At 43.6% G+C, this 132226-nt stretch overlaps 7 protein-coding genes across 9 annotated transcripts; 4 read left to right on the top strand and 3 right to left on the bottom strand.

Moving 5' to 3' along the window:
• Positions 1-3016: 3016 nt before the first annotated feature.
• On the bottom strand, positions 3017-5399 carry LOC103703028 (metallothionein-like protein 2). Its single transcript, XM_008785726.4, has 3 exons — positions 4931-5399; positions 3684-3764; positions 3017-3452 (listed from the first exon to the last, which is right to left on the bottom strand). Exons 1-3 carry the CDS (start codon positions 4993-4995, stop codon positions 3359-3361), a joined length of 240 nt encoding a protein of 79 aa, XP_008783948.1. The 5' UTR covers positions 4996-5399; the 3' UTR covers positions 3017-3358.
• A 9884-nt stretch (positions 5400-15283) lies between these two features.
• On the bottom strand, positions 15284-16086 carry LOC103703026. Its single transcript, XM_008785725.4, has one exon. The coding sequence runs from the start codon at positions 15967-15969 to the stop codon at positions 15502-15504; it is 468 nt and encodes a 155-aa protein (XP_008783947.1). The 5' UTR covers positions 15970-16086; the 3' UTR covers positions 15284-15501.
• A 9233-nt stretch (positions 16087-25319) lies between these two features.
• LOC103703024 (mannosyl-oligosaccharide 1,2-alpha-mannosidase MNS3) lies at positions 25320-40097 on the top strand. Its single transcript, XM_039129179.1, is given in 9 exon segments — positions 25320-25715; positions 31947-32216; positions 32219-32916; position 33376; positions 35294-35554; positions 38865-39062; positions 39200-39348; positions 39426-39633; positions 39635-40097. Coding segments are annotated over 9 exon segments (1899 nt in total). The 5' UTR covers positions 25320-25634; the 3' UTR covers positions 39668-40097.
• Positions 40098-40123: 26 nt separating this feature from the next.
• LOC103703025 (potassium channel KAT3) lies at positions 40124-46163 on the bottom strand. Of its 3 annotated transcripts, XM_008785724.4 has the most exons (11): positions 44191-46161; positions 43874-44089; positions 43613-43768; positions 43480-43537; positions 43077-43391; positions 42139-42378; positions 41922-42020; positions 41765-41797; positions 41501-41686; positions 40684-41395; positions 40124-40377 (listed from the first exon to the last, which is right to left on the bottom strand). In XM_008785724.4, exons 1-11 carry the CDS (start codon positions 44361-44363, stop codon positions 40265-40267), a joined length of 2301 nt encoding a protein of 766 aa, XP_008783946.2. In that variant the 5' UTR covers positions 44364-46161; the 3' UTR covers positions 40124-40264. The 3 variants fall into 3 exon arrangements, with proteins under 3 accessions (XP_008783946.2, XP_008783945.2, XP_026658774.2); XM_008785723.4 differs by having other exon boundaries at positions 43480-43768; positions 44191-46163; XM_026802973.2 differs by lacking the exon at positions 43480-43537 and having other exon boundaries at positions 43077-43335; positions 44191-46159.
• A 4984-nt stretch (positions 46164-51147) lies between these two features.
• LOC103703023 (prefoldin subunit 6) lies at positions 51148-68847 on the top strand. The gene is made up of 5 exons (XM_008785719.4): positions 51148-51362; positions 51460-51530; positions 51612-51736; positions 51879-51939; positions 68380-68847. Exons 1-5 carry the CDS (start codon positions 51284-51286, stop codon positions 68434-68436), a joined length of 393 nt encoding a protein of 130 aa, XP_008783941.1. The 5' UTR covers positions 51148-51283; the 3' UTR covers positions 68437-68847.
• A 3647-nt stretch (positions 68848-72494) lies between these two features.
• On the top strand, positions 72495-94811 carry LOC103703022 (phospho-N-acetylmuramoyl-pentapeptide-transferase homolog). The gene is made up of 8 exons (XM_008785715.4): positions 72495-72832; positions 72951-73025; positions 73237-73469; positions 75139-75589; positions 75721-75785; positions 77388-77581; positions 90931-91139; positions 94277-94811. Exons 1-8 carry the CDS (start codon positions 72704-72706, stop codon positions 94454-94456), a joined length of 1536 nt encoding a protein of 511 aa, XP_008783937.1. The 5' UTR covers positions 72495-72703; the 3' UTR covers positions 94457-94811.
• A 6035-nt stretch (positions 94812-100846) lies between these two features.
• Positions 100847-103785, top strand: LOC103703021 (cytochrome P450 710A11-like). The gene has a single exon (XM_008785714.4). The coding sequence runs from the start codon at positions 101793-101795 to the stop codon at positions 103314-103316; it is 1524 nt and encodes a 507-aa protein (XP_008783936.2). The 5' UTR covers positions 100847-101792; the 3' UTR covers positions 103317-103785.
• Positions 103786-132226: the final 28441 nt, after the last annotated feature.

Raw genomic sequence — 132226 nt, 5'->3', positions numbered from 1 at the left:
GGGCAATTAAAGGATCGATTACCTCAAAATGAAAGGAAGAACGATAAAGGATAATGAAGATGCATCCATTGGATTGATTGACTTTCATTTTATGTTTAGCCATAAAATGGAAATCATTGTTGCCATGGAATTACATAGAGGGATGGATGGCGAACCGAATTTAGACCTAGATAAAAATAAAAATAAAAAACAGAATGGATAATGCTAGAGGAGTTTCCTTTGTCTCTGATGTTGCCTAAATCTGACCTATCAATTATGAGCTAACATGTGGCACCAGGGATAAAAAGAAAATTTTCTTTAGTTGGACTAGTTTTCCTAAGCCAGGAGATCAAGAGTTTATTTTTCATGTGAATTAGGGCTCAAGAGTCCAACACCAACCGAATCAGAACTTGATCCTTATCTATAGAAAGGATTTGATGTACTAGGTATGCACACCATACAACACTTAATACAATACTCTTTACTATTTTTATGCCACGTCTTATTTTCCTTTTCTGTTTCCCAAAGTTCTTTCATTGACTTAAGCATTGGAGGGCCCCGGTCGGATTAGCTTCGGCAATCGATCTTCGTTCCTTAGACCTTTGGATAGAATTTTGGTGCCAACATTCCTCATTAGATTTTCCACCATATACAAAAAGAAAAAGAAAAATAAAAAAATAAAACAAAAATAGAAAAAACAAAAACAGAAAAACGTAAGGTCAATCTCAGGATAAAGTGAGCTTATTTGAACCCAGAACTGGTTTTGATTGAAGCTCATGTATGCAAACCATGGATCTATTCACCTCTGCTTACAGATTTCTCATTATCCGTCATTATAATATTTAGTTAATGTCGCTCACTGAATTTCATTATATAATTTTCTCATCATTAGTTCTTAAGAAAAATGAAGTCTCATAATCTGTACTTTAATAGGCTTGGGAGTCCCCATCTTTTTGAAAGGTTCATTGCAAAGAGAAGCATTTGAGGACTTCCATGAAGTTCTTTACATAGAAAAGTATCAAAGCTCTTGAATGTGAAAATTTATCATTTTTTATTTCATCTCTTCTGATTGTATTGGAACTTTGGTAAAGATATGATCACGCACTTTCACATGAAAAAGATAAATCTAATCACAATTCACCAAAAAAAATACCCAATAAAGTCCAAAAAAAGGGCTGCTCTTTCTTCCACTTGGCAACTGATTCATACCAGGCAACATAAATTTAGAACATGGAAGCTCCCATGCTACATTTCCAGTCGGATGAGAAAATGTCAAAACTGCTTTTTCTCTATATAAAGTCAGCAGTAGGTTTGCCGGCTTCAATTGATATCAGCAATTATTGTTAAAGATGAGTTGGCAGCATCTCGTTAGATCGGAAGGGAGAGAGTGCATTGAGAGGAGGAAGAGAGAGAGAGAAAGAGAAAGAAAAAGAAAAAGAGAGATCCTTGAAAGACCCTTTTTTTTAATTTGGAGGGAATGGAGCCCCATCACCCCCAGAGCTAAAGAGGTATTAGTTTATGGTGGAATGCAAGAATTTACCTAACCTAAGTATAGATTATGATTATGTAGTATGCGCATTTCCATTATTTTTTTGCACAAATATATATAATTTTTATATGTTCATTCTCTCAAAGATGGAGCATGAATTCTAGGAAAACAAGGCAACAAGCATTGGAAATCTGTAAATTATTTCTTTCGATGTTCATATTCTATAGCACATATGATTCATCTAAAGGAAATGTTGAATGAATAAATTGTATTACTTACTTCTGTTTTTAATTTAGGATAAGCTGCTATATGTGTGAGAACCCGTGTAGACATGTATTTATTTTCACATCGGCTATGCACCAGGTAAATCTTGGATACTTGTACAGTACAAAAAAAAAACAAATAACACCTTTATGTTAGCTTTCCTGGGTGAGATTTCGAGTTGTGACAGTGTGTAGATAAATAAAGCCATGAGGGTTGATGTGTGACAATGAATTAATGTGGTAACGAGGCAATCTTGGTTGCACAACCTCATGAATAATAGAAATTGTTCTTGTATTATTCACGTGCTGAGCCACACATACTTTACCTCTTTCGTACATTGTTTTGAATCTCTGGATAGCTACAATAATAAAGAAAACTATCATCTTATAATACTGATTGCCACAGGGTACATGCTGAACCAACACATTTTCCTGAGATTAATTTCTATGATACTTTTCTTCCCAAATAAAATAAAGAAAAAAAAAGAACAAGAAAAAAAAAAGAGTAGTGCTACAAGGGACCTCTTCTTTATCTGCTCGTCTGTGATTGAGCCATGTCCATGGAGTGTATAATATAGCTTGCTATTTCATATATTGACGCCTACTCAATAATAGCCATCTTAACTAATCAAATAATGGATTTACTTGTACCATAGAATATGCTATTGATTTGGTTGTTTCTTTTTCAGTTGTACATATCTTAAGATGGGTCAGAGGAATCTTCACTTACATGATAGAAGAATCTCAATGCTATCATGCTAGTAAACAAAAGCCTCCGTATCCATCTTAGGTCTAATGGCTTTTGCTTCCTCCTACCTCCTTACCAGGAAAAAGCAATTACTCAGCAACTATAGTTCTTTCTCCATCAGTTATTAACAGTCAGTAATGTTTGTCATCTCTTTTGCAGGCGAGTCATAGAATAACCATGAAAAGCTCGGAATAAAACAATACACTCTTTCTCCACGCTGTAATATAAAAGGAATTTACTGTTGAGGACCCAAACACTCAGAGTTCGCATTTCCAGTTCTATAGTTCTCATAGATATTGGACAGTATTATTAACCCTGCCGATCCTATAAAACTTTGATTGGATTCTTTCTTAGTAACAGTAAAATAATGGTGCTACTTTATCGACTCATCATGGAGATTATAAAAATACTTGTGCATCTTAATGAGTCATCAATGACTTCTCGAATAAATAAATAAATTCTCAAACTTAAGTCATCGCAATGCCTGGTAGTGAACGATTGATGGGTCCACAAGAGTAAAATGAGGTAAAGCCCAGATATAATATTATGATGCCCTTCATATCAAGCAAAACAAGAAAGATCAATAGCCATAATGCCCATGTTAACAACAGAGGTGGGAGGCTTTGCTCTCAATCTGATAGCAAGCATAGTAGCTACAAAACACAGACAACAGAGAGAGACCAACAGTGCAACAACCAGAACAAGGAGAAGAGAGAGGGAACTTCACTTTCCCGGCCATGTGAACTACCCTAACAACAGAGGGTGGATAGAAGCCATGGCCTCTTTTATTTCCAACACAAGGACTCCCAGAAACAAATGACAGACATTGAAACGACAACAGGACTTTCTCTCTCTCTGTCTCTTCTCTTAAAATTTACCTCATTTACAGTTACAGGGGTTGCAGGTGCAGTTGGGTGCACACTTGCAGCCTCCGTTCTCTGATATAGCAGCCACGTCAGAACCTTCAAAGCGCCTGCAAGGAGAAGCCACCAACCCAGATCAACAAAATATCATCAGAAGGAAAGGATTTCCATACGAAAGGGCAATCCTAGAGGAGATTTCTTGGATTTTTTTTTCCTTTTTGTCGTTTGATACTGTTAAAGTTCCATCTCCATGGACAAATAGACTAAGAGTGTACTACTAACACTAGTATTGCCAAAGATCAGTTTAACAAGGGTTGGGAATCGGGTGGCTTGAGACAGACCCCTTTGGAGGTGCAACACCTGTGATCACGGTTTGAGTGGTGGTGTTCGTCTCCTCAGCCATGTCAGGATACATCTTGCATCTGCACTCAACAAACAAGAAAAAAAAAATAAGGACATGAAACGAGGGCGAGGACAATTAATTATAGAATGGCAGAGGTAAGGAAAACTTTATACTAAACTAGAAGATTCTCTCACCTAATTTATGATCAAAGTTGGAATCGAAATTAGAATAGGTTAGAATGAGATCAGTACGGTCATATTTCTTAACATGTTTGATTGGTGATTGGAATTAGAATAGAATTTGAATTCCAAAAGAGAGTATGGACTAAATTTTGGAGGATTAAGATATTCTCATTTTTTTAAGCTACTCAACTAACATGCCCCTAATAATATAATTTTAAATGCATCAAGAGTGATTTCTTTATGAAACCAATGGTAGATTGTGGCTTGCCCCAGTAGTCATACTCCTTAGTTTAGTAAGGAGAGGCTACTAATACAAGACTTGATGGTGCTCTCCTTGGATCAGGGTAATTATATAGATTGGATCCCTCCCTTTCTCTCAACCTCTTTGATCGAAGAATAGGAATCCATATCTCTTATATTCTAACTCTAAACAAAATATAGTCTGGTGGGCACAATTTCCGCAAACACCAATGGCTATGAAATTGTTAATTCAGTAACCAGTAACTAGAAAATTTATGAGAATTATATATTTTTATTTATAAGGAAAACAACAAAATATTTTTGGAGAATTTTTGGGAAAAATAATTATGATGGAAAATCAAACATCTAGAGAGCATTCATCATGTCTCTGTTAAGAAATTGATATGTATCTGCAATATTAAATGACAAAAGAGGATTAGTTTTGAACATTTTCCCAGAGATGGTAATTTTTTTTTTGGTAAAGTGGTAAATATCTTTCAACGCTTTTGCCGATCCAAGCAAAACGTCAGCCTTAGACAGAATAAAAAAGGAAAAATGTATACAAAAATATGAATTAAAATGAAAATCAATTTCATGACATCAGCACTCAAAACTCGGAGAAATAATAAAGAGAAACAGCCCCGAGACATAACAAAAGCAGTGAGTGCGCATATGCCTTTTTTTTTTTTTTTTAACGAGCACATTCAATAAAATTAGAAAATACAATTTCACGGAGAACAACAACCGAGAACGAAATGTCGAAGAAAAACGAATTATCACATAAAAAGAGAGAGCATTTGGAAATATAATATTTTCAATATACCCTGCACATCCGCTGCCGCATTTGCAGTCAGATCCACACCCGCAGTTCCCTCCACAGCAAGACATTTTTCTTTGGAAGAAGGACGAATGATGATAGCAGAAATTTCTTCAAATCACTTTGAAACCAGCTCTTTCTTGGATTAAGGCTGCCTTTTATTATAGAGGTTTGGAGGCAAGGGAGTGGAGTACCAGATCCACCGTAAATCCTTGATAAATTCATCCTAGCGCTTATTACTATTACACGTAAAAAGAAAAAAAAATTATTATTATACGTGCTGGTTTCTGTTTGGATCGGTTGGATGGGTCCACAATGGATCTGGACGAAGGAATAATTTCTCGTTCACTTGTTAGTATTCTTTGCCATGAAAATCGTTGCCGTTGCGGTCCAAGCCAGCCGTTTCGGATAATCCCTGCGTTTCAGTTCAAGTTTCACTCTGAAAACCTAAATATTTTTGTTAGAAGATAATTTCTGTGCACATGGTGCCTAAAAAAAATAATTGTAGCATGTTTGAGTGATCATTAAATAATGCATATTCCATAGGGGGCGTTTGGTATGGGGTGATCGTCCCAGGATCAAGGATGATATGGGTGAAGGTGATAAGATCACCGTGTTTGGTTACACCACGGTGATCCTACGTGGCGGTGATTCTAAATCACTTCCACTCCTCAAATTACCGCCCAACTCGGTGATTGGATATCCGTTCTTAAGGTCGGGAATCCAAAATCACCTCAGAGCAATGATCCTGTGTTGAAAGCTAAAGTCAAAAATACTCTCAATTTAGCAAAAAATTGATATATCAATATACCATCAATATATTATGTCAATATTATATATATAATATTATGTTGATATTATAATATTATATTAATGATATATATTATATTATAATATATTATTAATCATATTATTATTGGAAGATAATTTTAAATTATAGTAGAAATATATTATTATATTTTATATTTATATAATGAAAATATTTAATATATTACTCCTATTTACCTTATTTTTCTTATCAAAATAATTATTAGTATTAAAAAATTATTATAAGTATAAATAAAAATATTAATTCTATAATGAAAAATAACATATTTTATAAAATTAATAATTTATAGAAGTAATAAATATATTAATATTTTATTATAATATATTTTATATGATTAATAAATATATGATAAGGGCTACTAAAAGTAGAATATGTGATAAAATTATCTAGCTATTATAGGAATTAGCATCTTGACTTACATTTTTGATTCATGAGAATTAAAAATACGTAAAAAATTCATCTAAAATATATCAGGAGTATTTATGGTATTATGTGATCGGTAATCTTGAATCTCCGTACCATATCATACAAGTTACTCATAGAGATCTGAAAATTTTTAATCACTGGATCATAGCTTACGAAACATATTGATCTTAGATTATTAAAGATTAAATCATCACAACATTCGAATTATCGAGGATCTTAGATCAAGTGGTGATTAGGGGTTACCAAACGTCCCCAAAAAGGATTTTTACCATCACCAACAGCAAAACTCATGTCAACCAATTTTTACCAACAACAAATCTCATGTCAACCAATTTTTACCAACAACAAATCTCATGTCAATCAATTTTTTTCCATTCTCTGCAAACTCTCCCGTTGACTTCTCTGCACCCTCCCCATTGATCCCCACGCCTATCACATCAATTCATCAATGTCCAACTGAAAACATTAAATTCGAAGAAACCAAGTTCCTCTCAAGCATTTCATCAAACAGCTTCTTCACATCCTCGATGAAACCATGTTCTGCTAGTGAAGAAGCCAGAATTTTTTTAAGTAATGACTCTTTTTCTTTGTACTAATAATTTAAATCACTTTGCAAACTAGCCGGTAGAAATTATAAAAATTGGATTTCATAAGTTAGCATCAATATCTTAAATATTGAGAGTTACAATATTTTGGGGTGAAGGTGGCGAGTGGCGACGTGATATGACCAGCAGTTGGGTATTGGCCAAAGAGGTCTCGATAAGGTTGGTTCCGGTGGAGTATGAATCCGAATTTTTTTAATGTTGTCCTCGCCCAAACCCATTGCCATCTAGATGTCCACATCTTTTAGCTTGGAGAACTTGATTAGAACTCTCGTACTTCGTTCAGAGTTCGGTGCTGCTAAATGGGATCAAGCCCTCACGACCCCAAGACGAGAACGATAGTCTCGTATGCACAATATCATTAGTTAAAAATGAAAATATTTTTTAAAATTATTTTAAGTCACCAAAATTTAAAAATAAATTCTTTTATTAAAAATATTATTTAAATATTTTATACATTTTTTTAAAAAAAATGCCCAACCGAATATAAATTATTCCAAAATGGCCATTCTTAACAGGCCAACTGCATGTTTACGACAACAATAAAATAAATTAATTATCATAACCTGAAATCAACATAGCATTTTTGATTTTACCATCAAAGAGAAATCAAGCACTAGATACTCATATATTTACATAAAAAAGATATAAACGCGTAACCAGGGCCCGTTTCTTCCTTGTAAATTGCATCAATCCAATTTGTTGAAGTTAATACATTTCCAAGGAAAAAGATTGATCATGGAAAATGTTGCTGGAAATTGGACCCGGGGGCCGCCGCGAAGCCGGGGAAGGAGGGGCTTCCGCCGCAGGGGCGGCGATCGACGGCGCGCCGACTGGTGGCGTCCTCCTGGAGGGGCAGAGCTCCGCCGCTGGAAGGGTGGTCGACGGTGCGCCGGCTGGTGGCGTCCTCCACTGTGGGGTGCGAGTCCTGCAGGAAGAACCGGTGGCCGGGCTCCCCGGCGCCGGCCCTCCGATGCCTAAGTCAGAGGGGGCGAATATGTGGAGAGAGCGGGGAAGAGAGTATGTGGAGAAGACAGAGAGAATATTTGGATAAAATCAAGAGGATCAGTTTCCTCAATTGTCTGTGTTGTTTACTTCTTTCCACCCGGTCTAGGAGGGTTCTCTCCGGCTTCGGATTTTTTCTCCCGTTTTGGTCCCCCTTTCCTCTTCCCCCCAGGTTCCCTTTTATAGGAGGATTCGGTTACCTGGGAGGTGACAGTAGGTTTGTCCCGTTCTGTAATAATTGGGCACGATTTGGCCCATTAATGGCGTGATGGAGAACGGGACCGGATCAGACCGGAATCAGGGAGTTGTCACGGTCGATCGGACCTGTTGAAGTGGTTGAACCGCCGGCCGTGGTGGGCCTGGGGTCCGTGGATGGTAAGTGCATTTATTACCGAATGAACCGGCGGTCAGGGAGAGCCATACGCTCTGATGGTTCAGTGATCCGGAGATCGTCTTGGGCCGTGTTCATTAAATGACTGAGTGCATCGGAGACTTGAGGGAGCCTCGTGCATTAATGGCAGGTCGTGCTGAATACCTGCGGAGATCTTGTGCCTTGATGGCTTGAAGATAGCGGCAGGTTATAGTGGAGTTGTCAGGTCCCTTAGAGGGTCAAGCGAGAGTTGAATTATTTGGTAAAGGTATCGGCTCGGCAAGGGTGCCGAGCCGAGCTGGTCGCCCAGTGGGGCACCCTGTGGCGGGGTTGCTTGAGTACTCCTGGTCGGCGCCTTCTGGGCGAGCACCTCCTAGCCGAGCGCCTCTACTTGGCGCTGTCTCTGGTCAGCGCTTTCTACTTGAGCGCTTCTTTGGTCGGCGCCCGCTGGTCGGCTCTTTCTAGCCGAGCATCCCTACTTGGTTATTTCGGTTGGGCGCCTCTTGGCGCTTTCTCTGGTCGGCACTCTTTGGCCGAGCGCCTTTCCGGTCGGCGCTCCCTAGCCGAGCGCCTCCGTGGTGATGACTTGGGGTTTTTCCCCCAACACTACCCCCCGACTTCCGAGTTCCAGTTGGCTACCAGCTGGAGCGCGGGAAGTATCTTTAGTTGGGGCATTACGGATTCCGAAAATTTTAATTTGTCGCGCGTTTTGAATTATCGAGCGCTTCGAGATGCCTTTAATAGGCGGCGTCTCTCCTTTTCCGAGCCTAGTCCAGGACTCGACCAAGCCCTAAGGCGGTCATCAGGACTTGAACTTCAGCGAAGTTAGCGAGTTTCGATCCTCGCGTTGCCGGGGCGGACCAGATTCGTTTCCAACGAATGGGTCGAATGCCCGTCAGCTCGTGACGGGGATTCGCCGGACTTAGCATAATATTGTGCTGGTGTCATGAGCACTTCTTCGCCGAGACGATCGAAGGCGCTCTTCTGCTCGGTGTCCATTCTTGGAGGACATCGACAGGGAGAAATCCGAGAACAGAATAGATAATGTAGAAACATTAAATAAATGGGTACCTTGTACCGTGTGCGTCCTTGCGCCGAGGCGACTGAAGACGCTTCTCTGCTCGGACTCCGTTCTTTGGGGACGTCGGCAGAGAAATCCAAAAATAGAATAGACAATATAGAGATTAATGTAGAAACATTAAGTAAATGGGTACCTTGTACCGTGTGCATCCTTGCGCCGAGGCGACTGAAGACGCTTCTCTGCTCGGACTCCGTTCTTTGGGATTGTCGGCAGAGAAATCCAAAAATAGAATAGACAATATAGAGATTAATGTAGAAACATTAAGTAAATGGGTACCTTGTACTGTGTGCGTCCTTGCGCCGAGGCGACTGAAGACGCTTCTCTGCTCAGACTCCGTTCTTTGGGGACGTCGGCAGAGAAATCCAAAAATAGAATAGACAATATAGAGGTTAATGTAGAAACATTAAGTAAATGGGTACCTTGTACCGTGTGCGTCCTTGCGCCGAGGCGACTGAAGACGCTTCTCTGCTCGGACTCCGTTCTTTGGGGACGTCGGCAGAGAAATCCAAAAATAGAAGAGCGGGCTGAGCTCGTTGGCTGAAGACGATGGAGCACGAGCCGAGCTCGTCCGGTCAGAGAGGACCGCTACTCATCTCGATGTCTCGAGCATCCCTATAGCCGGGGCATCCCGACGTCTCGGGGCATCCTGACCGTGGTCAGGGTAGGAGCACGAGCCGAGCTCGTCCGGTCAAAGAGGACCGCTAACTCATAGCCAATGGAGCACGAGCCGAGCTCGTCCGGTCAGAGAGGACCGCTAACTCATAGCCGATGGAGCACGAGCCGAGCTCGTCCGGTCAGAGAGGACCGCTAACTCATATCCCGACGTCTCGGGCGTCCCTATAGCCGGGGCATCCCGACGTCTTGGGGCATCCTGACCGTGGTCAGGGTAGGAGCACGAGCCGAGCTCGTCCGGTCAGAGAGGACCGCTAACTCATAGCCGATGGAGCACGAGCCGAGCTCGTCCGGTCAGAGAGGACCGCTAACTCATAGCCGATGGAGCACGAGCCGAGCTCGTCCGGTCAGAGAGGACCGCTAACTCATATCCCGACGTCTCGGGCCATCCCGACGGATCGAGGCATCCCGTTGTGGCAGGGCATCCCAATATATTGGGGCATCCTGACGTCTCAGGGTAGGAGCACGAGCCGAGCTCGTCCGGTCAGAGAGGACCGCTAACTCATAGCCGATGGAGCACGAGCCGAGCTCGTCCGGTCAGAGAGGACCGCTAACTCATGGCCGATGGAGCACGAGCCGAGCTCGTCCGGTCAGAGAGGACCGCTAACTCATATCCCGGCGCCTCGGGCCATCCCGACGGATCGGGGCATCCCGTTGTGGCAGGGCATCCCGACCGTGGTCAGGGTAGGAGAAATAAACCTGACACCATGAGATAATCAGGAGAATCGGTGAGCTCAAAATGAGTATGCGGATCATAAGTTTGTTATGAAATGGAATTCATAAAATGAAATTCAATAATTGAATAATGGAGAACCCCTTAGGGTTCTACTGATGGTACACGCGGAGATTTTCAGAGCTCCAGCTCCGCGGAATGAGAGTCCCATCTAGAGACTCTAACTGATAAGTCCCGGGTCGGCGGATGCGCGTGACTCGGTATGGTCCTTCCCAGTTTGGGGCCAGCTTCCCTTGCTCAGTTGGTCGGGAGACTTCAGCTCTCCTGAGGACAAGGTCTCCTGGTCTGAAAGATTTGATTTTGACCCTGGCGTTGTAGTACTGAGCTGTCTTTTGCTGGTACCTCGCCATACGAACTCGGGCGGCCTCCCTTGTTTCCTCGATCAAGTCGAGGTTGCTTCTGAGCTGCGAAGAGTTGGAGCCGGCATCATGATGCTCGACTCTTGGAGAGGGAAGCCCAACTTCCAGTGGGATGACGGCCTCCGTTCCATATGTTAGGTTGAAGGGAGTCTCACCGGTGGGGACACGGAACGTGGTCCGGTAAGCCCACAGGACATTATATAGGTCTTCGACCCATTGTCCTTTGGATTTGTCGAGCCTGGCTTTGAGACCCTGCAAAATAGTACGATTTGTTACCTCGGTTTCTCCATTCGTTTGAGGATGCGCGACCGAGGTGAAGCGGTGGTCAATGCCAAGCTCGGAGCAGAACTCTCTGAAGTGAATGTTGTTGAATTGGCGACCGTTGTCAGAGATGAGGATGCGGGGAAGCCCGAATCTGCAGATAATGGACTTCCAAACAAAATCCCGCATCTTCTGCTCGGTGATCCGGGCAAGGGGCTCGGCTTCCACCCACTTGGTGAAGTAGTCGATGGAGACGACCAGAAATTTTCTTTGTCCGGTGGCCAGTGGAAATGGCCCTAGGATGTCAATTCCCCACTGGGCAAAGGGCCAAGGGGAGCTGATAGAAGTCAAAGGGGCCGAAGGCCGGTGCTGAACATTGGCGTTCCTTTGGCACCTGTCACATCTTTGGACGAAGTCCATAGCATCCTTCTGGAGTGTCGGCCAATAATATCCTTGGCGCAGAATTTTATGGGCCAATGCTCGCCCTCCCAAATGGTTCCCGCAAATCCCTTCGTGGACTTCGCGTAGGGCATAATCAGCCTCCGTTGGGCGGAGGCATCTGAGGAGGGGAGAGGTGAAGGATCTCCGATAGAGCTTTCCCTCGTACAATATGTACCGGGTAGCGAGGCGTTTGATCCGGCGAGCCTCTTGTTCGTCAGTGTGGAGGACTTCGTCTTGCAGGTAGCCGATGAGTTCGTCCATCCAGCTTGGCTCGAACTCAGTGCAGAGGGTCTGCTCGGGCTCATCTATATTGGGCTTTTGGAGATACTCCAGTACTGCCTCCTTGGGAAGCTCGCTCATGCGAGAGGACGCCAGCTTTGATAGCTGGTCGGCCCTGAGGTTCTCCGACCTGGCAACATGTTGAATGTGAAAAGAGTCCAGGGTCGAGGCGAGATCCCGTACCTTCTGAAGATACTTCTGCATGGTCGGGTCTCTGGCTTCGAAGTCGCCCACAATTTGGTTGACGACGAGCTGAGAATCACTTAAGGCCTTCAAGTCCTTCACTCCTAGCTCTTTGGCTAGCTTGAGCCCGGCGACGAGCGCTTCGTACTCCGCCATATTATTGGAAGCAGGGAACTCGAGGCGCAAGGCTTGCTCGGCGACCACCCCTTCTGGGCTGGTGAGGATGAGCCCTGCTCCGCTACCCCCCGAGTTTGAAGAGCCATCGACATGCAGAGTCCATGTCAAACTCGGGGTCTGCTCCACTGGTGGTTCAGGTTCGGGCTCGATCTCATCCAGTATAGTGCACTCGACAATAAAGTCTGCGAGCGCTTGTGCTTTGATCGCCGGTCTGGGTCGGTACTCGATGTCGAATTCCCCGAGCTCGATGGCCCATTTGGCGATCCGTCCCGCGCGATCTGATTTCTGCAGGATCTGCTTGACCGGCTGGTCGGTCAGCACAGCCACTGTGTGGGCTTGGAAGTATGGTCGGAGCCTCCGAGGCTCCTTGTAGGGCCATTAAGACCCGGTAGCTTTCCAAGTGGTCCAGGGGATCAGCCTTGCCGTTGTAGGGCTCCACCTGGGGCATCTTGAACCGTAACGGGACCGGTTCATCTTCAATTTCCTGGGAGAAGGGCGACTTCGTATTGAACTCGAAGTCGCCGTTATGTCCTGACTTCCTCCCGTGGAGTGCCTGGATTTGACGTTCCAGCCTCTCGACCTTCCGGTCGAGTTCATCGTTCTGGAGGATCGCTGCAGCGGTTCGTTCGAGCGCAGGTTGCCCTGGAACCGATTCAGCTTCTGAAGGCTGTGGCCAGCCTCCGTGGCCTCCGGCTGGGTGCTCTCTCCAAAGGGAGGCCTGGACTTGGGAGTCCTGACCTCGAAGGTGAAGTCCGCTTGTGGGAGGCTCCGGTTGAACTGGAGCCGGAGGAGGCGGTGCCGTTGGGATGCCCCTAGGCTGCAGGCTTTTGACAGCGGTAGCTAGGGCCTGCACCTGTTGTACCAGGGCATCGAACTGCTCCGGCCGAACTTGATGAATTGACTCGGTCGGAGGTGATGGGTTTCGGACGGAACGCTCCGGGCTAGGTGGAGGACGTCGAGAGGCATTGGAAGCCCCTTTGCTTCTTAGCTTCATGGCAGCGAACTCGGGCCCTTCCTCTAGCGCCAACTGTTGCTGGAAATTGGACCCGGGGGCCGCCGCGAAGCCGGGGAAGGAGGGGCTTCCGCCGCAGGGGCGGCGATCGACGGCGCGCCGACTGGTGGCGTCCTCCTGGAGGGGCAGAGCTCCGCCGCTGGAAGGGTGGTCGACGGTGCGCCGGCTGGTGGCGTCCTCCACTGTGGGGTGCGAGTCCTGCAGGAAGAACCGGTGGCCGGGCTCCCCGGCGCCGGCCCTCCGATGCCTAAGTCAGAGGGGGCGAATATGTGGAGAGAGCGGGGAAGAGAGTATGTGGAGAAGACAGAGAGAATATTTGGATAAAATCAAGAGGATCAGTTTCCTCAATTGTCTGTGTTGTTTACTTCTTTCCACCCGGTCTAGGAGGGTTCTCTCCGGCTTCGGGTTTTTTCTCCCGTTTTGGTCCCCCTTTCCTCTTCCCCCCAGGTTCCCTTTTATAGGAGGATTCGGTTACCTGGGAGGTGACAGTAGGTTTGTCCCGTTCTGTAATAATTGGGCACGATTTGGCCCATTAATGGCGTGATGGAGAACGGGACCGGATCAGACCGGAATTAGGAAGTTGTCACGGTCGATCGGACCTGTTGAAGTGGTTGAACCGCCGGCCGTGGTGGGCCTGGGGTCCGTGGATGGTTAGTGCATTTATTACTGAATGAACCGGCGGTCAGGGAGAGCCATACGCTCTGATGGTTCAGTGATCCGGAGATCGTCTTGGGCCGTGTTCATTAAATGACTGAGTGCATCGGAGACTTGAGGGAGCCTCGTGCATTAATGGCAGGTCGTGCTGAATACCTGCGGAGATCTTGTGCCTTGATGGCTTGAAAATAGCGGCAGGTTATAGTGGAGTTGTCAGGTCCCTTAGAGGATCCAGCGAGAGTTGAATTATTTGGTAAAGGCCCCTTGCCGAGCCGAGCTGGTCGCCCAGTGGGGCACCCTGTGGCGGGGTTGCTTGAGTACTCCTGGTCGGCGCATTCTGGGCGAGCACCTCCTAGCTGAGCGCCTCTACTTGGCGCTGTCTAGCGCTTTCTACTTGAGCGCTTCTTTGGTCGGCGCCCGCTGGTCGGCTCTTTCTAGCCGAGCATCCCTACTTGGTTATTTCGGTTGGGCGCCTCTTGGCGCTTTCTCTGGTCGGCACTCTTTGGCCGAGCGCCTTTCCGGTCAGCGCTCCCTAGCCGAGCGCCTCCGTGGTGATGACTTGGGGTTTTTCCCCCAACAGAAAACAATTTGGGAAAAGTAATCAGCAGAGAGTCCTTTTTTTAATGAAAGAAAGGTACCTCGGCTACTGCCATTGAATGAATCAATAATTCTCCATCTCATGCATCTAACAGTCATTCCTACAGCACATCGTTCAAATTCTACAGCACATCCTTCAAATTCTACAGCACATCGTTCAAATTCTACAGCACATCGTTCTAGCTTCACAACCAAAACATTCATCTCTACCACCAAAAAGGCTTCCGAGTCAGGCCTGTGAGTGTCGACCCCAAAAGCTAGAGCTTTTTTCCCTTTTTTTTTTTCCTTGCATCACAACCCTTTTGGCGTGTTCGGTGTTACCTAAAAAAAAATATTTTTCTAACTTACAAAGAAAGGCATGTTTTATTTTTAAAATTTAGAAACTCCAGTTACCCCTTTTTTTAATAAAATTAAAAAAAAACTACAGACGCAACATCGAACATTTGATGTGTTGTTTTTGCGTAAGAAATTGAATGCTTTAGATGAGAGAAAAAATAATTAATCTTTCTTTTGGACTGAAACGTAAAGCCAACTCCTCCTTTTTTACCCTTTACCTTTTGAGTTGCGTCGGGATGCCGAACACGCGGAAGCGAGATACAGAGATTAGCCAAGAGCCCACCGTCCACCATACACCCACTTGTAGTAGTCGTCGCCACTTTTTACGCCACATTTATTCCCTTCCCACTAAAAAAAAGGAATTGATTTATAGAAAGTTTAGACGATAGTAGACATCGCGTTCGTCCCTTACCATGGATCCATACTACCAGACATAGGAATACCAAGAACCCTAGTAACATATTAAACTTTATAACAAAAATAACAGAGACACAAAGAAAGCATGCATAAGTTCATGGTGCAACGCCCATAGTTTACCCCTAAAATAACAATTATAACCCTCACTTTTTCTCCTCCTCGCCTTTCTTCTCCTCCTCCTCCTCCTCCTCCTCGAAGGCGGACACGGGGAATGATCTGCCGATCCCGGCGGCGGACTTGAAGGTGATCTTGGTGGGGTCGCGTTCGTCGATATACATGTCGGAGAGGGAGACCCAGAGGAGGAACTCCTTGCTCTTGACCCCGGTCATCCGCTTCATCCGGCGGTCCTCCACGAAGGCCGTCACCTCCGTCCCGTAGAACACCGTCTTACCGATCTTCTTGAAGACGTGCTGGCTCCCCTTATTCTGCTTCATCCAGACGAACCCGGTCTCCCGGTTGAACCCCACCTCGTCCAGCCCGCTCAGCGGCAGCAAACCCCTGGGCAGGTGCAGCTCCTCCAAAAGATCCGTCGATCTCTTCTTGCAAATCTCCGCCCCATGGAAAACCTCCGCCCCCTCTCTCTGCCTCTCGATCGCCTGCATCGCCGACATCTCTCCACTCGTTTCCTTCTCTCCGCTCCTACCACCACCGTCGCTCTCCTCCGCTCTGATTCTAGGGATTTCGCCTCTGCTTCCGTGCCGTGGCCTTTAATAGGACCGGTGGGGATGCGGAGTTACGAAAATGCCCCTGGGTTTTAATAGAGGGGATGTGGGGGTCGTTTGCTGTTGGCGCGGTGCCGTGCCATCTTCTCTTCTGAAGTCGGGGTTCGGTGAGGGACTTAATGAGGGCATTGATGACGGAATGGACCCGTCCTCAGTCCCCCGTCGTCACGGGCCTGGCTGCGAGAGGGTACCCCAAATCTGGGGGCGGAGGACGGTTTATTTGTCCGAGACTGCACCGGGACCCACGCCTGTTGGCGAACGCGTCTTCGTCCACCGCTCTTGGTTATGTGGCACATGAGAATGGGCGATCTATAATATTAATTTAAAAAAGTGAATTAGATTGGAATTCATACCTTTATTTCTCCTTCCATGCACAAACTAATATGCTCTTGATTCGTCCACTCTCTCTATCATATGATATCTTTATTTCTCCTTCCATGCACAAACTAATAAATTTGATGAAGATGGGTGGGCATACACCATAAATAGGCTTGGACTCATTTGAGCTGGAGCCATTTTGATATGAGCAATATTATATATTTATATTCAGAGTGTGGCTATCGATCACCCACCAAATTACGCTACGTTCGCGAATCTAATAAAGGGGTTGGAGATTGGTGTGGCACACTTAGAACAAATAGTATCAATTAAATTTTAGTTCATTACTCAACCAATCACCGACTTCCATATGAAATTGGTGACATTTACATGCACAAACGCCGGTAGAACATGCACGCTGTTTATTCCTGGGCATCCGGGGGGCTGTGGAGGGAAATTTTTTTATTTTGTTACCGAAGTTGGGCCTCGTAGCGCTGCTCCTGCTGCATCCTTGCGGCAGTGCCGGGCTATTCGAGAGCCACTGGGCAGTACCCCATGTGAAATGGCCAGCGCGCATCAGAGCCGTACCGGACCAGTGGCGAGACCTTTATGGGCAACACGGACCTGACCCGCTTCCATTTATATCCTCGACCCCTTCGCATTTATGGAGCACCGGTCTGGTCACGTGCAATGTTCTTAGCCATGGGTGCACGGATGGGATAAGGCGGGGTTTTTATTCGGACTCGGACTTCAATTTGGAAGTACCCTTACAAAAATTGATCCGGAGTAATTGACTGAATTTGGAAAGCGATGGACATCTTCTCGCAGGCTGATACAAAAGACGGATAAATTTTAGACAGCACGTATGTTTCGGAAAACGGATAGAACAACAAACTGGATTGTTTTTTTACCGTCCGATATTTCAGTGATTTTTTCTGGACATCGATCTCTTTTCTTATATTCTTTACTTTCTCATGAGTTAACAGGATATATTTATGTTAGAGTTATATCAATTGCTTTTTCAAAAAAAAAAATCTACCTCCTGAGAGATGCAAACTTAGGCTCAACTGGTCGTGCAGTCCAAATTAGATATCAGCAGTGGTAGACATAGTGTGAGGAGGTTAATTGCTTTTATAAAAGACACATGTAGTTTATTTTCTATTGACCCATTAGAGAAAAGCTAAGCACGTGTGAGCAATTTTGCGAATGAAAAATTCAAATTAGTTAATAAGTTGCATGAGTTTGATGGGAGAAAGTTCAAATAAGATAAAATTGGCTAAAGACAATTAGTAAGCAGTGCTCGAGCAAGAAGACATAGTCTTCGAATTTTTACACTAACATGATGTAAGGTTTCTATTTTACTCAAAAAAAAAAACTAGCGGGCAGGAGAGTATATCTCTTACTAGATTCTATTTATCAATTTATGTTATGATAAGAAATATTTATGAAAAAATCAATTAAAAAGATATATATATACATATATACCACTTGAAATCCTATATCTCATTTATACAGTGTCTTCTAGATATTCCTAAAAAATTAAACTTGATTGTAAAAAAAATATTCAATCCATCTCTTATCTACATCCACATCCAAAACCAGTCGGATTTGTAAAATTTTAGAAATAAATAAAATACTCTTTATTTAATTTACATGTTTTATATATTTTTTATCTCTCAATTTCTTAGTTTTTTATTAATTTATTTTTAATATGCATTGCACATATCTAGATTTCTTTTTGTTTTTCGAAGAAAGAAAAAGAATCAAAAGGGTAGTGAAGGCTTTGAGAGAATATTTAATACATTTATGAATCTTTGATATATATTTTTTTTGAAGAAAACTTCATGACAATGTAAAAAGATCAAATCTATCGACATCATTTATTTGTGCAAAAATGGTTCAGTTTGGTTTAACTATCAATCACTAAATTGCGATTAAACACCTGGACATTGATTTTAAATTTGGTCTAAAATATGACAAGTTATGAAAGATAAACTCTCTCTACACCCATTGACGCTTTATTTTGCTTGTCTGCCTATCTCAAAAGGATTGCATGGACTTTTATATTCAATTCTAAACTTGAGGGCGTTTTCTCTTTGATCTACATGATCAAGCTCAAAATTCCAATCAGATTGGAAATGTATATGCCTGCGCTTGCCAACCTTGAGTGAGCAAGAACATATACTCTTACTATGTTTCCTCAGCACAATTATCTCCATTTAAAGGTTCTTACATACTTTCACACCTAGGTTTTGCTTGTGAACTGTTTGCTTGGTTTTGTTCAAGCAATTCAAGTAGAATTCATTATTCATTGCCCAGTAGTTTTTTCTTTCCTGTCCTGTAGTTGGGCTTCGCACGCTTGCGGGCATGTGCATTGCATGATGGGAGAAAAGAGGGGGGTAAGAGAAAATATATGAAAAATGGAAATAGAGATGTGAGTTCGAACTTTTGGTACAAGGTTTAAAGAATCAATTCAAAATTGATTTAACTGTAAATTTATTTTTAAACATTTAAAAAAATATATATATGTCAGTTGATTCGGTTGGTAAAGTGGGAGTTGAATATCAATGACCTAGGTTCAAGTTCTATCTTTGTTTTAAAATTTGCAATCTCATTAAATTTTGGTTGGCCATGCATCTCTTATCTATTGGAAAAAAAAATTTAAAAAAAAAAGAAAAAAAAAGAAAGAGGGAGAAGAAGAAAAGGAAACATCCCCTTTAGAGAGACTACACGAGAAGCATTAACCTCTCATGCATACTCTACTTAATATTTAAAGATGTAGCAATTAACTGATTTACTTGGAAGAAGAGATTTTAGAGGTATTTGTCTCGAACAAGATTCTCTTAATATCGGGCTTCCTATTTTACCTTATTTTCTTTAGCGCCTATGTTTAAAAAAAACAAAAAGTCAAATCCCGATGAAATTTCTTCTATTAACAAGATTCGTTGGTCTTGTAACTTAAAAAATAAAAAAGAAAGAAAATTGCGCACATGAAGAAAGATCATCTGCTTGCATACTTTCTTCTTCCTCATGAATTTTTTCTCTTCCTCCTCGAGTCATTTTCTCCTCCTGCGAAACTTCTTTGTGAAGATATTTAAAACATGGTGTTTGCTAATACATAGTGTACAGTCAGGTGATACATACCTAACAAAATAGTCATTTAGTATCCTAATATATATATCTTCAGATAAATTGATACACAATTTTCAGAACATGATATTTACCAATATATACTATATGGCTAGGTAATACACATATAGCAAAATAGTCATCCAGCGTCCCAATATACATCTTTGGATAAATCGATACATAATTTCTAGAACGTGATATTCACCAGTACATGCTACATGGCCATATGATACATATCTAGCAAAATAGTCATCTAGCATCCCAATATGCAGCCCTAGTTAAATCAATATACAATTTTTAGAATATGGTATTTATCAGCAGACAGTATATAGTCAGATGATACATACTTGTCGACTTCTAGATATATACCATAAGCTTCTTTCATACACACCCAACAATGACTCAAAACATATATATAGATAAATTGATACACAATTTTTAAAATATAGTATTCATCAATACATAGTACATTACTGGATAATACACACATAACAAAATAGTTATCTAGAATTCTTGTGCATACCTTTAAGTAAATCAACATAAAATTTTTAAAACACGGTGTTCACTAGTATACACTATATGGCTTAGGTGTTACACACCTGGCAAAATAGTTATCTAGTATCCCAATATACACCTTTAAATAAATCAATATATAGTTTCTAGAATGTGGTGTTCACTAGTATACGGTATATGGCCAGATAATACACATTCATCGATTTTTTGATACGTGCCATAAGTTTTTTTGATCTTGTAAAAAAGAAAAAAAATTAGAGGAGAAAATGACTCAAAAAATAAAAGGAAGGACTCACGAATAAGAGATACATCTTGACGAGAAAGAAGATGGATGAATAAAGGTTTGACGAGAAAAAAGAGATGATGGCTTCTTTTATTTTTTTTATTTTTTTTAATAATATGAAATTGATGGATTCCATTAATGGTGGGAGTTTGATTTAATTTTTATTGTTTTAAAAAAATAAATGTTAGAGAAAACATGTCAAAATAGGAAGTTTGTCAATACAATATCTTTCGGTTCATTCATCAGACGGTGTTTTTTGATTCTTGTCGGTTAACCGTTTATCGGTAGTCTTTTTCCATATCTATCACCACCGCCATCAGCATTGAAAGCAAAAAAAAAAAAAAAAACTATAATGTAGCATTGTCCCAGTTGTTACAGGTCGCTTTTTTTCTTAATTTTCCAAGGAGAAGGGACGGAGACCTATGCGGTTGCATTCATTTAAAACTGTATCCAGCGCCATCAACCAAAACGCTTTTCATGTTCAGAGATGACCGAGCCCAATCGCGAAGCTGGCACTCTCCAACCCCGTTGCCGACCTTGCGACTCCATCAATGATTGCACCCCTCTTCCTCTAGAGGTGCAAGCAGTTGGAGAATGCTTACCTTTTCGCTATGTCGCACAATTTTCACCAGCCATGGATGGTAGGAAGAAGAACAAAAATTATATGAGGCGAGCACCAAGAAAAGCAAACACATGTGATTGGTGCGGTGCACCGCTGCATGGTGCACTAGTTTCTGCTCTCCCTCCCATTCCTCTCACTTTCAGTCAGATGTTTAACTTATTGATGGATATGCGATGCAAAGCATCCAAACAGACTTATACATACAAAGGCTGCATTGGGGCAGGCTTGTTTGAGCCGGGGCATTATTCATCTTGGTTGGTTCAAAAAAAAAAAGAAAAAATGGAACCAAATCTCCAAGACCCGAACTACACATGCTCGTGCTGACGGAAGGCGCGTTTATTCAGTGATCGGTTAGATCTAGAAGGGTCCGCGTGGTTGGAGTAGGGACCACCTTCTACTTCGAGACATTTGGTTGATAAGCGGGGATGGATTGACCTTTCAGTCTAAGCACGTTTTTCGGAAGGCCAACAGTGCTGCGAACTGGGTAGCTGCTTATGCGGCCAATCACTCTGGTAGCACTCTGTGGATCTGGGAAGAGGATTTGCCTAAGGCATTTCGTGATATTCTATTTTTTTTATTTTATTGGCTGTGTCCGGACTCGGATAGTCTGACTTGCCCGTCTTGGCAAAACAAAAAAAAAAAGGAGCAAAAAAAAAGAAAGCGCGTTTATTTCCATCTCATGATGCTCATCGGTGCACTTGTTCACGATGAGTCGGGCTTGAAGTAGTTTTAAACATCTTGCATTCGGTTGAGCCAGCGGCTTTGAGTCTCAGCTTCGACCCAACCCGACCCTGAATACTTTTTGGGCTCGTGCAGACCCATGTTGGTTCGAGTAAGTTTGTAAGAGACTTGAAGCCCAGACGTTGAAACCTGCAGCCTAATCGGTCTGTGGGCCAAATTTTGAGTGAGAACATGATGGTATCGATATATGGACAAAAATCTATTAATGATGCATGTGTATTTTGCGAAGCATTTTCATCTGAAGGTTTAAATGATGTGACGAAAATCTAATCAAAAAATTGGAAGTATTTTTTCCTTGTGCTCCTCTCATTGACATTTGTATGGAATTGAATAAAAGGTGAGATTGAAATACTATAAGCTGGCGGCATCACCCTTTTTCCAGTAAGATATTGAATATCATCCAAGTGTAAAGCTCTCAAAAGTGAAGTTTAATAATCTATTGCTTAGTAAAAATTTTATATTACTTTGAGCAAACTATATTTTGGATTTATTTCATATGATTTATAAAGAATTCGAAGTTAAAATAAACATAGAGACAAGCATGTCAATTTATGACCTTTTGCAACTAAGATACTTTAAACATGCTGATATTTGGCATAAACAACAGTTGACCTATCAAAATACCTTTTGTTAGATAGGTCATATTTAGGTTTGACAATGTAACCCATTTAAAATGATTTGATCCGCTTATTAAATAAGTTATGCAAGCCAGGTCAAACTATCCATTAAATAAAAAGGGTTGAGTTGGGGTTTGGATTATTAACTCATTCAATAAATAAATCATTTGTAAATTGATAGTTTTTTGGTCACCACCCCTACTTTTCCTCCCAAGTATCTAGAATTTGTTGGAGTCACCATTAAATTGGTTTCAAATATAAAAATTTATTAATATTATTACATAGTCGTATATGATTCTATTTTCTAAAAATAGCATAAAAATATTTGTCTTGAAACTTTTTCTCACAGCTATTTGAAGAAAAAAAACTGGGATACGGATTCATTCTTGGGACCATGCTACATTATAGTTTTTTTTTTTGCCTTCAATGCTGATGGCGGTGGTGATGGATATGGAAAAAGACTACTGATAAACGGTTAACCGACACCGTCTGATGAATGAACCAAAAGATATTGTATAGACAACCTTCCTATTTTGACCTGTTTTCTCTAACATTTATTTTTTTTAAACAATAAAAGTTAAATCGAAATGAAACTCCTACCATTAATGGAATCCATCAATTTCATAATATTAAAAAAAATCAAAAAAAAATAAATAAAAGAAGCTGGCGTCTCTTTTTTCTCGTCAAACTTTTGTTCATCCGTCTTCTTCCTCGCCCAGATGTATCTCTTATTCGTGACTAATGGAAACCATATGGCCATTGACTAGTTGTTACAGCACCGACAAAGTAATGTAGCGTTGACTAGTTGTTACACCACCGACAGAATCAAAAAACTGGGATAAAAAAAACTATATGGCCAGATGTTACCATTAGTAGCTGATAGGATATTACTTTTGCGAATGGTATAGAAGAGAGGGAACTCAAATTTGGGAAGAAAGTTATCTGAAAAAGATGTTTGATTGACTAGTTTCCAGGAACCTTGTTGGTAAAGCTTGGGCCCACCAATTGTGAATCAGACTTTTTTGCTAATTGATATTTCAAGTTATAAATGTTCATTTTTGGATTCAAAGAAATCTTTGTGGCTTAATAGCATCAGGAATCTTTAGTCTGCTAATGGTGCAGGTCCTACAGAGTTATGGGTCTTGTGAAAAGTTTAGGTGCTTCTTCAGTTCATAGAGTCAACTTGCTGTCTTCCTCTGCACAATATTTTGGTATTTCATATATTCCAGTAACTTCTGGACACCATTGTTTGAGCTCTCTTATTGCCAACTTGATAACCATCGATTATATTACTCTGTTCTTGTAGTCTGCTTATGTTTCCCGGAATAACTTGCAATAGTTCAGTTATGAGAGAATCAAGTATTCCTGAATCAATGGCCTCTTTATTTATTTAAGTATCATGCTTAATTTACTTTGATAATTATCTGAGAACTGCTGTGCCATTTGAATCGGCTGGTCCATTCTTTATTTTTTTATCCTTTTGTCTTTTAAATACTTCCAAAAATATGAGAATGCAACTTTATACTTCCAAGCTTGAATCATGCCTTATATCTTTGTTAATATTGCCTCTTGCTCGCACGTGCAATTAGCATATCATGTGTAGAAGATGTTGTAGAAAATCGAGGAATAAGCATCTTTCTTTTATTGGCTATGGAGAGGCAGAGGAACTTGGACCTTGCTTAATGCAAAAAGGTTTGCCAGAGCTCAAATTCAACAAGCATTCTTGGAACAAAGGTAAGGCGACTCATCACTCACCTATAACTGCATTTATAATGTAAGTTAGAATGTGGCTAGATTGTTATAGTATTATCAAATCACCTGCACTGAATAGGGAAGATGCTTCATAGCTATTGTTATCACTTGCACCAAGACTATAACACAGTTTTTCTGAATCAGCTGAAGAATAAATAGCAAAGATCGGCGACTCCTACAAATTCAAGTCTATGAGGAACCACCTATTGTGAGTAAAACCTTGGTGGACCTTTCAAGCCGGCAAGGGCGGTTTCAATAACTGATCAAAATGTGATTTCTTGTTTAAGATCCAGTGTATGGTGTGATGCATCTTCATGGAACATGACGTAAGGATGCGATTCTGGCTGATTTCTCTTCCAAGAAATGCCGGAGATGTCATGCTTGTAAATTTGGATGATTTGATTTGTATTTCTTATCTGTGTAAAGATTAAATGCTTTTTTAATATTGCTGGTATTAGATGAATGAACAAATAACTTGTATTCCTTATATTCAGCTTTTTGTAAAGGTTGAATACTTTTTTAATGTCAATGATGTTGGGACAAAATTTTTGTAATATTTCTACATTTACTTTCTTTTTTTTTTCTTATGTTGCTTAATATATAAAATAGGTTGGGTCGGGTCGGATTGGGCTAAGGCCTAAGGCTAAGAGCCTAAGAGGTTACTTATTTATTAAACAGGTTAAACAGGTCGGGTCAGGTTGGGCAAACAGCTTGCCTGTTTATTAAATAGGCTAAACGGGTTGGGTTGGGTTGCATTTTTATTAAACATGACAGGTTTATATTGTAATTTCTGACCTGTTTAATAAACAAGTCGGGCTCAGATTTATGATTTTCTGATCCGACTTGCATGTGACCTGAACCGTTTATGATCCATACTCACATGTGGATGGAGCTGCCATGCTGGTGGGGCTCTGCCATGGATGGGGAGGGTATAAGTAAAAAATATTTTATCCGTATCGAACACTCTCCAGCAGAGAAGAGATCTAGTGAGAATTGCTATGGGGACGAGGTTCTCCTCACCTCCCTCTTCTCGCAAAAAAAAAAAAAGGAAAAAGAAAAAAAAAGAAAAAAAAGAAAAAGGGCAATGTGACCTGAGAAGGATCAGATAAGATCTTATTCATTAATCAATCAAATTTGAGGTGGGATAGGCCACGGTTTTCCTAAAGAAGAGAACAATCAGATTAGGTGGGGCCGAGTCGCTCTCCAGCGGCTGATCTGTCCCAAACTATTCCATCAGGTGGTCTTGTGCGCGCCTGACGAGCGATCGTAAAATGCACGCCAGCTTGCAGGCCGCCACCCCATTAAGTCCGTACAGAGTTCCGTACAAAAAGCCTCGACGGCCAACCCTCTCCCTCTCCCTCCCTCCTCCTTTCGCTCTGGCCGCGATCGCAGTACGGAGCGATAACCATCGTGCTTCGTTACGCGGTCTTCTTCCCGGGTTGCCGACCCTCTCCTCCCCCTTTTCTATGCTTCTCCCTCCCGGTGTCCCGTTCTTGGCCCCTCTAGGTCTCGTCGACGAGCGAACCAGGGAGGAAGAAAAGACGACGAGTAGAAACCCTAATTCCTCGCAGTGGCGGTCATGTCGGCCAGGCCGTTACCTTATTCGATGCAAGACGTCGATTACGACAATGCCAAGTTCCGCCACCGATCCCGATTCAAGGTTCCATCGCCCTCCTCTTTTCTCAAGATATTGATTCCCGCTCTTATTTTTGATTCCTTTTTCTTTCTTCTTTTCGTAATCCGATCTCTGGGAGCTGATAAATTTCATGTCTGTTAAATGGTTTTGCGTGTTCTTGGTTGGTAATTCTGCGGATTTTTGCGGCTTGATGACCTGGTTCTGGTGTTTCATTTCGAAGTCAGGTCATTTTCTCGTCAAAAAGCAGTCTCGCTTTTAGTTTATTTGTTGTTGTTATTCTTGATCGAGATGTACGTGACCTGGTGGTGGGTCTGATTCTCTATCTCGATTTCTTTTCCGTTTCAAGAGCTGATTGACATTGGCTTTGCAAGCTCATGTCGTTCTTGATCCAGGAAGAAAAGAAAAGAAAATGGGGATCAAGTTAGCAATTTTTCTTGTTTCTCTGACCCTCCATGTTAGTTCTTGATCTGGGAAAGGCGAACAATCACATCTTGGTGTTATGTCTACTTATGTCGTTATGCACTCTGCTTTATGATTTCAAAATTACTAGGCTATATGATTTCAAAATTGCTCGGTTTAACAGTATCTGAAAGTAGGTCTTGCCGGAGGCTGAGTGGGTCTCCTTATTGCTTTTTCAAAATTAAAGAGTTCTTCTTTTGTTGGATCTTTAAGCAAGCCAAGGAATCCTCCAAATGTTTCCTTATGTTTCCTTAACTTAGATAATCTCTACTTCATCGAAGCTGTGTTTTGGATGTGGCATCTAAACACACAGACAGGGCGTTAATGTTTAAAATAAGTTGATACAAAACAGCAAGTCCTGTCATCCCTCCTCATCAGTGTTCTCGATCAAGATGATATGCACCATTTCCTGGTTTTTGTTTGAAAAATTATTTAATTTGCTTTTCAAATCTACAACTTATGTACTCTCTCCTAATTTAAAGGAAATGTTGACTATTTAAAATAGCACCAACCAGATAATTTTTAAATCTTTGTTAAATTGGGTTGTGCTCCATTCTCTTTTTTTGAGAAGTGGAGGGAAAGCTGCTCTGTTGTGCTCCATTCTTGAAGAGGTTTTTATTATGTACATATGATCAAATGGCTTCTAAACCACATTTGCAAAGTGCAGATTTTGAACGTTGGTCTTGTCATGCATGAGAATTGAGGACGACATTGTATCGGTCGAATCCTTTTGGGTTTGAAAACTCAGTTCTGCATCCTTGAATGGGCCCATTAAGCTTTAGTTTTAGTAATTTTTGCACTTTCAACATTTTTGGTTTGAGCTCTGGAGTTTCAGCTGAGAATATAAAGAACTCAAAATGTTTAAAGCATTAGGACAGGTACAAAGAATAAAGGTAAGCAAAAACAATTCAAGAATGTGTATATATCACATAGTGTTCTAGATAGGATGTATTGTTTCTTTATATTCACTTTTTCTGGCAAGAGAAAGCATTTGCATGCCTCATGTTTCACACCATTTCAAAGCGCAAATATTGTTAAATTGTTTGATAATAGCTTGCAACATTGACAATCTTAATGTCAATGAATATACAAGTCTTTGAGGTATGGATTGTAAATCTTCTCCATAAAGAAACAGGGATAAATAAAATAATCTATATTTTCATGAATAATTGTGTGATTTTTCTCTTTTCAGAGTTTAATTGTGGATAAACTACATTTACGCAATGATGATTGATGCACAAATCTGTAGGAGAAAGATTACTAGAACTCATTGTGGTTTTGAACTTGAAACTCTACAAAGGTGATTTGAGCTCAAGTCTCACAAACTAAAATGCAAATCTCGCAAGTTTTCTATTCGAGGAGGTTGAATCTATATGATCAATCCCTTTTTTCTTTCTCCTCAATGATTTTTCAAGATCAAAACCTTCTCTTTTTTGTGGTTATGCTGTTTCTGTCATAACTTGAAACACTGGCATCCTCGACATTAATCATATCAAAAGAGTGGCTGTTTTTACTTAATTGCACCAAATGTGGTAAAATATGTGCTTGCACCTTTTAGTGGCATGGTACCATGTACTCATGCTTAGTCTTATTCCCTTTTTTTGTATCAAGCATCAAGTAGATATATCACAAGATATGGTCTTTTTCCATATTACTTGTCTGGATAATTGAGACTCTGTTGCTATGCGTATCCATATTCACATGCTTGTTTCATAATCATCAGCGGAAGATGAGCTTGTGTGAAATATATTGCAACTACTATATTGTTTTCTTGAGTAGAGTCATGAATAAAAAATAATTTCTTGTTTTTTTGTTATAAGTTATTAAAAACAATATTTACCTTTTGATCTTGATATATTTTATAAGAAGTCAATACTGAAGCCTATAATATGAGTTAAGAGATGATATATTGAGAGGCCTTGGAATGATCACAACTTTGTCTGGGATGGTGGGATATTTTGGGGGCTTGAGGGAGGCTATCCCCTTTTAAGTAGCCCATCATCATCGGCAGAAAAAAAGATTTATTGTTTAACCATGTACTTTGTACGCCTATTGTAGGATAATACCATAGCCTAATCCTGAACTCATCACTGTTTGTTGATTCAAAATCTGTGCTGCTTCAAATTATGTATATTCAATTCTAATCTTGTGAAAATGATGGTTGGAGTTTGGTTCATGATTTGTCACCGACATCCTTAAGCAAAATAATTTAATTTGAGCAGGTTGTCCTGACAGCACATTATATTGGACACTTACTTTCATATAGCACAGGGTGTATATCTAATATCAATTGGAGCAGGAAAACACAGTTTCATAAAGACTGATCTGGTAACAAGGAGACAAGTAGTCCACGAATTATACCTAAAAATTGCCACATATCTTATAAAAAAAATTAAGGAACGTATTGGTGTTTAAAGCCTTAGGTAACTACCATGTTGAATGCAAACTTATGCATAGGTAGGCTAGACCTGCGAGAGCTTCAAGTTATTTGTTCCTTAAGTTTTAGCGTATCATGACTAGATCTGCTGTCTGGCAATAAGGTATGTCCTAATCACATCATATGCTATTAGCTAGAAATGATATTGTTTGAGTTTGCTGAAGTAGTATATTGGTAGAAACTTCAATTATCTCTTTCTTTATTTAGTAGGACAGAGAGATAGAGGCTGGGTAAAAGATATGTGAGTTAATTCAATTATTTCAGGGAGCTAGCTTTAGTGGAAGTAAATGGATATGGATTGAAGAGGGAGGAAGGATAGAGTTATGGGCAGTCTAGTTACACTAAAGAGAGTAGAAAGCTTGGTAATATGCTTATTATTTCATCATTTTTTATTTGAGTAGATTAAAATAAGGTCACGATTTTAGGGAGTAGAGAGACTAGTGCTTATGGAATCGAAGGGGAGGCTGGTTTGTTTGGCTGAAGATTTTGGGTTGTTGCCCTCTATAGCCGAATAGGAAGTTTCCAATTTTGTATGGGGGCATGGCCCCAGTTGATAAACCCCACCCAAATGTATGAATCATTAATTGGTTTTTATGATGCATGTGCGTGTTTCTTACATTAATCTTCATGGAGGGTTGTTGGGATATCGCTAGGGGTGTGTATGGGTCAGGTCGGGCCAGTTTGGAGCTAAGCCCGGAATGGAAGCGATTTAACCGGCTTTCTGAAATCGAAATGGTAACCGAACCGTCTATCTACAAAAACCGCTTAGAATCAATCCAAAAAATTCGGTTCGGTTCGGTTCGGTTTGATTTATCGGATTGATATTCAATGGTTTGAGCTAAGTCTAAACATAAAAAAATATATTTTATATATAGACTATACTAAATGAGCCAGGCTAAGTTTAATCATAAAAATTCTATTTTATATATGAAAGAAGATATAAAAAAAAAAATTGAAATATATATATAGGCACATATAGGTCAGGTCGGGTCAAGACAATTTGAATACATATACATGGGTCAGGTTGGGGCAGGTCGGGTTGGCTTGAATCGGTTTTCTGAAAACTCAAACTAAACCCAAACCAAATTTTTTCGGTTCAAGACTTCTTTAAACCGAATTTGAAAAAAAAAAAAAAACTGATATATACTAAACCGAAGAGACCGGTTCGGATTGGGTTTGCTGTTTGGCCTCTTTTTTGCACACCTCTAGTTATCACCAACAAAATTATGGTTGGGAGCATTTAATAATAGCAAAGAAGGTACTACAATATATGCATAGGACTAAAGAATTTATGCTGGTATATAAAACTAATAAACTTCTAGTTAGTAATATTCAAGATTGTGTGATCTTTCTCAATGCTCATCAGATTTTTGTAGTGGCTGAATGACACCTTTGCACTCCTATATTATGAAAGCTGTTGGTTACGTATGCTGGTTGAACTCACCCAAATCATTTTTCAGGAAACAAATATGCATTAAGTCACTTATAGAGTATTGGAGAACCAAAAACAGTTATATAGTTGTCTGCAAGGACATATTCTTCATTTGAAAAAACAAAATTAGTGATTATGAACATCCCCCTGTCCCTTTATTAATTATTATTCCATTCCAACTTCATATCTTGAACCAGAATATTTTAATTAACCTCTGAATGCCACCTTAGTACTCCTTTATTCTCTTGCTTCTTTCACGATCCCTCTCTTTTCATCTGTGCTTTTCCAATTAATTTAAGCTGCACCAATTGCTCTCAACTTTGTTGCTGCTATTACCCATTTTTAAACCCAACTTCTCCCATAGAGCGTTCTCTTTGTAAGTAATCTCCAGCTATCCTCATCCCATTATCAATTTATTTACTTTACTATGTGCTAAGAGAATTAGCAGGTTAGATGGTAATTTATCAATGGTTCAAATTTCTTCCTATATCATCACCCTATTTAATTATTTTTCTCCCTTCTTATTCAATCCAATCTGATTTGGCATGGCCAAGGTTCACGATGTCATAAGAATCTTATGTAGTTAATTTTTTACCTCATTAGTTGTGATTTGAATACCAAAAACAAGAGATTTAAAAATTTACTTATAGCCAGCATTGTGCTAGCCTGATCAGGCTTCCCTTCAACCTGAGCCTGGCTGAAAAAAATTTCGGGCTTCTGGCCAGGCTTAGGTGAAGCTTGAATTGTTTTAAGGATTTGTCCTGAGCCTGACATGCATGAAGCTCAACCATCTGAAAACCTGAATTGACTGGTAGATTTGTCAGCCTCTGACCTACTATTGCCCACTTGAGAGAGGTGAAGGGGAAGAGAGGGGGCTAGAGGGAAGAGAGGAAGGGAGGTTTTGGGTCGGGATGTTGAGAGGGCAGGAGGGGAAGAGGGGGACATAGATTGGACATCAGAGGGAGAGGGATAGAGAGAGGGATGATCGTCATGAGGCACGGAGGGAGGCACTGAGAGGGGAGGGGAATAGAGGCACATGTGTGTGTCTATGAGAGAGAGGGAGGCGCTGAGGGGGGTGAGGGAAAGAAAGGGAGAAAGATTAGGGAGATGTTGAAGAAATGAATGGATGGAGAGAATGGAAGAAGGGGCAAAGTGATGCGCGGTGAGAAGGGATGAGGGGGAGCAGGGATATTTAGGGGTTTTGGGTTGGGAGCCAGGCTAAGGTTATAGAAGAAACCCTGGCTGAAAACATACTGGGCCTTGGATTCTCATGCTTGGCCCAGAGCAAACGTAAAGCTGGCCGGATCCAATGGACACCAGGTGGGCCCGGGCCCATTTATGGCCTTACTTATGATCTCTACAATAACGATTCAATTGTCAACCGTTATGTTGATTGAACCAATTGTGCTTGAATCCATCTCCGTGCCTCATACTTGCTTCTTGTATTAGCCAGACTTGCTATTTTTTTATGAATGCTAAACAGGTAGGTAACTTGCATCTTAACTGAGCACATAGAAATCTGTAGTTTTCAGCTGATACTAGTCACTGAGTGAAAGTAAAGATGTCCTATCTTTGAGAAGTTTTTTCCATTCTTCTTTCTATTCTTATAAGAAATTAATTTTGGGCTCTTTAAAATCTCTACGAAACGTATTGTTTGCCTTGCAATGATGTCTTTTTCTCCCATCTTGATTCTGATTTGCTTTGAGCATCCAAACTAATTTTGTTATCTATCAAATTTGTGATCTTTTCATAGTGATAGGTTATAGAATTATGCTTTGATGATAAACTTCTATACCTAACTTTTCCTTCTAGGTGATAACTGAGTCATTGATTATTAGTTACATCTGAGATGACATTTATAGTGGTAAAATTATCATATTATGAGTTGAATCTGAGTTTCTTTGTCTGTGCTGTTTCTTCCCTGTAGGTGATTACTCAGGCATTGATTCCTAGTAGCATCAGACATGACTGCAGAAGATGTAGTATAGAAATTTTTTTAATGCTATTGATGATTGCTGGGTTAGCATACTTAATGGTAATGCATAAGGTTTCCAATCATTCAACATCCAGTGCTCTTTTAAATGATGCTTTGGTTGGGGAAAATAAACTTTGCAAGGGAGGTGTCCATACAATTGGAAGATTTTGGAGAAAGCCTCCAAGGCTTCCTCCTCAGCTTCCTTCTGATAAGGGCGTAAGTGTACTTCTGATTTTGATCCAAACAAACTATATCCCATGTCTGAATGGATATCTAGGCAACAAAAGGTTAAAGAGGCGTTTCTCCATGCTTGGTCTGGCTATAAATCCTATGCAATTGGTTATGAAGAACTAATGCCCTTGAGTCATAGAGGAATTGATGGTTTGGGAGGTCTAGTTTCCACCATTATAGATTCCTTGGATACAGCCACGATAATAGGTGCTGATGAAATTGTTTCTGAAGCAGAAATGTGGATAGAAGAACACCTTATGGAAAGAATCAATACAAAAGGGAAGGACAACTTATTTGAAACAACCATTCGTGTTTTAGGGGGCCTTCTCAGTGCTTATCATTTAAGCGGGGGTGAACATGGCACCTTGGAAGGTGGAATATCTGTGAATCTTAAAGGAGCTAAACCAGAGGTCTTCCTGAAAATAGCAAAGAATTTGTCTGACAAGCTGTTAGCTGCTTTTACTTCAAGTCCAACATCCATTCCTTTCAGTGATGTCATTCTTCATGATAATACAGCCCATCCTGCTCCAGACAGCTTGAGCAGTACTTCTGAAGTTTCAACCTTACAACTTGAGTTTAACTACCTCAGTAAAATTTCAGGTGATCGAAGATATGGTTCAGAGGCAATGAAGGTATTGAAACATTTAAGGACGCTTCCCAAGGTGGAAGGTCTGGTGCCTATATACATCAGGTACGAGGATTTTATTTCAACTTGTAATTTAGCAGTTCTGTTCCTTTTGAGTTTCTTTCCTATTTTTAGTAAATGGTGGCATTCATTGTATTTTATTCCTGACAAGTTTTTATCTCGGCATCAGCAAGTGACTTTTAAGAATTATGTCATTCAGTCATGCACAGGATTGCTTTATAGTGCAATTCAGAGTAGAATCAAGTTGACTAAGCTGTCCTTGTGTGCTTCAGGACTATGCACTAACAGTCTTTGGTAGGTGTTTCTGTAGTCATCTTGGAAAAACTTCATTGGAGAAAGTCTTGTTTTTCATCTATGTTTTTCTAATAACACATGCTCTTAGTTAAATTCTTGAGGTAGGAGTATGTTCTTCTAAGACATGATTTAATGCTTTGTTTGAATGCTTCATTTTGTTTGTTTCAAAACTTTCTAGCATAGAAAATTGAGATTAAATGTCACAACAAGTGTGAATCAATCTTTGTTTGCTTGTAATCCTTTTCCATGGAATTTCCTGCTGTGAAGCTTGAAGCAGGCATGCGATGTGCAATGTGCGATGTGCATACAAAATGATCTAGATACACCAAAACCAGAAATCTTAAAAAAAATGATAAAATATGGCGGTGATACTAGTGGTGGGTATTTATGATCCAGCTTGTCAACCTGTTGTGACATTTAATATGAACCTGTTGTGACTACCTGACCAGCAACGAACGCAAGATAAATGGATTTGGGTTTGGCATAAATAGGCCTGGGTCGTAAATGGGTTCACTAGACTTAACCTATTTATTTAATAGGTCAGGTTCTCAGGTTTAGAGCCCTGACCTGTTTAACCCATTTTTACCCACTTAGTGATTAGGTTAGGTCGATACAGTTTGAACCTGACACATTTAAGACTTGTTTAACCCGAATAACACATTTATAAAACCTATTTAACTTGTTCAACACAATCTAATCTATTTGTTGTATGGGTTATGCGGGTCAGGTTGGATTAGCTGTTTAATAAGCAGGTTGGGTTGGATTTCTGACTTGTTTAATAAGTGGGTCGGGTTTTGGTTGACAGGTTTTTCCTAATATGAACGTTTAAACCTGACCAGACCTGAAGACATACCATTGCCGCCGAGTGATATTGCAGTAAAATTTGTGCGTGTGCATGTGTTCCTATAATTTACATGTAGAAAAGCATGTAGTCATGTAAAAAGCAGCTGCAAAATGTGATGGTTATTACAATGACAATCTAATTGCAATATTCAAGTCCACATACTGCATACAATAACATTAGCATCCACAAACACTATGACTTAGTCATTATTCAAGTCCACGTCGTCCATCATTGTTATTCTTTATGAAACTCCGTTATATTCTTTGGGCAATCTCTAACAACTTGAGGCAAAAGTAGGTGCTGTTGCTACAATTCCCTACCTCACCATCAAGTTTGTCCATGTCAGAGACTCCATTAAAGTACTTTTCCTATAAACTTAGGTTATATCTGATACTTGTTAGTTGAGTAATACCTGTTATGGTTCAAGGCAGGACTTACATAAAGAAGCACGAAGCTCATATTTTCTGGAGTTCAGGAAATTGACATGGATATCATATTAAGAAGAACTAGTGCTGAGAGTTTTCCCTTTACAGCATGCAAGATAATTGAAGAATTTGATGAATTATCAAAGGAGAAATATTGTTTTAGATGTAATTCTATGCTTCTTGAATATAAGCTTCAAAACTTGGTTAAGCCATTGCAAGTTGGATGAAACTTCAGCAAGATAGCGCAATCAGCTTAAAGGGGATAAATATGACATTGATTTTATTTATATAGTTTTTGGTTTAGCGCGAGCGTTGGCATAATGGTAAGGTTGCTCTATTGGATCTGCAGCTCATGGGTTTGAAACATAGAAATGGCCTTTTCGTATGTGGGGGTATGGCTGCGTACATTCGACTCTCCCCAGACCTTGTAATGGCTGGAGCCTTGTGCACGAGGCCGCCCTTCTTTTAGTTATTGGTTGAATTTTCTAATTCTTATATATCTCATTGTCCATATAAATCTTATTGCTGCATGCTAGGAACATGTTTGATTGCCTTTTCTTGAATCTTTTAACCAAATGTTTGGGTATTGGTTTGGCAGATTTTCAATGTCCTAATAAATCTGTGCTTCATGGAGTGGGGATTAGCATCTCTCTCTCTCTCTCTTTGGGTGGGGGGTGGGGGGAGAGTGAGGATTAATATCTCACATGAATTGCTTAGTTAAGTTAGCAGCTACAGTTATTGGTTAGATTTCTATTCCCTATATGTCTTATTCTTTTCGTTTTTTTCCCTGTATTTTATGACTTACCAATATATGCAATTTTTCATAAACATTATGGACCTTATTCTTTTGTGACCACAGTCCCCATCTGGTCATTTTAATGGAGACAACATTTGGCTGGGATCTCGTGGTGACAGTTACTATGAGTACTTAATTAACGTGTGGATTCAACAAAAAAACAGTCGCAATAGTCAGCTAAAGTATCTTTATGAGATATATACAGAAGCAATGAAAGGGGTCAGACATCTTCTTGTGCGGGAGTCAATACCCAAAGGGTTGGTTTTGGTTGGGGAGCTGCCCTATGGATCTAATGGTGGCTTCAGCACCAAAATGGATCACCTGGTATGTAACACATCTTAGCATGTTGCTGGTTACAAAACTGACAAGAAACCTATCTTTCTCTGGGAATATTTTATATCTTGCGGTTACATGTAGACAGCTGCAGTTGCTGCAAACTTTTTGATAATCTGTATAAAAAGTTTTTATTAATTAATTCTATTGTTTATAAGATCATGAGAGCTATGATCTTGCATCCATATTAAGAGCTTTCATGTTCGTTTGCTAAAATGTGGCACTAGACATACAATTTATTTTCCATTTTTTTGAGAAAGTAGTTAACATGTCCTGGTATTCTGAGAGAACTACAAAGGAGTCTATGTTTTGCTCTTTCATGATCTTGAATATGGTCAAGGATATACATGAGGAAAAGGCAAATTGATTATTTCTCATGCTGCATGTGACCCGTGCTGGAAACTTGATTCATTAATGCAATATTTTCAAATCTTTGATGAAAGCATGAAGCATACTTATTGGTGTCAAGGTGTGATGAATGAAGTTCATCTTCTCTTGATATGTCATCTTCTGTGAATACTTTTTCATATGCAAACATGTTTCTGATGTTGCAGACATTTAAGGGTCATATGTAAAAAGGCTCTGATTTTGTGACCAGTCACACAATTTCTAAGGACACCCAAATGATGTGGAAATCTTCAGATATAGATCATTGAATGAGAATCTCAAAGGAAACACCGGCATTAGAAGGCCAGGCTTATGCTTAGTTACGGCATGAATTTGCAAGAGAGGAGAGATGGGGTTGTAAGCAAATAGGTTGAGGCATTCGAAGTTGCAGGAAGCAAGGGGTGAAAATCATATTGCATAGGAGGGGGAACGGACTGACTGTTGAATGTCCGACTAAATAGAATGGTGAAGAGAGTCGTTGTGCTTTCCACTTACCTAAAGAATCAAAGATGAGAAACAAGCTATAGAATTTAGAAAGGGATGAGATTACAGCAGCTAATGTACCAAAAATAGAACAGAGCAAAGTGAAATAAGGTGCTTAGAGTGACTGCTTAGAATGTGCATAAATTCAAAAACTCAAGGCAGGAGGTTAAAAAATGGAAGAATCTATGAAGTCCTGAAGGAAGCTACTCATTGATTTTCTTGTGAAATTAAGACAGTAATAGTTATTGACCAAAAAAAAGAGACAGTAATAGTTGTATTGTGCCAAAAAATCACATTGAGTTGATAGAGAATTGACTTGCTGGACAGAATGCTAAATGAAAGCCTCAGGCTTCTAGAAGATGATGTGGAGGGTAATGATCAAACCAAAATAGCTTTTCTTGTCTGCTTTGGCCTTTTGCCATGGAGGGGAAGCTGGAAAATTGATTCTGGCACTCTTTCCCATGACAAAAAGATGCAATATTTGTCGAATTCCAGGCTCCAATGGAGGATCACCCATCTGATCTGAACTCCTTTGAGGAAAAATAAACTACAGCCGTATCAATTGCTATTTTTGTATGGTTCTAAAGAATTTGATCAGTGGCTAGTGATAGGTTATCAGATGTATGTGATGCCCCCTCCCCCTCTCTTCCCACCTATGCAAACATGCATGCTATTGTTGCCACTAGATTGTAGATATATTATTCATGTGTCAAGGTAGGAGCAATTGTTAGCCAAATCATGCTGAACTGGCCGGTTCAGGGCATACCGAACCAGGCTGGTCAACTACCAATAGGAGTGCAATTAAACCGAGCTTAGTTGAGTGGCTAGAGGCTTGAGCTCGACTCAATTCAAAATGCTCGAGTTTGAAACTTGACTCGAGATTGATCGAACCTTAATATTCAAGCTCGAACTCAACTCAATAAAAAAAAGTGATACTTGAGATCGGCTTGACTCGAATATCAACTGCGTTATACTTGAGCTTGAGTTGGAGCTCGAATTCAAGCCTTGGTCATAATTAAAGAATATGGTTAGAAGATAGGAGTTAGGTTAGATTAAACAATAAAAAATATTGTATTTTAAATATTAAATTAATAATATATTATAAATAAAATAGAATATTATTGAATATATATATACTCGATTTGGCTCGTAAGTTTTCGAGTCAAATATTTTGCTATTCAAGCTCAACTCGAAAAACTGTTCAAACTAGAGCTCGATAAAAGTAGTCAAATCGAGTCGAGCTTGGGCTTGAGTCAAGTTTGAGCAACTCACGAGCTGCTCGGCTCATTTGCACGTCTAATACTGGCATAGTTCAATATATTCGATTCGGTATATTAAATGCTTGCTCTAGCCCCTGCGCATTCATTTCGCAGCTTCGCGCCTCTTCCCTCGAAACCCTAGTGGCTTTCATTTTCCAGTTGGCTGAACGATGACACTAAACATCACCGCCGCCGCGGGCAAGGTCCTCTAGATAAGTTTCTCCCTCTCTCTCCCCCTTGATGACAATGACGACCTCTCCCTCTCTACCTCTCTCTCGGCCTCTCTCGCTCTCCCCCATCTCCCTCCCTCTCCCTCTCTCTCCCCCTCGATGATGATGACGGCCTCTTAGTCTCTCCTCTCTTCCCTCTCCCTCTCTCTTTTCCTCTCCTTCTATTTCTCCCCACCCTCTCCAGCTGTCCTTATTTCGATACGTCACAGAATGATAAGGTACAGACCCATACCGTGCCGAACTGGTCACTGGCCGGTACAACCTCTGGTATCAGTTCGGTGACCTTTGTAGGAGACCCTATAGAATATGACCAGATGCACATTTAACTTTGATCATGGTAGCATTGTTCTAGACATTCCAAAGCTCGCAGCTTCCATTTTCAACCATCTCTATTAGAAAAATTATTGTTTTACAATTAAATTATATTACAGTGGGTTTCATTAAATTGCTAGATCTGGTTGAATATAGTTGAAGAGAATAAGTGGATGGAAATGCCTGGACTAACAAATTCTAGCTGTTATGTGCAGTCTGTGGTTTCATATATTTTTAGTTGTCACTTGTAGTTTATGTAAGCAAATGCTGTTTAAGAATTGTCAGGTCTGTTGAAAAGTCAATTCATCAAAGTTTGATATTTCTATTCATATGGTATACAGCATATAGTGAGAAGCATTTAAGAAACTACAGAATAGGCTCCAAAATGCACACTCAATTCAGTTCGCAATTAACTTGTACTGAGTCTGATTATATGCAACCCTGTATAATGCAAAAAGTTGTGTTGTTGGGACTTTGGAAGTCAATTTTTTCAATGCCTTTAGCATATGTTTGCCCAGAACTTTTGGCATCAGGAAACTGCTTTATCAGGATTTTGTCAAGCTTCCATGATCACAATGTATATTTTTATTTCATCTTTTACGTGGAGATGCATCTGCTGCTGTTTTGCAGGTCTGTTTCTTTCCAGGTACCCTAGCACTTGGTGCAACCAATGGTATCACAAAGAAAAAGGCAATTGAAGGTAATTTGTTAACTGCAGAAGACATGGAAAATTTAAAGCTTGCTGAAGATCTGGCAAAAACATGCTTTGAAATGTATTCTGTGACTTCTACTGGTCTTGCTCCTGAAATTGTTTATTTCCGTATTAAGGTGAACTTGCTGCCAAATTGAAGGGATGTTATTGGTATTTGAAAATGAATGGTCAGTTCCTTTCATGTTGCATATTCTTTTGCATTACTGTTTTTGGCCATGCAGATGGTCAATTGAGTGTTTCATTTTTAAATCAGGGTGGTTCTGATGGAGGACCTGGTGGAGGTAACAAGAGCTCCGAGTATGTAAATGATATAATCATCAAACCCAATGATCGCCATAATCTTTTGTGCCCAGAAACTGTGGAATCATTGTTTGTGTTGTATAGTATTATTGAAGATCCAAAGTAAGGTTTACAGCTCTTTCCATTGCAACATGTCTTGTTTTTATATTTGTGTAGTTCTGCATATGCGACATCAACAGGTAACGTGAATGGAGCTGGCAGATCTTTGAGGCCTTTGAAAAATATACAAAGGTGGATTCTGGAGGTTATACTTCTTTGGATGATGTCACAGCTATGGTCCCTCGAAAAAGAGACAAGATGGAGACTTTCTTCTTGGGGGAAACATTGAAGTATTTATATTTATTGTTTGGAGATAATAATGTTCTTCCTCTTGATAAGTTTGTATTCAAACACAGAAGCCCATTCTTTTCCAGTTAACTGATCTGGCTAGCCTCAATACTCCAGCAAACCTTCTAAGTATATCTTGACAATGCAAGCTTGGGGATACTCTGTTATCTCGGGACCTGAGGAAAGTCAGCCATTGTCTTATTGACTTGCCAAAATGATTGACATCTATATGGTTATCAGATTAGTTTCATGGGATTTCTGGCAGTGGACAGGTTGTAGAATATACTGACATCAAGATTCCTCACATGAATACGTGTTAAAAGTGGACATCAAGGAAGTGATTATCCACACTCAGAGTTCCATACAACATTATTCATTAAATCTGGGTTATCACTGCATCCAGTCAAAGCTGACAAAATCATTGTTTATTAGGTGCTGGATTTTCTCTTTTTATTGTGAACCAAGTAGTCAGATGTAACCACAATATAGATTGGCAGTTTAATTGCTGGAGGTATTGAAATTTATATATCTTGTTTACTTTGGGACGTGATGACAAAAATCAGTTGGCAAGTATGTTATATTCTGACTATATCTTATGCATGGGGCTTACAATGTATCTTATGCCTGTGGGTGTTGCTGTTACATTTCTTGAATAGCCATGTCAGTCCACCATGCAGAGCTTGTATTGTTCTCATATCTCAAGAAAAAACAGATGATCCCCATCTCGGATTACCGTAATGTCATCTATTTCTGCATTATCTTGATTGACAACTTCTGTAAGATGATGACCAGCGAACTTCTGACCTGCAATTTTGCAAGACAGTGAGACGACCAATTAAGGATAATTGAGGATAACTCTGGATGAGATGGGATTTTGGTTCACATACAGTTGTAAGTCCTAGTTTAAGGTTTGGATTCCTTTTGGGGGGTGAGATTATTTATCTGCTTGGTTCTTTTATTAGATAATCTATTTATCTGCTTGGTTCTTTTATTAGATAATCTATTTTTCATGCGATTGTCAATTTAGCATTGAACTGAATGGAAACATAATCATCCAGTTTAGTTGACAGGTTTTTCACCATATATTCTTGCCAAATAAATGATACTTACCGGCGATTCTGAAGAGCTCATCCAGAGTACCAGGTAGGCTTATCAGCTTTCCAAATTGTTCCCTTGAACTTCGTGACCTTTGAGAATACATATGAATGGTAACTCTTTTGGTGCTCATTTTTATGTGATTGCTATCAACTAAATGGCTGCCTCTTGTTGAACATGCAGGAAATGTTGAGTGTATGAATTGTTGGCTCCTTTCACAATTGCCTTGGATTGTATTGTTTCTGCTTCTGTTAGTTGATCTGATTTCAATTTGATGATCTTCTGTTGTGAATCTTGTCCTCTTTTTGTGATTTAATAAAAGTTGATAGATGTCCTTCTCTCCTGCTTTCCCAGCCAGATCCTTTGATGTCCAACAATTAGCATCTGGGATATCTATGTTTGCTCCTTGTTCAAGCAACAGCTTGACCATTTCAAAATCGCTGTCTTGAATAGCCCTATGAAGGGCTCTTTGGCCATCTGCATCTGTTGAATTTGCATCAGCCCCCAAACTTAGAAGCTCTTTTATGGAGTCGAGATCGTTATTCTCTGCTTCCTTGCTTAATAGGATTCCTGTGTCCATAATTGGCTGTTTCTGGACCTGATTTTCTTGGTGTCGAGTAGGGAAGTTCTCATATTCTCTGATTGGTCCTCCATCAAAGCTTTCATTGACTAATATTGGATCTTTATGTTGCATAACATCAGATAAGCTTTCGTGTAGCTTCAGCTTCTGTAAAATGATGCACAGAAGCATCAGCTCCTATTTCTGTCAAAATAAGAGAATTATTTAAGAACTCTGCATGGTGCAATTAGGCAAGTCAAATCCAAGATGTACCTGGAATAGGTTGTTCATTACAATAGTCCCATCTTCCATGTTTTCTCTAATCAAGTTCATGAGTCTAATGCTACTCAGCCTCAGTATTTGGGAGAGCTCAATTGTACGAACAGTAAATGGTTGTGGTGTGTAACATAGAACCCCACTCTCCCCAAATATTTCCCCAGAAAATACCCTTCCATGAACCTGGATAAAGGTTAGCAATCCATCTATTAGATGCATGTATTTGAGAACATGTTTTTGTGCGCAGAAGAAAACTCTTACTTGCTCTATTCCGTTAAAGTTTGCTCTTAGCTCCTGCAACAAAGTCAATGCACACACAATTACAACTTAGTGGCAACAATTGCAGACAACTCTAAGAATTAAGGCATCGAGGTTATTGTTACAGAGGTGTAGAGCATATAATTTTACTAAAACTAACCACTGCTCCTGATACTAATATATAAAGATCTGTTGGAGTTTCATTCTGCAGTATTACATCTTCCTTGGGCGGAAAGTATTCAGCCTGCATTTCTGTAACCTATTTACATTTTACAGGAGGAAAGTCGCATCAGTATGCAGGCAATGCTTTGGACCATGCATATGTTAGGGATTTTGGCAATTGCTGCATTTATTCTGTTAAAATTTTGATACCGTACCAGTTGGAAAATGAAATCAGAGGAAACTCCATGGAAAAGATAGACTCTCTTAACAATGGGAAAAAATAAATAGTATGCTATGCTCGAACGAAGGCCCTTCGGGAGGCCGTTCAAAGTTTCTTGCTGTTTCAGCCCCTCTGTCCTGAACCTTAGGCATATGTGAGATAGCATTTGATCCTTTATGTGCTGAGGCAACTGATTTCGTGCTGCAAATTCAGAAGCAGCTTGAATCGTTTCCCTCTGTAGCATCAAAAGAGAAACATCAGCAGGAAAGAGAGAAAATTACATGAACCGTCTTAATAGAAACGTGTGACATCTATGCTCTCTAATAGCTGATTTATTTTCAACTGTTGGCAAACTGTAACGGCTGATGTTCAACTAGCTGGAGAGATCAATTCCATGGTCTCTTCAGATGGTGGAGAACGCCACATATATACAGGCGTGCGCGCGCATACGTTATTCGATAAATTTTTAAGGTTTCCGCTTACAGATTAGAAGAAAAAGACTGTAATTTACTGGGAAGACTGATCAATTTAGTGAGACACCATTGAAAAAGAGAGCATGTATTGCTGACAATTTCAAAATGATATGGAGGTTGCTATTTGTTTTCTACGGGATAAAAATTACCTGAAGAATACATTTATTAATCTTCTATCTGATAATGATTGAATATAATTGTCTATGTTAAATTAATATTGATGAACTTAACTAAGAATTCGCTATTGTGTGATTACTTGTAATTTGCAACAATTATTTGTTTATTGAAAATAATTCTGTGTTAGATTAATATTGATGAACTTAATCTAAGATTTTATTTTTGAGTGATTACTTGTAATTTGTAACAATTATTTCTTTATCTTTCCAACTCATCATCAGGTAAGCGTAAGAAAGTGGACTTCAAAATTTATTGTCGACTGTGGTGAGGGAAGGAAACATACAAAGTTTCTGGTGCGGCTGGTTCCATGAACAACAAGGTTCGTCATGTTTCCAATGAGGTAAGCAGTCAGTCCCAAATTAAACAGCATGTAGAAGATATCAAACAACATTTCTCTCGTGTTCTCGGCATGTAAGTCACCATAACCAGTTGTCAGTGTTGTAATGGACCAGTAAGTTGCCGTTACATATCTGATCCACAGGCTTTCTGATCTGAAATTTGGCATTGCTGCACCTATCCAGGTTCTCTTTGCATCATGGTATCTGTCAGCAATTAAATAGTTGAAGCATCCAGCACAGTGTACTGCAAAAAGAGTGACCTGCAGAGTCAAAGTATGGTTGCATGCATCAAGGCCTAGTGCCATTACCGATACCTAAAAAGAAAGCTAACAAATGCTGAAAACTTACTAAGACAAGCTTTGTGCATCGTGTCCAGAAATAATTGAACCGAATATCCTTCTCAAGCCTAATTAAAGAAATAGTCTGATGAGCATCCATCCTATAGCCATTCAATTTTAAAGAAACAGGATGATATTCTGACCTTGCAAACAGTGAACTGACCCGACGGAGGCGCCACAGTCGGAGCATATTGAGTATTTTGAAAACAAGGCCATTCCCATGACTTGTGAAGAGGAGGCTGAGTGGTTGAAATGGAGCTGTTGAACAGACATCGAAGATGAACCAGGTGGATAGGTACCTGTGGGTTCATGTTGTGTTAACATCACAGAGCTTGGATTTTAACCCCTTGATGGATTTGCGACTTTTAAAGCAGCAACAGAATAATTGTTATCCTCGTACCAACCTGGTTGCAATTCTCTTCGGATCATCAATTAAGAGATAGGATTTTCGATCTAGATATGCGACAAAGAAGGTGAGAACAATATCAACCGCAAAAAAGCTGTTGACAATATTTTCTGCCAGAAAAAGCTTCGTGGGCAGGTATCTCAGAAACGCTAGTTCAAATGGACAGATCCAGGCTGAATAAATTACCAGGATAATGAGGAACATCTCCCAAACTCTGAGGAGAAAACAAAGAAAAGGTAAAAAGAAAATCAATTAGCTATTTCTTTAAATTCTATCTCATGTTGTGATATAGGAAGCATGAAGTGGACGGTTCACCTGTATCGGGGGTCATAAGGAGAAATTATAAACTTTCTCAGCTTGACGGACTGGTTTATGGTTGCTCCCAAAGATGGCAATAGGTCGCTGGCGAAGCTGTAGCCGTTGCATTCCATTTGGAACCCGTCATCACAGAAGCGCTGAAAATAGGATTTTGTGCGGAAGAGAGTCATATTTGCTTTCTGATTATTTAGGTAGCTGAATTTGTTGAGTGAGGGGTGGTCGTGTGGCTTTATATAGTGAAGGCAATGAATACTTGACGTCAGCAGGATCGGAGAGCAAATCCAAATATTTGGTCAATTAGAGTAAAAGGAGATGGAAGAAGGAAAAGAAGGGTTAGTTTTGATCCTATCAAAAGAGCAAGGATAACTGCCGAGTACATCTTTTATGTGAGGTTCTTGGAAGTGGCAGACACGAATCTTTTGGCTGGCAATGGTTAGTAGGCAAAGATTGGTTAATTTAGGGCGGTGGGAGCTCCCTAACCTATTAGTGGATGTACTGGGTGTGAAGGAAATTAGTTGTTTACATTTTGAAGTCAAGTGTCTCGAGCAAAGCTAACCTAGAACAAAGATTGCTGGATTGGGCGCTATTGATTGGTTCCCCGAAAATGCCAGCTTATATTGAAAATAGTCTCCTTGGCCAGGTTCCACGATAACCGCGTGGGAGAAATCCAGCTCTGCAACTTCAGGCACCTTAGCTTCTTTCTCTGGTGTTCGCTCTTCCCATGGTAAGGAAGTGGGCCAGATGATCCTGATGGTTAGCTCTCCAATATTGATTGAATGGTTGTGATTAAAACTCCATCTCTCTTTTGCTTTCTTAGAAGGTGGGTTTTTGGTTTTCCTTTCAGATGTGGCTTGATTTCTGAAGGATGACTAAATTTGCATTGGCTCAGGAATTGCATTTGATTTCTGAAGGAATTGTTCAGGAATTGGCAGCAATGGTTTTGTTTTTCAGTTGAAACAGTCGGATGGAAACTTCAGAGCTATAGGTAAGATGTAAGAAACTGTAGGGTTTATGAGTCAGGTGGAATGGAAGAGTCGTGCAAATCAAACTTGGATGTCGGCAGGTAAATTCGACACAGCCTGCCACTCCGGTCTTAGATGCCTTCTTAACCCAAAACCATGTGGGTCGGTGTGGAAAGCAGTTCAATCTTTCGCTAGATTTCAGTGGTCTAGAAGATTCTGATACGCTGTGCGAAAACCTGGGATAGAAAAACTTAATAACGAACCATGTGTGGTGCTTTTTAGCATGAATCAGCTCATCAAAGAAGCATTATGATATCGTATTCTAGAAATGGTAGTCAATTTTGAATAGGCTCCGGTTGCGTGTTTAACGGGCAAGCCGTGCCTCTGGAGAATTGTGGCAGCTGAAGGAAGAGCCGGGAATGCATGCGAAGGATCATAAATCAGGATCCAATTAATTATTGCCATGTAGAATGTAATCGTCTTCTGGCCAATAGATGGGTCTAGCGGGCTGCTGGTTGGGACCACCTTCCCCGTGATCAAGAGCTGGTTTCTTTATCGTTATGTTCAACAAAGTGTGAGGAAGCTTCCTCGGTTCCTTCCTCAAATACAATGACTCTGGTATAATTAGTCTGCGGTGAGTTCACCTCCTTGTCGTAGTGCAAGGAAGCTTTCACTTATATCAGAATCAATAAATAGATGGGCTTGCCGGTAGGCTACGACTGGAGAGGTCATGAGATAATGGGAAACGATCCCTTCTTGTTAAGCGTTTTGTCCCGTGGCCATTCGTTAACTATTTCGACAAATTATTTTATGGGGAAGAAATTCAGACCGACTTGATTGCCTCCAATTAGAGAGCCACAGCCCCAGAGCTGGGTTGGCCCTTCACGGTGGAAGCTTATTCTTATCTCTTTCTGGCATACTGAGGAGGCTGGTCACGCTCGTTAGCTGGTCCATATGCTGCTGTGGTGCCGTGCGGCTTTTGCGCCGTCGTTATTGGCAGCGTGCTCGGCCACTTGGTGCACGCGGTAGGCAATAATTTCTCATGGGGGTTGGGGGAAAGGTCGGGGATGGGGGTGGCGGCTCCCTTGAAGGCTCATCCCCAACTTTAGTTGCAGTGGTCCTTCTCTCTCTCTCTCTCTCGGAAAAATGCACCAGACGGCCCCTCTCATTTCTTAATCATCAATTATTTTGGGATTTGGTTCACACTTACGTCAACGGTCCAAACTTGTAGATTCCCTCTCATCTTCTCTTGATCAATCATGGAGGAGGTATCCTGGGGTCGGTCTTCTCGAACAATGTAGAACAACAATAATAGGTGCACTAAGTGCATGATAATCTGGCTCATGGTTACTAGGTGTTACTAGGTATATATAAACTATATTCATTGGATCCAACCAAATCACTTGTATTAGAGAATTGAGAGGGCTAATCCTCACCCTTTACCCCATATCAACCCCTCTCCACTTGGCTCCCCACTGTGAAGGACTTGCATATGCAGGGGGTGAGTATTGAATCCCGCGTCCTTGCCATAGAGGGCAATAGTTATACCGTCCGAGCTAAGATTTCGGTCGGGGTCACTTGCTTTGTCAGCACATGGAGACCATGTTCAACAATACACGTGGTCTCATCTGATTTGAGAGGCATGACAGATAATATCATTTGAAGACATGTGCGCGACTCGTGTGTCCATTAATTCCATCCACGAATCCGTGTCAAGCTCTCACAGTCCAAAATCATGTGGGCTGCAATGATCGAATATGACAGGCTAGGCTTTAATAGCAACACAATGATTGGGGCGCTTCATGCAGCCGGATCGTTGAACTCAATTGATTATTTTTTCACGTCTCTAGCCGTAGAACGTCCCTGTTTTCGAAACCGACGGCCTTGTTAGTTTGTGGTGAATTCAAAAGTGACCACCCAATGATGGCTCCGTGTTCTTCTTAGTTAACCGCAGAGCAATGACTCAAGAGTCAAGACCCTGCTCGCCCTCCTCTCCGTGTGGCCAATTGCTCGCCTTCGCTCATTGCGTCATGGTACCCGTGGTAATTACATGTCGCCTTCGCTCGATGAATTGGGCGTGACTCCCAATCGAAGACTATTAATTTCCTCGGTGGTGGGCCGCCGGACTCGGGGCTTTATCCTCGCGCCGGCGTTCGCGAACATTGCAATGGGGAATAAAACGCGGAGAGAGAAAAGGCCGTGGCGGAGACGAAGACTACAAGTAAAACATTCCCCTTTTTATTTATCTAAAAAGACATTCCCCTTTTGTTTGGCTCGGGGAGCTTCACATATCAACCGCAGCTTTCACAGAAGAAGACAAAAGCATGGAATAGAAATTTTGCCTCGTGTAAGCTTGAGTGACGATTGATATGAGAAGCAACGATTTGGAGGGGAGGAGGAACGGATCCTCAGCCCTTCATCGTTTTTTTTTTTTCGTTCTTTAAATTAATTTTTATTATTTTCTGTAGTACTAGCTCCATAAAAGCTAAGATTTGCGTTCTTTTCAACAGAAGTCACAAGATTAATTTGTCAGAGATTCCGTGGGAAAGTGTGTTTAGCTTCTCAGCTACCGGCCTCTGGGAACCCCAGTTTGGAGCTTTGTTGACTACTCTTTCGAATCACCATTGCATGAAAGCTCTCAACCATCGGAATATGATCTTTTCTTCACGATCAGTGATAGTTGCTGGCCCAATTGCTTTTGGTAGAATCTCTCGAAAAAAAAATGGCAAGAGTGCTCTCCAAGTTTGCATGAGCAGCTGGCATTTCGTTCTCTCGAGACTTCTTTTTAAAAATAGGCTTGTCTTTGTACCCTAAAAAGAGAGAGAGAAAGAGAGGTCTTCATGCAAGAATAATCGGGAGGGAGCATGGAGTGGGAATCCCACCATCTTCCGAAAACAACGAGCTACGCGTGGGGTGCGATGCCATTGACAGAGGCAATCCCTTTCACACACTCATGCCACCTATAAGATGCAAACACTTAAGCTTATAAATAGGTACGTATTTTATGATATTGAAACATGAAGCAGCCAAGGTGGCGCTATTCTTAAAGTTTGACCATCCTGCTGATCTCTTTGCTAGCTTTCAAACTCGGCTCCATTGTGCACCGAACTGGTTTCGTTTTGCCTTGAAGCAAGCCTGTACTAGATAGATATTATATCGGGGAACTATAAATGCAGAATTAATTCACTTACTCATAGCTTTCTTTCCCAAAATTAATGGCCCTAAAATTACTACGTACTATAGTTCTTCGGAGACGATGGGTCTTCGAACTTGGAAGCGTGCTGGTGCTGGTCTTTTAGGCTCAAATGGCTTGGCTTGTCCTAAGCTGACATCATAAATATTTAGCTTTAGCGTTTCGCATGACCTACCATAAAGACTTATGGCAGACACTGCAAGGCGACGAGTTAACCTTCTCCTGGAGGGCAAATAATAATAGTTATCTAGGTCGGATCTTTCTTGAAGAAGTTGAGAACAACGTCAGCCTTTAATTTGTCGAAATGGTCAATAAGGTTATTAATTGGCAAATCGAATTGTAGAGTAAACCCTGAAACCAATATGGGCCGTATTGGTTAATACTGGTCACATTCACGGGCTTTCCCCCGGTTCTTTCTTTCCTGGGCCGCCATATATATCTCCAAACATCGCTCTCTTGTCCGATTCATTCCTAGACTTTTAAGTATCAAATGAACGGCCCAAAACTTGTTGATCTTGGCCCAGGTCAATTATAAACATACTCCCATCTTTAATGGATAACACACCCTTCTTGGTGTTGGTCCACTCTATGCCGATTTACCTCATATTTAACACTATCTTGCCGAGAGCCCTTCTTCTCAACCTAGAGCAGATGTTCAGAAGATTCCTATAGGGGTTGTTGGGGAGGGTTGCACCTCATTGCATGGGACATCCTGTGCTAGCCTCTTGACGATGGAGGCTGGGCATTTAGCCCCTGACTATGAAGAGCGAGGTGATGACGGCCAAATACGCTACAAGATTCATTCTTGATCCGGAGTAGGGGTGCAATTTATAACCCAGCCCGTCAACCTGACCCGACGTAAGAAAGTTTGGATTTGACATAAATGGATTTAGGTTGTAAGTGGGCCAATTTATTTAAACTTATTTATTAAATAGGTTGGGTTCAGATTTAAACCTTTGACCCATTAAACTCATTTTGACCCGTTTAATAATTGGATCGAATTATGATCCGACCTGTTTAATCTGTTTAAAATATATTTAACATATTTAAAACATGCTTAACCTACTTTTGACCTGTTTAATCTACCCTGCTTGACCTATTTAATCTACCCCACTTAACCTGTTTAATCTGTTTAAATCAATTTAAACCATCTAATCTGTTTAACCCATTGAACTTATTTAATAAATAGGTTATGTGGGTCGAGTCAGGTTACCTGTTTAATAAACAAGTCGGATTTAAATTTAAAATTTTGACATGTTTAATAAATAGGTCGAGTTTGGGTTGATGAATTTTTGACCTGGCCTGCATCCAACCTAACAACATATCTGACTCAACCAGACTCGATTGCCACTCCTAATCCAAAGTGCTTGTGGAGCTTTGTGATGAGAGCCAAGTATGGCCCATGGAGTGGTGGTGCCAAGGTTTGAGTTAATAAAAAATGTTCTTACTTGTGGAAGACAATACGCTCCCATGCTCTGGGGGTGATAGCCGGTATCCGATGGTTGATTAGGGATAGTCGGTCGGTTCATGGATGTGATGGAGGATGTCTGGTTAGCGAACTTTTCTCTTAGTTCATAGCCCACTATGGCTAGTTCGAAGGTTGCGGCGAGCCTGCTCGTCTGAGACCTGCTCCACCATGAGGAGAGGAGATGGAACAACGAGCTGGTCACCCGCCTTTTCGAAGGAAAGTTAGCCAAGTTGCCCAAGGGTGAGGGCGAAGGACCTCTTATGGCTTAGCTAGTGGATGACCTACTAGGAGTCTAAATGGTACTTGGATATGGAGACCAGGGGTGCCGCCCCAAGGTCAACCTCTTCATCTAAAAGATGGCTTAGGGTCGCCTGCCCACCAAGAGTGTGTTGAGTGTCTGGGGCTTGAGCATGCCCTTGACTTGCCCCTTTTGTGATCTAGAGGAGTCGGTGGATCATGCCTTGTTTTAGTGCCAAAAGGTGATGTGGAGCCTTGCCGGCATCTCCACATTTCATCTACCTGTAGCTTCATGGAGTTCCTTTAGGGGAGTTCTGATAGAGAGTATACTGAGCTGTGTGGTATTAATGCTGCTTACGTTGCCTATAACATCTAGCTCACCAAGAACACCCAAATCTTCGAAAGCATGATGCATGCTGCGAGGTTTGTAGTAGAGAGGGGCATAGGTTTAGGAGATTTCCCCCTCCCTCCCACTAGAGTGATTGAGATAGCTTGTGACATCTTGGGCTTCCTTTTTGCTCATGCAGTAGCCCAGTGGTTTATATCACTTAGGAACTTTCACCTCCGAGTTTTTTTAAGATCAATTTCGACACTAGTATGACGGATGGTGGCAATAGAGGTGGCACGAGTTTCGTGATCCAGGGGCCAGACTCTAGATTGATCGCTGGAGGTGGATCACTGATCTTCAACACCTTAGTTCCGGAAGCTAAATTAAAAGCGGCTTAGGCCGGGATCACCTATATGAGGCAGTTTTTAAAGGCTGACCACCTATGATCGAGGGTGATTCAGTATAGTGATCGACTGGATCAGTAGTCAGACTGAGAGAGTTGTTGCCCATCTGCTGTTGCTTAACATTCGGAAGAGCATAAGCGCATTTGCATATTAGGTTGCGAAGCATGTCTATCGTGTGGCAAATAACGCCGATAAACTGGGTGGCCTTATGGCCATTCTGCCATTCTTACTGCATAAATGATGTTTTGTTTTGAAGCTTTATTAGACGCATTTATGATTCTTCTGCCTTAAAATAAATAAATAAATAAATAAATTATTGGTGGATGGTTTGTTAAATCTGAGAATGGACCTACTTTTTCTTTTTTCAAAGTTAACCTCGCTAAAAACAAAAACCCTAACATCCTCTCTGCCCATCGCAGCCGCAGGGCAACTCAGAGAGAAGCTTACGAGGAGAAAGACAAATCTCGTCCCAGCGATCGTTCGTCGCTGCTGCAATTTATGGCATCGTCGCCGGCTCTCAGAGAAGTCCAGCGCGACCTCGAAACCCAAGCGAATGCCCTCAGCAAGCTCCAGAAAGGCCAGCAATCCTTTCCCTCCTCCCTTCCCTCAAGCCCTAATTCTAGAATTCTCTTTCCCCGATCTTAATCTCATCTATCTTTCCAAATCCACTGCAGACATCGCCAAGAACCACCAGGTAAGGAAGCAGTATACCATCCAGCTCGGCGAGAACGAGCTCGTCCTCAAGGTGTTCCCTTTTACCCTTCTTTTCTTTAAAAGATATTTTGGTTTATGCATCAAGAATCGATTTGATGCCTATATTTTGCAGGAACTGGAGTTGTTGAATGAGAATGCCAATGTGTATAAGCTGATAGGGCCGGTGCTCGTGAAGCAGGACCTGGCGGAGGCCAATGCCAACGTCCGCAAGAGGATAGAATACATCTCTGCTGAACTGTGGGTTTCCCTGCCTTACCCTAAACCTTTTCTCTGGCCTTAGTGGTTCGGTCAATTTGTTTCTTTTTCAGTTGCCATGTTGTTTCTTTTTTTTTTTTCTTGATGATGGGATGTCATTTTTGCTTGTTTGGATAATTTACAGGAAGCGTCTCGATGGGACCCTCCAAGATTTGGAAGACAAGCAGAACAGCAAGAGGGATTCGGTTTGTACCTATCTTAGTTCCTTTTTTTACTTTTACATCATTTATGCCTGTAGTTTTTGATTCAGTAATCAAATTTGTTTCCCTATTTCTTTGGAGGAAAGTTCTTCTTATAGTATCAACTTTATCTGAATTATGTCAAAGCGAAATTATTTTTTCTTGTTCAAATTCAGTGGCTTGCTTTGGTAATTAACACTGTCAATGATCAAATTCTTTATCATCGTTAATTGCTAGTATTACTGGCAATTTCTCCATGCATGGTCCCAAAGCATTTTTTTTTTAATTACACGTGTTGAGTGTCATCTGATGTCTGCAAGTTTGGTTTTCTCATTCATTTAGATGCCATGTAGGCCACAGCTTGTGAAACTGCGCGTGGCATCAATTTCATCACATTTCTAGATCAAATGGATCCTTTGCTATTATTTGTATTTCCCTGATAACTATCGTTAACCTAAGCATTATAAAAGTGTCCTGATTTTAATTCAAAATGGGGATTGATCCATTTTTTATGCAGGCAAATCATCAAAGTATTGGTTTCTGGCAAAACCTACTGTGTCAATTTTCTATTTCTGATGTTAAAAAGATGAATTTTGGACAAAAGACTTGGAAGTCTTGAAACAATGTTGTGTTTGTGATAAAACATCCTATTAAGAAAATGAAATACAAGCAAATCAATCACAGAAATGGGCCAATGATCTCTTATTAATGCTTTCCTTTTGCTAACCAATGTGCTACATATATTGCTTCTTCCCATCTTATAGGATAAAGGACGATGCCGTCGTATATGGAGTTGGCAAAACTACATGAACTTAGATAACACAAAATGCTTTAAAATGCTGTCTAATAATTTTTCTTGGCTTCTTTTATTTTTTTCCTTTTTTTCAATTTTTTTTCCTTATTTTTTTGCTCCAAACTTTGGAGCAAAACTGTAAACTAACAAGATTAATGTAGCGTTGAGCCAACAAGAAAGAATAAAAATTACTAAGATTGTTGAAATCTCATTGTAAAATCATGAAAAATGGGGTATTAAGTTGAAATTTGGAGTAACAAGCAAATCTCAGTTTTGAATGGTATCAGAATAAAGTGACTCAAGCAACACCATTATTACCAAAATAACCTTGTTGCTGGTGGTCCAAACCGAGAACGATTGGCACAGCGGTGTGAACGGGGTTCCCTTTGAGTTGCTTTGGTTGCGCTCCGCCCTCCGCCGTGAAACCTGCAAGCAAGCCTCGCACCACCACCGGGGTAGTGGGGGCCCTCCGACGATCAAGTCAGAGGAGATCGAAGGAGAAGGAGAAAGAGAAGGTAGCAGGTGAGATGATACTCTGGAAGATATATCTTACCCTCCCCCTTCCCCCCAGCCTCATATATATCAGGCTGGGGGGTTTTTCCGGGGATTCGTCATCGTGTGGCACGATGGGGCTGCCACTGACATGGCCGTTACAGGGCGTCGTGGGGCAGCGCTGGGTACAGCCATGGCAGGGCATAGTGGAGCTCCGCTTGGTACGGCTGTTACAGGGGATCGTGGGGCAGCGCCGGATACGGCCGTTGCAGGGAGTAGTGGAGCAGGGGGCCGCGGCGTGCCTCAGAGGAACAGTCTGTTGTTGTCGAGAGATTGCCGACTCGGGGTCGGATTGCTGGATCAAAGGGCAGCCGACTCGGGGTCGGGCTGCGGAGCCGAAGATATCCGACCCGAGGTCGGATTGCTGGATCAAGGGGCAGCCGACTCGGGGTCGGGCTGCGGAGCCGAGGATATCCGACCCGAGGTCGGATTGCTGGATCAAGGGGCAGCCGACTCGGGGTCGGGCTGCGGAGCCGAAGATATCCGACCCGAGGTCGGATTGCTGGATCAAGGGGCAGCCGACTCGGGGTCGGGCTGCGGAGCCGAAGATATCCGACCCGAGGTCGGATTGCTGGATCAAGGGGCAGCCGTAGTCTTCCTGGGCGCGCGTGCCGGTCACGTGGGGCATGGTGGCTAAGTTCCCCCGTAACAGTAGCCCCCCACTCCCGAGCCTGGAACCAGGAGGGGAACGGGTGAAGGGAGTGATGCTTCGAGATTGCCGCCATCCCTCGGAAAGGCGCGCGCGCTCCGAGCTTCCCGCCTTCTTTATGGCGTATGGCAGTTGTCGCTGATCTGGCGGTCTGCGGATTTCGGCGGACATCCTTCCTTAATGGCGTCGATTCGCCTTTGGGGCGCGAACAAACTTTCGGCAGCCAGGCGTCCTCTGGCGTCACCCGCCTTTCCGCCTATTTAACCGGGGGCCCTCCCCCGTCCGCCTTTCTCTTCACAGGCATCTTCAAGTTTCTCCCTTGTGCCGCTGCCGTTGCCGCCGAACTGTTCGTTCGCTCCTCCTTTGACGCTCTCGGAGCCGTTCTTCCTTCCTTTCCGGTGAGTTGCCCCACTCTTCAATTTAGGGCTCTCCGTACTTTCTCCTTTCGTGTTAGTGTACTCCAGTCGTTCCGGTGCCTTCCCCCCTCTTGACCCCGTCCTGACCGTAGGTTCACTGGCCATTAGGGATGGACGAAGTAAGGGCGGACCGCATTCAGTCGGAGCTGGTCCCTGAAGACCTAGATAGGTTCGTGGCCCGGTACTACCTTCCCGAAGCCTGCAACATTACGCTCCCGGGGCCTGAGGAGAGGATGTCCCATCCTCCTCCAGGGAAGGTCGCCATCAATGAGGACATCCTTCGGGCTGGGTTCCGCTTTCCCCCCTCGGACTTAGTCGTGCAGGTGCTTCGGGGTTTAAGAGTGGCGCCGACGCAACTGGTGCCGAACTCATGGCGCACCCTGACGGCCTTCCAGGTTCTCTGCCGCATGCATGAGGTTCCCGCCACCCTGAATGTCTTTTGGGAATGCTACGGCCTGAACGGCCACCCCCGGGACAGAGAGTGGTGGTGCTTCGCGGCGCGGCGAGGGTGCGGCCTCGTCAAGGATGCTCCTTCCTCCATTCACGGCTGGAAGGAGCATTTCTTTTTCATTGACGTAGATCCCTCTTGGGGAATCGGGACAACCTGGAAGACGCCGATGAAGTCCCCGATCGGCTTATCGAGGTTGTCGAGGGAGGAGTCCGATGACGTTGCCGTCTTGAGGGGGCTGGTTGCCGAGGGCCGGCTTCCCCCGGTGGCCCGCCTTATTTTCGAGGATGCCTTGGTGAACGTCGGTCTGAGCTCGGTCCTGGTGCAACGAAAGTTAATGCAAACAGAGTGTTTCCTCATTTCACTTTCATCCTTCCTCTTTTTAACTCTCGGTAGCGCCTCGCCGACTCCTGACTCTTGAAGTTCCTCCGGCGCTAGGCCAGGCATCCGAGGGTTAGGCCTCAGGAAATTCATCCGGCGCTAGGCCAGGCATCCGAGGGTTAGGCCTCAGGAAATTCTTCCGGCGCTAGGCCAGGCATCCGAGGGTTAGGCCTCAGGAAATTCATCCGGCGCTAGGCCAGGCATCCGAGGATTAGGCCTCAGGAAATTCTTCCGGCACTAGGCCAGGCATCCGAGGATTAGGCCTCAGGAAATTCTTCCGGCGCTAGGCCAGGCATCCGAGGGTTAGGCCTCAGGAAATTCATCCGGCGCTAGGCCAGGCATCCGAGGGTTAGGCCTCAGAAAATTCTTCCGGCGCTAGGCCAGGCATCCGAGGGTTAGGCCTCAGGAAATTCATCCGGCGCTAGGCCAGGCATCCGAGGATTAGGCCTCAGGAAATTCTTCCGGCACTAGGCCAGGCATCCGAGGGTTAGGCCTCAGAAAATTCATCCGGCGCTAGGCCAGGCATCCGAGGATTAGGCCTTAGGAAATTCTTCCGGCACTAGGCCAGGCATCCGAGGGTTAGGCCTCAGAAAATTCTTCCGGCGCTAGGCCAGGCATCCGAGGGTTAGGCCTCAGGAAATTCTTCCGGCACTAGGCCAGGCATCCGAGGGTTAGGCCTCAGAAAATTCTTCCGGCGCTAGGCTAGGCATCCGAGGGTTAGGCCTCAGGAAATTCCGCTCGTTGGTCGGCCAAGGCTGGCGCAAGCCGAGGCGACCGGTCGGGGCTTCAGGCTAGTCTGCCCCCGAGATGGTCATCGGGTTAGCCTGGCATCCGAGGGCCGAGCCTCGGAGAATTCCGCTCATTGGTCGGCCAAGGCTGGCGCAAGCCGAGGCGACCGGTCGGGGCTTCAGGCTAGTCTGCTCCCGGGATGATCATCGGGTTAGCCTGGCATCCGAGGGCCGAGCCTCGGAAAATTCCGCTCGTTGGTCGGCCAAGGCTGGCGCAAGCCGAGGTGACCGGTCGGGGCTTCAGGCTAGTCTGCTCCCGGGATGATCATCGGGTTAGCCTGGCATCCGAGGGCCGAGCCTTGGGAAATTCCGCTCGTTGGTCGGCCAAGGCTGGCGCAAGCCGAGGCGATCGGTCGGGGCTTCAGGCTAGTCTGCTCCCGGGATGATCATCGGGTTAGCCTGGCATCCGAGGGCTGAGCCTCGGGAAATTCCGCTCGTTGGTCGGCCAAGGCTGGCGCAAGCCGAGGTGACCGGTCGGGGCTTCAGGCTAGTCTGCTCTCGGGATGATCATCGGGTTAGCCTGGCATCCGAGGGCCGAGCCTCGGAAAATTCCGCTCGTTGGTCTGCCAAGGCTGGCGCAAGCCGAGGTGACCGGTCGGGGCTTCAGGCTAGTCTGCTCCCGGGATGATCATCGGGTTAGCCTGGCATCCGAGGGCCGAGCCTCGGAAAATTCCGCTCGTTGGTCGGCCAAGGCTGGCGCAAGCCGAGGCGACCGGTCGGGGCTTCAGGCTAGTCTGCTCCCGGGATGATCATCGGGTTAGCCTGGCATCCGAGGGCTGAGCCTCGGAAAATTCCGCTCGTTGGTCGGCCAAGGCTGACGCAAGCCGAGGTGACCGGTCGGGGCTTCAGGCTAGTCTGCTCCCGGGATGATCATCGGGTTAGCCTGGCATCTGAGAGCCGAGCCTCGGGAAATTCCGCTCGTTGGTCGGCCAAGGCTGGCGCAAGCCGAGGCGACCGGTCGGGGCTTCAGGCTAGTCTGCTCCCGGGATGATCATCGGGTTAGCCTGGCATCCGAGGGCTGAGCCTCGGAAAATTCCGCTCGTTGGTCGGCCAAGGCTGGCGCAAGCCGAGGTGACCGGTCGGGGCTTCAGGCTAGTCTGCTCCCGGGATGATCATCGGGTTAGCCTGGCATCCGAGGGCCGAGCCTCGGGAAATTCCGCTCGTTGGCCACGCGCCTGTCGCTTGCCGCTCGACGGGATTTCTCCGTGGCCAGCTACGATCGTGTTTCTCCTATTCTCCAAGCGTCGCCTGGGGAACACCAGAAGGGTATTAAATGCTAATTGAGGCGTTACCTGGGAAATCGGATCGCCAGTTGCTGCTTGCAAGGAGTGTCAGTTAAGCGGCCGCGATACGCGCGCTCTTCGAGGCGGATGCGGCCTGGGCACGAGCGGAGATACGTGGGCCGTGGGATACACACCGCCCGGAGTGTCCTGCATGAAGAATGCAATTAAGGAGAACGACGCTTAGGAGATCGTGGGAGGATACGCCTCGAGAGCTGGAACGGCTCCGGATTCGGTGCGCCCGCCTTTATTGGAGCCACCCGCATCGGAACGACCGGGGGGCCACAGTTTGGCTATAAATATAAGTGCAGGTGCGGTGGAGCCTCCCAAGCCGGAGCTATTCAGGTTGCCATGGATCGTGGACCTCCTCTCCGGCGTGTGGCTGGGAAACCCCTGCCGGAGGAACGGGAGGCGCGCCCCTCGCGACTTCCGCCAACTAGCCGTTTCATCTGGGATCAACAAGGAGGTTCTCCCCGGCGGAACTCCGCTCTAGGCGTTTCATCCGGAATCACATCCCCCCTCCTTTCAGCCCCGCCTCCCGATTGAGCTCTGCGCCAGACGCTTCATCCGGGATCGCGCCTCCTCGCGCTCTTCTCTCTTGTATTCCTTCCCTCCCCTTCTCCTGGGGAGGACCGGAATATCCCTTGGAGGTGGCGTTCCTCTGGAGGCAGCGGGAACTTCTTCTGCGGCGGCTCCTCATCTTTTTCGTGAGGCGTCGATGGCGCCTCCGGGGGGAAGCACCCACGCCCGGTGGGATTGCAGCTGCTTCGGATGGAGGGTTCGGGATCCCAGATCTTCAGCTCCACGGAGTCTCCACCTCTTCCTTGTTTTCTTTACTCCCCAATTCCCCTCTGGGAATTCTTTGTAATCACACGAACACACCGTTGTAACCAGGAATTATTGAAATGAAAAGAATTGTACATTTTTCGAACTGTCTTCCTGGCTTTGTCGTTCTACTGGTAATACGCCCGCAGGTTAGCGGAATTCCAGCTCCTCGGAATTTCTCGACCATCTAGGACCTCCAACTGGTAGGAGCCAGGTCGGTTTACCCAGCGAACCCTATACGGGCCTTCCCAATTTGGCGCCAGCTTCCCACCTTCCGCGGGTTGAGATGCTTTGGCTCGCCTTAGCACCAGATCTCCGATTCTGAAAAGTTTCGGTCGGACCTTGGAGTTATAATATCGGGCCACCCTCCGCTGATACATCGCCATCCGAACCTGCGCCATTTCTCTTGCTTCTTCCAAGAGGTCCAGGTTCCCTCGGAGTTGCTCCGAATTGGCCTCGGGTCGGTGCGCGGCCACCCGGGGCGAGGGGAGTCCGAGCTCCACGGGAACAACCGCTTCCGTGCCATAGGTTAGGCTGAAAGGTGTCTCCCCGGTAGGGGTCCGATGCGTGGTCCGATACGCCCAAAGGACATTCTCGAGTTCTTCGACCCAAGCTTGCCCCGTCCGACCGATTCGCGCCTTAATTCCTTGGAGGATTGTCCGATTTGTGACCTCGGCCTCACCGTTGGTTTGGGGATGCGACACAGATGTGAACCGATGTTCGATCCCGAACTCCTCGCAGAAATCACGGAAATGCTTGTTGTCGAACTGTCGACCATTATCCGAGATGAGGACTCGGGGTACCCCAAATCGGACAATGATGTTTTTCTTCACGAACTTCCGGACTTGCGCCTCCGTGATAGTGGCCAGCGGCTCTGCCTCCACCCACTTGGTGAAGTAGTCGATTGCAACAATCAAGAATTTCCGCTGGGCTGAAGCGACGGGGAATGGTCCGAGGATATCCATTCCCCACTGTGCGAAGGGCCAGGGTGCGGTGATTGGTGCCAAGGGGACAGGAGGGACTCTCTGGACGTTGGCGTGGCGCTGGCAGGCGTCGCATTTCCGTACATGATCCTTTGAGTCCTCCAACAAGGTAGGCCAATAATAGCCTTGCCTCATGATCTTGTGCGCCAAGGACCTAGCCCCCAAGTGCGATCCGCAAACGCCCTCGTGGACTTCGCCGAGGACGTAGGCCGCCTCCGAGGGGCGGAGGCACCTTAAGAGGGGGGCGGTAAACGAGGCCCGATACAGCCTCCCTTCATAGAGTACGTAGTGGGCGGACTTCTTGACAAGTCGCCGAGCTTGATCTTCGTCTTCAGGGAGGATCCCTTCGGCGAGGTAGGCGACGAGCGGGTCCCTCCAAGACGGCTCCGGATCAATCGCCATCACCGCTCCAGCCTCGCCGATGCTCGGGGCCTCCAGGGTCTCCAGGTAGATTGCCCTCGACAAGTTGTGCGCCTCTGCGCTCACCAAGCGGGACAACCTGTCGGCCCTAGCATTTTCGCTTCTGGGGACCTGCTGGATGTCGACACTGCCGAGATCGGGAATGAGTGCTTGCACCTTCCGGACGTAGTTCTGCATGGTCGGGCTCCGGGCCTCGAACTTTCCACGGACCTGCCCGACCACCAGCTGGGAGTCGGTGAAGACCTTCAAACGCCGGATGCCGAGCTCCCTGGTGAGTTTGAGTCCCGTGACTAGGGCCTCGTACTCCGCCTCGTTGTTGGTCACTGAAAATCCAAATCTCAAGGCATACTCGGCTATCACTCCATCAGGACTGGTAAGGACCAGCCCGGCTCCTCCACCCTCGGGGTTCGACGACCCATCGATGTGAAGCGTCCAGGTCGGGAGGTCGAGGCTGGGCGTTTCCGGCGGTCTAGGTTCCGCCTCCTGCACCGTGCACTCAGCGAGGAAATCCGCGAGCACCTGGGCCTTGATGGCGGGTCGAGGCTGGTAGCGGATGTCGAACTCACCGAGTTCTATTGCCCACTTCACCAGCCGTCCCGCATTCCCGGGGTTGCTGAGGATCTGTCGTAGTGGTTGATCAGTTAAGAGGGTGACAGAATGGGCCTGGAAATAGGGGCGGAGTCTCCTGGTCGCGGTCAGCAGCGCGAAGGCGATCTTCTCAGCCTTCGTATACCGCGTCTCGGCATCCCGTAGGACCCGGCTGATGTAGTACACGGGCTTCTGGAGCTTTGCCTCTTCCCGAACCAGCACCGCACTGACCGCGGTTGGGGAGACCGCCAGATAGAGGTAGAGCATCTCCCCTTCTTGCGGCTTGGACAGTAGGGGAGGAGACGCCAGGTATTCCTTGAGCTGGTCGAATGCTGCTTGACATTCGGCCGTCCAGAGGAAGTCTTTCGGGCGTTTTAACACCTTGAAGAATGGTTGGCAGCGTTCGGCCGATTTTGCCACAAATCGTCCAAGCGCGGCGACCCTTCCAGCGAGCTCCTGAACCTCCTTTACTTTGGTCGGAGGGGACATACCTTGGATGGCCTTGATTTTGTTCGGGTTGGCTTCGATACCCCGCTGGTTGACAATGAAACCGAGGAACCTCCCGGCCGAAGCGCCGAAGGCGCACTTCGCTGGGTTCAGCTTCATGGGAAACTTCCGCAAGGTGGTGAAAGTCTCCTCCAAATCCGCGATGTGCTGGTCTGCATGGCGGCTCTTCACCAGCATATCGTCCACGTACACCTCCATGTTCCGGCCGATTTGCTCTTTGAAGATTTTGTTGACGAGGCGCTGGTAAGTAGCGCCAGCATTCTTCAGACTGAAGGGCATTACCTTATAGCAGTACAGCCCCCGGTCTGTTATAAAAGCAGTTTTCTCCTCGTCCTGTGGGGCCATCATTATCTGGTTGTAACCGGAGAAGGCGTCCATGAAAGACAGCAGCTGATATCCGGAAGTCGCGTCGACCAGTTGGTCTATTCGCGGAAGCGGAAAGCTATCCTTAGGGCACGCCTTGTTCAGGTCGGTATAGTCGACGCACATCCTCCACTTCCCGCTCGCCTTCCGGACAAGTACAACATTTGCCAGCCACTCGGGGTAGCTTACCTCCCTTATGAATCCTGCCTCCAAGAGCTTGTCTACCTCCTGGTCGACCACCCGGATTCGATCCGGGGCACAGTGTCTCTTCTTCTGCTTTATTGGTCGGTGGGTCGGGTCGACGTTGAGGGCGTGAGAAATGACCTCCGGGTCGATCCCAGGTACATCGGCCGCCGACCAGGCAAATACATCGGTATTGGCTCGGAGGAATTCCACCAACCGGGCCCGAGCTCCCGGATCGAGATTGGCGCCGACCCGGACCGCCCGGTCGGGGCGGCCTTCCTCGAGGGGGACTTCGACCACACCCTCGGCCGGCTCCCCCTGCCGCAAGGCCACCTCGTCTCTGGCATCAAGGGACTCGACGCTTAGGGCTTCCACGGGCTTCTTCCCTTTGAGGGTTGCTAGAAAACATTGCCGTGCGGTCGGTTGGTCACCTCGGACCTCTCCGATCCCGACCGCCGTGGGGAACCGCATGAGCAAGTGGTACGTGGAGACCACCGCGCGAAGGGCGTTCAGCCCGGGTCGCCCGAGGATAGCGTTGTAGGCCGAGGGAACACGGACGACCAAGAACCCGAGTCGCACCGTGGCTTCTGCGGGTGCGACGCCCGCAGTCACAGGCAGCTCAACGACACCTTCCGCCGGGACAGCGTCACCGGTGAATCCTACGAGGGGGGTGGATATTTTGTGCAACAACTGTCTGGACAAGCTCATCTTTTGGAAGGCCTCGTAAAACAAAATATCAGCTGAGCTTCCACTATCCACAAGAACACGCCTTACATCATAGTTTGCCATAGTGAGGGAGATCACCATGGCGTCATCGTGGGGAGTCTGAACCCCCTTTACATCCTCATCAGAAAAGGTGATTACATTGCCGACCCTCTGCCTCTTTACGACGGCCGTCCCTGACGCTTCCGTCGAGCCCCCTGCGTTCCTCATGGGCCGAGAGCAGCCCCCAGTGATAGTGTGGATCACGCCCGCAACGGGTCGATTCTGCTCCCGAGGCTCCGGAGGAGCCGGGTCGGCCGGACGTGGGTCTGCGGGGGGACGTCGGTCGCTCACATATCGACCGAGACGCCCCCGACGGATAAGAGCCTCGATTTCGTCCCGAAGCTGGAAGCAGTCCTCTGTGTCGTGGCCGTGGTCTCGGTGGTACTCACAGTACGCCCGGGAGGGCCTCTTTCCAGGGATCCTTCGTATCTGTCTCGGGGCCGGGAGGTCCTCCCGCTCCTTGATCTCCATAAGGATCTGGGCCCGGGGAGTCAGGAGAGGGGTGTACCGGTTGAAACGTCGGGGCGGAGAACGAGGGCGTGGGGCGCCGTGGTTCTTCGCCGGCGACGGGCTTCTGCGCCGACGCTGGGGCGTCGGGCTCCTCCTCTGGCGTGCCTCTTTCCGCCTTTTCTTCCCAAGCTTTGGAGGGATCTCGGCAGCCTCCTTGCTCCGGTGGGCGGCCGCCTCCTCGGCGTCCGCATACTGGTTCGCCCGGGACAACAGCTCTGGGAAGCTCCGCGGCAGGCGTTTGTCCAGGGAGAAGGTGAGCCTGCCCTTCCGGAAGCCACGCTTCAGGGCTGAAAGAGCTACCTCCTGACTCAGGTTCCGGACCTCCAGCGTAGCCCTGTTGAAGCGGATAAGATAATCCCGCAGGCTTTCTCCCTCGTTTTGCCGGACGTCAAAGAGGGAGTCGGAGACCAGTCGCCGCCGGCTACTGACGGCGAAATGAGTGATGAAGAGGCGAGTGAACTGGTCGAAAGACCGGATTGAGTCAGCCTCCAGCCCGGCGAACCACGCCCTCGCCGGGCCACGGAGGGTTGCCGGGAAGGCCTTGCAGAGAAGGGGATCTGATGCTCCGTGGAGGAGCATAAGGGTCCTGAAACTCTCGACGTGATCCCGCGGGTCTGCCGCCCCGTCATAGGGCTCGATCGCCGGCATTTTGAACCCCGGGGGATTCGGGGTCCGCAGGATCCTCGAGGCAAGCGCCGGCTGGGAGGAGATCTCTAAGTCGGCGAAGGGATCTTTGGAATGGCCCTTCAGGACCTGGAGTTGTCGGTGGAGATCCTCCACCCGCCGGTCCAGGGAGCGCGACCGGTGGGTGGGAGACAAGGAGCGGCGAGTGGGGGACCGACTGGAGCGCGGGTTCCTCGAGGACTGGGGGGTCTGGGAACGCGCCCGGGCCCGCCTCTCGTACCCCGCGCAGCTCCGATGGGAAGGTCCCGGCAGAATAGACCGTGCTCGAGAATCCTCCTCGCGCCGGCGCTCCTCCCCATGGGAGAGGAAGGAGCGCGGGTTGAGGAGGACAGGCGAGCGCTCAGGGAGCAGTGGCTCCTGAGCCCGCTGCGGCGCCCGGGACATCGCACCCTGCAGATTCTGCACCGCCTCCGCGAGGGTGCGAACCTGCTGGGCTAGCTGGTCGAACTGGGCGGCTTCGACCGTCTGAATGGGCGGTGGGGTGGTGGAGTGTTGCTGAGAGTGTGTTGGAGATGCAGCGGCCTCCCGGCCGGAGGCGCGAGAGGCCCCGCGACCAGAAGCATTGGAAGCTCCACGACCACCTCGCCGTGCCATTACGATCGCTCTAAGATCCGTCCCTTCCTCTAGCGCCAACTGTTGCTGGTGGTCCAAACCGAGAACGATTGGCACAGCGGTGTGAACGGGGTTCCCTTTGAGTTGCTTTGGTTGCGCTCCGCCCTCCGCCGTGAAACCTGCAAGCAAGCCTCGCACCACCACCGGGGTAGTGGGGGCCCTCCGACGATCAAGTCAGAGGAGATCGAAGGAGGAGGAGAAAGAGAAGGTAGCAGGTGAGATGATACTCTGGAAGATATATCTTACCCTCCCCCTTCCCCCCCAGCCTCATATATATCAGGCTGGGGGGTTTTTCCGGGAATTCGTCATCGTGTGGCACGATGGGGCTGCCACTGACATGGCCGTTACAGGGCGTCGTGGGGCAGCGCTGGGTACAGCCATGGCAGGGCATAGTGGAGCTCCGCTTTGTACGGCTGTTACAGGGGATCGTGGGGCAGCGCCGGATACGGCCGTTGCAGGGAGTAGTGGAGCAGGGGGCCGCGGCGTGCCTCAGAGGAACAGTCTGTTGTTGTCGAGAGATTGCCGACTCGGGGTCGGCCGTAGTCTTCCTGGGCGCGCGTGCCGGTCACGTGGGGCATGGTGGCTAAGTTCCCCCGTAACAAACCTCATAGTGAAATCAGAGCAAAAAAGAGGTGGAACCACAAAAAGGTTGGAAAGGGACCCAGCATTTATTTCATGACATGGGATGAAAATACATTTAAGTGGCTTGTAGTGGGATACTTGGTAAGGGTTGGTGTTAGTATCTAAAAACCACCAAAAATTACAGTGGATTGATGTGGTTGAACTTGGATCAAGGAGATTGGCTAGAAATTGGAATTCTGGTCACTGTCAATTTTCGTTAGACCACAAATTTGGAATTTTCTTAATCCACTTTTTCCTATGGTTGTCCCTATTTAGGTTGCTAGATTTTGACAGTGGTACAAAAGTGCACCTAAAAGCGTATTTTATGTGGAAGGCAATGAGACTGTCTCATCCGATTATTAGATTTTGGTTTTCCTTCAACTGTGAGTGGATTAGAGCAAGGCTTGGGAAAGTGGATCTTTCAAAAACATTTCCATGCACAGTCCATAGACATTCACAAGCATAGCAATTTAAATCAATTGCCCAGTGTGTTTCGAGTTCTAAGCCAAAATTTTGGTACCAGAGCATAAACTGATTCACATAGCACCATATCTGGAAATCAAGAAGAGATTTCATCCTTTTGCCTCGAGGATGATGCCTCAGATTCATGTTGACATATGCCTTTTGAAGTATCATGGCCATCCTTTAGAGAAATTGCTGATAATGCTTCTTTTGTCATTGCTCAAGTTACTGCTCCTTGCATTAGTTTTTTGGATTGATACCCCAAGAAAATAATGTCTCAATTTATCATCCCCTTGGCTACAATTTGCTGAGCACAATTTTTGCTGAAATTTTCAAAAGAGTCTGAATCAGAAACTCTTCAATCAGAATCTGTAATGGTGGAAAAAGTGATCTTTTTAAAGGAATAGAGATGATGTTGGTGAGTTTTATATAGCCCATGGAAAGTTTGGAGTACTATACAACCAAAGGAAAGTTTTGAAGTGCAATAGAAACTATCAATTTGTCTTCTAATTTGCATTCAAGTGGCCTTGTTGGAGCCAGTTTCTAAGTTGTGCTTGACTTTAAAGGTCTAACTTGAAATTGAGTGTTACATTAGTTGACTCATGGGGGGTTGTTGAGATCAGAAATGACAACAAGGGGATGATAAGGAGTTGGTGTACTATTTTATGGGAAACCCAATTTCAAGGGCTGAAGAAAATGTTCATCTAGGAGATGCTGAAAAAATATCAACAACTTCTTGAAAGGATTTCCTTGAATGCTTTTAAAGGCAAGTATTGATTTGGTTCGAAAGATTTGCTTGCCCCTTCTTGATATATGTTCTGGTTGTGGTGCTATGTGTGCTAATTTGTGCTTGTCTTAAGTTTGTTTGGCTTAAATATTGAAACAAATGGGTAGTTAATTTAAATTGTTATTGCTTGTGAGGTCTTAGATCACATCATCCAAGGATAGAATAAGAAGGTTGAATACCTTTTTATTGCAAAACAACTGAATTTTCAGGAATAAAGATGTGAAGGATGGGAATCATTGCATTGGTGGGAAGTTCATCAAGTTTGTGGATCCAATTGAACGTAGACCTAGGCTTTGGCTTGGTTCAGTCACTTCATACTAGGCCTGCTTGGTTTTGGGTTGAGCCACGCTTGGGGATTTCATTCATGCCCTCTTGACAAGGCATGCTTCATCTCTATTGTTTAGTTTGATTAGCATGAAGCTTTAAGCAAGACTATGATATCACCTCACTGAACTCTGTTTTTTTGTCATATTTTTGCACATTAAAGAAAAGGTACATATGTGATGGAATACCAAAAGATTGAAGAGATTTTTCTTCCCATAGGATGTTAAATGAGTATTGTGCATTTACATATTGAATTAAATTAAAAATGGAAATTAAATCTTTTTTGCATCTCAACTGCGGATGATTTAGTTTAACACATTTATAGGCATAGCAATGTAAATTAGTTGTCCAATGTGTTTCAAGCTTTTAGCTAAACCTATTGGTATCTAAGCATAAGCCAGTAAATGCGGCACAACACCATATGGATAACTAATTAAAAAGAGATATCTCACTTTTTGCCCCAAGGAATATGTCTTTGAATTAAATCAAATTTCCCTTTCAAAATACAAGGGGCTCCTTTGGAAAAATTGTTGATGATATTTCTGTTGACATGTTTTAGGTTACGGGTCTTTGATTCAACTCTTGATATTAAATGTCTAAGAACTTAGCACTCCAACAAACATATATATTTTTTAACAAAATCTTCTAAAGGTCTAAATCATGATCTCTAAAGGTGCAAGAAGCTTTATATATATGTATGTATGTATATGTATATGTATGTGTGCATGTATGGGGTGGAGTGGATGGCTTTTTACAACAGCATGAAAGTTTTGAAGCATTATATTTAGGTTTTGTGGTCCAGGCCATCATGGGATTGGAGCTATAAGAGTGGTTCAGAATTAGTTACCTATATGAGGGTAACGATAGGATCTGCAGTACATGGTTGGCAAATGATCCAAGTCAGCCTGATGCTCCACTCTTCACTGGAGTTTATTATTTGGTTCACTTTGACCAGCTTTCCCTTGTATTAAACACCTTCAGTGTACAGCCAATGTTAGCAACCTTTCCGCTGCAGTAGTTGAAACTCATGATGTACAGTACAAGTGAGGTTGGAAGTTATCAGTTTTAAAGCCAGATTTCCTAGCAAAGCATGATAAGTTACTTGGCCTCAGATTATTAACATCTTGTATCCAATGGGAGATTAACCTAGTCCCAAGTACATAGAAGAGCTAATAATCCTGTTATCCTTCTGCTTCTCTGCAAGAAAGTTTGAACGATTTGTTCAATGACATCCAACATCTATTAGGTGTCACAGCATCACTGACTAATCTTTGAGCTCATGAGGGTATTTGACCTTCTTGAAATCTTGCTGCACAAGTTTGTCAAAAGTAAGATCTGAGGCCCTTCAGTATACGTTTACGTTAAGATTGAGGAATGATTCTGTTTAAGTTTGTTGTCTAGTTTCTTGAATCTTGATGGTGCCTTCTGGTGTCTTCTATGGGAAGTCTATGGGAAGTCTTGCTTGAATGAGTGGAGAACTTTTTGTTATGAAGTTTAAATTAAGTACCTCAAAGAAATTAAATGAGATGATTTTGTGTGTTTCATAAGCCCAAAAGTTGCCATGGTACAGGCAGGGTCTGATATTTTTACAGGTAAGGGCTGAACGACCATGACACCTGAAATGGGGAATTTGCGAGACAAAAAAAGCATTTTAGGAAATTTGGATGTAAGGTTGACTTATTTGTTTTTGTAATTCTCATCTATTATTTCGACAACAATGCTGAATGCCAAACTTTTTGTCCTAATTTCTATCCCGGTACCATGAAGCAGTAACAATGTCTCACAAATTGTTTAGAGAAACTTTTTCTAATTTTTACAAAATTTATATTGCTGAACGATTCTTTGAAGGACTGTGAGACCTGAAATGGGGAATTTGTGAGACAAAAATAGGATTTTAGGAAATATGGATGTAATATTGACTTATTTGTTTTTGTAATTCTCATCTTTTATTTCGAGAACAGTGCTGAATGCTAAACTTTTTGTCCTAATTCCTGTCCCGATACCATGAAACAGTAACATTGTCTCACAAATTGCTTAGAGAAACTTTTTTCTAATTATTAGAATTTTATATTGCTGGACAATTCTTTGAATTATTCTTGATTTAGTTGTAGTATAAAAAATTAATATCTTGTGATTTAGGCACCCCTCCAACGAATTATGAATCATCTATTCCATATGCTGTTGTTTGAGGTGGTACTCTTGCTGTTTCGTGCACTTTTTGACTCCATTTTTGTTTTTAGAGTGAACTAATACATATAACTTTACCAGCAAACCTGCATATGCTTTTAATTTCTAATTTTTAAACATTCAAATTCTTAGTAAACTTTTTGGATAATTTAAATCTTTCCTGAATTTTGGATGCCCCTACCTTGATACTCTCTGAATGCCAAACTTCTGACCAAGTCTATGAATGGAAGAACAAGAAATAGCAACCTTACATTTTTTTTTTGTTTGTGCCTGTATCATTGAGTAGTACCCTAACAAATGTCAATTATTTTGTCACAGATTTTAAAATTACAGCAGAAGATTCAAGCTCTTCAGGCTGGAAAATCCAAGTCCTAGCTTGCTATTCTATGTTATGACTAGTTGGCATTTGTCTCATCTCAGTCTCCGTTTTGTTTTTGTTTGTTAAAGTGCCTTATCCGTCTGTATTAAGTTCTATTAGATCAGCTACTGCAGTAGGAAAGCTTTTAGGGCTGATATGTGGGTGTGCATATTCAGTTTTGATTTTTCTCTTTCTTGCTCTTGATATGTTACTCAACACCGGGGGCAGTCCAAACTAGGGACAACAAATGACAATATGCTGCATTTTGGTTTTGTGGGCTTCGCGATTTGTAATAGTTATGATGGCTATGATGGCTATGATGGCATATTGATTTGTTACAATAATTGATCTTGTATAACAGTCATGAGGACAGTGCTATTGCTTTGACATGTAAAAAGAATTTCAGTGCGAAGCTGGATTTGCCATCATCATCATTACCATGTAAAAAAGTTATCTTGCGTTCTTGCATGTTCTCATGCCCATAGATAAGTAATGTCCAAAATATAGGATGCACAGAGGGATAAGATTTTTCCTTTGTTTGAAAGAAAATTTTGTCTGTGGGCGTAACAGCTGTAACTGGGGAGTATTAAATTGTTCCTTGTATTGATGTCTGTCATATGGTATCATATGGTTATGTCATCATCATTGTAATCATATGTATTTTGAATGGCTCATTACAGCATTTACCAGGATTAAAGGCCCAATACTTGGTTCATGCTTGTAGCTAGGGGCGGTACCCCTGTTTAAGCACTGGTTGCCAAGAGTCCTAGTTCGCGTGCTCAAGGCATGATTGGGTACCCTATTTTTCAACAGTGATAGAAGTCGTGCAATGCCCACCAGTGATTGAAATATATGTATTGTCACAAGTTCTATAATTAGAGGAGATTAAAAATTTCAATAAGAATGTGGATGCCAGAAGTTGGAGAGTAGTTGGATACTTCGAAATGGACAATAAACAAATGTAGAATAAAGAACATATGATAATCTTAATATATATGGTTTTTTCATGTAAAATCAACTAAAATATTGCATAAACACTACTAAAATATTGAAAATCCTCTAGCCATGGAGAAATTTGGAATGGTTTAAGATTTTTGCAACCATTTGGAGGATATTGTTGCAATTAAATGCTAAATTAGATCAGTGGTTGTGGCTGCAAAATTCGACCTAATAGAGTTGGATGAGCCAGCGAACAACGAGTGGTTAGTTTTGCTTGGCAAATAAGGAAAAAAACATCGAAAGTTGCTTGACTTAATCGGCGAGGGATCCTCTGGTGCGTAGTTGCCTGATTTGATCGGCGAGGGATCCTCTGATACTTAAGTCTAGTAAAGCTTTTGGAAAACATTGAAGATCTGAGAAAGCTATGTAGAATAGAGTAAGAGAGAGAGAGAGAGAAAAAGGTACGTGGAGGTCCTCCATGTCTTATATATAGGAGAGCGGGCATAAAGCCATTGCTAAAAAAAAATGGGTAGGTTGTAACTATACTATATGTGCAATAACTTTTTAACGTGCAGAACAAGTTGTAACCATCTTCGTGCCTCCTAAGTGCATGGGACTGTAACCGCCCCTCTTAATGGGTTTTGATCTCCTTTAATATGCTTTGAATCATAGGCACGTGGCCTATTATTGTTGGTCGTCTCATTTGGTCATCATTATTGATCGGTCGGTCGGTCCAGTCAACTAGTTCAGTCGATTAGTCTGATCGATCACAAGTTGACGAATCTAGGCCACATCAATGGTGGAGAAGGTTTTTTTTAGAAAAAGTAGTTTTAGATTAGTTGAAAATCATAATTTTGTAAAACACATATTCTAGAAGAGAGCAAAACCTTTAAAGCCTCTTGGAAAATGGCAAAGATTAGAAAGCTTATAATAGAAAATCGTAATAGAGCAATATTTCCTAAGGAAAAAGAAATAATCAAGTATTAAGTTGTTGCACTATTAAATATTGCAACATGATACCTGATATGGCTTGGAATCGCTGCTCACTGAAATGCCCTAGAATCCCTTCTCTCTCCTTATAAACAATAAGTCTCCTCTCCCTATATGTACTCTTTTAACAAGCTCTTTTTTTTTTTTGTTAAAGAAAAGGGGAAGGAGGGAGGAAGGGACGAGCCCACCCCCGCGTAGCAGCCCCCACTGGACCCCCACCTCGCTAGGAGAATGTTCGATGCGGTAACAACGTTGGCCATCTCCCTCATCACTCACATTCTCCTCTTGCTACCTTTGCCTTAAAGCCTAATCCATCACTAGACACTCATCAAGAAAGAAATATGGAGTTTCAAAGGAGCATCAGGCTCCTACATACCTCTCTCCTCTTTCTTCCCTTCTTTTCCTTTCATTTTCTTTTATTTTGCCATGCAAGCATGAGATACAAAGAATGGATTGGGAAACCATTTACATCTAGGACCTTACAGGAGGTAGTAATGGGCATGTTTGTAAGCTTTTCCTTATGTATGTATGTGTGTATGTGTGTATGTATGTATGTGTGTACGTGTATATGTATGTGTGTATGTATGTATGTATGCATGTGTTGGTGTATGTGTGTGTATGTGTGTGTGTGTGTGTGTGTGTGTGTGTATGCATGTGTTGGTCTAATCTTACAATTACATCAACTTTCTAGTGTCGATCTACAGATTCTACGCCTCCGGTTTTTAACTCAAATGTCAAAATCCCAGCTAAATAAAAAAAAAAAAAATCATAAGTCAAAACTCTCAGGGTAATTTGATACATTTGCCATCCATTATATTACCATCTCTAATACAATTGTCATCCCCATCTATTAATTATATGCTGAAACTGATCTCTAAACATCAATCTCAAACCTGTTGGTGCGCCGCACTTGCAAGATAGCAGAAATAGTCTTCCCACCGCTCGGCACACCGAATCCGATCACGACCCGGTTAAAACGTGCCGATGTGCCAAACCCAATTGCTGGTCCACGTCATAAGCCATCGAATTGAAACCCTTTGGTGAATTACATCAACTTTTAAGTGTCAATATACACATCTGTTTTTTTTTTTATAACTCAAATGTCAAAATCTCAGCCAAAGAAAAATCATAAGTCAAAACTCTCAGGGCAATTTGATATATCTTCCATCCATTACATTATGTCATGAACCTGGCCATCTCTAATTCAGTTGCAACTCTCATCCATTAATTGTATTCTGATACAAATTTCTAAACAGGAATCTCAAATCCGTCAATGTGTCGTGCACGATAGTGGTAATAGTCTTTTCACCGCCCAGCATGTCAACTTTGATCACAACCTGGTCAAAAAAATGCCGATTTATTTTTTGGTACATCGGCGGCTCACACTAATTTCGTATGAATATTATCATGAGAATTCAGAGAAAGAATACACCACAGATGTAGAAGAACAGATACATAGCGAATCCAGAAAATCTCACCACAGTGGTGAGCAGTAAAGAAGACGATCCAATTTTCAGCTCTGTTCGTCTTTCGGTAGACATGCGTAATCTATAAGGTATCACACTCTCTCAATAGCCTCCAGATGTCGACTAGAAGGGAATGGTCTGCCTTCCTCGGCCCCACCTGTAAAATCCACTCAATGATCTCTACTGAATCGCCCTCTAGAATGATGTTCCCTGTCTCGAGCACTTGTCTGGCATAGATGATCTCCTCCCACGCTGTCCCGAGTTTCGTTTCAGGGACACATGCAAAACATGCCGATTCACTAGAACTAATGGCCGGCTCACATCATAAGCCATCGAGCTGATATCCTTCGGTTAATTTACGTCAACTTTCAAGCGTCAATGGACACCTATAATTTTTTAACTCACATGTCAAAATCCCAGCCAAAAAAAAATAAAATCATAAGTCAAGATACATCTGCCATCCATTACATTGTATCAGGAATACGGTAGTGACCCCCTCTATTAAGTATATTCTGACACTTATCTGAAAACAAACGCCCCCGATCACGACCCGGTCAAGACGGGCCGACCCGCTGGAACCAACGGCCGGCTCACGTCATTAGCCATCGAATCGAAATCCTTCGTGTGCCGCGGGCCACGGTAAAGATGTCCTAAGCTTTACTACGTGGTGAGCCGAGCCAGGAACGATGTCCCTCTCCCCCATCGTCATAGAATGAGACGGGACGGTTCGTCGGAACAGAGCCCATCGGTTGGTATTCGTCTCCAAGAATGAACTTTTGGACGTCCCGAGCGACGGGAGTCCCTCTCCTACGACGAAACATGTGACCGCTTTTCCGTTCCCAAAAGCCTCGTCTCCTCCTCCTCCTCCTCCTCCTCCTCACTCGCTGTCATGTCTTCTTCTGCGAGCCCCTATCTTGTCTGTCTAGGGTTTCAACGAGCCTTGAAGCCCTCTTTTCCAGCCGCGACGAGAACACTGATCTACTCTGCCATCGCTCTTCGATCCGCTTCCCATGTGAAGGTCCGCATCTTTTGCGTCCCGTATATGTTTCTTTCGTGATCTTCGATTGGTTTTCGTTGATATCGGTGAGAAGGTTGCGTTCTTGATGCGGGAACTGTTAATTTTTTCGTGTATGTAGTCATCTCGATTTGGAGTTGTTAGATGGAGATGCGATCCCAGACATTTTTTCCTTTCCGTCGCGGCCATGGATGAGGTTCTTGCCATTTTCTTGATAATTTCGTGATTGTTTTCCTTTTCTATTTGGTTTCATCTTTCTTGGATCTTTCTTGAAGTGACTGTTACCTGATGGTTTAAGAAAAATCCTTTTCTTTTGGTGTTTGAACAAACACCAACTGTTTAGAAACTAAATCCAGGGCGCATTTTCCCCTTGACATGGTTCGTTCGTATTCTGTTTTATGGCGCAGGATTCTGTGGCGATTCCCTCACTTTTCGAAGAGGGTGATGATATTTCTGAAGGATCTTCTTCTTACATGTTGTCTTCGAGCGAGGGTGAGGATAGTGATACCGATCTTTTTCTGAACCTCACTGGGGATATTGACTTGCCGACGAGCAGGGATCATTTGGAAACATCTGATGGTGCACTGACAGTTGCTGCCCACCGGTTTGCTACCATTCATAAAGGACGGAGGAAGAAAAGGTGAAAACCTGGCAGTTTATAGCTCCTTGGTGTATTTTGAGCTTTGTTTTGGTTTAAATGTTTAGAGTTTTTCAAAGTTTGGCTGCCGTGCTCTGCTGACCATGAAATAGGATCTCCTGTTTGGATTTATTGCTCACACTGTAGACTATTTGTGTAAAAATATTTATGTTAGGTTAAGTTTTGGTATTTATGTAACAAAAATAATGTAATGGAGCCTCTGTTCCCTTATGGAAAGAAATTATTAGTCAAGGTGAAGATGACCCCTCAAAGAACTCTCTGTTTCCTCTCTAGCAAGAGATATGCCATTTTCCAAGCAACCCAACAAACATGATGAAATTTATAAGAAGTTTGATGGGTATGTTCATGAAGTCATTTTAAAATTTGAAAATATTAACTTACCGCTCTTAACATCTTGAGTTCTTTGCCTCTGCTTATTAGTTCTTCCATTGGTTCCGTATTGTGCATGTAGGTGTAGAAATACTCTTCTATCGTCTTTAAGCAGTCGTATAATGCTAAATTATCTCTAATTATTTGAACTTTCATTAGAAGAGATTCTTGGAATATCATTTTTCCAGCTTTGAGAAGTGATAATTCTGAGCACTTTTTATTTTTGTGAGAGTTCTTTCCACCCAAACCCATTTGTCCTCAGCCATATCCTGTGTCTTTCCTTTTCCACATATCCCAGCACATTACTTTTTGAAATAAAGTCCAAATCGCTTGATCAATTAAGCTGCATATGGCCCAATCAATAGCTTCCAATAATATAAAATTGAAAGGGAAAATAATCTGTTAATAGAACATTTCCATTGAAAAGAGATCCGATTCCTCAGTGACTGAGATTCAGATTTACAGGGTACAGTGCCAACTTGGCCCTAAACAAAAATGTAATGGCACATTACTTTTTGAAATAAAGTCCAAATCGCTTGATCAATTAAGCTGCATGCGCCCCAATCAATAGCTTCCAATAATGTAAAATTGAAAGGGAAAATAATCTGTTAATAGAGCATTTCCATTGAAAAAAGATCCGATTCCTCAGTGACTGAAATTTAGATTTACTGGGTATAGTGCCAACTTGGCCCTAAACAAAAATGTAATGGCTTTTCTATTTGCTTCCGTTTGAACTATTTTAGCTCATCATTTAGGTGTATTTTTTAATTAATTTGCTAAAACAGGCCAGAATCAGACGTAATGATTTATTGTTAAAGATAAGACTATGTTATGGTTAATATTTAGAGAAAGAAGATAGGCATACATGGAATATTTGCCAGTAACTATACTCTTGTTTTCATTTCATGCATCTGGGCTTCTTTTAACATGTGTTTTGGTAGGATAATCTGGACACATTTTTTTATTTCTTTTCTCTCTTTTGTTGAAATATTATTAGTCTATCAGAGTTGTTAAATCACGGTACCCAATTCAGTATTTTTATGACCAAGTAACCAGAATTTGCTACATGGAACAAATACTAGTATTTTGGTGCTAGTCTAAATAGTGATTGCTCTATTGCCTTTTGGAACCATGCTCCATATTTTGGTGAATAGAGCACTATGCAAGCACCAATATTTGGAACACATTTTACATTCACTGTACTGTCATCGGGAATAATTAAGGCAAATAGTGACATATCTATTAAATGATTACTGACTTGATTTTGTACTTTTGATGCCAGGACTCAGCTAGGAGTCATGATTACGATGGGATTAATAGCCTTCTTAATCTCATTTCTTTTATTCGTCGACTGGTGTTCTTGGAAGATTGTTAGACTTCCTCTGAAACCCTTTTATTTGACGCACCCTTTTTCATTATCAGCAGTTTTATCCGCATGTGCTGGATGTTTATATGTCCCTATAGCTGAGAGCATGAAGATTCGTCTGATACTTAGGAAAGAAAGGCGTATGACAGATTTCTATAAGAGGGCTACTCCAACAATGGGTGGCTTATTTTTTCTTCCAATAGGCATTGTAGTTGCAAGAGGCATTGCTGGTCTCAACTCCACTCCAATAAATGGAGCAGTGGTAGCAACTGTTGCATGTGCAGTAATTGGGTTGCTTGAAGACACTTTGAGTTGGATCAAGAATCCCAATTATGGACTGCCACAATGGCTTAAATTCTTTTTACAGGTAAGGCATCTCTCTCTCTCTCTCACACACACACACACACACATTCACACTGTCGAACTAGTTGATGCCCTTTGCATAAATTTATACATGCAAATAAAAACTGTCAATAGTTTCTATGGTGTTGTTAACAGGTAGCTGTTGGGACATGGTTTTCAATTTGGTTGGATTCAGCAAACATATCAACACCATACAGCATGTATAGCTTCTCATAACCAATCTGATCAACACTTGTGGCTGGTAACGTGCTACTGATTAATGGTCTGAACATGTCATTGTCTTTGGTCTTATTAATTATCAATATATACAATTTACGGAAGTAAATCAGCTTTTACAAATAAAATAGTCTTTCACAACATGCTTTAATTATCTCAAGCACATAATGTTGAGGCATGGGCTTGAGAAACTTAAGGGTTAATATCTATTGCAAATATGATAATGGTAACAAAAAAGGATTTAAATACTGCCGGATGGGGCATCTCAGTTTTCCCACTGAATGGGACGCCCTGCTTCCTGCCTGTCCTGATGGCCATCCTAGTCAAGCATCTTAATACTTGCTTGGGATGCCTTTTTTTCAATTTTTTTACTTAAGAAATAGGAATGCTTGGCATCTTGCCTCGTCCTAGTAGCTCTCCTAGTCAAAAATCTTGAAAATTGCTTGGGATGCCCCTTTTTGTTTTTTTTCCTTAATTTATCTAAGAAGTTATACTATTTTTTAAAACACATTTGAACTCCAAAAGTAATATATTTAAGGTAAGTTGGCCCTAGCACACTCTAAGATCAAAAACTATGTAAATAGAAATATATTTATCGGAAGACTGTTTTATAAACCATATTTCAATATTACACAAAATACATTCACGAGTTTAAAATTAATATATCAAACTCTCTACTAATTCCATGTGGAATATCTATTTGCGCTTGTACACCTCTTGGTCTTGTTCATGATTAGGTCCTTGATTATGATGCCAACTTGGATATTAAGCTCATCCCTGTTACTCTTGGTACTGTCAGGATAAATCTCCTGATAGTATGTCAGATAAAAGACTAGCCATCCTTACTTAGGGTAATGTGAGGCATCACCATACTGCAACTCTGGAACATATCCATATAAAGATGGATACTTTGTAGGAGTCTACCTCTAAGGATATGATGGCTGAGGGTATATATCTGAATCATATGTAAAAGTGTAAGAGCCATAATCTAAGTATGTAATGTGCCAATGGATCTTCCTCACCAAATATTGCCACCTCAGTTGAAATCTAGCTACCCCATCATTGGATCCAACCCACCAACTCATATCTAGCCACCTCATCACCAAATTCAACTAGTTTGATACATATCATCTGACCACCCTGATGCACATTTGGCTTACCCATTACTTGATTCAGCCATCTCATGCTTAATTAGCCTCCTTGATGTCATTTATGACCGCCGACTGCCAGTTGTTGTTGTGGTTGCCACACCACCAATCCTCGTCTCTCACCGCTTGGTTTTCTTATTGCATTGGCAACCACTTCCTAAAAGCTGGACAAAAAGGTTGGGTTCAACTTAGCCGAGTTGATCCCTGATCGATTTTGCATCAGCCATACTTGACCTATTGGAAAATTGGTCGAGTTCGGTTAGATTCATATGGGCTTGATATAGGATGATAATGTTGCTTGAACATGACCCAACCCTACCCGTTGCCATTCCTATTGATGGTGGATGTAATGATATTCCAACTTGCAAGTTATTATGTGAAAGTTTTCATATGGACTTATTTATTTATTTATTTACTGCTTCCCAATTGGCCATAAAGGAAATTGTTGGTTCCTCTTCCTCCACCACATGGCCTTGTCTGTATGGAGAAGTTCTATATAGTCTTGACGGCATTTAGTTTTGTTGCTATGGGGAGTGGAGTGAAGTCAATTGATGGACTGGATGGCTTGGCTGGAGGGGTTGCTGCCTTGGCATTTATAGGGATGTCTATTGCTGTTCTCCCAATTTGTCCAAGTCAGTATTGTTAACTTGTCCGTATTATTTATTTGACTAGCATTTGATATGATATTTGGAAGACCAAAACATGCTTTAAAATTGATTGTATTTTCATCTTATCTTGCCAATCGTTGTATTATCAGCTTATCTGTTTTCTAGATATTGGGTCCTTTGTCATGGATTTTTTTTGAGAGATGGAATTTCAACTACATCTTTATAAATGTTTTTTTAGCTAACTACTTCAAGTGGTCAATCATTCCATTATTCTTTTTGTTCTTGCAATAAATTATGGAAATTTTTAGGAATCTTCTGGGAAACTGATGCACTCTATCTTAACAGAGCATTAATTGTGTAGGTACTGTCACAAGTCATGAAAAAAGGAAAACACCTATACAGAAAGATGGGTATAAATTGCATGTGCCTTTTTTGATATTAATTTTGACTTATTTTATCATTGGAGTTGCGTCAAAGTTTTATGCTTGTATATAACTTACATTAGGCCATTTTTCCAAGTTCAATTCATGATGGCTATGGGAAACCTTTAGGGGGCGTTTGGTAACCCCAACAGGATCACCACGGTGATCTAAGATCCCCAGTGATCCGAATATTGGGGTGATTTGATCCCCAGTGATCTAAGATTACTGTGTTTGGTTGGCCATGGTCCAGTGATTAAAAATCCCTGGGGATCCATGAGTAACTTATTTGGTATGGTACGGGGATCCAAGATCACCGACCACATAATACCACAAATACCCTTGATATATCTTAGTTAGATTTTTTATGTGTTTTTAATTCTCATAAATTAAAAATGTAAGTCAATATGCTAATTCCTATAATAGCTCCGTAATTTTGTCACATATTCTACTTTTAGTAGCCCTTAATAAGTTTCTTCTGCTTATTCCCCTATAAAACTTTTTGATTCTTTAACGACCATTCATGCTAATAAATTTTACTATAGAGACAATGACCAAGCGATCTAGCGAAATGCCACATATTTTCTGTGTGACCAATTATCCTTAATGCAATATGCCGCCAATTTTGGTACTGCAAAATTCCAAGATGAGCTGTTGCAACACATAATTTCCATTTGATCATGAGAAAAGAGAGGGGAATGGTTCAATGTCCTGGATATAATTTAGATAGAAAAGGCAAAACAGCAGCATATATACTGCTAACACTAAGAATGCAGAATCGGCAATGACCAAAAGAGACAAATTACTTATGGACAATCAGCAATATCCAAGCGATCTAGCGAAATGCCACATATTTCCAGTGTGACCAATTATCCTTAATGCAATATGCTGCCAATTTTGGTATTGCAAAATTCCAAGATGAGCTGTTGCAGCACATAATTTCCATTTGATCATGAGAAAAGAAAGGGGAATGGTTCAATGTCCTCGATATAATTTAGATAGAAAAGGCAAAACAGCAGCATATATACTGATAACACTAAGAATTGTAACACCCAAATCAATAAAAAGCCATAAACATCAAAACTCCACCAAATCCACAAACATCTAAAGTATAACTGTGAGGAGGTCTAGGTAGCATCACACTGGATCAAAGTCAAATGAGGGTTTATATGGACCGCCCTCTAATTGCTTTAGCACATATCTTTTCTTGAACTGTTGAGGCAGGGTAAAAAAGAAGTCAATTTTGATCTTATCTTTGCTAATGACCTCGCCAGCAATCTACATATCATCCTCACTCAAATCTTCAATCTTCATAATCTCCTCAAACAAAGCCATACGCCTCTCATCACTTTGCCCCTTCTCAAAAAAGTTTGCAATTTTCTTGAAGTCTTCCTTACTCCCTTCACATGCACTGCTTATCTTTCCCACGTCAGTGACCAAGTTCTCTATGATAGTATCATTGTGCTTTCTCTTTTTACTTGCTAAGCCTCCTTTTTTCTTGCCAATTGTTGCAGTACTAGTACCAACGCCTGTAGGTTGGCAAATAGATGGCGGTGAATCTATTGCATTCGGAGAACCTCCCTCAGCATCCATATCATCTCCCAAACTCATAATATCACCTAAAGCTTCCTCCTCTTTCTCAATTTGTTCACAAGCATCAGCTGGATCCTCTGCACCCTCCCCATTTGCTCTATCCTTACCAAACACAATTGACAAGTCTTCATAATAAGGGAAAGGCTTGTTTCTCAGGCCAGCTGCATGGGGATGACTCTGTCAACACAAAACAAAAATTATTAAACAATTTTAGAGATACAAACAAGTGAAGAATTATATTGAAAATGCATAAGTTGAAAGCAAACTTAGAAAGCATATATTTATATAATACCTTCATCCATAGGTCATAAACATCTTTGTCTGCCACCACACATTTCTCTCTATCATTTCATCCAAATCCCGAGCAGTTTGGTCCTAACATTTCTGCAATTGCATTGTATTGCTTTTTTAGTAACTTCACATAATTTTCAATGTGTGGATTTCTTCTCAGTCCACAACCAGAAAGCTTTTTTTCATCATTCTCTCCAAATGCTAGTGAAATCGTGGCTTAAATGTGCCATTATCACCCTTCCAACCACCAGCATTCACTACCTCAATAAGGCACTCAACCAGCTTTGCATCTTCAGTCTTTGTCCAAATTCTTTTCAAGGAAGTAGTTCTGTCTGCTCTTGTATTTGCTTTTTTATTTTCTTAAAAAAGTTGTTCTTCCATCCTAAAAATTAGACAGAAAGAATAATATATTGCACACATTGGACACAAGTAATTGTACATAATAGATAAAACAACAGCAAAATAGATGATGACATTACAAAAATAACAGAAAAAAATTGTTCAAGTACAAATAAAAATTTTATTAAACATATTAGCCTATGCATTTCGACTATTCATCCATTGCTCGAACATATCATTCGCCAAATTCTCCCTGAAAGCAGCCCAAGCATCACTTGTCTTTACATAGGTTATCCTATCACTAACTTCTTCCTCTTGTGAGCTAGTGACATTCTCAACAACCTCGATGTCCATTGGGTCAATAGGCATTTCTTCTCTGATAAAGTTGTGAAGAAGACAAGCACTAATGATTCTACATTGGGTTTTTACAGAGTAAAATGACTTAGACCTTAGAATTGCCCATCTTCCTTTTAGCAACCCAAAGCACCTCTCTATAACATTCCTAGCCCGAGAGTGTTTCATGTTAAAGTTCTCATGAGCATTTGTGGGTTGTTGACTCTGTCTCCACTCATTCAAATGGTATCTTTGTCCTCTATAAGGAGCCAAAAGGCCTTCAGCATTTGCGTATCCAGCATCACATAGATAATAATACCTGTATATTGTAAAATATGATAATTACTTTCAAAATAAGTAATGCATCACTTGGTATGAGAATTTGGCTATTCTATTTATCATTTTTTTACTTACCTTGGGGCACCTTTAAGCCATTTCTCCTCAAAATGGCATCTCGAAGCACTCGAGAATCAGTAGCTGATCCCTCCCACCTAGGCAATACATAAATGAATTGGATGTCTCGAGTACAAACACTAAGGACATTAGTAGCAATCTCACCCTTGCGGCTTCGATACCTAGGCTTGTCGATCTCCTCTACATTGACCTTTATGTATGTTCCATCAAGTGCTCTGAGGCAGTTCTACATTTATAAGATAGTTTATTTAGTTTAGTAGTATAATTTAATTGATACAACTAAAAGTAGTGGTAAAGAGTACGTTGAACCACTTCCACCTCTCATCTGTACAGTTCTCCATCACAGCTTCGGGTTTTGGTAACAACATGGAATGGAGACGTAGCACAGAGTTGAGAACAACATGAAATTGTCTACTTATTGTCTCGCTAGAACGGGCGACTTGTCTCTTAATTATCCTATTCTTCACATCATGTGAAATTATATGTAAAATTATGGCAACCATTTCCTCTACATCCATGTTTTTAGAGAATTTGAGTCTTCCTTGTGTTTTTAGTAAATGACAATTTGTGAAAGGCTCTCTTATCCATCCGTATATTTTCAACAGAGGCTAAGTCACTATCAAACACAATTTTACCCAAATTCATAGAACTTATGTCCTGCCTTTTAACTAAATCCATTTTCCATCTTAATCTCAAATTATATTGATTCCTAAATATGAGAGTAGTAAGAAATTGTATGCTGAAGTATATGTGCTCCATCATTTTCATTCGAAAAAGTAAGACACCAAGTAACTGCAAATGCCTTGACTTTGGAAATCGAGCCATTACTACAAACAATAATGCAAACAATTTAATTTTACATGGCAAGCTTTCTTTTAATCTCAAAAGAAAACCACATAAGGAACTTATCTATGAACTTATCTTTACCATGTCAAGCAAGACCAGAATAGGAATAGGTTATCCCATGGCACTTCATGGTCAAGGTGAAGGAAAGAATTTGTCCGGAAAGGGACAAATTCACAGGCATGGTACAATAACCAACAAGTAGCCATAGAGAGGAGGAAAAAAAGGATCCAGACACAAATTCTCTAATAATACAGAACTATAATGAAACATTGACCACTTAAAAAAAATGCGGCTATGTAGTAAAGCATATATACCTACAAGTTTATATTCTTGTCAGCTTTTTTCATGTCTTTAACTATCTACATAATTTTTTGACATGTTCAACTATTAGATGAAATTATAAATCAGTTCATATTTTATAAATGGACATCATCATAGTCAAGACAAGGCTGGGAATTAAGTAGATCCCTTACAACGATTTTATGAATCAAAGGTTAGCATAAATTCATAGCACAACTATTCACTGGCAAGGGCATTATGAGAAATTTACTCCATCTAACTAATAAAAATCTCGTCCCACCATCTCCCCTTCGAGTACTCAAGCAGCAACTGCAACATCACAGCACAACAACTATTCAACCCCTCTGCAGGCCAGGAAACTCTCCACCTCCCTTCCATCAAGGGGGAAGACTCGTAGCCAGCTCCTATTCCCATTTTATATGGGGCCTTTGCCTCACACTGGATCAGGTAAGGAGCCTCCCTCTCCTCTCCCCCCCTGCAGGCCAGGAAACTCTCCACCTCCCTTCCATTAAGGGGGAAGACTTGTAGGCAGCTCCTGTTCCCGTTTTATGTGGGGCCTTTGCTTCCTTTTGGTCAGGCTTTGAAAGCCTCCCTCTCCTCCACCCCCCCTCCCCCCTCCCCTCTGCAGGCCAGGAAACTCTCCACCTCCCTTCCATCAAGGGGGAAGACCCGTAGGCAGCTCTTGTTCTCGTTTTATATGGGGCCTTTGCTTCCTTTTGGTCAGGCTTAGAAAGCCTCCCTCTCCTCCCCCCCTCCCCTCTACAGGCCAGGAAACTCTCCACCTCCCTTCCATCAAGGGGGAGCTTCCTTTCTTTTTTACAGATCAATTCAGTCAAAAAAAAAAAAACAAGAACACGATGGAGAGCAGAGAGTATATGCCTGAATCTTTGAGGCCTCTCGGATCTCCGCCGGAAGTCGCCACTGAATGCCTTCCGACTCCTTTGACGCTCGCTGGAAAGGAGGGCAGAGAGATGGAAGAGATCGGAGCAAAGATAGGGAAGAGGTAACGACTCAAGATAAAAATTGGTTGAGGGGTATTTTGGTCTATAATTATCAACTTAGGATCACCCCCATAGGGTGATCTTGGATTCCCGACCTCAAGGACGGGTATCCCATCACTGGGTTGGGGGGTGATTTGAGAAGTAGAGGTGATTTAGGATCACCGCCACGTAGGATCACCGTGGTGCAACCAAACGCGGTGATCTCATCACCTCCACCTCCATCACCCTTGATCTTGGGCTGATCACCCCATACCAAACGCCCCCTTATATGCATTTAGCATGTCTGCTGTTAGAAATGTTAGGTTTGGAGTTAGAAATGAATTAATTAACTTTTACTATAGGGACTCCATAGCTTGCTTAGATTCTAGGTTTCTTCTCTATGGCGAGGCTCAGTTGAGATTCTCTTACTCCATATAATTGATTGAGATGGAGGTGAGAGCCCAGCCCTTTCACTAATTCTATTTTCTTATTTGCTTCCAATATATTGTTTAATGTGTGATATCAAAGGAAATTCTTATCATCATGGGAGGATGCTTGCCTTGTCTGCATTAAAATTTGATGTCTGAACAAGTTGCATCTTTGGCGAGGAAGACTCTTTGATCATGTTGTCTCATAGGGTTGACTTGTAGATAAGTCTTAACGAAGTTGGTAGGGCACATGAAAGAGCTATATCATGAGGTATTGATTGGGAAGAAGAGAAGCAGGTAGGTGATTTATTCTGGTTTTTACTTTTTTATGCTTAAGGTTGGTGAAGAGGGAATATCATGTGTAAAAGGTGAAGCAAAAAACTCTGGGTGCATCCGTATTTTAGTTTTGAGTCATGTTTTGCTGTAACCAATGTTCATAGGGTTTCGAGGCTATTGTTTACGAGTTGTAGGGGTGTATGCATCAGTTTTCTTGTTTAGATGATGGTATACGAATATATGGCTTCATTTGTACTGTTTCATTGAGTTTAAAGTTATAGGATCAGAACTTATGCCACATCAGCCTCTTATTGGTGACTGAGGCTTACTAAAGGACAGACTATTTGACAAGAGAGAATGAAGGAAAGGATGTCCATGCCTCTTTATGTCCTTTAGGACATTCATGTGTCCTTCTGGGTTGGGGCCTTCTCTTCTTCATGTATCGCAGATAGGGCTGGCTTCTATTAGCATTATTTGGGAAAGATAAAAAGTCTACTAATGTTTTTAAATGAGGATTACTGCTTTAGCTCAGACATTGATGCAGAATTAAAACTATTTTGCTTCTTGTCTCAGTTTTTTCCTCAACTTTCTCTTCATTCGGTTAAAGAGATTATAACAATCTTTTGCTGTCTATTCTGTCAAGATCCGTATCATGTTGAAACTTTGACACATTTACTTCATATTTGAACATAAATTAGCTCTGCAGCTATTTGGTTCCATGTCACCCTACCGTTGTCTAAACTACTACCTTACAGTATGCCTGTTGTGATATTGTGTCGGTGATGCATTGGAGACTATGCAGCAGGCTCTAAGAGGAGGCCTTGGTCCAAGAGACCAGAAGAATTAGATCTGTGTGGTTGATATTTATGATGAATTCAATCTTATGACATTGTAAGATTGCTCCATGGCTATGGATGACTAATTTTTCTAGTGACTATCTGTAAATGTAGGCAGATTTTATCTGTAAAGGAGACCATATGACTAGGTGGTGCGCTTTATGTGTGAAGAGATGAAGTTAATATTATTAATTGATTATGTACAGTAATGGATGTTCAGCTTAAAAATGGCAATAAGGATATTGATGTGCGTACTCAAGGTTTATAGAGGTGACCATCTATGTTTGTGCTTGTGTCGTGAAAACCCAGAATCATGATGTAACATGAGATCTCTTATGGAGATTAGATTTAGATAAATTAGAACATGTTATGTGGATCAATGTTTTAAGAACTGGACTAGATTTTAGTGAAATTCACACTGTATATGGCCCAATTCAGTGTCAATGTCACAAGGTCGTTCAGCTCGGTTCGGAAAGTGCCTAGCCGACTTGGTGTGAAACCGGGTCGGTTCGCTTATTTTTGTTTTTGGCCCCGAACAGGCCGGAATTTGTACCAAAACCGGCTAGAATTGTTCCCGAACCGACCGAAACCGGTGCGAAATGGCCTGGAACCGACCAGAATCGGCCAGTTCAGTTCAAACTCGGTGCAAACCAGCCAGTGCGCACCGAGTCAACTCGGTTCCGAACTGGGCCTCTCACTATGGACTTGTCTGATGCTTTAATTGAAGTTGGAAAGGCCCGAGAACTGCCAAGAAATAAGATAATTGTTGTAGTTATAACTGTGGAAAGTTTCAGAGTGACACTACCTAGCTAATGGTTCAGTAGCATTGTAGGGACGAAGAGAATGTGGATATTTAGGGCTTGTGACTGATGAAGCTCCTGTAGAATTGGGCTCCAGTATAAAGCCCAAATTGTCCATCTTATCAACATGAGATATTCCAGCTTGGAGTAGGGTTTCGTTATTATCTCTAACCTTTTTTTATTATTATTTTAGCAAAAAAAAAGGCCCGAGAAGGCCTTTCCAACAGCAAATGAAAGCGGCGGAGAGATTTCTACCGCTTCCACATCCCAACCACTCAAAAAACATGCCGCTTCAGCAATTCAAAAGAAAAATTCAATTCAAGCCAAAACAGAGTGTGCTTCCCACTCTATCTTATTCCCTCTTCTTTTTTTGAGGGCATGGAAAAATAGCTCGAAAATTGCAAAATATGGGAAGGTCAGGCCAAAATTTTGATTTGGGCTTGATTTTATTATATGTTGTAGATCTATGGACAATTTACACAATGACATAAAAAATTTTAATTTTTGGATTATATATAATTTTAAAAAATTAAAAATATATTTTTGGATGAAAAAATAGAATTTTTTAAAATAAATAAAAATTAAAAAAAATGTAAAATCAGAAACATATTTAGGGGCATGCAACCTACTCCCCATAAAAATTTGGTCTATTCATTCAAGTTTCGACAGGATTATTCGCATAATGGCCTAGGCCTAAATTTAGAAAAAATTGAGAAATAAGTAGCCTTTGATGCATACTCAAGAACCTAGAAAAAATATATATAGCAGCCATTTTTGAGTTCCACATGGATCTGAGCTGAAATTAATTTTTTGAAATATTAATATTTAAAAATTATTTTAAATTTAAAAATAATTAAATATATATAAATAATTCAAAAATTATGACAAATTAGTAGTATGTATTACATAATTCAGAAGCAATTTTTGAGCTAAAAATCATATTTTCTAAATTTATAAAATTTAAATATATTTTTTTAATTTAAAAATTATTAAAAATAAATAAAGAAATATAAAAATTAGTATTATGTATTATATAAATTGGATGTATTTTTTTAAGGTAAAAAAATTATCTTCGTCATAACAAAATTTTGCTATTTTTAAATAATTGATAAAATGACGTATTTGATAAACATGCAAGAATAGAGCCATAAAAAAAAGAAGCTAGAGCATGACATTAGCTGCAATCATAGGCAAATGCTCTCGGGTCGGTACTATTAAAAGTGCAACTGGTGCAATACAGAGTTTAAGAAAGAAGGAATAATCAGGTTGAAGCAACAATTAGATGGTGGTTATTTCGATGTATCTATGCGCCGAAAATGCCTAGAGGAGGCTCGACAGCTGATGAAGAAGCATTTCACTTATTTCAAACCAGCGAAGGAGAGGGTTGCCATGAAAAGGCGGAGGTGGACTGTCGAGCGGCAGAGCCATCTTTCTATCACTCTAAAAAGTCAGAGGAGGCATATATTACAGATGACGAGGCACAGATCCAAGCTGCTATGCATGTGAGCCTGAATGATTAGTGACAACAGGATGAGGTAGCTAGGTATAGGGCTCGATTTGGGCCTTCGTACTACGAGTCAGGCTCCGGTTCTGCGAGCAGCAGGGCAGATCCAAAGTTCAGAAGGACCTTCTTAGTCAGGAAGGTCGTTAGCAAAGGCAGTGGCCGGATTGCATCTATGTTGGAGGCTTTTGGTAGTAAAAAGAAGTCATCCAAAGATATTTCACCTGGAGGAGCAATCCATGATTTAGATTCACATGCCTTTTCTGACAAAGATTCGAAGAAGCAGAAGGTTGACTCAATGCTGAAAAAGGATAAGAAGAAGGATATGTAGCGAGCTATTGAATCATGATTTCACTTCAGCCACATTCCAATGAATGTGGCAGATAATACGTACTATAGATCTGTCATTTCTGCCATACAGGCTGTTAATCTCGGTATAGATCCTTCAAGCCCGAAAGACATTTACAGTGAACTTCTTGATAGTAATAAGGAGGTAGAGAAATGAATTGCCTCCTACAAGAATAAGTGGCCCACATATGAACTGATGGTGTTGTGTGATGGTTGAACTGGTTCTACCAGGCGGAGCTCAACTTTGTGACATTGTGATACAAAGGCTTTCTTTCACAAATTGGTAATGCTTCTGATCAGGTAGACGCCGCCGCGTATATCCTCAAACTGATAAAGAAAGTGATTGATCAGATAGGAGAGGAGAATGCCATGCAGGTCATCATTGATGATAGGCCACAATATAAAGCCACTGGAGAGATCTTGATGGAGCGACGACCACATTTTCTGGACTGTGCTGCATATATTATCGACCTCATATTGATGGACATTGCGAAGATTTGTAGGATGCAACAGACAGTAAAGTCAACCCAAACCATCACTAAGTATTTTTATAACCATATGTAGGCTCTTTCACTAATGAGGAGGTATGCAGGGAGAGATCTTGAGAGCAGGAGTCACACAGCTTGCTACCAATTCCATTACACTTAATAGCCTTCTTGAGAAGAAGCAATCCTACGTCAAATGTTTGCCAATCTCGAGCGGCAGAAAAGTAGATATGCAAGGACCGGCACTGAAGGAAGCAGCGTTGAGGATTTGGTGACTAAGCAGATATTCTGGCAGCGGGCCACTGCGATAGTAAAGGCTATCAGACCATTGTATGAAGTGCTTGAGCAGTGGACAGCGAGAGGTACCTTTAGATAGACTGTCACATGATAGAGAAGGCAAAGACTCAGATCATGGAGGCAGATCCGACGCATCCCCACGAGTATATCGATATCATTGAGCGGTGGTGAGACTACCAGATGGATAGGAACTTGCATCTAGCATGTAAGCAAAAACATTAAAAATTAAATTGCTCTTGTATTTGTACAATTTTACTAAGACAATAATGAACTCTATGTGTGGCATACTATCTAAACCCTCGGCTTTAGTACAGCGTATCTGGAATCGATATGGATGACGAACTTTTGGCCGTTCTACATAATGTGATTACAAAGATGGAGCCGGATCCAAAAGTCACGATCCTATGTCTAGAAGAGGTAAGTTAACTTAAGTGACATGTGTAAGTTAACTGACATCTTTTATTATTAACATAATACAATACAACTCTTTTTTACGGACTAAAATATTTAGAGAGGACGACAACTTTGGAGTCTCGTCAACTATCGTAAGTAAGAAAAGTATGAATCCAAGTATGTTACATATCAGGAGGACATTTATCTGGCTTTAGATGGTTACTAATATGGTATTATTTTGTATGTAATTTTTTCAATATTTTTTAGCTCAATGGTGGATTTATTTTGGGCTATCCGCGAAAAATTTTAAGCGGCTAGCTATCTGAATTCTCTTTCAAACGGTCTCCTCGAGTGGTTGGGAGCGCAACTAGTATATGTTCACTACAATCTGAGGTTGAGGCTGAAGTTCATTTAGGAGAAAGTGAAGCTCAAGTATACAGATCCGATCCATAGTGCTTTCATAGATGATGAGGATAATATTATGGTCGAATGGCTTAGGAGCCAGCAGCAGGAGTCTGAGCTTGATTAGCGAGAATCGCCTCTATAACCGGCCGGTTTCATAGCCAGTGAGGCTAGGGTTGATGCAGGACAATAGGCTGAGAGCAATATTCTACGCATTCTTTCAGCTGATCAGCCACAATCACAGGAGAGCCAATCATCATATGACTCCTTGCCCAAAATATTCTCTCAGAGATATGATCGAGAGATTCTTAGACGAGCTCACTACGCTACCCAATCAACTCAGTCAGGAGGGCGACATACATCATCCCCACAGCCAGACAGAGAGGGGCACGAAGGATAAGAAGATAGCTGCCCGGCACGCCAAAAAAGAAAAACAAAAAGCACTTGCAACCCTAATAGAGAGTATCGAGGAGTCAGTTCACTCATTCAGAGATCAGGAGCAGCAGTTCTGGTGGTCATGGATCTATCGGCCAGAGAGAAAGTGGAGGACAGGAGACCATCATTTTTGAAACAGTCGTAGGGTGGTCTTCAATTCACCGACGAGTTTCAGTTTACGCATGCTACACAGAATAGGGATTATGGTGCACGATCTGGTAGAGCCCGTGAGGATACATTTACATATAGGAGACAGACTCTTTGAAGTCATTCAAGAGGATACGATGTAGCTGCAGATGACCTTGCACGTGGAGAAAGATTTATAGACGTATTAAGTTCTGACATATACCGGATCCTATTAGCCGCAACCACAGGCAACCTTTGATCCATACGGATACAGATATGGATATGGTGCGTATGAGGCATTTTTTGGTGGCTACTACCCTATGCAGTCTGGAGAATCTTACAGGTTAGATTTTGCTGCCGGCATATTCGGATGCCCCCTCCATAGTTGTATTATCAGCCAGAGCATGGTATGCCGTATTGGCCCGAACTGGACGGTACTGAGCGTATCGTACCGTACCGGTTCGGTACCGATATTCTGTACGGATGGCGTACCAACATTCAGTACGGTAAAAAATATTTGTATCGTACCGCACCGTACCGACACTGTGCCAGTGGGGCATTGGTACAGGATCCAGTACCGAGACGACAAACCTTGGAATAGACTTTTTGTGAAGGGGATGATTTTTCTATAGTGGATGATCAAAGATCCACAACCTCAGATTAGATTATATTGAAGATCTTATTTCTACGATAATAAAATATGCTCATGCAAATAATGAGTCGCGTGCGCACGTAGAGAGAGAGAGGGCAAATGTTGAGAAAATGTCTCCTGTTATGATAGACATGCTATGAAGATGATAATGCCCCTACATAATGCAGCTTCCTTGAGATTTAGAAACTGCTATCTGAATTTTCTTTTTCATTCATGAATGCTTGTTTAATAACCTGTTGGTCCATGATCTTGTGTGATGATTTTTTCTATGCTTTAATTTGGCCTTCATGAATAAGTCATCAGAGCCTAAGCAATGATATACGGTCTGAGGCAAGGTTCGCCGTACCGGTACCGAACCTTGTACCGGTGCCGCACTAGTATAGGCATACCGAGTGTCGGTACGGTACGGTATGCGGTACGCTAGGCGTACCGACATTGGCGTACCAATACCGGTACCCATCGGTATGGGTACGGTACGTTCGGTACCGACCGGTACCGATCGGTACAGCATACCATGACTCTGAGGGGTGTTTATTTGTTTATTTTTATTTTTTTTACTTACAAAAGAAAAGCCTGCTTTGAATTGAAGAAAAGCCAATTTGCATGTATGGTCACATGTACAAGTACAATGATAATAATGGAGTTTAAAGATTTTCTCATGTTGCAGTACAAGAGTTTTATCTTGTATTGCAGAGTAAGTTGTCAAATCTGATATTTGGAAACCATGGTTAGAGTTTATGCTTGTCATTACTGCCTCCAGCATTATCTAATATTATATCATTTAATCTAGTGTATGCTATAGCTAAGAATTTGGACTTTTTAAAACTATGTTCTAGCGTCTGATTCTTTGGCTTTTTTTCCCCTTCCGAATTGGAACAGAACTGGCTATTTTTGGAGCATCAATGGCAGGAGCCTGCATTGGCTTTCTTGTCCACAACAGGTATAAGGCTTCCGTATATATGGGTGGAATTGGATCCTTGGCTCTTGGTGGAGCACTTGCTGCAATTGCTGCTTGCACAGGAATGTTTTTCCCTTTGCTTATATCATCCGGTGTTTTTGTCCTGGAATTGTTGTTGGTCATGGTGCAGGTATGATCCCCTATCCCAAATTTTTTATTTCTTAGTTACCAGTAGATTCTTTCAATATGTTGGATTAAGACCTGAATCTTTGGGTTTCATTGGGCTCCATTGTGTTGATTTCATTTGGTTCATCAATAATTGTCACAATTGTGGAAGGAAAATGATTTAAAAGTGATTTCCCAGACTTTTAACTCCACTGTCGTTTCTTTAAGGTGTACATTGACTGGAAGAGGTTTTATGGTCCATTGTTTAGTACCTGCATAACACCTCACACGTTCATAACCAACGTTCATACCGGCAATTTTACAACTATGGACAATGTAGTGTTTGTTTCTAGACTAGCATGCACCATCATGGGGCTCCTATCAAGGAGGTTGGGGAGATTTGCAACTTCACAGTTATGGTATTATCAGCATGTTAGTTCTCTTGTACCTCAAAATATGTGCTGTTGCTAAAGAAGTGTATATTTCACATCATGTTATCTAATTTTCAGGAAAGTGTATATGGGTGTATAGGGTGTAAAGAGAGGACTTTACATTCACAATCAAATTTAGTGACTATAAAAGTAGAATCATTAGATATGATTACAAACTCAATTACATGTTTTGGAGATATCTTGCCTATACATCGACTCCCAAATTCATGGTTACAGTGGCACAATAGCATGTGTTGGTTTTTGGATGCCTTGATGTATAAGCAAGAAGTGTTCAAAACTTGCGGGATTTTTTTTGTATAGCCATTTTAGATATTATAGATCGTATCAAATGGTTTATAACAATTTTGTTCACTGGATTTGACAATGGGTGTAATGTTTGCAATGTTCTATGAATGATGACAGCACCCAGACATACATACCTACATAGATCTATGAATGATGACATGTTGATAGGACATAATTCACAGATATCTATGTGTTCTTTCTATCACATTTGTCATGCAAAATTGGAAAACTGTAATAACAATGGATTTGGTATATGAACATATAAGCATCGGATTTGTCCAAATAATTCAGATATTGAGGCAGTCATGTCTCCTTGAAGTTTGTTTGGTATATCTTCCCATTTGATTAAGATTAATAATTGCAATGGATGGTTTGCATCAATTGGTCAAGGTGCATCATGTGGCAACAGCATCTGCTACCCTCGTATTTAAGTGGTTATGGTTAGAAGCACTGGTATTTGAGTGGGTCCTCTACATTGATGTGGTGGGCCAAGAGTTACAATTTGTGATGCCTTCTTCCGCTATTATTGGAGTATGTAGTTTTCATGGGTTTGTCCTTCATTGCCTTTGTGTCAGGAGGAGAAAGGAAAACAAAGTTAAAAAGGAACTATGGCCATAGCTAATGACGGAATTATCATGTTCCAATTGTTGTAACTTAAGTCTCTTTTAGCATTAGCCAAAAAGGGCTTCTTGAAGGGCTAAAAGCTCTTTTGGATGATTTTGAAGTGTTTGGTAAAAATTTTGAAATAACTTTCTTGCTCCTCTAAAAACTGCAAAAATTTTTAGGAAAAGCTCTGATTTGGGGATTTTGGGCAAAAACTCTAGTTGAGATGCGTGGAGAAGTTGTTTCCATTTTAATAAATATTTTGCAAGGTGAAAATATCCATGATAATTCATAATAAATATGATGATATACTACACTATACAATAATATAATATAATGTGATATATTATTATTATATTATATTAATATTATATTAAAAATGTTATAATATTGTTATAATAATATTATAATAAAATATTATTATAGCTCCTCTTCTTGTTCCTAGCCGTCTGTTACAAGTCCGGGAAGCCTGGAATCATCAAGATGAGGGATCCCTCAAAAATGATATGATTAGCAATTTAGTATAATACAGTACATTATATTTTATAATAATGTTATAATGTATCATGATATAATATAATAAATATTATATTATATTGTAATTTGTAATGGTAAAATGTTAGTATAACTACATTACAATTAATATAATGTAATATTGTAATACTATAATATAATGTTCTTGTAATATAATATATTATATTTATAATATTGTATAATATCAAAGTACAATGTAATATAATATAGTATATAATAATATTTTAATTATTATTATTTAATATAATAATAATTAAAATATTATAATAATTTATAGAAAATAATATTATTATTTATTAAATCGTTTAGATTTAAAAATTAAAATAAATAATTTATAAATTAAGAATATTTTATAATAACAGTTTTGTTAGTACAAAGAGTTGAATAATTGAAAGCACTATGCAATGTTCTTTATAGTTATTTTCTGTTACTAAAAGCATTTTCTCAATTTGGGTACCAAACAAATTTAAAAGATTCATAGCATTGCAGAAATGTGGTTAGTAGACAGCAACCAGCTTTCTATTAAAAGCTTTACTACTCAAAGCTCTATTAGAAAAAGCTCTACTACCAAGAGCAATGCCAAACTGAGCCTTAGTGCACTCAAAAATAGCAATGACCGACAAATTATGGAGAAATGGTGTACTTCGCGTACTTCTTAAGTTGTGTGGTTTGAGGGTGTGCCCCCTAATTTCTAGAATAAATATATATAACTGTGTTCCTTACTTTCATAAGGCATTTTTATTATATGGGCTAGATAGGGTTTTCATGCAAGAGACATCAGGTGTTTTCTAGTCAAACTGGAGAATAGTGATCGTTGTTTTAGTCATCTAGGGGGCCTCTTTTTCTTTGGTTCAGTCAACGGTACAGGAGGTTTTTTTTTTTATAATATTTGCACATGATGGAGCCATTTAAAAATATAACAAGTTAAGCAATTGTGGTTTATATGCTGTTGCTCTGCAGGCCTGGCATATGGATGTTATTGTTAAATATTGTTGGTTCTGCAAGCCTGTCTTGGAGACCAGAGTTTAACTATTTTTCTAGGTTGTATTAGTAGCATACCATTGACCCTTCACAAAAACTTGTCATAATTTTATAAATGAAATAGTTGTTGCCTTTAGAATTTTAAAATTGACAATATGATGGGAATTGCTTGTGATTATCTTTCATCCTCTGATACCTTTTTTGTTTGTTTTATCATTACTGTACATTAATCATCTCAGTCATCTGTTTTTAAACATGTTCCTTTCTGTTTCTTTAATCTGAGAATGCTGTTTTTGTATATTATTAGGTTTTCTTCATGATGGCAACAAGACACATGTATGGAACTAGACGTTTTTTTAGGATGGCACCCTTGCATCACCGCTTGAAATTATTTGGGCTAAAGGGACCGTTCATTGTTGCTGGCGCATACATGATATCATCCATCTTGGCTTTATTCGCTGGATATGTTGGTCTTATTTCAGCTTGAATTTGCAAAGCTTCCATATCTACTTATTCTTGTGTCTTTTGCTTATTATCAGAATCTCATGATTTCATCTGAGTGCATTCAACACATGGCTTTTTGTTTACTGCACCATTATCATTCATTGGTTGGGTTATCAAATCGTGACTCTTGCTGTATTCATACTTCCATGCATGCTTTCTCAGTTAAAAAGCTTGACACCTGGAATATTGAAAGGCAAACTTCCTCGCATTGTGACAGTATGCGAGACGACGTGAATTGTAGCTTTTGAAGCTTTTAGCTATTAGGTTGTGATAGCATACCGTATAGATTCTGGTACTGCAGTGTATCAAATCAAGCTTTAGATGCGCCTTATCCATCACACTCAGATTTGGGCCATGTTTTTTGTTTCCCATGTTGAACCTTTTTCCTTTCAAGAACAGTCTTTTATTTCAAGATATGTTTGGCTAGACTCGTTTTTGCCAAATAATTGGGCAATGTAAATTGCTGTGTTTCGGGTTCCAACTGCCATGCTAGTACATCAACCTATGAAGCAGCTGAGAGCTCTCTTTGCATGGTTCAGTTGTTTTGACAATCAGTACATCAACCAAAGAAGCAACTGGGCGCTCTTTGGCATGGTTTTAGTTGTTTTGACAGAAAAAAAGATGTCGAGATTTTTGACAAAAATTGTAGACTTGTAGTTGTGATTGATGCTGAATTGTTTCTGAGTCGGTTGACATTATGTTGGACACATGCATGTCTATTGTGACCTTCTCATGGGCCAAGTAGAATCATATACTTGACACGTCATGACCGACGCGTCTCTCTTCGTTGTGAATAGTTTAGATTCCAAAGGATGGGGGAACATTAAACTCTGGAAATCATCGAATTGGTTTTATTTTTCAGACTCCCGCTTTGAAGTAATTGATCGCTTTGGTTGCCCATGGTCGTGCATTGATCATAAATAAGCAGTCGGTGGATGAGTGATGGCAACTCTGCTGGCGCCGGTTTGAATAGCTTTGCAAATGAGCATCTCATACGTGCTCATTTTGTAAATAGAGGCATCACAAATGTATTGATGTCTGATGGTTATCTCAGTTTTTTTTTTTTTGTGTTTTTCCACTCTACGTTTTGGGCTGGTCCGTGGGAAACTCTTCAAGTTCTGGTAGGTGGGACTAAATTATTTTTGTAAGGGCCTACTTTCTTCTAGGGGAGATATTCATTTTATTAGCAGTCACATCAATTGTTCTAAGTTGTTTAGTAATGTTTTTTGGGTACCATTTTGTTTTAGGTGATCTTGGTATAAGTTTTTCTTTATGGATCACCATTTTGAAAGAGTTATAAAGAAAAAGATGATGAAAGTCTGCTACAGTATAATCAAAGTCAGCCGCTGAGTTAGGCTAGCCTTGCCTACTATTTTGTTTTTTTGTAGGTGGACAACCTTCCTGATTAAGAAAAGGCAGTTCTGTCGATTTTCAATCTCGAAACTAAGAATGCGAAGTCACAAGCTGATGAGCTATATGTGAAGTTAAAAAATCCAGTTAAGAAAGGAAATATATAGCTATCAAGCTGAAATTGGAACTCGAGCCGAAATTGTAAGTACTGCCTCCATTGGATTTCGATATGGATCGAATTAAAAAAAATTCAGATGGCCGTCCAACTGCTGTTTAATCTATTAATTATGAAATATCAATAACAATATTTATGTGTGTGATTCATTAGAACATAAATTTTTACCTTTTTTAAAAAAATAAATAACGAAAAGAGGTTGAATGTATTGAATAGGTATTTTCTTTTAATCAATGGATGAGCTAAATCAGATAGCTATATGAGTGAAACGAAACAGCTCATAAATTTGCAAAATGTTAGACTTTGATTCCGTATGCAGCTTGCTGGTTTTCAAATGTCGGCATCCTTGTCTCGGGTAATTCCTCTTCTGGAGCTTGCGCATAACGGTTCCAAGTGCATCTGCCGGAAGTTATCAGTGGAAAGTCCAGGTCTTATGTCTGAGATGATTCACAAAAGTAAATGACATAGGTTTCTACATCACATCATATCGGCTTTTTTTTTTAATCGGATGTCTCAGAGGAGTCCACATCTTATCGACTTTTCTTGCAGGAGAAAGGCCTTTAAAATAAAAGAGTAGTTGAAATGTCCATTTTCAAATAAAGCTTTAAACATCGGTTAGTCTCTCGTAGTCAAAGAGACTAGCAGTCATTGAGTTTTGTTTGATTACACCAACTGAACAACATCCAAACTGGATAGTACATTGACAGATAAATATTCGTTAAAAAATACACATAATCTCAACTAATTTTTTTGGTCGGATCAATCTTCCCACAGAAATCTGTATACCGGCTGTGGTTGCATTCATCAATTGGATGATACCTTACAAAAATATTAGAAGTCCTCTAGACTTCCTATTTGTTCTTCTCGTGTGGTGCTTGCACGTTGGTAACCTGGGCTATTGTTGGACAGCTAGCTCATTCTGCATTTAGACCTGCTCAATGAACGTGTCGGGCCAGGTTCGAACTGAGCTCAACCCAAAGTAGCATGCTATTTATTGAGATTCGACCCCGGTCCGGCCTAGCATTCGGCCCTATTTTTCAGACCCAAATCTGCTGCTTATCAAGCTTCGCCTCAGCCGGTGGAAAAGGAGACGCGGACGACGCGGTCGGCCTCGCTGCCACCGGCGGGAACTACGAGCATGAACTGGGGGAGGAGGAGGGAGGGGGCCATGGTGGGATCGGTGGAGGAGGAGGAGGAGGAGGGTAGGGAGGTGGGGGGAGGACGGGAGCGGGTCGGAGGAGGAGGGGATCGGCAGGTGATTGGGATGGGAGGGATCGGAGTGGGGCGTGGTGGGATTGGGAAAGGAGGAGGAGGAGGTAGAGGTTGGGCGAGGACGGGAGGAGGAGGAGAGGGGGTCAACCGGGGATTGGGACTCGGGGTCAGAGGTGTAGTAGGAGGGGGTCGACGGGGGATTAGGATGGGTGACGAGGAGGAAGAGGAAGAGGAAGAGGAGAGGGAGGTGGGAAGAGAAGGCCAGGGAGGGGGAGGGGATGGGGGAATCGTTACTGTAAAAACCGTGTGGGCGTGTGTTTAGTTTACGTTAGCTATTAGCTTGTTAAATATTTAAATAAATTAAAAAATTTATATAATATTTTTGGACAAAGTTATAAATTATTATAAATAATATTAAAGCGGACATGTCCCATAACTTATATAAACTAGAAGATACTGCAATACGAATTCATTTGATTAATCACGGACCAATTATAGTGCTTATGTTTTTTTTTTTGGGTGGATTTGAATCTTTGGTGTGGATAAAAATATTAGAACTTAAACAAAAATAAATAAACAAAAACAAAAAAAATAATTTTATAATTTATATTATAGTATATATTATATATTATGTAAAATTAGGTTTGAATCGGATTGATGTATATTCAAGCCTGACCTATTTAATGGACAGGCACGAATTTCGGACCCAGTCTAGTTCTTCGAGCTTAAAAGTAAGGTTCAGATCTATTCAAAACGATTTAAGCCGGATAGGCCGCTTGGGATTGGAGCAGCTCTAATTTTGTTGATTAATTTGGTAGCACGTCACATTATGAATCAATAGTTTTCTTTTGTCATACCATTGTTCTATTATATATTTATATAACAACAAGATAATAAAATATTGTCAAAAGAAACCCTAATTTTTCGTTTGTCTGACGACTTGGAACTTTGCAATCATGACGATGGGACGACAACTTAGAGACATTGGCTAGGTTCTAAAACGCATGAATTTTAAGATTATGAAAATGACAAAGACCCAAGGAAGTTTAGATAATAGCTTAGCTTAGCCTCTAGCTTCAATACTTATTACTGTTGCAACTTAAAAAAAAAACAATTGGGTGCCAGTACATATGAATTTTGCGGATATTGAAATATTACAATATTACATCTCTGTCTCCCTGTCTTGTTTGACAAACTTGAATAACTAAAACTTATTTTTAAAGTATGAGAAGTAAATAGACCAAGATAAGCAAGGAGAGTGGTCATTCTTGGGATGTCTACCAAAGCTTAACTATATGACTTTAATGCCAAGATATTGATAGCCACAAGTAACATCAAAGAAAGAGGTAACAAAATTATATTAGACTTTCACAAGCATTAATTAATTTTGCATCATCCGGCTCCTTGGAGAGATTAGTTGTAAGCATCGCAAGAAGCGCCGGCTAAAATAGATCTTTGATGGTTTATCAATATATTTGTTTAGTGCCAAAAAAAAATAATCAAAAACTGCTAATTTCTACTATAATATCGTGCCAGTAAGATAGGGGCAAGCATGCCTGCGAGGGGTAATAGTATTTTCATATCAAAAATAATATACATTCTCGTAAAAAAAAAAAATACAAATCATATCAAAATTGCCAATTGTTTGATGAACTGTGTTGTTTCTAAGATAGTCCTATCTTCAGATGTTTTAAAATCATGAGCTGCTAATTTTCTCAAGATTACCAACAACAAAATAATTTGAACTCTCAATTTGTGTTGTTCAAGATAGAAGGTTGAATTTTGATATTTATATCTTATCCAAAATAATAAAACTGGAATTAACTAATATGGTAGATACTTATTCTTTATTTATTAGAAAATATTTAAGGCAACAAAAGAAAGATTAAAAATTCTCCGGTGCGGTGTTATATTGGCTGATATCTTGGTGTGAATTGGTGATTTATACCAATGAAAATGATAAGAGTCAAAACTTTTTGTTCATAGTGTTGGTAAGTGCTTGCTGATGATACAAAATTGAGAAATAGTTGTCATGTCTTACCAGCAGTTCCGTTGTTTTTTTTTTTAGAGCAATACATTTGCATCCAAAGTCTTATGAAAAAAGAGTTCTCAAAAATGTGTGTCTACTGATTATATTAACAGTTTTTGATCATGGATAGAGATGGTAAGTTAAGCTGACCCACCGAGTGCTCAATCCAATCTAATTCTAATGGGACAGGTTTTACCCAATCTTTTTAAAGTAGGTGACAAAGATGTGGTTTTGATGCTAAAATCTGTAACGGATTTTTATAAAAGTAAGGCGCGCCCTGAACTCGATCCAATATAATAAAACCTTAATTTTTAAAGTGCCCTTCACTTTTCCTTTCCCACCAGCTTGCCTCATAACCCAAGTCACTCATCCATTCATCCATTCCCCTCTCCCCCGTTCATCCGTTCGTCGAGCCCTCATGCCTCGCCGGCATTGTCACCATCCTTGATACTCTCATGTCAATGCCTAGAATCCCTTGCTGACACTCAAGTATAGATGAATCTTCCTTTTGATGCTCCATGATTAGGCAGCGGGGGGGTAGGTTTTGTGGGTGAACCATCACTTGCCATATATCAGCTCTTGATGCTCATTAAGCTCTTCTTATCTTGTTTATTATTGCTGATTCACTAACATATTCACTAGATTAAATGTGAATGTCACTAGATTTGTTGCAATGTATATAAGGGGTCATGCAAAACACTTCATATTCTATCACGGTTTCTTTTTCTTCCCTTTTGGAAGAGGTTGAGCATTTACTTGTATTTTAGGGTTCCTTTAACTAGTTAAAGTTTCTCCTCTGCGATCTCCTTATCTTGTAGTTTTGCATGGGTTCACTAGATCCACACACTTCAGGTATCCCTTCTAGCATATCTCAAATCAATATATTTCGCTAAATTTTCTTTCTTATATAAATTATAATCTCCATTAAAATCAGCTCTTATAAGTTAGGGTTCCTCGAACCTTTTTGCATTTTTCTTGTTTTTTTTTTATGCCATATTTTTCTCTTTTGGAGATACTGTTCTTCTTCTTGATTGTAAGACTTTTGCGAAGATTGTTCCACTCGACATGACGTGGTGTAACCTACTACGTCTAAGTGTACCTGATCTGTCTGCCCTAAAATGGCTATAGACGATTATAGATATGAGGTTTTCAATTGCAGGATAGATATGGATACCGACGTATGTCCAATTGAGTTGAAAAGTCTCATTTGTCGCGGAGTTCCTATCAACGGTTGGATTCCTGAGAGATGAGGTGCCTACCCACTGCACCAACAGTAGACATTAATTTAAGTTCAGCGTGCAAAGGCTTCAGTCAAAGGTTGAAGCTGCTACGCCAACCAAGCGGGTATGACAGTACACCATTCGCTTCCCCATTACAAGCAATTTATTTACGGATGGATCCGCACTTCCTCCACGTGCCACGATGCCGTGCACGCTCGGATGCTCCGTACAACACGAGAATCGACCACTTGTCATCGTTACAGGCTTACAGCCACCACTTCGTTTTGTTTGCTGTGTGAAGCCAACAACCAGTTCTTTTCTGGAGGCCCGCTTCCCACGTGCCGGTGCCGCCAGGAGGGTCGAAGCCCAAGCCAGCTGGCCAGGCCCACGGGCACATGAACAGCCCAGCGGGCTAGGTTTGGCGTAGCAGACGAGGAAGGGAGCCGGAACTTGAAACGCGCTCGCCCTTGTGACTTGTCCGTTTCTTCGTCCGCTCTCCCGGCCACCGTCGGGTTTTACGCCCTCTCCCCACAGCTGCCCCACCGACCCCCTGGCCCTCTCTCTCTCGATCCCCTCCTCCCTTCTTCACTGCCCTTTATCTGATCCTCTCGTTTCCTGCCTCTCCATTCGCTCTCTCTGCGTCCGTGTATCAGTGGTTGCGCCCACCCACCCCACCTGAAATTTCTTTTCTCGAGCTTGTGTTTTCGTCTGACGCAACGATCCAAAAGCTGCTGCGCTGCTGTCCTTTGAACATTGACCGGAATTCAACCCTCTTGGCTCCGGAAAATCCACCACTCACGGTTGAACTCAACTCCCGCATAGCGACGCCGTCGGAGATTGAGAAATTCGACTAGGAGAGGTTAAGCTCTCGCTGCGAGGACAGACGGTTCAACGATTCCAGAATCTGACCGTGGGCGTTCTTTGTGCGTAGCCGTCTCATTCTTTCATTCCCTTTTTCTTTTCTTTAGATGGGAACTGTGAAGGGAGGCTGAAAGCCACCCGGCACAAATTTTATTAAAGTTTGACGAGGACAAAAGTTACATGTTCAAACTGAATTCCGCTAATTTGATTTGATTTGATTTCCCTAGCCAGTCTCACCTTTTGCATGTTTAAAATCCGGGCGCTGGAAAAGCGCGCGTGAGATACCAAAAAGCCATTCCACGCAGAGCACCCAACCACGTCTCCTCCCTCCTTTCGCCCTTTCCCCGTACGAGAGGAGCGGTGGGCGTCAGCAGTGAGCCTAGAAGGACACGACAAGCCCAAACCTTCCATACCAGTGTAGTTCAATTTAAGAAGTCGGACAAAGAGAGAGATCGGAGGAGAGAAGGAGGCGATGGACGGGGACACTATCCGGCGAGCCCTGGCGGCCTCGGGCCCCTACCTCCTCTGCTGCGTCATCCTCTTGGTTCTCTTGGAGCAGCTCTCTTACCTCCGGAAAAAAGGGCCCCTCCCCGGCCCCCACCTCATCGTCCCCTTCATCGGCAGCGCCGTCCCCATGATCCGCCACCCCACCCGCTTCTGGGAGCGGCAGGCCGCCCTCGCCAAGTCCTCCGGCCTCGGCTTCTCGGCCGACTACCTCGTCGGCCGCTTCATCCTCTTCATCCGCTCCACAGAGCTCTCCCACAAGGTGTTCTCCAACGTCCGGCCCGACGCCTTCCACCTGATCGGCCACCCCTTCGGCAAGAAGCTCTTCGGCGAGCACAACCTCATCTACATGTTCGAGCAGCGGCACAAGGACCTCCGCCGCCGCATCGCCCCCAACTTCACCCCCCGCGCCCTCTCCATATACCTCGCCATCCAGCAGCGCGTCATCCTTTCCCACCTCCGCCGCTGGCTCGAACTCTCCTCTCCCTCCAAGCCCCTCCGCCTCCGCCTCCTCTGCCGCGATCTCAACCTCGAGACCTCCCAGACCGTCTTCGCGGGCCCCTACCTCACCCCCGCCGCCCGCGACCAGTTCAACCGGGACTACAATCTCTTCAATGTCGGCCTCATGGCCATCCCCTTCGACTTCCCCGGCTTCGCCTTCCGCCGCGCGCGCCTCGCCGTCACCCGCCTCATCCAGACCCTCTCCGGCTGCGTCTCCCAGAGCAAAGATCGGATGCGCGCCGGCGAGGAGCCCTCCTGCCTCGTCGACTTCTGGATGCACGACAGCCTCCGTGAGATCGCCGAGGCAGCGGACTCCGGCGCGCCCCCGCCGCCGGAGACCGGCGACCTCGAGATCGGCGGCCACCTGTTCGACTTCCTCTTCGCCGCTCAGGACGCATCGACCTCGTCGCTGCTGTGGGCGGTGGCGCTGCTGGAGTCCCACCCGGAGGTGCTCGAGAAGGTCCGGGCGGAGGTGGCGGCGCTGTGGTCGCCGGAGTCCGGGAAGCCCATCGGCGCCGAGCAGCTCCGCGAGATGCGGTACACAGAGGCGGTGGCGCGGGAGGTGGTGCGGTTCCGGCCGCCGGCGACGATGGTGCCGCACATCGCCGGAGAGCCATTCCCGCTGACCGAATGGTATACGATCCCCAAGGGCGCGATCGTGTTTCCGTCGGCATACGAGTCGTCGTTCCAGGGGTTCACCGAGCCTGACCGGTTCGACCCGGATCGGTTCTCGGAGGAGCGGCAGGAGGACCGGGTCTACAAGCGCAACTTTTTGGCCTTCGGTGCCGGCCCCCACCAATGCGTGGGCCAGCGCTACGCCATCAACCACCTCGTCCTCTTCATCGCCATGTTCGTCTCGCTGATCGACTTCAAGCGCCACCGGACGGACGGCTGCGATGACATCGCCTACGTTCCTACCATAGTCCCCAAGGATGAATGCCAGGTGTACCTTTCCCAACGTTGCACCCGCTTTCCCTCCCTCCTGATGTGAGCCGTTCTTCTTGCAGGCCAGATTGGATTTCCTTCGTCTCGTTCTCCGTCGCTCTCTTCTCACAGTGTGTGTAATGGTGGGTTGTTTTGATGGTCCATTTTATTTATTTCTTTGAGACCTTCGGTGGTCCGATGTTTGCTGGTAATGAAGGACGGCCGTGCAGCGGTACCGTTGCTCCGCTGTCTGCCAGAAGTACATAGGGAGTCAGTTTGATCCAGATAACAAACAAATGGAGGATTGCTGAAGTGGGAGGTGTCCTTTCGTTGTGGTTTCCTTTGTCTTGACCAACTGTTGATTCCATGTTTATTTCTCTGTGACTTTTAGTGGATTCTTTTCTTTTTGAAAATTCTGAGTGCGTGCTGGTTCACATTAAGAAGGAAGGCTAGTTGGACCCCAAGATAAGAACTGTAAAGCTAATAATATATTCTACTATCAGAAATCTTTAAAATAGAGTTGCTTATGCTTCTACCTAAATAAGGACCAATTTCCATAACGATAAATACTTACGGTCTATTTAGATATTTCTGTACTATTAAGCTAAAAATTCTATAAAAATTTATAAATTGGACCATCCATCGAAACACACCCTTGTATCAATCAAAGACTATCCAATTCAATTTCTATGATTTCTTTCTTACCACAAGTCCAAAAGCTAGGATATAGACTAAGTTTGAACAAATTTTTAGAAAATATAAGATAGATTGATCAGCAGATTCAATTTCTACAGAATTTTCAGTCTAATCTTATTGAAACATCCAAACAGGTACCGGATCATTTTTTTTTCTTTTGTATTTATACATGATATCGTTTTCTTTTGGCAGTTAATATTGATGGGTGTATAAACAGTTGTATGCTATCCAATTATCAAACAAGACAAAAAGATAAAAATGTGCCTTTACCTGCATTGAACGCTCAGTTACCTGTGGCAATGTTCTTTTAAAACACCCTGCATGTATGCACATGCTCCCCAGGTTTAGTAAATAAGAATTGGTATAATTTAACAAAAATAATGAAGACAAGAGATAAAGAAAGATTATGAAGCATGATACACCATCAGAGTTGAATTGGTTGCCAACATTATGTCAAACTTAATTTTCAAAATTTTCATATTTTTAATGATTATACAATAATTTTTTTTTTTAAAGCTAGCATGCATACAAGTGCAAACTGTGTGCTTATTAGTAAAAATTTAGATTAGATAAGAAATACAATATATTGCCAAATCTATGAAATAAAATTGATAAGTTAATATGAAAATAGAGTTGGGAGGTGTGTAAGGTTGTTAAAGAGGAAATTAGAAGTTTAAGAAAAATAAATATTTTAGAGAGAGAAATTAATCAAGATAGAGAAAAAGCAATTCGGCGTATTAGAAATTTTTTTTGAAATTTGAATGCGAGAGAAAGGAATGAGAGCAGTTATACCTACATCATTGTTTTCAAAACTATTCATGTTGATATGTTCATCGTTTGAATAGAAGTTGCTGATGAATGATACTGTTTGTTTGCGATTACTAGGGCTCTCGATGAGCTAGTTTGGGTTGAGCATCCCAATTCCCAAATTTTGATCTATTCCATAAAATAAAAGTCCAAATAAGGTTGACTTAGAAACCTTCTGAAAATCTGCGTTAGAGTTGTATATATGGAGCAGCCCAAAAATATCGGCTTTTGTGTGGGAGTTGGACCTTGCAATCATAGGATGCAGGCATTAGGGTTATGAAGCTACCAGGTCTTGTCACGTCGCGTGAAAGTTCAGGAAGAGCGCCTGTAACTTATATCTTCCATATTTTTGTTTCTAAAATATAAATTTATGAAGAAATCGAGGATGATCGGAGATAAGAGAGAGAAAAATCCATTGAAATTTTGAGAAGATGAGATAGTCTGCATATATCTGGAAATTGAGTGAGTATTTTTCTTTTTTCAAATTTTATCTGGTCCAAAGTTAATTCCATCAAATTATCATATATAATTTATTTGAGCGCGTACTAGAACTTTTAATAGTATGGATGACTACGAAGAGCTTCAATTCATTAGTTGGCTCGCCCGAACAGTCTAGAGTTAACAATTCATTGCTTGGCTCAAGCACTTAGGCTCAAAAAATTCCCATAGGTGGCTTTTGAATTATGATCATATCGCACGAGCCTATAATTTAATAATACATAATGTAAACTAATTTTTTAAGAATAAATATTGGATATTTTTGGTGAAACAAATAGGTTAACTGTGCTAATGGGATTACAATCTATTATTAATTTAGGTCTGTCGGATACTGCAGTTGCAATATACGATAGTTGGTGAGATAAGAATGTGGATTAGAATTCAACTACTCTTTGTTTGGTTGGATGTTGGATTTCCTTCACAACCACATATGTGACATCAAGAAAGAAATTGCAGTTGCAATATATTGTGAATTAGATTACTAAATTAGTTCTATGTGTTCAGGTTTTTCAATGATAACACTGCTGTTTTAAGATGTTATTCTTCTTAGGGGTCCTTGAGATATTCTCTTGAATCCCTGTTTTAAGTCTTGCCCTACAACAGTCTCAAAACACATTAAGATCTTTTGAATTGCAATCAATTTGTTGTCATGTTTTTCCTATGGATAAAAAATTTAATTATAATTTATTGATATACATCCTTTAAATGATAACGATGATGATATGGTAATAAGTCCACCTTTGACCCCATACATATTGTGAGTAATCTTTTACTTCATTCTTGAGTAAGCGTAGAAATGACAGCTATACTTTTCGCTCCGTACTCACGCGCACACAAACAAAAGCACAGGTCAACGTTTTCACCCTTCTCACGTCCAGAACACCCTTCTCGATCACTCTTGAACCCTTACGTGCCGCCACTTTGGCCGCCGGCGGCCGCTGCCGCCGTATTCGCCGGCCGCTGCTTCCGACTGGCCGTCGCAATCACTTCCGCAGCAGCGTCCACCTTCTTACCATCCTTATAGCTATTTAAGTTTTTGGTTCTTCCCCCCGTTCTTTACGTTTCTGAAATCAAATATATCTGTTGTTTTGGTTTTATGAACAGATTTTGATAGTAGGATTCCATGAATTCTACTTTTAGTTGTTGATGGCCTCTTTGTATGTTAATGTTTGTGGGAGTGACTGGAATATTGGTATTGTTTTGCTTATTGTTTGCTCTATGTTAGACCCCCATTATGCGAAAGTAGTCTGATAAAGATTGCATGCAATTAAATTTCTATCGTGTTACAAAAATCAATGGGAGACATTGATGAATAAAGCTTATATGCCACCCTTTTTTGATGTGGGTATATGCTATCTATATGTATGCAAGCTTCATTTTATCAATTAGTATATTGGCAAAATAAGAATAACCAATTGTATAAAGTACATGTTGAAGGTCAAATATGTCAATGCGGATCATGAAAGTCAAAATACATTTTGATATGTTTGATATATACTTACACAAGCCTTCAAAGTATTTTAGCCAGTTTCAGGTGGTGATGTTGAATTAACACAACCTTTAAAGTTGGACAGGCGAGAAGCAACATTACTTGATGGGATTCCATCTGTTGTAACTATTTTGTAGCTTAGTCCTGCGGTAAACTCTCCATCTATGGTTAAACATAAGAAATCCTTCATCAACGAAAATGAGAACTCTAGAATTTCCGGAAGCAGAATGGAGCATGACTGTATGGTGAATGTATCACCAAACACTGACAAAAAAGATGGAAGAAAACACAAATCCATCTTGAAAGGATTACAATGAATCTAGCATTTCCGATCAAGGGCTATATCCCACTTTAATTTTATTGGCGGAGGCTAGTGTGGGCCAAGTCGCAATCGAACGCCGGGAGAGGCGCTTGGGATGGTCGGTTTAAAGACCAAGGTTAAGCCTTCACTATGACCTGCTGCAGGTTTTAGTGAGATGGCAGCGCTAACGGTCCTAACAGTGGTATTAGAGGCAGCGGCACGGGTTCGATTCTCAGGATAAACGATTAAAAAAAAAAATCCCACCTAAAGATTACAGCAAGCGATAGCCCCGAACAGGCCAAAAATCTAATTTTGGATTGACCAGCTACAGGCCAGTAATAACAAAGAGTAGCCATAGCCTAGTGAAAAGCCTTTAGATGTGAGATAATTTACCAGGCTTCCAAACGGGCTGGGCCCCACCCGACTTCCATTTGGGCTAGCTGAATCGGGCCGGTTGGTCCATAGAATTCTTTACACCCATTGGGTCAGTTAATCTGACCCAAGACATGTAGTTGGGTACAGTCTTGTGCTCCATATGAAAACAAAAGCAAGAGGAGATAGCTAAAGACCCGTTTGATATTTCTTTTGATTTCTGCTTTTGTTTTCAAAAAACCAGGAATAAAAATAGACTAGACTGTATGGCATGTATGATGAAACCCTTCCATGTTTTTTTTTTAAAAAAAAAACTGGTGGTAAAAACTTCAGAGTTTTTGGAAGCAAAACATTGTTGCTTCCGAAAAGGAGAAAATAAAAGCATATAATGACAGGGTTCCCAGGCGAATACTATGGTCAACATCAAACTATGTTGATATCTCACCATTTCTTAGAAAAAACACAAAACCAATAACAATGCCAAGTAGACCTTACAGAAATGATGTTGATGTGGAATGCTTACGGACCACTATCTTTTATAAAAAAAAATTTATTAATATTTTTTATTTTTTTCTTTCTTGCAATTCTTTTATAAATAGTTCCTGTAAATTCTATTTTTCTAATAAAGACCGGATGGCTTTATCTCTCTCTCTTTATTTAATATATATATATATAATGGCACCATTAGCATTAATAAAAACAGATATCTTAAAACCCAACCCGCAACCCCAATATAAGCAAAGGAGGAGCCATATTTTAGACCCAAAACTCAAAACATTGATCTAAAAAACAAATTTATTGGGTTGAACTTGGCCTAACGGGGTCGAGCCATGAGTTGTGACAACCGAATTGATGTTGATTTGAATTTGGTGGATTATTGGAAATCTCTTGCCAATGTAATGATTGACAACCATGGCTACTGATATTGTAAATATCTTGCCAATATAATGATTGTACAATTGTGGCTACAGATTTACTAAATGGATTCTTGACAAGTTGGTTCAATTTTGTATTTGTTTCAGGTTCATTGTGAAATTTAGCAAGACTGAACGCTAAGGCCATCTATGGTTGAATGTAACATGGTTATCAGCCGGAATAACAGGCTATGGGTCAAAATTTCAACCGCAACTGCAAATTTTATGGCTTTACTTTTGTATTTTTTTTCTCACCAAAAACTATATAAAAAGTTTTGATCTGAGTTGCATGCTTTTGCCTTTGTGATACACCAGACACCACAAAACTTTTTGTGGAGAGAGAGGAGAGAGACTTAGGATCTAAAACCTGAAGATACTTAGGGATACGTCATTCAAGATTCAAATCCAACACCTCTTATTATGAAGTAAGAGACAAGACCACTGAGGTGAGTTCTAGTCCATCAAACATGACTGTACTGGAATCTAATAAATTAGACGGTTGTGATGGTTGCATGGCTGTATGATAGTATTGCAGTGTTTCCTTCAGCAGAAATGTTTATATAGCCATGGAAACAAAACATGATTTACTAGCAAGGAATCCAACAACAGGTTATCTTTTCTCAAACAGCATTCAACTTACACCTAATCGGAGCACATGATCCTAAATTCAACTTGCAACTTACTTCCCAAGGTTTCTATTAGAGCAGGAAAATGGATCGCATCCTCTTGAGAGGTATTGTCCGCTTTAGGGTTCGGTCGTGCTTGGGCCCAATGGGCTTTTTGGGCGCCGTCACCCCTCACGACTTTGTCCCACAAAAGGCACCTCTCAAGTGAGGTTGCTAGAGCAGCTCAGCTTGGAAATATTATCCGCTCTAGGGTTTGGTCGCGCTCGGGCCCAGTGGGCTCTTTAGGCGCCATCACCCTGCAGGGTTTTGTCTCTCTTAGAAGGGTGCCTCGCAAGTAAGGTTGCTGGAGCAGCTCAGCTTGGAGATATTGTCCGCTCTAGGGTTCAGTTGCGCTAGGGTTCAGTAGGTTCTTTGGGCGCCGCCATCCTGCATAGTTTTGTCCCTCTTAGGAGGGCGCCACGCGAAGGAAAGAGATTTTGCCCCTTCTTATAAAACACAATCTTTTCTGCTACTTGACCGATGTGAGACTGAAGTCCTAAGTCCCTATCTGCTTTTTTTCTATAGGAAAAAATTCTTTCTACGAGCCAAATAAGTCTTAAAAGATACTCAGACATGTTTCATGTAACATACAACACGACTAGTGAGATAAGTTGTGGTCCATCAAACACTACAGTACTAGGATGGAATAAATTAGAAGGTTATGACGGATTCAAGGCTGCACCAGTCTTTCCTCAAAGAGATATATTTATATAGCATGGTTGGAAATGCAAACACGATTTGCCAGCAATGATTCCAACGACAGATTACCTTTTCTCGGATAGCATTCAATTTACGACTCATAGGAGCATCTGTGCATGAACCTAAATTCAACTGCAGCCGAAGTTTTCATTGTTTAATTAAATTTTGACATGACATGTTGGATAATGAGGACAACATTACTAAAGAGTAGCTCAGGTGTATCCGTTAATCCTTCCTATCTTATTTCGTACTTGTTAGCTTAGCTTTAGCACAATAGCTTAGCTAGTGGCATGACCTGATAATATAGCCATTGTAACTGTACATGAGCTGTATACGATAGCCACCTTCCCCTTATAAAAGGTGGGCTATGAATGTTTTCTACTGAATAAGAAAAGATCTCCATCTTCTCTTCATCTCTTCCTCTCCTTTCCCACCTTTTTCTACAGTACTTTTGCAACATTTGCCATTTTATGGTACTTCAATTTCTTATTACAACTCGGAGACAGCATTAATTCGGCTTTCAAGGTGGAAGCTCCATAAAAGATTTAATGCAGGCTCGTAGCAAGGCATATTCATGCTTGAACGAGCCACTTTGTCTTCCAGGATCCTACACCAGGCGTATTATTTTATGCATAGAGGTCGGTAGTTTAATTTTTTTTCCCTTGAATGCCTTGGATCTCGACCACCACCTCCACCTTAAACGCGGATTGGTTTTCTCATGCAACCTCAATCCCCACCACTAACCACTCCTTTGCCCAACAAGTGTCTCCTCTAATATATTATTCATTCATATAAGCCTTCAATTATTAACCTGAACAAGATTCCAAGCAAAAGAAAGTTGCAAATTGAACTGTCGAACGCATTTAATATACAATATTTTTCATCGACTTCCCTATCCCCAATATTTTATTCACTAATACTTGCCTTGCCTCCTAGGTCATCTTTGCCTCGAATTGTGCTCCCGGTCGAAGGAAACAAAGTGTTAAATAGTCTTTAAGCAGGGAGCTAGATCCCATGAGCGGGATTAAAATATAAACCAGTAAACTCAATGAAAACTGGCAATAATCCTAGGAATCAACAGTAGAAGCTGTTTACAACAGTTGGCTGGCACTAATCCTCGTTCTCTTTAGAATTACTCATTCAGTTTTAAATTGGTCTTGCATTGCTCGCTTGAACTTTTAGAAGTTTCCAGCACAAAAAAAATGACAATTTCTCGTCACCATTCTCCATATCCGTTCTTTCTACTTCATCTTGTCTGATTTCATTTATACTCTAATTCGGTGCATGATTTCATTTATAGCTTGGAGTTGATGATTGGTTTTTTCTTTAGAAAAAATGGCCGGGGTGGCGCCGACCCTGCTAATCTACCACTTCCTTCATGCCACCTTGGCTCAAGGAACATAAGGGTTAAGTGAGCGGCACCAAATATTTGATTATAGTAATGATACTCTTCTTTACTAATTGATGCCCACGAGACATGGGGACGTGATGTATATGGCCATGGCCAACCTGGAGACCCCACTCGGAATTATTTGGGGTTAGTGGCTTCAGTGACCAAACGTGGGTTCGGCGCCTTTCTCGCTTTTATCACCTATTGGACCCCGGAAGGAGACGATACGTACCAAATCTTCATGTGATTTGGCTCATGGGGATATATATAAATTTATTGACTCAAGGAGAGGACCTTGTGCATCAAAAAAGAGTGGGGAGGGAACCTCAGCTAATCTCAGAACTTCAGATGACAAAAAATAACATTAATTCCTTGCACACTGTCGTTTGGACATGCAGACCTAAGTAGAACAGCAAACTATATACTGCACCAAGTGCATCATCCTACCACATTAATCACAAGCGCTTGTTCTTGTGAGCCCTATGCATCAAGCACTCATCTCGATGATTAGTCCACAAGAACGAGAGTGCTTGTGATTGATGTGGTGCATCGCACCATGGCCATGTAGTATAGGATATAATTTCTCAAGCAAAAAGGCTAGATTCATCAAGATTGTCTTTTTTCTATAAGAAAAACTCTCCATCATCCAGTGTTTGGGGAAGGAAGCAGTGGATCAACAAGTAGCACAAATTTTTCTAGCAAAGAAGAAACTAAAAGAAGGAAAGACTGGTGGTCGGGAGGGGAGAAACTAGTTGATTCCATCTAGCTGGCTAAATGGGGAAAACATTAAAGAAAAGATTACTTTTAACTGGCAAGCAAAATAATGTACTCAAACCTTCGGAATGCGTTTAGAAGTCAGATACAGTTTACATACAAATAAAACCTTAATTTCTCTATCATCTATACACAGTGATTCACTCTGAACTCTTTTATTTTCAAGCTCTGGTGTGAAAACAGGCCTAACCATGTGAAGAACTAGATGTGAGATGGCCAGCCACTTATGCAGAGATCAGTGACCCGGTGGTTGTCAAACAGAGAATCAAGCATGAAGTCTCCCTAAAAATTTTCCATGGGACTCCCACAGTTAATCTGTATCCTTAGTTGCAAACTCTCATGAAAACCAAGGGTTTAGTAGTCAATTTTTCTCCCTTTCCGATTTTTCCCTCTCTTTTATGACGCAACATAAGAATGGGCAACTTTGGAGTGCACCACCACCACCACCACCCGGAGTTGCTGTCTCTTGGTCAGAACATGGGCAGCCACACAAACCAAATCCTCTAACTCACTACTACCCTTCCATCCTATCACCATACTCCTCCATTATCCCTATCAGATTTGAGTGCCCTTTTTCTTCCTACAGTGGCAGCTCCACTTGCCTCTCCTCTCAATCCCTTCCTTCTCTCACTCACTAAAACATTTGTAGAATCCACTGTTGTCGCCTGATGCTGCCCCCTCCCTGCTCCCTTGTCTTTGTTTGCCATCCAATGCCATCGCATGTGTTCCTATGCTTTCTTTTTATTGCCTTATCTCTAAAGTACGGTCCTAAGCCTGGCCACCATTCCACGCGGGTCCCTTTTGGTTATTTGTTATTGAAGGTGAGTAGGCGAGTTTTGAGGATATTAGGTGCACATGGCCATGGTGTTTGAACTGGAAGCCACCTTGATGCTTGAATAACGACCCATCTCGCACTATATAAGCCAAGCCTTGACTCGTTTGCAACATGACCCCCATCTCTTCCTCTATTCCAGTTGTTTAGCTTTCTACCAATTGTTTCATATCCTCTTTTCTTTAGCCAACAAGATGGCATCCATGTCTCATGAGAGCTGGGACTGCACCTTGGAGGACAAGGACGTCCTAGAAAGGCTTGAGGTGCCGGAGTTCGATGGCACCCTCCTCAGGGAATTGCTTGAGGAGTCGGACGCCGACGTGGCCGAGGATGACCGGCTAAGATTCGTCATGCGATCTCTGGAAGCGGAGATCGGCCATGTCGATCCGACGATGATCAGTGGCGGCGACTCCGCCGCCGGTCCTCATGACGACAGCGAAGATGGTGGATTGGAGGATATGCTGTCGGATTTCGATAGCTGCGATGGTTCGAGATCGCCAGCGTGCCTTGTGGATGACCCGTTTGATTTGGTGGACATGGAGGTGGGTGATGGCATGGGGGTAATTGGTTGGTGCATGGAGGCTGGGGCGGGGGAGGGTGGAATGGTTGGGTATGGAGAGCCAGGACAGTATGGCGGCTTTGACTTTGGGGAGGGCACTGTGGAGCAAGTCTATGGTCCTTTATGGCATTGAATTTAATCTTGTGGTTGGATAGGAACGGGAAAGTCAGATGCTTGTGGGATCTGATTCCCAAAAATAGCTTGTTATATGTACTTCTCAAATTCAGCGATCATAAGTCCTCAATTTTATGATGAAATATATCGATTTTCATGTTTTAATCAATTGCATGAACAAGAATTTGTTGAACGCCTCAAGATTCTAGACGATATGAGCGCAAACAGTTCACTGTAAATTGCTATAAATTTCAAGACATACTTATTCCAAGTAAAATTATTAGGCCCAAGCATATAGAGTTGTTACCTTGTCTTCAAAACATTGTTTCAAATTAAATTAGGTCCGAGTTACCAGATGATCAAAGCCTTGAATTATTAATAGATAATTTATTCATAATTTTGCCCACTCAAAAATAAAAAAAGAAGAAGGATAGATTTGTGTACCAGATTTTTGAGACTATAATGAATATGTCACAATTTTTGACACAAGAACTGCCAAAGCATCAGTAATGTCATGTTAGAAAGAACAGCTCATATCTGGAGAAAAAAAGAAAGAAAAAACGTCTAAGAACATTCCTTTTTTCTGTTCTTCAAATGATCCTCTACTCTTTTCATCTTTGGGAGCACTTGGGCTGGAGAAAATGATTGAAGAATACTGTTAAATTTAAAGTTGCATCTCCTCGTTAGCTTCACCTTAATTTTTTTTCCCTTTCTTTATATCTCTTCAAATCTTTTTTCTTTTTGTATACATACTTACTTCAAATTAATTAAATTGAGTCGGAGAAGTACCTTACTTCCTCCACATTCCATCAAAAAAAAAAAAAAAAAAAACAAACAGAAGGGTGGCAGCTGCTGTGATCTCGTATCCTGAAGATAACACGATCCTCGACTCCAAATAAAAACACTTGTCTTAAGATTTTTTGTATTATAATCATTAAATCTTAGCTCGGATCACCTTGACTGTTGCATAAATAAATCCCCAGTTATGCGAGCGATGAGTTGACTTGCCTCGGTGCCTGATTTTGGCCAAAGTGAAGATGAGATGGGTATATAATAGCTAGGGGATATGGAATAGCCCTTCCCGGCTTTTTAAATTTTTATAAAAATATCTTTTAATTATTATGGGCTTGTTTGGTTCACGGTAAGTATTTGCCCTTCTAAGAATATAATTTCTGAAAAACAGATTCCTAGAAAGAGGATGCCTAAGGAAAGTACTTTTGGCATGGTTGGTTGACAATGGGAAAGTGACAAATTTGCAAAGTGCTTATGTTTGGTTGACCATCCACTTTTCTGTAAAAAATTATGTATAATTTTTATTTTGCCCTTAATTAAAATTAGGTTTTTAATGCTTCTTTAATGCTTCTTTAATGCTGAAGTATTTTTTTGAGAAAAAATAAAAATAGAGTGATTCCCGCCTCATGGAAAAGTAACTTTTCAATGTTGCTTATGGGAAAGACTTTCCTATAAAATGTGGAAATCATATTTTTATAAAAATACAACTTTTCCGTCTCTTTTTTTTTAAAACTTCAATCAAACAAGAGGTATGTCGTTATTTTTTCGTTGATCACATTTTTTTTCTCCCTTTTTTTTCCGCGAACCAAACGAGCCTCGTAGGGCACAGTCGCTGGTTGATACTTTTCTTGAAATTTTGTTGGGTCGCCACCAGTGAACCAAACTTGGGACCTCCCCTTACGGACATGGTGACAATTGATTAGCGAGCTGAGCAAATCTAACCGGCCTTTGGAAGCCGCAATGTGTTGGAATAAGACATAGCTATTAAAAAAAAAATTGTTACCGAATATGACCCATTTATTAAACGGGTCATAATCCAAAAATTCATATGGATACAGATGTTGGTTAGATATAAAAATTCATATTCATATTTGCTTTAAATAAATATGAATATAAATGGGATACCGAAAGTACAGATATAAATACTGATACAAATCGGATAGCAAAAATATGAATATAAATACAAATAAAAATCAGATAATTAAACTTTATGACCACAAAATCAAAGATATTACTAAGTGGATGATAAATCAAGTTAATTGCATATTAATATGATCATTTTTTTAAAAAAAATTTATGAGTGATGTATAATATTAAATATGGTTATAAATAAAATCGAATATTTGGATACGGAACAGACAGTTGTCTATCCATAATTATATTTTTTTAAAAAAAATACGGATACAAATTTGGATATTAATTAAATTTCTATCTATATCCGGATAGTTTCAGATATGAAAATGAATCCAAATGGATATTATCTGATCCACTTTAATCTCTAGGTGATTATGATCCAAAAATTGGACCACTCTGTCCGACCCCAAACAAGAATAATTCCGTACATTCCATGGTCCGTAGTTGAATTTGAATTTGAATTTGTTTGGAGACGAAGAAGTCCGGTACCTTTTGCTTGTGGAGGAAGAGGTGGTGCTTTACATGTTAATCCGCCATGTTTTCCGCCGGTTTTTTTAAAGCCTGACGTGCTTTCTGTGGCCAATCTCTCCGTTCCATCGACTAAAGAAATGATTGGCTTCGTCGCCTTGCAACGGACTCATATGCTTGATAAAAGAATGCTCCGAAGCTTATCGACAACAAATATTGGATGTTGGCCGCAATTGCCGAGGCATCCCAAAATTTAATGCTATGCTTGAGTTCTTTACTGTTGAATACAGTAACCTAAAAAACTACTGATCTTTGTTGTCTGGAAGAGAAGCTAATCTATATAATTGGATAGAACTGGACAAACACAAATGAATCAGAGAGGATAGAACTTCATATAAATCTATGAAAACTTTTAGTTCTAACGAGCTAGTCTATCTTAATTGTGAAGTGTATGGAACAAAGTCAAATTCCCTCCTCCCGGAACGGCCTCGGCTTGTGCTTGTTAGTTACAAAGGCCTTTTCGGGGACAAACAATCAACAGGCTTCACTTACCATACGAAATTACTAGGCTAAGCGTGAATGGGCCTAGCCGGATTTCCTTCTCGCTTTGAGCATGGTTAGCTCGCAATTATGGGCTAGGGTTAGCTAGATATTAATTCGAGCAAGCTAGTATGGGTCGAGGCACCCCGAGGTCATGCAAATTTCAGCTCAAGCTAGGTTTGTGTTATGCTATGTGATGTGGGAAGGGCCCGAATTTAGTCTCATACCGACTAGGCAGCGGAAAGGTCTACGCCTTATAAGGAGGGAAAACTTCTTTCCTCACGAGGCGCCTTTTGAAGGGCAAAATCGTGCGGGTATCCCCCGTCAGCGCTGGACGCGCGGGCCGGAAAAAAATCCCCCTGTAGCGCTTGACGCGCGGGCCGGAGTCCCAGAGCGAACAATACCTCATGGGGGACGCGGGTCGTTCTCTGTCGTCAGTTGGTTGGGACTGTGCTGTTATCGGATCAGAAGGCCCGTAACAGATGGCGCTAGAAGGAGGGCTTGCCCGCACATAGAAACTCTCCCTAGGCCTGGGGGGCTGTCACGGATAAAATCGGCACAGGACCTTTCCGCTGGGGGGGCTATGACGTAGGAAGGGCCTGAATTTAGTCCCATACCGACTAGGCAGCGGAAAGATCTGCGCCTTATAAGGAGGGGAAACCTCTTTCCTCACAAGGCGCCCTTTGAAGGGCAAAACCGTGCGGGTATCCCCCGTCAGCGCTGGACGCACGGGCCGGAAAAAATTCCCCCTGTAGTGCTGGACGCGCGGGCCGGAGCCAGAGCGGACAATACCTCGTGGGGGACGCGAACCGTTCTCTGTCATCAGTTGGTTGGGACTGTGCTGTTGTCGGGTCGGAAGGCCCGCAATACTATGTGTTGGGGGAATAAGATTTTTCTCCCAAGTGACACGAATGCCCCCAAGAAGCCGCACAATCGCCGACCCTGAACAGCCGAAGTCGGCGTCCGACCTCGGAACGCCCGACCTCAAGACATCCGACCTAGGAAAATCTTGATGCTCAAGGTCTACCCTTGTCAGCCACCTACTACGGTCGTACTCCTCCGAGGTCCAACTGAGGATCATACCCTGCCACTGCTTCAGCATTTATTGCGCATGGCCGCTGTAACCCTCCGGTTCACTCTACAATTAATGTGGATCTCCGGCTTACTCCACCATTAATGCGGATCTCCGGCTTACTCGACAATTAATGCGGATCTCCGGCTTACTCCACAATTAATGCGCATGGCTCCTGACATCTATGGATCCTCGGCTCTCCACGGCAAGTTAGCCCAGCAGAGTCTAGTCAACCATGATAAGTCCCCGATCTCGGCCATACCTCCGACACCGATGCAATAATTCGCCTAGCAGCGCCCCAATTCAGGTCGTACGACGACCTCACCGCCGACATCGATGTAATAATTCGCCTGACCGTGCGCCGACCTGGACAACATGCCGAGCCGTACTACGGCCTCGCCCCGTTACATCACAGGTACACCGACCCCCGCCTATAAAAGGGAACCTTGGCTTCTCAGGCTGGGGGGAAAAAAATTACACGCTCTACAAACACTTTATCTCCTCTTCAACACTATTTGCCCCCTCCCTGACTTGAGCGTCGGAGGGCCGGCGCCGGAAGACCCGGCCACCGGCTTGTTTGCAGGCACACCTGACGGAGGACGCCGCTCGCCGACGGATCGCCGCCCCGCCGTGAGAACCCCCAGCTCCCTCTCTCCGGCCACCCCAAGCGGAGGACGCCGCCCGCCGACTGGTCGCCGCCCCGCCGTGGTGACCCGCTGCTCCCTCTCACTCGACCGAAGATTGCCCCCGGGTCCAATTTCCAGCAACAGTTGGCGCTAGAGGAAGGGCCCGAGTAGCAGTCATGAAGTTGAGAAGTAAGGGAGCCTCCAACGTCTCCCGGCGTCCCCCGCAAAGTCCTGGACGCTCCGTCCAGAATTCTCCAACTCCGGCTGATCCAATTCCTCAGGTCCAGCCGGAACAGTTCAACGCCTTAGTACAGCAAGTCCAGGCCCTGGCCGCCGCCGTTCAGGGCCTGCGACGCGAGGAAGCTTTACCGACGCTTCCCCCGCGGGCCCAGTTCCCGCCGGAATTTCCTCCCAACGGCCCGGTTCTCCCCGGCCAGAATTTACATGGCTCCTCCAGAGCCAATAACGAGGAGCGAACTTCCCCCCAGAGAGAGCTGCCGGGGGAAGATCTCGACAGAAGGCTCCAGCCTTCTGAGGCTGAGTCAGCTCCGGACCGCCGTGAGCCGGTGCAAACCACGGCAACAATTCCGCAGGCAGGGGAGCTCGACCGAAAAGTTGAGCATCTGGAGCGCCAGATCGCGGCACTCCACAGCAAGAAGGCGAGGCAAGAGGGAGACTTTGAGTTCACTACCAAGTCCCCCTTTTCCAGCCGGATCGAGGATGAGCCGGTTCCCGCGAGGTTCAAAATGCCTCAGATGGAGCCCTACAGCGGAATCACCGACCCTCTCGACCACTTGGAGAGCTATCGGGCCCTCATGGCCCTACAAGGGTCCTCGGAGGCCATACTTTGCAAGGCCTTCCCAGCAACCCTCCGAGGGACCGCTCGGTTTTGGTTTTCTGGACTGAAGCCGAACACGGTGTCCTCTTTTGAGCAACTCGGCAGGCAGTTCGCCACCAACTTTGCTGCCAGCCGGCGCCAGCGACGGACGTCAGACTCCCTCCTCGACATCAAACAGAAAGAGGGAGAGTCCCTCAAGGAATACCTGGACCGCTTCACCGCCGCCACATGGGAGGTTCGCGAGCTAGACCAGTCGATAGCCATGTCGGCTCTGAAGACTGGGGTTCGCTCCTACCGATTCCTCTTCTCCATCGAGAAGAGCTTCCCGGCCGACTTCACCGAAATGTTGGCCCGGGCCCGGAAGTATGCCAAGACCGAGGAGGCAGTTGCCTCTAGGCGGGGAGCAATTGAGCCCGCCTCTAAGAAGCAGAAGAAGCGCCGCGAGGAGCGCGACCGACAAAGGAGCTGATCCCCCCGTCGAAAGAAGAATCTCCCCAGACTGAGGAGCCCGCCCCGTCAGCAGGGGCGACCTCAGCAGAGGACCCCTCCTCGACCGAGGTCCCCACCACGGCCTCGGACGTACCCGGGGAGGTACGAGAACTATACACCCGTCAACGCCCCCCGGGCCGAGATCCTGATGGAAATCGAGGGTCGGGACTTCTTCCGACCCCCGCCGCCTATGCGAGACACGGGATTTCTCCGTAATCCCAGGAAGTACTGTCGCTTCCACCGAGACCGTGGGCACGACACGGAGGACTGCTTCCAGCTCCGGGACGAGATAGAAGCACTCATCCGTCGAGGAGTACTCAACCGGTTCGTGAGAAACCGGCGCGAGGAAAGGAGGCCGGCGAAGGATGTCGTACCAACCGAAAATCCGGACGACAACAGGCCCATTGCTGGCACCATCAACATGATTGGAGGGGCCTCAGCAGGAGCAGCCGCCCCGGGAGCACCCCCGAAATGCCCACGCACTGATGAAGTCATCTCGTTCTCGGACGAGGACTTAGAAGGGGTCGAGACCCCTCACGATGACGCTGTAGTCATCTCAATGATTGTAAATAAGTTTGATGTAAAGCGTGTCCTAGTTGACAATGGAAGCTCAGCCAACATTTTGTATTATCATGCCTACCAAAAAATGGGGTTGACAGAAGGACATCTCCGGAGGATCAACGCCCCACTGGTCGGGTTCACCGGAGATTCGGTCCCGATCGAAGGTGAGACCAGCTTCCTTGTCACAGTTGGCCTCGCCCCCCGGGAGAGCACTGTGAGGACGGACTTCCTGGTGGTCCGACTGCCCTCGGTCTACAACGCCATCCTTGGGCGGCCAGGGCTGAATACCCTTCGAGCCGTAGTTTCAACCCACCATCTGCTCATGCGGCTCCCCACCGGCCAAGGAGTAGGCGAGGTCCGAGGAGACCAGCTGGTCGCCAAGCAATGCTACACGGCGGCCCACGGAGTAAAGCAACCGACCGAGGCGACAATTCAGCCAACGGGCCCTTCATTGCCCATAGAAACCCTCGATGCGAGGGACACCCTCTGGAAGAAGCAAGTAGAGCCCGGTGAGCTTCTTGTTCAAGTTCCACTAAAAGAAAATTTTCCCGAGCTAACCGTGCAGGTCGGCTCCGGCCTCGGCGCCCGCGAGAGGGATCGCCTCGTCAGCTTCCTGCGGGACAATGCTGACGTCTTCGCCTAGTCGCCTGCGGACGTGCCGGGAATTGACCCTGAGGTCATGGTTCACCGACTCCAGGTGAGGCCAACCAGCAGGCCTGTAAAGCAGAAGAAAAGGGGTTCCGCCCCGGAACGGCAACGTGCTGCGGCCGAGGAGGTGGACAAACTCCTCAGAGCCGGCTTCATCCGGGAGGTCTCCTACCCGGACTGGCTCACCAACGTAGTCCTCGTAAAGAAGGCCAACGGGAAATGGCGTATGTGCGTGGACTACACCGACCTGAACAAGGCCTGCCCGAAAGACAGCTTTCCCCTTCCAAGCATCGACCAGCTCGTCGACTCTACTTCAGGGCACCAACTGCTAACTTTTATGGACGCCTTTTCAGGGTACAATCAAATCCGAATGGCGCCAGAAGACGAGGAGAAGACGGCCTTCATCACCGACAAGGGCACCTACTGCTACAAGGTGATGCCCTTTGGCCTGAAAAATGCTGGGGCCACCTATCAGAGACTGGTCAGCCAAATTTTCAAAGACCAGATCGGCCGAAATATGGAAGTCTACGTGGACGACATGCTGGTGAAAAGCCGAGCGGCGGAACACCACATAGCCGATCTCGACGAGATATTCGTCAAGCTCAGAAGATACAAAATGAAGCTCAACCCGGCGAAATGTGCGTTCGGGGTCACCTCGGGCAAGTTCCTGGGTTTCATAGTGACCCAGCGCGGAATTGAAGCCAACCCGGAGAAAATCCGGGCACTGCAAGAGATGTCGCCTCCGAAGACAGTTAAGGAGGTGCAGCGGCTCGTAGGGCGAGTTGCCGCCTTGGGAAGGTTCGTCTCTCGATCAGCCGAGCGCTGCCTTCCTTTCTTCAAGAGCCTCAAACGGCCGAAAGACTTCCGGTGGTCAGAAGAATGCCAGCGAGCCTTTGAAGAGCTCCGGAGCCTTCTGGCCTCTCCCCCGCTGCTCACCAAGCCCCAGAAGGGCGAGGTCCTTTATTTATACTTGTCCGTCTCCCCAGCTGCAGTGAGCTCAGTCCTCGTCCGGGAAGAGGACAAGCTCCAAAAGCCGGTCTATTACACCAGCCGGGTTCTCAGGGATGCTGAGACCCGATATTCTAAACTTGAGAAGACCATCTTCGCTCTCATCATCTCGGCTCGGAGACTCAGGCCTTACTTCCAAGCCCACACAATAGCTATATTGACCGACCAGCCTATGAAGCAAATATTGTAAAGGTCGGATCGTGCGGGGAGGATCGCCAAATGGGCGGTTGAGCTCGGAGAATTTGACCTCGAGTATCGGCCCAGGCCGGCTATCAAGGCCCAAATACTCGCCGACTTCATCGTGGAGTGCACTCTGCCGGACGACCCCGAGTTGCCACCCGTATCCGCGGAGGAAGCCCCGAGGCAGCCATGGGTCCTGCACTCGGACGGGTCTTCAACCTCGGGGGGTAGCGGAGCCGGACTCATCCTCACCAGTCCAGACGGAGTAGTGGCCGAGCAAGCCTTGCGCCTCGAATTCCCGGCCTCGAACAATGAGGCCGAGTATGAGGCTCTCATCGCCGGGCTCAAGCTGGCGAAAGAACTGAAAGTGGAAGACCTGACGGCCTTCAGCGACTCCCAGCTGGTAGTGAACCAGATCCAAGGAGACTTTGAAGCTAAAGAGCCATCCATGCAAAAGTATCTCCAAAAGGTGCGGAAACTTACATCTGCCCTGAATTCTTTCAATATTCAGTACATTCCCAGGGCGAAAAACTTCAGGGCAGACCAGCTGTCCAAATTGGCAACCTCCCGCATGAGCGAGCTTCCCAAGGGAACAACGCTCGAGTATCTTCAGATCCCCAGCACGGAGGAACCCGAGCCCACCATGTGCATCGACTCCGAGCCAAGCTGGATCGATGGGCTCGTCTGCTACCTCCAAGACGGGACCCTACCTCATGACGAGACGGAGGCTCGCCGAATCAAGCGCCAAGCCCCCCGGTATGTCCTGTACGAGAATAGACTTTATCGTCGATCATTCACTTCTCCCCTTCTCAGATGCCTCCGCCCCTCCGAGGCGGACTATGCCCTCCGAGAGGTCCATGAAGGGATTTGCGGAAATCACATGGGGAGTCGGGCACTGGCCCACAAGATCCTGCGGCAAGGATATTACTGGCCCACACTCCAGAAGGATGCGACGGATTTCGTCCGGAAATGCGATCGGTGCCAGCGAAACGCCAATATCCAGCGCCGACCTTCGGCCCTGCTGACTTCTATCATCGCCCCCTGGCCATTTGTCCAATGGGGGATCGACATCCTGGGGCCCTTTCCCCTAGCCTCCGGACAAAGAAAGTTCCTGGTCGTCTCCATCGACTACTTCACCAAATGGGTCGAGGCCGAACCCGTCGCCCGGATCACCGAGCAAAAGATGCGGAACTTCGTGTGGAAGTCCATAATCTGCAGATTCGGACTACCCCGTATCCTTATATCCGACAATGGTCGACAATTTGACAATGTTCATTTCAAAAAATTTTCCTCCGAGCTCGGCATTGATCACCGCTTCACCTCGGTTGCTCACCCCCAGACAAACGGGGAAACTGAGGTAACTAACCGCACTATTTTGCAGGGACTCAAGGCTAGGCTTGATCGGTCCAAAGGACAGTGGGTCGAGGACTTGTACAATGTCCTTTGGGCGTACCGGACCACGTTCCGACTGCCCACGGGAGAGACCCCCTTCAACCTAGCATACGGCACTGAGGCCGTCATTCCGTTGGAGATCGGCCTGCCTTCTCCAAGGGTGGAGCATTATGACCCCGACACCAATTCCTCCCAGCTCAGGAGCAACTTGGACCTCGTCGAAGAGACACGAGAGGTCGCCCGGGTCCGCATGGCAAGATACCAACAGCGAACGGCCCAATACTACAACTCCAGAGTCAAGCCCAAGCTCTTCAAAGTAGGGGACCTCGTCCTCAGGAGAGCCGAGGCTTCTCAACCGACCGAGCAAGAAAAGCTCGCCCCGAATTGGGAAGGGCCGTATAGAATCGCCCGGGTACAACGACCAGGGGCGTACAAATTGAAGTCCCTGGAGGGGACTCTGATCCCGCGAAGCTGGAACTCCGAGAATCTATGAATGTACCACCAATGAAACCCCTAGGGGTTCAAGACAATTAGGACAATGGATTCAGCTTCCTTTTTGCAAATAATTCTCTCATTTTGATGACTGTAATTCTCTTCTAATGTTGGGTCGTCTGTGATCCTCAGATTCTCCGGCCAAAATCGGGATACCCCGAGGCTCGACCGTAGAGTCCCAAACTCCCTCGATCTCGAGAAGTATCGCAGGACGACGAAACGTCGACCGGCGCAAGATTCCCTCGACTAAGGTCGGGATGCCCCGAGGGTCGACCGTAGAGTCTCAAACTCCCTCGACCTCGGGACGAAGCCGTGAGGGGTGGAAAGGGAGGTTCCACCCGGGGCGCCACAAAGTGGACCCCCGGGAGCGGTCGACGATCCCCGATCCCCTGGCGAACGGTTCCTCGACTAAGGTCGGGGTGCCCCGAGTGTCGACCGTAGAGAACCAGACTCCCTCGACCTCGGAAAGCGTCGCAGGTCGGTAGAGCGTGCCCAGACCCACCGACCTGACGAACGATCCCTCGACTAAAGTCGGGATGCCCCGAGGGTCGACCGTAGAGTCTCAAACTCCCTTGACCTCGGGACGAAGCCGTGAGGGGTGGAAAGGGTGGTTCCACCCGGGGCGCCGCAAAGTGGACCCCCGGGAGCGGTCGACGATCCCCGATCCCCTGACAAACGATTCCTCGACTAAGGTCGGGATGCCCCGAGTGTCGACCGTAGAGAACCAGACTCCCTCGACCTCGGAAAGCGTCGCAGGTCGGTAGAGCGTGCCCAGACCCACCGACCTGACGAACGATCCCTCGACTAAGGTCGGGATGCCCCGAGGGTCGACCGCTGAGTTCCAAACTCCCTCGACCTCGGGACGAAGCCGTGAGGGGTGGAAAGGGTGGTTCCACCCGGGGCGCCACAAAGTGGACCCCCGGGAGCGGTCGACGATCCCCGATCCCCGAAGCGGACAATACTTTCTGAAGCAGAGCTCTGCCATTGAGCTAGCGCGCACCCTACTTCGGTAGAGCGCCCACGGGCCCACCGACCTGACACAAGACTCCTCGACTAAGGTTGGGGCGCCCCGGGGTCCGACCAGAGGGTCTCAAGCTCCCTCGACCTCGAAAAGAACTGTAGATCAATAAAGCCTCCCCAGATCCTCTCAACTTCGGTGGGTGTCGTCGGGTCCGTGAGAAGCCCGAGCCCCCTTACAAGTCAAAAATGACTCCGGAGGACGACGAGGAAGGGAAGCAACCTACTCCGCCATGTGAAACACAACTCCGAGAATGCAAGAGGTACATCTAATTCGATGCCCTCCTTGTCAAATTTTATCTATATACCGCTAATCATCTAATGTTGGAGTCCTATCTCGCCCCAAAGTCGGGCTACTCCAATGGGTCGGCTTAAGACCGATCTCCTAACTACATTACGCATGCTCCGTTCGACAAGTCTCCACTCGTCAAGTCTCAACTTGAACAAAGTCTTCGTAAGTTAGGGCCCAACTCGGCCCCCATACATAGACTCCGATGTCTAGCTGAGAAAGCGGTCCCGGCCGCAAGTGCACCAGCCGAACACAAATACTAAGGCGATCTTCAGAGATTCCAGCCTTACTCACTAAAATCTCGGCAGAGTCCGAGAACAATAACTATGAAAATCTTCGGCGATAATTCGACTATTAGCCCGCGCTCCCTACAAAGGACCCGGAAGTCAAGTTCGGAAACCCGACTAGACTCCCCCGAATAGCGGCACGAACAGACCTAGCCCGGTCCTACTCGAAGGGCTAAGGCCCGACCTCAATGTCTTGGGATTTCCCTAAAGGCCGAACGTGACGACTTTTGCGATTCTAAGATCCGAGTTATAGGACTTAGGAAAATTTTCTGGAAACCTAAGCTCGGAGCTCCCTTTGCTCGGAATGACTAAGATCCGAGGAGGCTAAGATATAACTCAGAAAAAGGGCAACTTCGTTAAGTAGCCCGAGAACTAAAATACAGAGTTAGAGGTCGTCGAGGCGGTTAGCTAAGACTCTAGCCTCATTCACGACAAGAAAGGAAAAGACGAGCACAAAATGACAAAAGTATTTTTCATTGACAAAGGGCCGGAAGGCCAATTACAAAATTGGAGGTCGGCCGTTCAAGAGCCGACCTCGGATACAATGAAAAAGAAAAAATACGCCAAGTCTTAAGCGGCGGCAGTAACATCCGCGGGGTCGTCCGTGGCAATAGCCTCGGAACCTTCAGCCGGCACAGGCTCGGGGTTTTCTCCAACTGGCTTAGCACTTCCCAGATCATGCCATCCCCCTTCCCGTTTCAAGTCAGCACCTTTCTTTCTCCCTGACTTGTCTTGCCCACGCTTCTTTAGCATCTCTATCAGGGAAGGATCCATCTTCTCCACCTGTGCCTCCACGATCTCATCCGCTGACATGAAAAAATGCGCCAAGCCTTAAGCGGCGGCAGCAACATCCGGGGGATCGTCTGGCACTGTGATGACCTCGGGATCTTCAGCCGGCACAGGCTCGGGGTCGGGGGCAGGGGCCTCAGGTGCCGCCTCCAGGACGCCGTCCGTCTCGGCCGCCGGTGCCGCCTCCGGGACGCCGTCCGCCTCGGCCGCCCTCGTCGAAGGCTCGGCGGGGTCTTGTTCGTACAATCCCGCCTCGGATGTCAAAACGGCAGGAATGTCTTCCGTGTCGGACCCGTAGCCCAGGTTCATCTTCGGACGGATCGTCGAAAAGTCGTACTGGGGGCAATACCGGATCACCTGCAGCTGGAAGTTCTCGAAACTCCGGAGAAACCCGTCGACCGTCTCCTCCTCTAACATGTCACGGAACTCCTGCGACCCCTTGAAGAGCTCCACGGCATGATCAGCTCGCTCGAGTGCCCTCCTCTCTCGGGCCTCGAGCTGCTCGATTCGGAGGCGGGAAACCCCGTCCTCATACTTGAGGCCCGCAACCTCGGATTGGACCTCCCCCAAGCGCGCCTCCGAGGCGCGCAAGGCCGACCTGGTTAGGGCATGAGCAGCCTTCTCCTCCTTGAGCCCCTCCGCCATAGCGAGGCGCTCGGCCTCGGTGGCCGCCCTCCGAGCCTCGGCCTCGGCCAACGCCGCCTCCAGCTCGGCGATCCTTTTCTTAGCCGGCTCCAATTGCCGGCTGACCCGCCGGGTCTCTTCCTGACATCCCCGGGCGATGAACACCAGGGAATCGAGCTCGTGAATATGCTGTAAAGAAAGAGACAAAATGATCGTGAGTTAAAAACATCTGGACTCGCTAATAACTTTAAGGAAATCAAGAAAAGGACTTACCCGGGCAGTGTTGCAGTAGGCACTGTCAACAATGTCCTCCAACGGAATGTTCCGGAACTCGGCCCGGTCCGCCGGAAGCATCGCACGCCGAAACACGACGCGTGCGACCTCAGCATCATGAATAGCCGAACTCCCCACAGGGATAGGGGAGTCCGGCTCATCCGACTCCTCTTCGAAGTACCTTGAGGAGCTCGGCGCGTCCGGCCTCGGGACCCTGGGGCCGCTTGCCTCAGGGCCCCTGGTCGGCTCGGGCCCTGGGCGCTGTGAGGAACCCGAAGCCGGGCCCTCCCGCTGGGAAACGGGGGCAGGGCAAGGAGGGGCCGACGGGCCCGCGTCGTCGACGACCCGCGCCCGCCTCGGGTCGGCTGTGGAGGCCCCCGCCTCGGGGCCGCTCGTCTCGGCCGACGTAGAAGCGCCGGCCAACCTCGCCTTCTTCCGAGGCTGGGGCATAGCACCCCCGGCCTCGGCCTCCCGCCTCCTCAGGCGGGAAAAAAGCGACGTGTTGCTGGTCGGCATATGGGGAATATCTGAAATCAAAAATATCATCAAGTGTTAGACCATTAGCAGTAAAAACAAAGGACAAGGAAAAAAAGTAATGTAACTACCCTTGCCCTCGGGGCGCGCCGAGCTCAGACCCACGCTCGCCAGGGCGTCCTCCCGTAGGAGCTCGGTCAGGTCGTAGCCCTTCCCGAGGGCTCGGAGAGAATCCAGGGTCCTCTGCTCCCTCCCCGAGGGCTCGGAGAGCTTGTTGAGGGCCTTCAACCGAGGGTGTCCCCACCTCGGATTAAACCCCCACGGCGCCTCAGACGCCAGAAAGAAAAATTTTCTCTTCCACTCGTGTATAGAGGAAGGGGCCCCGCGGAAGAGCGACATACCGCCTCGGAAGGCAAAGTATAGCCACTCCGCGTCCGCCGGGTTCTTCTTCAACAGAAAACACCGGCGGAAAATACTCACTGAAATCGGGACCCCATGCCCAAGGCACAGAGACAGGAACCCGATGATGGTTCTCCACGGGTTCGGAGCGAGCTGTGCTGGGACAAGTTGGTACTCGACCAGCAAGTCGTTCACAAACCTGTGGACAGGGAACCGCAGGCCGGCCCAGAGGGTCTCGCGGTGAATCGCGATCCGACCTGGGGGCGGCCGCGTCACCCTGTCTTCCGGCCCCGCAGTTTCGAGACGAAACCCGGGCTGGAAGAAAAACTGGGAGCGGATTAACTCCAACTCCTCCCCTGACAGGCTGGACCCTACCTCCTCCGGACCAAGACCCATTTTACAGGAGCGAAGTGAAATCGAAAACAGAGAATGAAAACTGGGGAAGGAAAAGGAAGGGGAACCCTAGCAGTTGCAGGGTAGGAACCTACTAGACATCGCCGGAAATCGCTCCGGGCACCGACGGCGAGGTTCGGTTGAGGAAGGAAGCGAGGGAGAAAGACAACAAAAATAAGAAGCAGCCAAGTAAAACCTTTAGGGCAAACTCGAGGGGTTTATATAGACCCCCTCGGCGGTCCAGATCGGCAGGGTCGGTTCCCATCCCCCGATCAGATTGCGCCACGTGTTGACCTCGGAGACCGAGGCACCGTATTCACTCCGGATCAATAAATCAGGTACGAAATCGAAGCCCTATCCCATCGGATCTCGGGGCCTCATTATGGGTCCGCAGAATCGAATCGCCTTGAAGAACGAACGGACGGCACCTCCGCTCCCCTCATTTAATAAGGCCCTGGGGCACGTGGAGCCCCGACGTAGCCTTCACCTCGCCGGATCCATGATCCAGTAATACGAGATCGGAAGCGTCCGATCCTAGGTCATGCCGCGTGTCCGTTTTGAACCCCGTAACGGCACACTCATTGATGAGCGGGGAATTCCGATTACGGGATCGAGGCGTCGCCTCGTTGAGCCCGAGGACCCTCATCATGGGTCCGCCGCACGAAGCGGTCTTGGCGATCCAAGAGACGCCACCTCCGTTACATCCACTCCGAGAAACGTAAGGATACGGGCTCCACCATAAGTTCGCTGAATAAAGCAACCTCGAAACGCCCAAGGGCGCGGGTCTCGCCATAAACACTCCGAGAAACACGAGGGCGCGGACGAGATTCGCCCCCTAACTCTAATGACAGACTTTACTTCCCACGTCCGAGCCCGCAAGCCGCTCGAACTCGGAAGTCGGGGGGTAGTGTTGGGGGAATAAGATTTTTCCCCCAAGTGACACGAATGCCCCCAAGAAGCCGCACAATCGCCGACCCTGAACAGCCGAAGTCGGCGTCCGACCTCGAAATGCCCGACCTCAAGACATCCGACCTAGGAAAATCTTGATGCTCAAGGTCTCCCCTTGTCAGCCACCTACTACGGCCGTACTCCTCCGAGGTCCAACTGAGGATCATACCCTGCCACTGCTTCAGCATTTATTGCGCATGGCCGCTGTAACCCTCCGGTTCACTCTACAATTAATGTGGATCTCCGGCTTACTCCACCATTAATGCGGATCTCCGGCTTACTCGACAATTAATGCGGATCTCCGGCTTACTCCACAATTAATGCGCATGGCTCTTGACATCTACGGATCCTCGGCTCTCCACGGCAAGTTAGCCCAGCAGAGTCTAGTCAACCATGATAAGTCCCCGATCTCGGCCATACCTCCGACACCGATGCAATAATTCGCCTGGCAGCGCCCCAATTTAGGTCGTACGACGACCTCACCGCCGACATCGATGTAATAATTCGCCTGACCGTGCGCCGACCTGGACAACATGCCGAGTCGTACTACGGCCTCGCCTCGTTACATCACAGGTACACCGACCCCCGCCTATAAAAGGGAACCTTGGCTTCTCAGGCGGGGGGGGGGGAAAATTACACGCTCTACAAACACTTTATCTCCTCTTCAACACTATTTGCCCCCTCCCTGACTTGAGCGTCGGAGGGCCGGCGCCGGAAGACCCGGCCACCGGCTTGTTTGCAGGCACACCTGACGGAGGACGCCGCTCGCCGACGGATCGCCGCCCCGCCGTGAGGACCCCCAGCTCCCTCTCTCCGGCCATCCCAAGCGGAGGACGCCGTCCGCCGACTGGTCGCCGCCCCGCCGTGGTGACCCGCTGCTCCCTCTCACTCGACCGAAGATTGCCCCCGGGTCCAATTTCCAGCAACACTATGCATCCCCGTCCAAATTTCACTGACTTAGCATGGACTTAGAAGTTTTTTCTCGTTTCTGGCACATATCAATCTATTGGAAGTCAGGTGGGGTTCAGTGGAGCTAACCAATTTGGAGATGAATATGTTAATATGGAATAGATACATTCCATTATGGTGATCGACTGCCTGGTTAAATCATCTCGGGCACTACTGATGAAAAAAGGGTTAGGACTGATGTTTCTTAGTCCATTTGATTATTGGATCTGCATCAATAAGGCCTATGTGAAGCACAGGTTTCGATGTGATGTTCATGCGCACTGCACGCGATATGCATTATGCATATCAAAGGGTCCATGCTGCATTAGACCTTCAGATGGGCTGATGACTATATTATCTAACCTACTTCTAAACGGGTAATGGATCAGTTTATGCACATCCTTTGAGATGGCTCCATATGGGTATGTATTTAATTCCCATAAACTATATACTGGATAGATTTTGAATACTTATATAAGGTCAAGGAGCCTAAATAATATCTTCCAGCTAGTCTTTTTTGGTGAGGTCAATGCTAGCGACGAGGGGGATAGCTAGCCGGAAGTTATTATTTTGGTTTCTTGATTCTATATAAGATTTACCCAACCAATAATTGATGTGGAACTAAATATATGCATGCACGGGTCATCGCATATTCCCTCATTTGAGCTCTGACGTCCTCGTCAGGTTAAAAGTCCAAATCCATTCAAATCTAATCATAAACGCCATAATCGATCGGATCCACTTTGATACTATGTGTAACAATCTAGTTTCTCATCCAAAAAGGCTATCCAAAAGTTGTTATTTGAGTTTCTTGATCCTATATAAATATTCAAAACCTATCTAAAGAATAATCGCGGTGAGGTCAAGGGGGAGGAGTTGGGTGCGGATGGCTTGGTCTTGATGGCGGCGGCGGGGCAGGAGGAGGTGTAATTGGGAGTAGGTTTCTCAACATGAGAGTAGCTGATCATGTGAAACCCCATCAAAACTAAAAATGTACTAAAAGGAAAGAATATTTTACACTATATTGGGTGGAGCCCCTCTCCTCAGGATTGAGACGTGTCAGGCGAAACTTGTGGAGGGTTTCGTTCGCTTGGAAGAAGGGGTTGGATTGCTTGGTGGAAAGCTTCGTTCACTCAGAAGAGGAGGGTAGCATGCTTGGCCGAATTCACTTCCTTTTCTTTTTTCCGAGTTCAGAATGTCCAAATGGCAGAAATAAATTGACCCATTGTACCGTTGAGCCAGTACATTGGACATTGCATGGGATATAATTTTAAAAGGGAACCCAGCATACCCCCCTTAAATAATATGCGGGGTTCAGAGATAATTTAGAGGGAACCCATGCTGCAAGAAAGGGCTTCCTATTCTGAATACGTGCAGAAAAGCTAACAGGTTTAGTAGATTTCAAATTCACCGTCAAACTGAAATAGTTGGAAGCCAAGCAAAGCGTGGTCGAGCGTGGCGTGGGACCGTCTCCCGACGAGAGCAGCGCTGAGTAGGCGAGGATGTGAGATCCCTGCGGAGTGCGGGACATGCAGTATGGAGGAGTCGGTCGACCACGTGCTTTTCTAGTGTACGTGGGCGAGGTCGGCATGGCAGTGGGCAGGGTTCCCGCAGGAGGTTTGGCATGGGAGGCCTCAGTTTTTACAGACGATGCAGCAGTGGTTGGTCCGCCCTCGGACATGTCAGGAGGCTATTCGAGCGACTTGCACAGCACATCAGATCTGGCTGGTAAGGAACGCTCGTACCCTCGGTGAGCGCAGGGTGTCACCGAGGTTCGTGGTGGAGCTAGCGCGCGTACAGGCATTGAAGATCAGATCCTCTTCAGATGGACCTCTGATAGCTCGGGACACCTGGGGTTCTCTTTCTGTTTCGGCAGCTTCTCAGATGGTGTTCTTCACCTGGGAACCCCCACCCCCGAGTTTCCTCAAGGTCAATTTCGATGGATCGGTTTTGGATGGAGGCGCGCGAGGTGGTGCGGGCTTTGTGATACGGGACCCGCACTCCAGAGTCGTGGCAGTAGGGGGCCGTCAGCTGTTTGGCACGTCGGTCCCCGGGGCAGAGTTACGAGCTGCCTGGGCCGGTCTTCGATATGCGAGGCAGGCTTTGCAGGCTGGCTCGATTGTTTTGGAGGGCGACTCAACCACAGTCATCAGCTGGATTCAAAAGGGGCTGAGGGGTGAGGGCTC

The sequence above is a fragment of the Phoenix dactylifera genome, chromosome 8, assembly GCF_009389715.1.
Source record: "Phoenix dactylifera cultivar Barhee BC4 chromosome 8, palm_55x_up_171113_PBpolish2nd_filt_p, whole genome shotgun sequence".
NCBI lineage: Eukaryota > Viridiplantae > Streptophyta > Magnoliopsida > Arecales > Arecaceae > Phoenix > Phoenix dactylifera.
Note: the sequence above shows the minus strand (reverse complement) of the source record. Positions and strands in the feature narration are given on the sequence as shown.

Coding starts and splice junctions, on each gene's coding strand:
- LOC103703023 (XM_008785719.4), top strand. CDS start 51,284: ATGGCATCGTCGCCGGCTCTCAGAGAAGTCCAGCGCGACCTCGAAACC. Junction 51,363..51,459: donor CCTCAGCAAGCTCCAGAAAG/GCCAGCAATCCT, acceptor AATCCACTGCAG/ACATCGCCAAGAACCACCAG. Junction 51,737..51,878: donor GAATACATCTCTGCTGAACT/GTGGGTTTCCCT, acceptor GATAATTTACAG/GAAGCGTCTCGATGGGACCC.
- LOC103703028 (XM_008785726.4), bottom strand. CDS start 4,995: ATGTCTTGCTGTGGAGGGAACTGCGGGTGTGGATCTGACTGCAAATGC. Junction 3,765..4,930: donor TGCGGCAGCGGATGTGCAGG/GTATATTGAAAA, acceptor TGTTGAGTGCAG/ATGCAAGATGTATCCTGACA. Junction 3,453..3,683: donor GGTGTTGCACCTCCAAAGGG/GTCTGTCTCAAG, acceptor TTCTCCTTGCAG/GCGCTTTGAAGGTTCTGACG.
- LOC103703025 (XM_008785723.4), bottom strand. CDS start 44,363: ATGACTCTCTTCCGCACAAAATCCTATTTTCAGCGCTTCTGTGATGAC. Junction 44,090..44,190: donor CCTTATGACCCCCGATACAG/GTGAACCGTCCA, acceptor TTTTCTCCTCAG/AGTTTGGGAGATGTTCCTCA. Junction 42,379..43,076: donor CCAGCCGCACCAGAAACTTT/GTATGTTTCCTT, acceptor TTGATGCTACAG/AGGGAAACGATTCAAGCTGC.
- LOC103703021 (XM_008785714.4), top strand. CDS start 101,793: ATGGACGGGGACACTATCCGGCGAGCCCTGGCGGCCTCGGGCCCCTAC.
- LOC103703026 (XM_008785725.4), bottom strand. CDS start 15,969: ATGTCGGCGATGCAGGCGATCGAGAGGCAGAGAGAGGGGGCGGAGGTT.
- LOC103703022 (XM_008785715.4), top strand. CDS start 72,704: ATGTCTTCTTCTGCGAGCCCCTATCTTGTCTGTCTAGGGTTTCAACGA. Junction 75,590..75,720: donor GGCTTAAATTCTTTTTACAG/GTAAGGCATCTC, acceptor TGTTGTTAACAG/GTAGCTGTTGGGACATGGTT. Junction 91,140..94,276: donor TGTTGTTGGTCATGGTGCAG/GTATGATCCCCT, acceptor GTATATTATTAG/GTTTTCTTCATGATGGCAAC.